Source organism: Trichoderma ghanense (assembly GCF_004382785.1).
Source record: "Trichoderma ghanense strain CCMA-1212 chromosome Unknown scaffold_18, whole genome shotgun sequence".
Classification (NCBI taxonomy): domain Eukaryota; kingdom Fungi; phylum Ascomycota; class Sordariomycetes; order Hypocreales; family Hypocreaceae; genus Trichoderma; species Trichoderma ghanense.
Genome location: NW_027395681.1, coordinates 1 through 120,533, shown reverse-complemented (window position 1 = coordinate 120,533; position 120,533 = coordinate 1). Strand labels below are relative to the sequence as shown.

The following is a 120,533-nucleotide window of genomic DNA, read 5'->3' as shown; positions in this document are numbered from 1 at the left end:
AGGTACTAGCGCGTATGTATTGGAGGTACATGCCCAGCAATGTCACCAGAGTATTACAAGTACTACACCCTGAATGTTGGGTTGGTGCTCCGGTAATAAAAGCTCCGAGAAGCCGTGGACGAGGTAACACAACAGTCAACAACTTGGACTTGTGCAAGCGCCAAATTTCCCGTGGAATCTGATGTGCTGATGCCGTGCCCATCGCGTCATGCCCCCTATGCGGGCGTGGAAGCTGCCGCCAGGATCGACGGCAAGCCAAATCGAGGTCTGGTGACTCTCTCTAATTTGGTGTCCCAGATGTTATGCAGCCACCACCAGCTTCCAGCATCGCCATGTACTAGAATAGCCCCCCCCAACAAGCCTCCACGACTCCTCCATACAGGATCCTGCCAACCTGCTGCTGCTGCCATGGCACCAACACCAGCAGAAACAGGCATCCGGCTAGCATCTCTTTAGCAGCGTTGCAGGAACGCAACAAGCCGCCCATTTGCTGCTCAGCTGCTTAGCCTCTTTGCCTAGCGCACGATTTTTTCTCTCCGAATTATCTCGCACAGCAGTGAGGATCATGTCCCATTAACGCACCCCCTGAGCAGGACCGCGTGTTCCACCTCAGCGGACCCTATTTGACGTCGAGCTGCTCCATGGATCAAAAATAGCGACCGGCTGGCGCAGGGAGTGGGCCGCCTCCGAGATGTGCGCGCTGGGGGTCCTGACAATGGGGCAAGTTCAGGTTGCTGCAGCCCTCTCACCAGGTCCAGTCCGGCGCAGTGCAGTCTGTTCCGCTTCTGATGCTGTGCCTTGCTTAGGTCTGGGCTAACCCGCGCCCATCAGCTGCAGCTTCTGATGACGGGCAAACACCCGCCATGATATACCCCGAATCGTCGTCGCTTCGAACAGAGGGAGGCCCCCATCGTGATGCCTCGAGCGTACCTTATATAAGGACCACCGGCTGAGCTTTGACCGCGCATCTGCTGTTGTTCTCCCGCAAAAAGCAACGCCGATACGACGACCAGGGCCCGGCCACAGCTCGTAACTGTGCTAGCACTGCTAGTAAGCGATGAGACACGATTCCACAGAAACTGTTCCCTGCCCCTGCTGAGGCGCCCGAAAAAAGATTCCCCTTGGCCGCCCGAGAAAAAAAAAAAAAACGTCATCGAGTCCCCACCAAGCAGCCTCAAGCCCCGTTCGCTCACCTCGAGCCAAGACACCACGACGAGGCAGTAATACGTCGTCGACAAACGCCGCCTCTTACGCCTCTTCCGGGCTTTGTTTGTTTTTTTGCGCCCCCATCGGAGCTGTCGACTGCTTGTTCCGCCGTCTTTACCGAAAAGAAGCCTCCATCCCACTTGGCGCTGCGGCTTGCTCTCCATTATTCCCACAGGGGGTGTGAAGCGTCGAGATCCTCTCCTCTGAATGGTCCTCGTCCAGTCTGTACTGCCACGGCTCCCTGCTGTTGAAGTCGCTCTGCGCTCGACGAATCCAAAATCCACTCGCGCGCTCCACTCGTCTTTGTTCGCTCGACATATACAAGAGCCTTCCCGCTGCTGTCCTGGTACGTACGTAGCAACTGCTTGCTGCGGACGGACAGGTCATATCAGCCCAATATGACTTCGAGTAAGTCCTTTCGCGCCACTCTTCTACCGTCATCTCTTTCCTTTTCCTCCTTCCGATCCTCTTCGCAGAACGGTCCCGACTCGAAATCAAAAGCCAACGCCGACGACTCTGTCAGAAAGGCCCTTCACGGCAATGGCCCGTCTTCAGCCTCGCAGCCGGCCGAGCTGTCGCCAAAGGCCTTGGAGCCCGTCGTCGAGGGAAGCTCCGACGATGCAGAGTCGCCTTTGCCCAGATTGCGGACCCAAAAACCGAAGCCTTGGGGCGCTAGAATCTCATCCTTGATTCCGTCGCTTACAGTCCAAACCACAGACAATCGTCCCGTGTCTATCCAGCGAAAGCCCATCGCAATCATGGCGCCACCGTCCCAACCACCACCGCTCCCTCCGCCTTCTTACGATCTTCCTCCTCCCCCGGCGCCTCTCGATCGTCCTCCTCCACCTCCCCAGGGACCTCCTCCTCCTCCTCCTCCGGCCCCTCAGGCGCAAGCATACTCGGTAGCCGAGTCGACCAGTTCCTCGAGCCTGACCGGTGATAGTCCGACCTTGTTTGAATCGGACCACCAACAGTCCGATACTTCTTCCTTTCCCTGCCCGCAATATAGTCCTCCGATACCACCAAAAACCGAGGTGTACAACTCATCACCAGGGACACCGGCTGTGTCCTCTCAAATATCGCTTCTTGTAAGGCCGCAGTCTGATAACATCAGCCCGCTGGACAAATCCGCCCCTCCGCAGACCGTGGAACCTGCGCCGCCCTCTCCCTCGGTTTATTCTGCAGCAAACACTCCCGTCGTTGATCAAGACGTACCGATTCCCGCTCTCCTTCAGTTTGATTTCGACTCTCAGATCGACTCCCAGCTCCGCGTCAACCCAGTCATCATGGATCCGACGCCACCGTCACCTGAGCCAGAGAGATCGTCTTTCAGAGCGATTGATGAACGGATTGGATCGAACCTCAGCTCGGCTGAGCACAACGACGAGGCTTTCAGGCAGGAAATGCCACAAAGTGGAAATGGAAATGTCGAGCACGATGCGCACAGGCCACGGAGCATCTCATTTTCGCAGCGCAAAGATTCTCTTCCTCCTATGCAAGGACTGAGAACCCGACAGACGGCACCCTTGCCGGAGCCTAGGGGTCGAAGTGTCTCCGCACAAGTCAACTCAACGATGATGGACGGCTCAAGGCTGTCTACGACCGCCAACTTACGGCCCGTGTCTGGTATCAGCCAGAGCCCGACAAGGAGAAAGTTGCGACGAAGCTGGATGCCTGGTAGATCCCGCTCTAACTCCGTGGATGCGAGCCACAAACTGGGAGCATGGGTTATTTCACAGGATAACCAAACCGAGTATAACACGGCGTTTTTGAAAAATGGAGAAAAGGTACAAATGAGATCACTGATTCTTTCTTCGCATTGAAAGTCGATTGCTAACGATTCATCCAGGTGCCCGAGCTCTGGAATGAGAATGGCGCAGTTCTTGTCTACCTGTATCCGAAATCTACTGGGCGCGGACCATCCTTCAAAGTACCGGAATTTACTGTGAGCTCCTCACTCATTTTCAACGAGCTTGTCCGCGCAGAGCTGGAGTCTCCCACGGCTTCGAAGCACAGGGCCAGAAGCTCCACAGGAAGAGATAGCCTAAGCACCGATGAGGCGTCGCGAGTCTCAACCCCGACGATTCCCATGGACAACTCTGGGGATTTCCTGCATCTCTATCTCCCCTCAGCACCATCCAACGCCTCGACAAGTTCATTGACCGTGCCCGCGGAAACGCCAAGCCAGGGGGCGGAGCTGGAGCGGTTGATTGCAATTCGAAACCTGTTTGCTTTTCTTACGGGCCAACCGCTTGTAGGAACAGCGGCACGGCCAAGGACGTTTGATGCCTTTCTCCAAATCTCCGATCTGCTGCAGGAGTTTTGCTTCGCAAGCGCGGATGGCTATACTTTTGGCAGTGCCGTCGACATGAGCTTTGGCTTCTACTCGGAGTCGCTGGGTCTTGCGGACTGTCGCCACAGCCGAGAACAGACATTGGAGGCACTCATCCTGGGTGAACGTATGCGGTCAGTGGAGCTGTATAACGAGGCCTTCACACATGCTGCAGGAAAATACCAGGCCATCATGGAGCTCAAATTGCCCCTATTCCAACTGGTCTCCCCCGTCACGCGCCAGCGGCTGGAACGAGCCCATTTCGACCTTGTCAGCCGCCAACACAACGTGAATGAGCACCTCGAGCAATTCGAGTTTCCGTCCTTGTTTGCGGGTATTGCGAATTCCTCGTCTATACCTGAACTCAAGCAGGTTCGCTTCAAGATCTGGCGCAACTCCTTTACCAAGATGAGGCAATTTGTCTTGAACTACTACAAGAATGCATTTGGTAGCTGGCCCCCTAAAGCCAGCAGCAAGAAGAATCCATTTGCGGAGAGCGGCTTGAATCGAATTGTTCTGAAAACCCTCTACTCGGATCATTGTGCTCTCTATGACCTCTTGGTGGATCGCAACAGCCTGACGTCGAGGGTCATTGACGAGGTACCGACGGTGTCCAAGGAAGCCGACGAGATGATTACATCGGCCCTTCGCAACATTGAGTCTGAATTCGACCGCTCCAGGCCTCCGGTTTTGCCTCCTATCCCCTATGACCTCCCGCTGATTCCATCAATGGCGGCTATACTCGAGACATACAACACGCTCTCTCCCCGAGAGCAGGCCAAGTTCGACAAGAAAGTCAAGGAGCCTGAGATGCTTTTGGTGCTGAACGCTGCCTACAACTACGATACGAGCAGCCTTCGACTTCCGTTCCTGGATAGCTTCAAGGAGTTCGAAGCTCGCGAGGCCAAAGGAAAGCTGTCTCAGGATCTCGCTGACCAACGCATTGGCTACTTCCTCTTCCTCTACGTTGTTCTTCAGTCACTGCCTACACTGGTCGTTGATGCCCCAGACCTGAAATTTACAGAGGGAGTAGAGTATTTCCTGTGCCAGCCGCCCATTGGCAATCCCCCCTGGGTTGATGACAAGGTCCGGAAGATGTGGTACGAGGTTGCGGGTGGAGGCTACGTCGAGCTCTCTGCAGATGCCGTCATGTTCAGCGTAGAGGCCATCTATCACCGAAGCCACTGCTGGCTGGCTGCCAAGATTTGGGAGGAAATGGGCAACTCGGCAACTCCGCCGCTCGAAGAGCCGGCGCTGGAACCTCTTGAGCCTCCTCGTCCGAATTTCCAAGCAGCCGACAGTGCATTCAACAACGGACCGGGCACCCCTGGCAACAGCTCGCCATCACCGCCTCCGGGATCTCCCCAGCTGCGCCCCCGAGCGCGCAATCTCTCTCCAGGTGGTCGCCGTACGAGCAATGCATACCGCTCGAGCATCATCATGGGCCTCGAACCTGTGCCTCTCGAGCCCCCCAATGTCTTTGGTGCTCACCAGCGAAGTAGCTCTCTTGGCCCACGCCCACCAAGCAGCCGTATCGCTAACCGGAGCTCGTCCGTTGGAAACCTCGTGGGCATGAATACTCCTCGAGCTTCCAGACCAAGTTCTCCGGCCCGTGTTCCTGCAACAGCCGGAACCACTTTTGATGATATTCTGGGACAGCCAGAGAAGAAGAAGCCGGCCCAAAAGAAGAAGAGCAGATTCTTTTAGCCTCTACACGTCTTCCATCTTGCATATTCATTCTTGTTCGATTCCTCTTTCTCTTTGGCTTGGCTCTTTCTCAGACCGTCACGCACGCTCTTAATGATCGGCCTAGTCTACTCGGCATTACTTTTCTTTTCTTTCTTTCTTTTTTTTTCCATCTTGTTCATCTTCACCATGCACACTTACACATAAAAAGGTTTATTTGTCGGGACCAGGCATTCGGCGCTGCGGGTTCTGTTTTGAGAGCTTCTTTTCTACCCATTTACAGTTTAGATTTGGAATGTTAATAAGGCATACACACTGTTGGCACGACAGCCGCGGAGAGGCAGGGCAAGCCATCAGTCGTTCTGAACGGACGACAGCTTTTTGGAAAGGGGGCAGGCAAAACATATAAGCAAGCAAGTACGCAAGCAAAGTACAGTTAAGCAAAGCAAAGCAAAGCAAAGCAAAGCAAGCATGATTTATGAGAGTAGTTTGTTTGACAGAGGTGCATTTCGATTATTAACTGCTGTTGGCTCATAATAAAACCTACATTGGCCTTGTTGTGTGCAAGACTACCCCCTTGATAATTAGTGTTTAACGGTATCTTCCTTTGAGTGTCTCGACGCGACATCTGACAGGCATCTTGAAGCTTGGAGACCTTATGAATACGAATTATATGAAACAAGTCCTGAAGCCATGAATTTGCTTCGATTTAGGAAGCGTGATTAAGCTATTAATCTTATCGTGAGGTCGTAACCGCTCTGTCCTTCTCTCTTGATCATATCCTGCACGATTCTCTCTGGGTCATGTTTTGAGAATCATCCCCCTTGACCATATATCCCATGTAACCAATTTGCTTCAACCAATCCAATCCTATCCACCTGCCATTAAGCCAAAAGAAAGAAACAAATATATCATTATACTGAAAAAAAAAAAAAAAAAAGCCCTCGTATTACTGTTTTCCTTTTCAAAAGAAATCATCCCATTACGCTTCAGTCCGTCGCCACCTCCCCCTTTCGGTATGCCACCACCTCTCCTTCTCCTTCTTATCAGCCACCTCGCCCTCCTTCTGGTTCCAGCGTCCCGTGCATCCTTCTCTCCCGCCGGCGAGGGCCTCTCCGCCGTCGCCCACGAGGTCAATCACGTCCACGAGGCCGCCGTGCTCGTCCGTGGCGCCGTCGTCGGGAAGCAGGTGGTAGGTGATTTTGCTGCCCAGCGTGCCGAGGAAGCCGGCGACGCCAAACGTCTGGGCGACCTGGCCGTCGTCGCCGGTGACGTTGAATGTGAACCGGGGAGTGTCGTGGGCGGCCTCGAGGCGGGCTTGGGCGGCGAGACGAGCCTTGTGGAGGTCTGTCCCTGACGAGGTGGGCGCGTAGATGGTTGCCGGGAGGGACATTGTCGTGGCGGACTTGTGGATGGGCGAGATTGGGGACGAGGGCGCGCTGAAGGAGCCCGAGGCAGGGATGCTGCCGACGAGGGTGTTGTGGCGGTAGAAGCGGTCGGTGGGGAGGCAGATCTGGTGGACGGGGCGGCAGAGCGCCTGGAAGCGGGCCTCGGGGTCGTTGGGGGTCCTGAGGGCGGCGAGGGAAGGGAAGCCGCCGGCCTCGATGCTGCGGGCGAGGATGTCGTCGGCGGAGTTGGTGCTGGCCGGGTGGCTGGTGATGTCCCAGTGCAGCTTGACGACGGTGGCCGAGGCGAGGTAGGGCATCATCCAGAGGGCGAACGAGTCCGTCTCGGGCATGACCGGGGGGAAGGACTGCGCGAGGGCAAAGTCGCGGAGGGCGGGCAGGTGGGAGAAGAGGCGGGCGAGGGCCGGGAGGGACGTCAGGGGCGTGTGGCGGAGCTCGAGGCGCTCGAGGCGCGAGGTGTTGGCGCGCGTGGCGAAGGAGGTGAGGCCGTTGGACGTGATGCCGACGATGCGCGAGAGGATGAGGGATTTGAGCGGCGGCAGGGAGAGGAGGTTGTTGTCGTTGAAGGCGTTGGGCGGGAGGTTGCAGAGGTGGAGGTGCTGCAGCGAGGGGAGGTAGGTCAGCGTCTTGGAGAGGAGCGTGTGAGGAGCGAGCGTGGCGCCGGGCTGGCAGAGTATCGACAGCCTGGAGAGCGACGCCCAGTTGCGATGGCTGCTCAGGAAAGCGTCTCCTTGCGCGGGCTCCAGCATCGAAGGGCCGCTCTGGCCCCGTTGCTTCGACGGCGGGTTGTCGATTCGCTGCCCCTGAGGCGCATTAGGCGCCGGGGGCTCCAGGATCCACGTCATGTCCTTGAGCGCCGTCCTCGTCGACAGCGCGTGGAATATCTTCTTGAACGAGTGGTCGTAGTTTGGCGTCGGGCCGGACAGCCTCTCCAGCTTCGGACAGGCCATGACGAGCGCGGCCACGCGGTCCTCGTACTGCTCCAGCCACAGCATGCCCTTGGAGGCGGACCAGTTCAGCGGCGGCTCTGGATGCGGAACCTTGAGCGAGCGGACTAGAGCGGCGATGTCGGGGCTGGCGCGGAGGGTGCGCCGGAGCAGGGCCATGCGGTTGCCCTGGTTCTGCTTGAATCTCTTCTTGTGGGCGGCTGAGTCTGAGCCGACGAGCTGAATGTCTTCATATCTGCGGTTGTGTTCAAACTGTTATTAGATGATACAGGATGGCGAAAAGAGATGCACATATCAAAGAATGATCACTTACAGGACAAGACGAGCGTGCTTGTACCACCTCCGACTGCACAAGGCGGCGCTGCACAGATCTCGCATCATGCACGTCGCACAGCTGTCACTGTTCTTGTCCAGGTGTGACGCCTTCAACGACCGGAGCACCAGATCGAGGACCTCTCCCGGCAGGAGACTGAAGAGCTCATCGGGCCGTCGATCAGGGCCGTGCTTGAAGGCCGACCGAATGGGCGACGACAGGTAGACGCTTTCGCGCACCCAGCTGCTCGTCTCGAGGGTGTTGAGGTGCATCCTGTTTCCCACTGAAGCTGCGCGCTTCCTCGGACCCGTGATTCCTTCTTGAGCCAGAGGAGGTGGTGGCCTAAAGACGACGGGGTTGTTGTTGTGACTGCTGCTTCCAGTGGCAGCAGCAGCGCCGCGGCCGCCATTGTTGAAGTTGTTGTTGTTGGTGGTGGTATTTGCGTTGTTGTTCGCGGAAGAGGTGCCGGCCAGCTTCTGGGGTCGCTTCAGCGTTGCGTGAAAGGCCTCTGGAGGGCCATTTTGGAACCTCGATGGTGCGCCCTGCTGGCCTGGATACACTGAATACGCAGACGATTGGCTTGCGGCCCTCGTCGTTCGGGTGACCCGTGGGACTTGCTGCTCCCTGCCTGCGCCGTCGTCGGCATGCTCATCGATGGAATAGAGGTCCGCCGCGGTGAAGGCCGGTGGGAGAGGAAAGGCCTTGATGGTGGCTGTCGAGGTCATGATGCCGGGTCTCGCTGTGGTTTAGCACATGGACGTCCGGCACGCAGTTCATCCTGCAGAGGGCCCGAAAAAAAAAAAGAAGAAGAAGAAGAAGAATTGCGTACAGGAAGGGCAGCAGCACCAGTAACGCGTGGAGAGAAGGAGGAGGAGGAAAAAGAAGCCAAAAAGCCCCCCCGTGATGTCCAGCCTGGGGATCCTTTTGCCCTCCTTCAACCGCTCTACTAAGTATCTGTCTTTTGTCTCTTTGTCACTCCCCGTCTTCTTTGCTCGCTTGCCCAGACGTCCACAAACCAAGCAACGATCAGCTGGTCGATCAGCGTGTCGTTCCCCTTCAAGGGTTTTTTTTTGCAAGAAGCAGACTAGCCGTAGCCGAAGCCTGGGGCAAAAGGGGGGGGGAGAAGCACATCAATCTTTTTTGATTGAATTCTCCCGGGGTTGGTCTCCCATGACGAAAAGCCCGGGCTAGGCCTTTCCGTCATTATTGGTCTCCCTCTGAGCGTGTGTGTCTCTCTCTCTGCTGTCGTTGTTTTGCTGCTAGTAGTAGTATCCATTACTACCTTACTATAGCAATACTGCCGTGAACAGGCAAGCTCCCTGTCGGTCTCCATCTGCCCTCTTCAATCGCTGTGACAACCAACTACTACATTGTACAGTAGCATGAAGATCCCCGGCTCCACGAATCAAGGGCGCTTGGTGTCCATTCTTGTGCATAAGGTACCTGAGTGGAGAGACCCTGTTGACGCAGGTACAAAGTACCGTGATGGGCTCGACACTGCAGACTTGCCGAGCCGAGTCCAGGCACAGGCAAAGTCGATCCAGGGGTAATCACTCGCTTTTTTTTGTGGGCATGTAATCAAATGTCCTCCCGTGGGCACAGAAGACGACCTTGACGACGCAGCTGCTCTGCTCTGGGGGGGCCCGCTAGTCTTTTTCGTATTGGATAATTTGCCCTTTTCACCCGAGACAAGGGACAAGGGGGGAGAGAGGCCTTTGAGTTCGTGTTTTGCCTGGATCGGGAAGCGTCCAAGAAGGGCTTCCCCGTACCTGACGCTAAGGTACTGTGCGAAATGGTGGTCTTCATTGGTTGTGGGCAACGGCCTGGAGGCCCTTATCCAGGGCAGCTCTTTTTGCGTCCTGGGGTAATTGGTTCAGGCGGGCCTCACTTCCAACACGAGGCAAGGCGATGGGATGCCCTATTCATGCTCAATTCGAGCGTTGGGAACGAAGAAAACCATCTCATCCGAATGCTTCGCGGCCATCGTGTCGTGTCCTGGCGATTCGCGTCCGGTGGATCCCAGCCGCTCAGAAACCTTGGACTTCTCGTAGTCGCGTTTTCGCCGTCTAGACTCGCGGCTGAGAAAGCCTAGAACTCGCCATGTCCAGACCTCGCCGAACTTGCAACAGACCCATCGTCAAAGGCCCGTGCCACTGGGCCAGCTCGGTAGAGAGTCACTCCGTTCGATGCAGTTTCAGCCGCAGAGGCGTGTGCTTCTTTGCGGCTGTCACTGGCTCTTCTAAGCCGAGAGGCGCACTCTTTCAAACAAACGTGCGCTGTCATGGCTGGCCAACGGCGCGGCTTCTTATTCGACACGAGGCGCATTCCTATTGCATGGCTTGTCTTGGCCAGGAGGGGGCGTCGGGGCTGAATTGAGGCTTCACTGTCGTGTGTCCTGGCTGCAAGGCGGAAGCGCTTTTCAGCTTTGAACAAGGCTCTCTCTCTCTGCCCTGAATGAATGATTGTCTCACCTCTCCTGTTTCGTAGCCAGAGCACTGAATCATCAGCTTCCCAAATAGGCACGTCATTTCATTGTCTTCAGAAGCAGGAATGTGATATCGTACAATGATCTCGGCGGCATGCTTGATCTCCCTTCCATCTCTCAATAAAGGTCGGGAGAACAGGAAAGAACTTACTGTACATCTTCTTCGCTGAAACCAGAGCGGCCAAATACCGCGTGACGAAACATTGGCCAATAAATAATCATCACCTTGAATGCATCTTTCAGTGACTATCGCAAGATCCGCGACCTCCAGATAAGGAGCATCACCTTCCCTCAAAATCACAAGCCAAATTCATGCCGACCTATAAACAGTCATCGGCTGGTATCACAATATGAGATCCTGCCAGTACACCGACCCGAGCCGTCGCTGTGTAACAAGCCTCTATCTCAATCAATTGCAAAACGAACTCGCCGAGCCGGTTGAGCCATGGCCTCTTTCTCGGATGCCGCTATAGTTTCGCCCGTCATCATTCCTTCAAATGGCCTTTTCTTAGGACGTCCCGGCAATTTGTTGTTGCCCGGAGCATGGTGCTCGTCCAGCAGAATATCATCGTCAGGGTGCATCGTGACGCCGAAACCTCTTCCAAAGACGGCTTGTGCAGTTTGAAGCGAAGCCATTTGTGATTTGTAGTTGTCCTTGCTTGATTCCATCGGGGTGACTTTGGCATTCTTGATCCAATTGAAGATCGACCGCACGTCCAGGATGGATTTCACCTGGCGATGCTCTGCCTGCGTCATGTCCCTCTTGCGCTCAAGTATGATTTCATCCAAACTGTTCTTGAGCACGAGCGTCTCGACCCAGACTGGCTTCTTCTGACTGATTCGCCGCACCCGGCCTATTGCTTGTGCCTCCACCTGAGGGTTCAGAACCGGACTGATAAAGTAGATTCTCGATGCCTCTCGCATGTCCAGACCAAATGCAGCTTGAGAAAGATCCATGAGGAGGACCCTGTGCGCAGTTAGAGCCCGGTCATTTCTCAAGTTGCCATGGAAGTGACTTGCCTGAATTTCTCGTTGTGGTTAAAAGTATTCACATATTGCGCTCTCCTTTCTGTCTTTAACGATTTGGCGTAGATAAGATGCTGAATTTGAAGCTACCTTATATGTTAGTACAGCTGCGGTTTCATCGTTCTTTGGCAGATACGAACCACATCAAGCATGCTGGCAAGATACCATGCCACGTTTTCATTCTCGTAAAAGACAATAATCTTTTCTTCTTCTTGGTACTTGACCAGGTTGTCGATCAAGTAAGAGAGTTTTGCGGATACGGTGGCCATGATCTTTGTCTGCTCAAGAGGTCCAGCGAAACTTCCGGCAGCTATCGTCCTCGGCTCGATCCCGTTTACCCCGTGGGAGCGAGCCTTCTTCGGGCTATCATCTCCCAGTTTGGTGTTGCCGGCAAGTGTCCCTGAAGGCTTGTCTTTCGACTTGGAGTCCTTCTCAGGAGCTGCCGCGCTCAAAAGTTTGGAACGTTCAAGTGTGCCTTCGGATATTAGTTCGCCATTCAAAAGAGAGTTTAGCCTCTCCTCGCTTCCAGCCGCATTGTAGATCAGTTTCTGTAGAGATAACAGCATGCTCGTGGAGGTGCATATGTCATCTTGGGAAGATGCACCGTCAAGCGACCACGACTCGCCGGCGTTGCCAGGGAAGCCCGTAACCGACACGGCCATTTCATGGAACTGGTTCGTCAGGTTTCTCAGCTTGTTCCTCGTCGCCAGGTGGCCAAACTCGATGGCCTGCTTGAGCATCGACTCATCCTCAGGACTGATGGGAATTTTTCGCTCTGCCAGAAATTTCTCAGCAGTTTCCACGGACTTGGCAATTTCATCGGCAGTAAAGAAGGAGCCTCCAAAAAAGCTCGCCTGCTTCAAGTTCTGGACAATCTGTAGCAGAGCTTTTCTTTGCTTCTGGTGGAAGAAGTAGTCGGCGTCTTCGCGCTGTGACTGGACGGAATTGAAAACAATCATCATGGAAAACAGGTTCAGCGAAAGCTGATCCTGGTATGAACCGTCAAGAACGACAATCTTCTCGTTCACGGATGGCAGAAGTGTGCCAATCTCTGATATGCGATGGCGGATTATGAGAGAATTGAGCGTAGATTCCAGACAATCCCATCGACCTTGACTCCTGGCGTTGTGTTTCGGGAGCATCAGATAGGTCGTCCAGTCGGCCAACGTATCGCCACTCTCAATGATCGTGTTGGCCCAGGGCCGCGCTTTCAAGTAAAGAGCAGTAATAGCCCCAATCCTCTCGAGATCCTTCTTCTCAAGTTCGGTCGAAGATTCGTTAGCTTGAGTCGCTGCACTGTTTGGAGAGGGGGGTTGATGGCCATTGGGAGCATTCAAAGGCGTTGCTGCAGCATTGGACTTTTCAACTCCGTACAAACCATGAGATGGGGTTCCAGTGACGATCCAGCGAGAGGAGAAATGCATCAAGTCTAGGCCAATCAACAAATTGCTTCTGTTGCTCATTTTCGAGTTGCCCAACTTGTGGCCCTCGTCCACGATGCACCGCTTGAAATGAATAGACGAAAAGACAGAGGTTTCCATGCCACCAAATTGTTTCTGGAGCATCTCGAATCGGGTCTGAGAGAAGAGTAGAATGTCATATGTCAAGATCTCCTCGCGTGATGGGGTTTCGGTCTGCTTTCCAAGAACCAACACCTTGAGCCCCTCGGTGTGTTTCTGAATCTCCTGTTTCCACTGAGCGACAAGGTTGTTGGGAACAATAACGACCGAGGCCTGGCTTAGATAGATCTTCTTGGGCGGCACATGACATGGAGTTTTGTATCGGCTTCCTCGACGTGGTTCTGGAGCAGGGAGGAAATAGTGCCCGGGATTCCTCGAAAGGGCGTCGTTGCAGTGGCTGAACTCGTAACCATACAGTTTCCTCCATGCTTCAAAATGGGACCTCCAGGGAACGGCGTGACGTGTCGCACATGACGCCGCCATGTCAGCCAGAGACGCGATTCTTCGTCTGGTTGGCGGTTCACCAGCTTTGAAGAAGTCGGGTGGGCTTGTAGGCAAATGCACCGTCGCGAGTATCAACGCAAGGCAAATCACCGTTTTGCCCGAGCCCATCTCTTCTGCCAGGATACCTCCGGAAACTGCATCGTAATAACGTGGCTCCAAGAGCACTGTGCCGGTGGCTGGATCCATATACCAAGACGAGCCGCGTGTGTCTTTCAGATGTAACAGTCGCGGGTCAAGATTTTGACCGGGCTGTGCCTCCTTCTGCAGCATCAAGGCTGCGGATCTCCTTTGGTAGAGGTACAACTCGGTCTTGAGCCCAGGAACTGTGCTTTCCATGAGGTTGTGCATCGCATCTTGCGTGTATGGCTCAGCAATAGCGCTCGAATCTGGGCTAGGCGAGGGGATGGTGTTGAATAGTTGCAGGAGGGAAACATCTTTGTCGTTGTTGGCAGAGCTGGAATCTTCGAGAATAGGATAACCTGTCTCGTCTGGCTCCTTGACGGCTTTCCAGGCACATGGTGAGTAGTCGAGAGAGCGGAGGACTTGGATCCTCGTCTTCTGCAAGTTTGAGTCAGAGCGATCTACCGATCGACGTAGAACGTCGTCCGGAAGCAGATACACTCTGACGACTCCAAGCTGGTCACTTAAGGTGCTCACGCAAAACTCAAGCTTGCACCAGCGGGCGTGAAACAACTTTGCCAGCGGCAGAAGCTTCGAAGAGCCGAGGAGCGATTCCTGGACGTTGGGATGGAGGTGCGGCGTATCAGATGCAGGAGCATTTTCGCCACCGTTCAGGGCATCGTCGGATCGAAAAAAGCTTCTCCAAGTCCGATGATCTATAGACAGCCAAGCTTCTTTACTGACGTTGCTCTCGTCTTGTGAAATTCCAAGGCATCCGACAGGGATATATGGAACCGGTTGCGAAGGCATGGTGCTGCCGGAGTTGGGCGTTTAGTCGAGTGATCCTGCTCAGAATGAAGCCATGAGACGATTCCAAGGGATTGATGCTGTGGATGCGTCTCCAGAGATTTATTCTATCACATTTCGGTAGGTTATGTGATGCTGAGTGAATATGGTGGGAGATGAGCGATGAAGGAAAGAAGTAGATTCGGGGTTAAGATCTGATCCTTCGTGCACCAGATATCGCAGTGCTGCCAATTACAGTGTCAATAAATGAACTATACTGTAGCATCAACTCGCTTATCCGTGAATCAGCACAGTGCGCGATACGCTATTGTTCAGTCTCGACTCATGCCCCTCCAGGCTGAATGCACCATTGCCCTACATACTCCAACAAGGTCAGTTGAGACGTATAAGATTTCCATTGAAGCTTTTCGTAACCGTTTGCCTATTCCCAACGCTCTAGTAAACCGACATGCCATTGCTGAAATAACCGCTCAGAGGCGGGCATCAAGCCGTTACTCTCCCGGAGAACCTGCCGAGCTGTCTTGATAGCAGCGGCCGGGAAGCTGATTTCCTGGACGCCAGAAGTCATGGAATCGACGAGGCTATTTCCTTGCTCTACATCAATATCTTGATAGAGAACCTTTATCGCCGTCCGCCTTCCTTCGCGCATCGTAGATGTATACACGACGTTGGCATTGAGTACCCAGAGATTCAGAGACGGGGGCTGCTCTGAGTGATTTCCTTCCCCAGTCGTATCAAAAGTATGTGATGCAACGACAGATTTAGATGAGCCTGACCGTGATATGGTCGCTATCAGAGTGGCTGCTAGGCACCCTGAGCTGCTTGGGGCCTTGCTGGGCGAGGCAGTATCGCAAGCCACTTGCCACTTGAACAGGGTTATGGATGATGCCAGAGCGTTATATACTCCTATTTCTGAAGCGCAAGCCTTGCAGGTGATACGCAGAGGCTTGGTTGAATCAGCTCCATCAATGGCCTCTTTGCTGGTATCGAATGTGGACTGCGTGTTGGGGCGAGAAAACTGGTGGTGGTAAGCTGAACCGTCCTACGAGTCGGAAGTCGAGTACAATACAACAAGTCTACGCAGATGATGGATATATCTCCTTTAATCTCCCGAGTGCCACATCTCTGGAAACAGGATGAAAAAGTAAGAGACTGCTTTAACAACTCCGCTGCTTAACCCGTTCTCGGTAGAGAAGGGTCCTAGCGTCAGAGTTGCCCACGGCGAACCATGGGAAAGCAACGCATTCTTCTTGGGGAATTGTATCGATGGCCGGGTCACTGAAGGTGTTCACACACTCGACTGGGCCACCTTCTCTTTCCCCGCCGTCTCTGGAAGGCAGAGCGCAATGTGAGGGGACTGGTGATGACTTACTGATAGACCGTCACAGTCTGACTCCGAGAACATAAAGGAAGTGAGGTCCACAAACCCAATCCCAGGCTGGGCGGTGATTGCGCTACTAGCTCCGTATCCGCGCTTGGACAGGGCGTCGCCGTCGTGATGCTCGTGCCCGTGGTCGTGAGGTTTATGGCAGTGCCAGAACTCCATCATTTCTGCCCAGTTCTCACTGGGTAAATCTTTCCATGAATCTATACGGCCTTGCTGTACAATCTCATAACCGCAATTCCGGCAGCAGATACTGGAGCCGGCCTTGAGGTCCGGAGAACTCCAAGGTATTGACTGGTTCTCAGCAGAGAATCTCGTCAGTTGCGCCTCAGTGGCCGGCACCGGTAGCCTCCAGGCCAGCTCTTGCGAGCCATTCTCCGGGATGGGAATCGTGGAGCGCACGAGGACGCTGGCTGGAAGGTCCAGCGCTTTGACTTCGCCTTTGTGATGCACCTGAATGCGGCGGCCATCATCAAGGATCTCGGCCCTGGTCGTCGAATCCAACGGCGAGGAGAGCGTGGCTCGAACCGACACTTGTCTGATGTTGGAGAGCAGCTCGGCATATATGGAGAGAATGGCAGTGTCTGATTGCGCCATGTCAGCTCAGCAATTACCTGCCGGCAGAGGCTCTCTCTGTGCTGCGCCGCGAGAGGTGGAGGAAAGATGTTCGATTTGGTCAAGTCCGAAGGCCGAGGCTACAGTAGGTTCTGAGCTCGAGGCTGAAGTTGAGGCTAAGCATTTTGCTTGTGGCTGGAGCTTCAAGTACACGGTGCAGCACAGAGACGCGACGCGTGACTTTGTTGCGTCACTGGCTCGCGGCTCGGCAGGTGCAAAGCAGAAGCTCCACCATGATGCCATCCCCACATGATGTGGCCAGGACGGACGGAACGATTCCATGATCCTTGTCAGCAAAGTACTTTGTTGTATTATTCCTTGCCCCAACAACTGCCAGGCGGGAGTTGACGATATCTCCTTCTCAACCACGTTCTTCTTCGTCTTTCAACACATCACAAAATGTCGGGCATCATCTCATATATTCCTGGTGCAAGCCTGCTTCTGGGCAGTGGCAGATCCAAGTCCATTGATTTGCCACCCGTCGAGATTCATCAAATTGAAACAATTGCTGACAGACGGGCTCGATGTCTGAAGCACCTGTTGAAGGCAAACCATGCCAACTACGCCATCCTCTTCAACAATCTCCGGTTCGACAACCACAATGTCCACATTCTGAGCTCGGCGTATCTGCTTGGGGCGAATGAGAACCAGCTGCATGACATTTACAATGACGAGATTCAGGACCTGGTGCCCTGGGAGCCGTCGCCATCCGAGCTAATTGACGAGGACTGGAGAGACTTTCTGGGCGACAAGAGGTATCAGAGGGCCTTTCTGGATTATTTCGAGGATAAGCTTGCCATGGACTTCGCCTACGATTGGAAGCAGGAACTGCAGCACTTCCTGTTCAGTGGCAAAGAGCCCCTGTTTCATGGCTTGATAGGCGGGCGTAAGAGACCCCAAGTCTTGGTTGGTTATGGCGATGTAAGTCGCAGCTAACGATTGATAGTTGGCCATCCGCTTATTCACCTTGGATATGCGTACGAGGTGGACAGCAGAGAGGTTGCCATGGAGGCACTTGCTCTCACCTGCGTCCAGTACAACTTCTTCCACAAGTATCTGGACAATCGCTCGTATACCAGGCCGTCTCCGCTCAAGTCCAAGGCACCCTTGGATCTCCTAACCAAGCTGTCCAAGGACGATAGATTTGGCAAAGCGCCGGAGGATCTTGGCGATCTGGAAGAGTTTCTCGACAAGAACGAATCGCTATTTCTCGAGTACTGGAACGGATGGGATGTTGACGATGACCCCAAGAAGCAGTTTGAACTGTCTCAAGAGGCGGCCGTCGCGTTACTTGTGGCCACTGTCCCACCTGGAACCCATGCATACGACTTCTTCATCGTCCACCTATTGACCACTAGCCATGCCGTCCGGATCCTTCTGCCATTTGTGCCACCCAAACACCACGTATCGCTGGTGAGGGAGTGGTGGCTCCTGGTCCTGGCCATTTTCATCGTCAGGGGCCGGCCCTTGCCGGATCCTGACAATGTGGAGAGCGATCTCAAGGGAAAGAACTGGAAATATGTGGTAGACAAGGCGCTGAACTCGGCATGGTCAAAAGACGCACATTTCGTCAAAGGTACTAGTTTCACCCTGACGCTACAACTGCATGCAGAGGGCATGACACTGACACTGATGTCCACAGCAATACGAGCCATGAAGGAGGCTGCTCAGACATGGGGCGATGTTCACGAGCGCTATCTTCGAGCTGCAGTGACTTTTGTGGACAATTTCCACGGATGGTTTCATTGAACTGGACGAGGGTCTTTGCTGATCGAGTGATTGAGCTGGATAGCCGCAGATTGGATCATGAGGCAATGAGTTACGCATGTGACGACAAATTGTACATCAAACCTGATAATTAGGGTAATTACTTTGGCCTTGATATCGAATGTGATGAAAATTACTCAACTTTCCATGGAAGATGATGCACTCGATGCCGTCGTGCTGCTTCACTTTTGAGCTGCCTGGCGACTGCCTAATGGTTATACAGTGTGATCTAGCTAACACTAATGTATTGCACTGTACGTGAAGTACTCGTCAAGCTAGACATTGGCATTATCGCAAACCATTTCTTTAGCATCAACTTCAGATTTTGTCTTCTTGATACCGATTCCGCCCCCTCCACCGCAGATTCTGGGTGAAACTTGGCCTAGAGTGCGCCCCGTGCTTTCGCCTTGCATGGAGTTGTCACAGCACCGATGACCCAGTCGCGTTGATGGCACCGCCTGCGAAGCGTCGCCGGCGGAATACCGTTGAGGCGTCTGAAGATGAAGATGAGCAGCCCAAGGCTAACACCCTGACGAATTTCCTTCTATCCTCGCCAAGTTCGCCGGCAAAGATTCGGGCGCCGACGACGTCTCCGAGCCCCGCGAAGAGAAAAACTGCCAATGGCCAACAGCCGTCCAGCAACGGCAGCCCTCTTCGACCGTCGCGATCACTCAAGAATGGCACAAGTCCGAGCCCCAAGAAGACCAGGGCTGCGAGTAAGGCGGATGACAAGGGAAAGACGGCAGATCTGAAGACGCTCTTTTCCAAGCAGGCGCAGAAAGCGACGAGGCCGGGCCTGGGAACCGATAGAAAGACAGAGCCGATTGACGATCTAATATCCGATCCCATATCCGACGATGACGAGATATCAGAGCGCAAGGCTAGCTCCTCCAGCTTGGTTGGGCAGCATGTGAGAAAACGGCTGAAAGGCACCAGCGGCGCCGAGCTGCCCGTCTCCAGTGGCTCGTTGACCATGAGCCAAAGGTTCCTTAAGCCCAGTCGGCCGGCAGCTATAGATGCGTCGAACGATGACCTGCGGCCGTGGTCGGAGCGATTTGGCCCGCGGAACCTAGACGAGTTGGCGGTACACAAAAAGAAGGTGACTGACGTGAGGAGATGGCTTGAAGACGTCATGGGCGGCCGGATGAGGCAGAGGTTACTGATATTGAAAGGCGCAGCCGGCACCGGAAAGACCACAACAGTCCGTCTCTTGGCAAACGACATGGGGTGCGAGATACTAGAGTGGAAAAACCCAGCAGGCAACGCAGTAAATGGCTTTGTCTCGGCGTCGTCGCAGTTTGAAGATTTCCTGGGGCGAGGAGGAAAGTTTGGTGCTCTAGACCTGGAGGACGCTGAATCGCCGTCTACGCCAGCGAGCTCGAACAAGCCCTCGCAATCACAACAGCCAAGTAGCAATGGCAAGAAGATTATTCTCATTGAAGAGTTTCCCAACACCTTCTCTCGCAGCTCGACGGCACTATCTTCCTTTCGCCGAACTATTTTACAGTATCTGGCAACGCAAACACCATCTCTACACATGTTTGGACACCAGAGACCAGCGGATCCAATCACGCCCGTTGTGCTCGTGATATCGGAGACGCTGCTGACGACAACGTCCGCTTCAGCCGATAGCCTGACCGCCCATCGACTGCTCGGACCCGAGATTCTGCGCCATCCAGGCGTCGGGCTCATCGAGTTCAATCCGATAGCGCCATCGTTGCTGGCAAAGGCCTTGGAGGTTGTCGTGCAAAAGGAGTCGCGGAAGTCGGGGCGCAGACGAACACCAGGACCGCTGGTTCTCAAGAGGCTGGGCGAGATTGGAGACATTCGCAGCGCTATCTCATCGCTTGAGTTCCTCTGCCTAAAGGGAGACCAGGACGCCGACTGGGGTTCCAAGGTGACGTTTGCGAAGCAGAAGAAGGGAGCAAAGGACGGCATCCCCCTCACGCGTGGTGAAGAAGAGAGCCTCGAGCAGATATCCCAGCGCGAAGCCAGCCTGGGCATCTTCCACGCCGTTGGCAAAGTGGTCTACAACAAGCGGGACGAGGTGCCGTCCGACGATCCCGCAGAGAAGCTGCCGAGCTATCTTTCACAGTATTCCCGCCCGAAACCGTCGCAAGTGTCCGTCGACACGCTGGTCGACGAGACGGGCACCGATACGCACACATTCATCTCGGCTCTGCACGAGAACTACGTGCTATCCTGCGAGGGCACGGATCCCATGGACCTCTCCACGCCGATAGATTATGTCAACGAATGCGTCGAGTACCTTTCACTGGCTGACTTGCTCAGCCCTACCCGGGATGTCTTTTTTGGTGGACGCGGGGGATATGGGGGGAGCTTTGGAGGAGATTCGGCAAGTCATGTCCTTCGCCAGGACGAGATCACGTTCCAAGTTGCGGTGCGCGGCATGCTGTTCTCCCTGCCCAATCCCGTCAAGAGAAAGGCCTGGACGATGCAAAAGGGCGGCGATGCGTTCAAGATGTTTTACCCCACCAGTCTCAAACTTTGGCGAACAAAGGAGGAGATTGAGGGTTCGATTGACGTCTGGTCTGGGAAAGTCCTCAGGGGCGAGGCCGAGCTTCCGACAAGGAACATTATGGACGGTGCCAGCCTGTTTCGTCGCAACCAGCCATCTGGCACCTCGGATCAGGACCAGAAGCCAGCGGGCAAGGAGCGCGAGTGCAAACTCCCCCGTCGAGAGGCAGACAGACCTCCGGTACCTACGCTCGGCAGCACGGCTCGCCGAGAACTGCTTCTCGATCGGCTCCCGTACATGGCACAGATTTCTCGGGGGCGCAAGACGGGGGCACGCCAAAAGGACCTCGAAAAGATTGTTTCCTTTTCCGGCGTGAACGTGGCACTCGACGAGGACTCGGATGTCGATGACGACGCCGCGACGGGAGAGACGTGGGCGACGGACAAGCCCTCGGAGGAGGCTAGTCCGCGGAAGAAGAGGGTGGGCATCAAGACTGGTGCCGTGGCGGGCATGTTGAAGCAGAAGCTTGTCTTGAGCGATGATGATATTGAGGATTAAGGGGGCTGGCGTTTCTCATGTTTCACGGATGATGATTTTTTTTTTTTTGGTCGTGTCGTTTTGTCTTGCCTGTATTTGCTGAACGAGATGGGGCTTGGAAGGTTTGAGAGTGGTGATGCCGAGGCATGAGATGAGAGGCACGAGGTATGGGGTAGATTGGGCGTCTTATAAAAGGGCAACCTGTGGTATGGGATCTGTTTGAACTGCATGGAGGAAGCATTTTGAAAGGTATATACAAGGGCGTCACGTTGAAAGTGATGTGGTAGCTACCTAGGTAGCTTGACGTAGCTAAAGCGCCTTGATAAGAGGCTCTCATATCATGTACTCTGTCTAAGCGCGCACCTTCAAGGGTCTCAAACAACAGGATGAAGCAACGATGAGGAGGTAAAGCCCTGCAGGTTGATTTTATCATTGTACCAATGCCACATTAAAATGCAAACTCCCCAGACGCCGTCGCATAATCTGTTCCCAAAACGCCAAAAAATGTCCCCCCCCCGTCTAGCTCGTCCTTGACTACTCCTTTTGCGTTTCCAAACTCATGATGCAAGGTTCGCCGCAACAAAGGCCTATATCAATGTTAAAAAAGTCAGCAAGAAAAGAAGGGGGGAATAGAAAAGGGGAGTCAACTCGAGGGATTGAAGCTTACCGGAAACTCCTTTTGCAGCGAATTTATCACACTCTCGACATCCTCGGCCAAGCCCTCGACATTGGCATCCCACCGCCGCATCTCCTTGTTGGCGACGACGTCGGCGCGGCGGCTGCCCTTTTCGCCCGAGGCCTCGCCGCCCTGCTGGAACCAGACGGTGCCGTCGAGCTGGTCCATGCGGCCGACGAGGCGGCCCTGCTCAATCATGCGGGCCGTCGTCTCCTCGGCCCTCGCGGCGTCGAGGCCGAGCAGGGAGCCGAGGGCGTCGAAGCGGATGTTGTTGTAGAGGCGCGAGACGCCGAGCAGGTTGTGCTCGACGACGGCCTTTGCCAGGACGGTGGAGCCGTCGGCCGTGGTGGCGAGCTGGTGCGGCTGCAGGCCCTCGGCGAACTTGTCGACCTCGGCGGGCGACAGCAGGCGGTCGAGGAACATTTTCTCGAGGATGCCGAACTCGGCGAGCTGGGCGGAGCGCTCGTCCTTGTAGAGGCGGCCGAGGATGCGGCTGCGCATGGGCCCCGCGGGGGCGAGGATGGCGCACTTGACGGCCATGCTCAGCGTGTGCAGGCGCTCGTCCTCGGCGACGGCCGGGAAGAAGCTGATTTCGTGGTAGCGCTGGGCGGCGAAGAGGAAGTCGCGCTTGGCGTCCTGGATGCGGGCCTGCGACAGGCGGAAGTGCAGGTTGAGGTCCGGGTCCGAGACGGTGTGCATGATGTTCTTGAGCTTGTTGACGTAGACGTCGGCGGCCGTGTCGTCGCCCACCTCGAGGTGGTTGCGCACGATGCGCACCCACACGCGCGCCTTGTCCTCGTCCGAGACTTTGCGCTGGGAGCTGTCGAGCGGGATCTCGGCGAGGGCCTTGGCCGCGTCGACGAAGTCGTCGTTGTTCTCGTGGGCCGTGGCCAGCAGCTCGTAGATGGTCGCCGCCGCGTCAAAGTACGACGACGGCTGGGCCGCCAGCTTGCCCAGCGTGCGGTTGCCGACGTCGATCCACAGTTGCTCGTCTTGGATGCTCTTGAGGGTGTTGACAAAGGTGACGAGGAACGATCGCGAGGCGACGAGGCCGGGGCTCTGGCGGAAGAAGGAGTCGAAGACGGCGTTGAGGTCGGCGGCGGTGGGAGTGGCCGGCGAGGCGAGCGAGTGCATGTCGGCGAGGATGGACTCGTAGCGGGCGGCGATGGCGGCCTTTTCGTCGCCGGGGGCGGATTCTGCGCTGGCGATGGCCGCGGCGACGTCTGGATTGGGTTCCATGGCGGCTGGCTTGGGGGTTCTTGGGAGGAGATGGAGATGGGAGGATGAGGGAGAGGGTTGGGTTGGAGAGGTTGAGGTTGAGGTTGGTTGGAGTTGACGTGCATTTGGCGGGGCAGCACCGAGCTATAGCGGGGTATCTGCTCTGTAGCTCCCCGATGCAGAAGCAGAGCCAAACAACACGCAAGACGCATACCAACCGATAGAGAGACTGTATAGAACAGAAGCAGATCATCAAGATGAATGAACATTGGATTGGATGGATGAATGGATTATATGCAGAGGCGTATCCAATCTATCATCACTCGTCCCTCACTCTCATGCCGTGTATTTGATATATCGACATCCCCGAAACACCAAGATAAAACACCCTTTGACACAATTAATTGCAGCAAGCAAAGCACAACAACGCCCAAGCCAAGACAACAAAAAAAGAACCACGCTCCAAGACCATCCCCTCTCACGCATCCCGTGATGATACCGCTCTATTTATTATGCCAAATCAGCGTCCTTAACGAATCCCAGTGATCGCAGTCTTTGTAAATGTACGTCATGCTGCTCCTCAGGCTCGACTGCAGGTCCTCGGGGTGGTGCTTGAACAGCAGCATGACGAGCCCCCAGGACAGCGACGCGAAGGCGGGCCAGGCGTAGTGGCTAATCTGCGAGTGCAGCGGCTCGGCGGAGACGACGGGCAGGCCGTGGCCGGGCTTGACGGCGATGCGCGCCAGGGCGAGGGCGACGCGGGCGAAGATGTAGATGACGATCTGCTGGTTGACGGACGAGATCTTGCCGTAGCGCTTGGAGCGCTGGCCGAAGACGAGGTAGCCGCCGAGGAGGCCGGCGAAGAAGGAGTCAAAGGGGCCTGGCAATCACAGCGATGATGAGTCTCCGGAAGTTGTGTATGACGGGAAGAGGAGAGGAGAGAGAGAGGCATACCCTCCTTGCCGGGCGTGGCGCCGTAGCGCTTGAGGGCCAGCATGGTGATTTTGTAGATGGATGCGAACTTGGCCAGGTTCGTGGCGTGCTTCTTTGTCGCCCGGAAGACTAATGATGCCTTTTCCCGGAATCTGTCCGTTTCATGTCCATATCAGCACTCGACTTTCCTCTCTCTCTCTATATATATTTTCGCCATCGCGTCGGTAGTATAGCCATCGTCGAAGAAAGGGGGATAACGTACGTTCCCGACCGGAAGAGAAAAATCATCCTATTCGCATCGGCATCAGCATCACCACCACCTCTCGACTGGAACGTCTGTTCGTTCTGTAGTGCACAACTCACACCAGCGCGTGCGGAAACCGCACCTTTGTCCCGTACACGGCGCCGTTGCGCGCCGTCTTGAGGAGGGAGAGGACGTCATGGTATGTCGGGTCCTGGATGATGCCCTCGAGGAACGCCTGTAGCCGGTACGGAAAGCAACGTCAGCCCGTCTGATAGCTTGCGCTTCTCCCTTGCCACCACTTGCACTAGTTGAGAGATGATCGGGGGCAGAGAGGTGAATCGCATCATCGCATCGCATCGCATCGCATCGCCATACCTTCCACTCCTCCAACATCCACGAGGCCGCCATCGTGCCTCGGCTATTGTCGCTTCGAACAAAGGTGTCGCAGCGTCTCCGCGGGCCGCGTACGGAAGAGTGCAACACTCAGCTAAGATAATAATTCACAAATAATATACGCGGCAGATAATCTGAATCGGTATCGCATCTGTTTGGAATATCGTGGGGAAATCGAGCATCAGCGTCGCATGTAGTAATGAGGAAGGGTAGAAAAGGCACGGGTTAGCTGCTGGAGACCTTTTGAGCCTCGGCCTGGATTTGAGCGCGGGACGAAGGATAAATATGGGGAACGACCGGAGAATTGATGGGCCAGACGTCACCTTGGTTTAGAACTTGGGGGCGGCGGCTGACAAGATTCCAGGAGCTGGAGCTGGCTTTGGTCGGTTGATTGAACGAGTTGGACCGCATTTGCTTTCACATGTGATTGTGCTGGCTGACCATGATCTAATCCCATCATAACTGCAACATGGACATCGTTGGCAGAAGAGCAATACCCAGCAAACAACAAAAAAGAAATACTTCACCTCATTATGCATAATGTATACGTAATGAACCCAAAATTATCCTGATATAAATCTATAGCATCTATCCAAGTAATCAGCCGCATGCAAAAACCATCAACACCACCTCTCCCACGGCTCCCGCCACTTCACCCCCAAAATCTCAAAAATCCTCCTCTCGTCACTCCTCTCCACAACCTCCCCCTCCGTAACCCTCGCCCTTGAAGCCCCCCTCAGCACATCCCTATACAGCCCCCGCTGGTTCAGCCGCATCCCCTTCTTCGACGCCAACAGCCTCATGCTGCGGTTGAAAATGTCGTTGCCCGTAAAGTAAATCAGCGCCGCGCCCAGCTCACTCTCCGGGACGAGCAGAAAGTCGATTCTCCTCCATATCGGACGTCGGTGTCCTTCAGCATCGCCGCTGCCTTTGCCATCGACCCCTTCCTTGCTCGTCTCTGGTAGAACGCAGCAGCCGTGCCACTTGCTCCCGTCGCCGCCAGCTCGGGACGACGCCAGTCGAGCCACCAGGAACCCATCCCTTTCCAACCGGTCTACCAACTTATTCAGAAACGGCTTCAGATCAGCCGCAGACTCCGTCCCCGGCCGCGTCACAATCAGATCGATATCATTCGAGCTCTCTGCTCCTCGTCGATAACTGCCCCCAACAATGACCTGCACCTTCGCATCGATCCGTCCCGCAGCCCTCCTGACAACTTCCCCCAGCGCAGTCACCTCGCTCCGCGGTATCCGCGTATTCAAATCCTCGTAGTGCTCCAAGCCAATCCGCTGGCTGGGCGTCAGCTTGGCGTGCTTCCTCACGTCGTCGAGCGTCCGCCAGCCCTGCGCGATCCACTGCTCGGCAACCTTGTTCCCAACGCCGTAGATCCCCAGAAACGCCTGTAGAGCGTGATCCGAAGGCTCCTTTTCTGCGTATTCGAGCCGCTTGAGTTTGTCTGTCGTGACAATCTCCTCAATCTTTTGCGCCAGCCGGCGGCCGATGCTGGGGAGTCGGTAGGCTTCCTCTTCGGTGGTGATTTTGACGGCCTGCTGCTTCAAGATGCTGATGGCCTTGCGATAGGCCATTGTCCGCCAGCGGTCGTTGATTCGTTCGTAGTAGCTGTTCATCTTTTGCAGGACCTCGATGGTGCGTGCGTTTGGGTTGTCTTGGTTGGCGTCTTTCCTGCCGGCTCTGTTGCAAGCGAAGCGGTCCTCGAATGCTATTGTTTTGCTCGTCGGTCGGGTTCGCCGAGACGACCTTCTCTGCTGCGGTGAATCGTTTTCTGGTTCGGACTGATGATTGAGATCCGTCTGCGCTTCTATTCCGTTGGCCGTAGACTGAGCATCCTCATCCTCATCGACATCCAGGGGTAGGTCCTTGAACTCTTGCATCATCGAAATGTACTCGGACAACTCATCCTTCTCGTCCTTCGAACCAGTAAGGTCCTGAATCTCCGCATCGTCCTTTGGTAATTCCTTCGTCGTCTCTTTGCCATTTTCTGCGTCAAGCACAACAACCTGAGAGTCCCCTGCCACCACTCGCCTAGCCCCATTCCTCGTCCTGGGACCGCTCAACGACGACTCCGAAGTCTGAGAAGGCGTCCCCTTTGGCGGAACGTAATCCCACTTGGACTTGTTACGAGGCGCCGGTTTCAGCGGCAGCGAGCTCGCCGTCGCCTTCGTCTTGGTCGTCTCCTCAACACTTACATCCGCAGGAGTAGTAGTAGGCTCACTCTCCTTCGCTCCCGCAACCGGCTGCCCATTCAGCAAATACTTGCGCTGCCCAGCATCAACAATAGCCCGAAACTGAATACAGTCCAACGGATAATCCTCATTCACCACCCTCGGCATCTCCCTCCCCTCAAACTTTTCCCTAGGCAGCAACATCTTCTCAACGTCCTTCCACTCGAGCTTCTTCTCCACCACAACATGCGTAGCCGCCATCAGGTCCCTCGTCCAGACAGCCCCAAACTCTCTCGCCCTGTTGATGCGCAATCGCCTCACCGGCGCAATGTCATTGTCCGGGACGTAGAAGAAGGACAGGCCCCTGAATATCTGCTCCTCCTCGGGCCGCACTCTCGGCCCCGACATGCGCCCCCTTTTGTTGCCCCGCGTCGTCACCTTGGTCATGCCCGCCTTGACGTTAACAGACGGCGATGAAGACGTTTCCTCCGAGGCACTTTCCAGCGGCCTCTTCAAGGACGTGGATGTTCGCGGCAGCACGGGAGTGTCTGCCACGACAACCACATCCCCCTCTCCATCTTTGTGTTTCCCCAAGCCCACAGAAGGCGTCTCATGGACGGCTTCCGCACTTTGATCGAGTAGCGCAGCGAGCCTTCCCTTTGGTCTCTGCTTTCCTGGCCCAGTCGCCTTGACGACAGCAGACTCGGGTCGTGGCGGGGGGATTATCTTCCGGGGAGTAAGGTGTCGCAGCCGATTTGCTTTCAGGGGAGCTTGTTGCTCCTGTTGCTTTGACGGCTGTTGCTGCTCTTCTGCCTGATCTTGTGCTGATTTTTGCGTTTGGCCATGCTGGAGAGGAGGCCGAGAGTTCAGCGCAGAGGGGAAGAATCGCCGATGATGCGCTCTCTGCGCCTCCTCGCGCGCATCAAAGCCATCGTCGTCTCGTTTTCCGTACACACGCCCATCGCTGATGCCAGAAAGATTTGAGAGTCGGCTAAAGTAGGCCGCCTTTGATTCTGTCGAGTCCGGGTCCATGGTATCCAATTTGGAAGCGTCGATTGTATCGCATCAAACACGACCTTGACCGTGTTCGGTTCGGTGTTATAAAAGGGCGTGAAAGGAGCGAGTGTAAGGCAAACAACGACTCGTTTTGAGCCGCATGCCCTTTGTTCCTTCCGAGCCTCAGAGCCTCATGTAGGGCAACAGCTCTGATTGCTATCAACAACTCAAGAGGTGGGTAGCAAGACTGATGGTGGCAGCAAGCGTTCTGTTGATGTAGATTCGAGTATCAATTTTGATGTCCAAGTGAGATGGATCACGCCTCCACTGTTGCAGCTGCTGACTGATATGCCCAGCGCCATCTACAGCGCCCTTCTCCAGGCAACAACGCGCTAAGCAGCCCTCAATCGTCGCTGTAGATTCTACCCAAAGTTGTACCCGCTCTAACCTCCGTCCATCAAAAAATCACCCGCTTACACGCACGCTGTCACACAAACATCAACATCAACCTCCCATCCTCATCCCCCCAAAACATCCTCCTCACCCATTCCACCTCCCCAAGCAACTCGTACGCCCTCCCCACAAGGTACAACATTAAAAACCAGCTCGCCATCTGACACCTCTTAATCACCAAGCCACACCGTCCCCGTCGATCTGCCACGTGCACTCGCCGCGTATACTCGTGAACATCCTACTTCTTGTAGACGGCGTATAAGATCTGCAAGTCACAGCTCAACACATTAGCTTTCTTTCTTTCTCTTCGTACTCGTTAATAGGGATATCAGACGGAACCCAGGTTTCCTTACCGTGTCCAACATGTCCGTAAACGGCGACAAAAGCCACAGCATGAGAAACGCCTGGTGCGGCATCATGCCCACCGGAAACCACCACTCAACCGCATCCTTCACCCACTTTCCCATCCGCCATGGAGTAAACACACTCATGTATCCAGTGATGGAAATCAAACAAAGAACTAGGGCCGCAATGTCAATGACGTACAGCACCGTCCAAGTCTCGCCCCCTCGTGACATGGACGATACAATCATCTCGTGGGCTTCAACGTCCGACCTCTATCCCCAAGGCAAACGTTAGCATCATCAACCCCCCTTTCTCACACTCGCACTCACACACACACTCTCTCTCTCTTCCCATCTCAATCAATCAGCAACAGTAGGAAGAAAAGACTCACCCCAAACCAAAACGGCATCAAAACCCCCCCAAAAACCACCGTCCCCAACCCCCTCACAACAACCTCCCTCCCACTCTCCTCACCACCAACAACCCACAACGCACAATCCCCCACAACCCACCCCATCAACCCCGTCCCAACCCAAAACCAAACCTCCCTCCCCTCCACAGCCGCCCACACAGCAAGCCCCAGCCACCTCTCCCAAAATCCCCTTGCTCTCACCCTCTGGATCCGTGCGCTCGCTGAGGGAGCAGCAGGGCTCATCGTCGTCCTTGCTTCAACGAGGTAGAGACAGAAGCATAGTGCGTAGAAGGCGATGCTGTATTCAAGAATGGTGTTTATGTCGTGGTATATGGAGAGGTGGTCTTGGAGAAGGGCCCTGATGGGGGTTGCCAAGAGGGTTGGCAGGCAGATGAGAGTGTTGAGGGCGTGGTGTTTTGCTGAAATCATGGTTAGACAGCTTCTCAACTTTCATATTTTCATATCTGAAACGAGTGATTGTAAAGAGTGAAAGTATGAATGTAGACTGTAAAAGATGGATTGGTAAACAGATCTCAATACTTATGCGCCCTTGAATATAAAACCCGCCAAGGAAGGCACTTCGTACGTGTAAACATGTTGCTGTTCGGCAGGAGAAACTGCCTATATCAGCACACACCAAGCACACTAGGAACTACTTCAACTTGGAACTGCAGTCTATAATCCTGTATAGGCTCTAAAGGGGAGGAACACGAATTAGCATAAATACAACACATTACAACTGCTATTACTACAAATCAGAGTACAACCATCCTCCCATTTCATGCATAATCTGCTCCAACACTTTCTAAACAAGCCCAAAGTGTCATCTCTAGTTGATATGCAAAATAAGATCCCCAATGCAGTCTCTCCAACGGCGTCGGTAATGCAAGAACCCTTTCAAGCGTCTAAATCCAGAGCTGTTTGCTGTTATAGTAAGACATGTGTAAAGCTGTGTTTCGAATATGGCCAAATAACCCGCACGAAATCCTGGAAAGACAAAACCCCAAAACTCCTCCTGTATCAATTGCTGACGCCAGCCATTTCGAATAATTGTTTCTGATAGTAAAGACCAAGGCCACATCCGTCACTTCAACCGGGCGGCGGTATAATGCATCATGTGCAAATGTAACACAACTCCAGAATGAAAGCACTCCAATCGCCGAATGCTGTGCGACGTGTCTGTACAACGGTAAGACGTATCCCATGATTTCCATCTCTTTCCATATTAGCATTACCACGGCTTTGTCCGGCTCAGAAAGTCTTCGTCACATCAGGCCTTTCAGCTCCGAGAGGCAAAGAACCCGCCAAAGCCGGCCTTGGACTGCTCCTTCTTCAGCAGCTCCTCGAGTCGCCTAGTCTCTCGAACAGCTGCCTCGCGGTCTTCCTGGAGGTTGAGGACCTCGACCTGGGCCATGTTCATCCTAGCCACGACCTCTTGCATTTCGTCCTCGGCCTCTCCAAGGGCCTTTTCGAGCTCGAAGACGCGCGCCCGGAGAGTCTTCATATCCGCCTCTTCTTCGAGGCTCTTGGAAGCGATGGGCCGCGTGCTCAACAGCGGCTTGGGGCCCGACCGGTGTGACGAGCCGTCGGTGGGATCGGCCTGAAGGCGACGAAGCTGCTCGTTATGCGCTTCGCGCAGTCGGGTGATCTCCTCTTCGTGGCGGACGACGCGGTCCTCCGACGCGGTCTGGGCGGCGACGACCTGATCCTCCAGGACACGGAGACGCTCCTGGAGCTCCGAGATGCGCTGCGAGTTGGTCTTGCGATCCGACTCTCCCCTAGCGACGGCGGCTTCCAGACGCGTTCGCAGCTCGGTATTAGTGTCCAGCTGCTGGCGAACCTGGGCCGTGAGCTGCTCAATGAGGTCGGCAGACTCCTTGAGCTGCTCGGCCAGAGTGCCGTCGGCCGCAGCTGACTGGGCCTCGCCAGCCGCCATCATGCTCATTTGAGCCTTCTGCTGGTCAACCTCCCTTCGAGCCGCGTCACGCTCCAACACTGCGGCAGAGAGCGAGCGCTCCAGCCGGTCCATGGCCTCTCTGGTCTCGTCGTCAGAGGCAGAGTCTTCGAGCTCACGGATGCGCGCCAGAGATTCGGTGTATGCGGCCTGCAGCTCCGCGTACGCAGTTCGGAGCGACTCGGACGTAACGGGCTCTCGGCCAGTGTCGCTAGAGCTGCTCAGGCGAGCGATGGAAGGCGGGATCAGAATGTCGTTCTCCTTGAGGAGGCCACGCAGAGACTGGATCTCCTCTTCTGCGCGGTCGAGATCAATCTTCAGGCCGCCGAGGCCCTTTTCGACCTGCCACTTCTGCTCGAGAGCATCCTCGGCGCGTCGTCGCAGGAGGTTGATCTCCGTGCGGAGCTTGCCCATGTCCTTCTCGAAGCCGGCCTTTCGGGGCGTCACGGTGGTGAGGCGCTGGCGCTCCTTCTCCAGCATGCGAATCTTCTTCTGGTACTCGCGATTCTGGAACTCGTGTCGCTCCAACAGACTCTTGAGGGCGCCGTGGAGGGCGTCGCGCTGCTCTTCCACATCCTTCAGTCGCTCAAGCAGAGTCTCTCGAGAGTCAGTCTGCGCAGCCGTCTTGAAGCTGTCAGATCTCTTGAGGCCACCCATTCCGGGAGGCACGCGGTTCCGCGATCCGGCAGCCACCGAGTTGGACCGCGAGAGGCCAATCGAATTAGACCGGGACAGGCTGGAGAGACCAGACAGGCCAGACAGTCCAATGACTGACATTCGCTTAGAAGGCAATTCATCTACGCCGCCGGCCATGGAGTTGCGCAGCGAGCTGTTCTCGCGCTTCAAGGTGTGCAGCTCCTGCTGCATCCTGGAGGATTCGTACGTCAGGTTGGCATACTCGGCAGCCTCCGACTCCAAGCCTTCGACCCTCGCCTTGAGCTCCGGGACGACCTCATCTCGGAGGTTATCTCGCTCATCAGAGGCCTCCTGAAGCTGGGACTTGAGGGCGGCTAGGATGTCTTCAAAGTTGGCCTTGGACTGCCGCTCCTCTGATAGCTTCCGCCGCAGTTCCTCGCAAGTGCTTTCCAGTTCCTTGATGCGCTCGGTAGCATCCAAGTTGTTAATCTCAACCACGTCCACTTCGGAAGCTCGCTCTTGAAGCTGCCTAATCTTCTGATCGAGATCCTTTCTCTTTTCCCTCTCTTCTTGCAGCTTGGACGTCAGCTCGAGGCGGAGGGAAGCTCTCTCCTGCTCCGACCTCCTCTGCACCTTTTCAATCTCATCCCGGGCCTGGTCAAACTCGCCGAGTTTGGCTGTGCTGTGGCCAGAGTCGGAGAAGTAGTCGCTTGTTCGCTTGCTGGCGAGCGTCTGCGGGTTGTTGGTGAGCTGCTCCTGGAGCCTGTCGGCCAGGTCTTCCAGGTCAATCTCGCGGCGGATCGATGCAGCCAGCTCGGAGCTGATGGCCTTGAGCTCTTCCTCCATCTCTTCGATCAGGGCTGTGTTTTGGGAGAGGTGGGGTGAGTGCGTCGAGAAGAAGGATTCGCGTTGTTGGGCGAGAGTCGTGGTTGCATTGGGCTTTGTATGCCTTGACGAGAGACTATTCGTTGACCGTCGATTGTCATTGGCCGAGCCCTTGGCGTTCGGCGACAAAGGCGACGATGACAGCTCCGTGGAGGACGAGTTTCCCCAGCCAAAAATGGAGGCCAATGGAGAGGTTGCGCCTGGCGACCTGGGCAGCGGTTTGTTGAGCTTGGGCGACCCGTCTATGGCGGCGGACTGGGGCGATTCGTCGATGTACGTCTGCGGCCCGTCCCCTATGTGAACAGAGGGATCGACCTTTTCGAGCCGTAGATGCGGAGGTGCGTGCTTGGTCGGGGCCAACATGGGCGGAGAGGGAGGGGGGTCCGAACGGTCGTCGTAGTTGGACTCGACGTCGGAGGCGGTGTCCGTGGCTTGGTCGCGCTCGTTGACAGAAGCAGCGTCAGGTGTGCCGTCGGGTGTCAGATCCGGCAGCAAGTCGTCGTACACTGACAGTCCAGCGGAGGACTCCGTGTCAGCCGTTTCAGCGGGAGGCCCACCGTGGGTGGGAATGCTTCCCGAAGTAGCAGCAGCTGTTTCGTCGTCGCTTGGCGCCAGATCTGCTGAGGTCTGGGTTTGTCTGGAAGAGGCCGTGAGTTAGGCTCTGTCTACTCTGCGCTTTGTACGAGGTACTCGGTGGTTTCGTTGGACAATGGCACGAAGGAATACGTTCCTCAACAGGGGGGCGTTGGTGTAGTAGAAACAAAGAGATGGGGGGGGGACGGGGAACGGGGTGCGAGAAAGCGTGTCTGTGTATGAGGGAGAGAAGAAGACAAAGAAAGAGAGGCACTCACTGGTGAGGAGGTCGCACAGAGGCTCGCACAGAGGCAGGGTACTCGTAGAAGGTGGGACTGTCGACGGATGGCGGTCGCGCGAATCTGTGATCTGGCTTGGGCCGGTCGATGGTGGTGGTGTGAAGCAGAGGAGAGCCCTGGAGGTACTGCGAGACAAGCGAAGAAGAGGCCGCGGTCTTGGACACGGGCTTGCGCTTGATGGGACCGGAGAAGCGAAAGGGAAGAGAGGAGGCAGCTACCGGAGAGATGAGGGTGGCAGCAGAGGGATCTACGTAGTCGAGCGTCTGGGAACGGCTGTGAGTGGCCGCGATGCTAGTGCGGATGCCGGCCGGGAGAGGGACAGGAACACGGGTGGTGATGGTGGTAGTAGTAGTGGTAGTGGGAGCACGAGGAGGAGGAGTGGCGGGAGTACCTGCAGTAGTCGCGGTAGAGGTAATAGCAGCGGTTCCGGGGTCGGTGTCGCTCTGGAGATGAGGGTGGTCGTCGTCGTCCTGGTGATGCTCCTGGGCGTAGGCCTGGCTGTAGTCCCGGTGGTACTGCTGGTAGTACTCGTCGTCGGCGGCGTCAAACCCGGACTCGTCCTGTTCCTCTTCCCGCTCCTGTTCCCGGTCTTGATGGTGCTCGCGCTCGTGCTCGTCGCTGCCAGATCCAGGGCCCGGTCGAGTTCGAGCCGCGCTATTCCGCAACAGCGATGCAGGTGGAGGTGCTTGGGATGAAGCAGGTTGCGTATCAGAGTCTGGCAGGATCGACGCCATGGCTCGGGGCCCGCTGGCAGGTTGCGATGCGACGTCCATGAGAGTACTCGTACAGAGAAGGTAAGGTACAGGTAACAACAGCAAATGATTTGAGCGAGTCGTGGGGGGCCACGAGGAGAGTACGAGCGCTAGAGCAAAGCAGGCGGACAAGCAGACAAGCGGACGAGATACGAAGAATGGCAAGCAAGCAAGCAGGCAAGCGAAGCGAGGCGCGCGCCGAACGCTCACGACAACAGTCTTAACGCCGGCTGGGATGGAAAATGAAATTGCAAATTGCCCATGAACCGGGCATCGACTGAAGGGGGAACGAGCAAGAGAGGCAAAAAAGCCGGAGGAGCCTTCCAAGGAAGAGAGCAGAGCTGGGAAGGGGGATGTTGGCGTTAGGCCGGGACGGTATTAGTCGGCGGACGGCCAGCCAGGAGTTGGAGTGACGATGCTGGGAAAAAGGGAGAAGCGAGGCTGGTCTGGCCTGGCCTGGTCGTGTTGACGAAGGTGAGGTGAGGAGGCCTGGAGATTTGCCAGAGGCGGTGGGGCGGGGAGGAGGGTCGAGGTTGCAGTCAATTCGACTGCTGCTGCGCTTGTCTGGTGCTTGTTCCAGGGGGGGCCCCTGATTGTACAGGCACCTACAGATTATTAAGTTGTTATCTGGTCTCAACTCTGCAGGTTCATGTTAGTAGACGCTCTCCCATTCCAGCTGCTGGCACAGCGTTTGCGACTATTTACTGTCGATTTCATGGCCGCTGTGCTGCTGATTGGCGAGCAATTCGCAGCGGTCTCTGCACGTATGATCGAGGCTGGGCCAGCTGATTGGACTCGCATGCGAGATATGCGCCATCGCCACATGCACCCATCTCCACCTCCGTCTCTTCAAGAATGAACCGACATTTTCGGCTATATACGATACCTATGTACCAACTAACAATACCAAAGGCGCGCAATCGAGCCTCGACCTTGAATAGGCCCCCCATTGGTCCAGATCCAACCGCACCCTGGATGCTGGAGACTCCGCCAGAGGGAACGAAGAGGCAAATAGGGAGGTCGAGCTGCCCACGTTGACGAGGTTAAATTCAACTCGAACTCCTTTTGGCCACCCAGCGTTCAATTGGGTTGAACGAACTGTGCTCGACTCGACGGGGACTCCAGCATTCGCCCGCCCCGGTACCTGCGCTAGCGCTCCTGGGCCAGGGGCAACCGCCGCTAATTCCTGGCCTAGCTGGGCCCTGACGCGAATCATCCAGGCACAGGCGCGCGCAGATTGTCACTGTACTGTAAGTATGTACAGTTACTTGTACGAGCTCGACTCGAGCCCTTGATGGCCTCGCCAGCCGAATCGATGGAAGCCGCCCCTTTTGCGGCGGATGATACTGGTAGAAACAAAGGAGAGGCTCTGAATGCAATTCCATCCATCTGTCTGCCTTATTATCTTAGAGAGACTGGCTACTAGGTAGGACTTCCCATTGTCCTGGCCCCACGTCTGCACTCCCTCCCAAACAGAGTGGCACAAAACGTTTCTCTTGCTGTTTTAGCGCCAGTCTTGCACGAGCCACTCGCAGCAATCAATTGATGCATCCATCCATGCGTCAATCCCGAGAGGGTGCCGGGGCTCTGAAATTGCCCGTAGTGCCTCTATTCGTCCTTTACCTCACCTCACCTCCTTTTGGCAAACAGGTGCCCATCTATTTCTTCAGCGAGACTGATGAAATTCGAGCCTTATCTCGCCTCCCCTCCCTCCCCCCGGCGTTCATGCGGCCAGCAAATCAGACAATCAATGGACGCTGCAGGGGTGTCTGTCTGCACCTACCTACTCTGTCCTCCGGTAATGGGGACTGATGGCGCACGAGTTAAGATCCAGTCCAGTCTTATATTGGCGCGCGGCAAGGCAGTCGATTGGCCGCCCGTTCACGATACGCTGCATCTGCCCAAGACCGCGAATCGAGTGGCTGAGGCAAACACTTGTGGACAGCGTCCATCAGGTTCTCACTGGTACCTGCAGCAGTGTCAAGTGCAATGTCTTCTGCACGACGAGACTCCCGTGACGGGTGCTATATAAAGTCACCCAGCCATCTCTCGCAATTCCATGACATTGACCAATCAAAGGATCCTTAAACACAAAACACAAAACAGAGCAGTAACTGAACCATTCGCCAGTTGTTATCAGTCTTTTCAACCATTGGCCTACATCCAACCTTCGGGGCAGGTTCCTAATGTACACATCTTGCGACACTCCAATAGATGATTTGTTCCTCCACCATCCGTCCATTCATCTGGTCCACTGGTAGATGTATTCCATCAACTTCAGCTCTCGTGGTCATGGTAAAAATCGGTGAGACTGTCAGTTCGTCCAAGCAGCCGCCTACCTGTCCATCAAAAACAGCATCCATCGCACATAACGGCTCCAGGAATAAAATGAAATGAACCCCCATCACCAGTTCGCCCAATCCCACACAATCCCATTGATCCTCCACGAATCACGCAACAACTACACCACCATCTCCAATGATCACCACCCCAGTTTAATTTCCACCCCCGCAAGATTCAAATTAGGCACCTTTACTCTACTGTACTACTACAGTACATACTATCCATACTACAAACTACATTGAAAGCTCCCCAGATCTTCATCCCAATCCCCAGGAAGATTCCAAAAGAGGCATCTATCCCGTCCACCGTCACATCAGCGAACAGAAACCCAAAATCATTGCGCCCGCAACTTCCTTCCTCTAACTAACATCTGCATGTAGTCTTTCATCCCATCTTGTTCATCCTGGTCATCATGTCTACTGTACGAACTACTTTAGTACTTCTTGTTGCATTCGTGGACAGCATCTACTGTAACTCTGCGAGGTTCCTCCGTACAACAAGGCCAGACAGGTGACACGAACGACTCTACCTAGGGAGTTAGTCTGTGTAAGGGTGCCTTGCTCATACGCTCGAGTAGTTGCGTTACACCGTCACACAGATCGACCACGAAAATCGGGGTCTCGTGAGATGAACTCTTGCGTCACCCGGCAGTTGCGGGACATATTCTCTCTCGTGCGCGAGTCGTACAGAGAGGCAGTCCACTCCCACTGGGCATGTCTATACAGCGCCTTCGGTTGGCAGACGTCAACAGTGAGGGATCAAGCCAACAAGCATCGACTCTCTTTATGAACGTATGAAAGATCCCAAGTAAAAGCATTCTGTTGAAGACCATTTGACAAGCATGATAATACTTCTAGAGCTTTTCCAACTCATGTAGGTAGCCAAGTGATTACGGTTATCCAACCCTTGGGTAACAATCCCCCTCTTGTAAATCTCCAATGCAGACATAGACTCCATCCAGACTCCAAGACCCAATGAAGACGACTCTGTTCATCCAATAACCCAGCACACTGTAAACCAATATCGTCAAGCTACCCAAGAGCAAATTCCACCGGGCTCAAGCCTGTCCTTCACAGAATCAGCTTCCCCCTCGGCAACAATGCCCATAGACCACCGCAGGCGCATTTACGCTGTTGCCCCAGGACAAATGTGAAGCCGGCACGACTCCCAAACACGTCTTCCATAACCGACGCGCAACGCGTGCATCTCCTCCACTGCTGAGTCCCGAGCTTCATCTCTGTCTTTTTGAACAGGTCGACGTAGAGATGCCTCGCCTCCCGGGCCCTCAAGCTTGACTTGTCGTCCTGGACGCCGAGGATGTCGTAGTTGGCAAAGTAGAGCCGTCCAGGGTCAGTGTTGTTCCGGAATGCAGGCAGGTCTTTGGTAAAGAACTTCTTGATGACGGGGAAGAATGGAGCTGGCGGATTCGCCGCCAGCAGTATGCTCAGCTCGAGCTGGCTTTGCGCCGACTTTACAGCCAGGTCGATTTGTTTTCCTTGGGTGGCGGTGTTCTGATGCTTCACAGCATTCGGTAGAACCGCCTGGTATATCTGTCGGATGTCCGCGCCGAGCGTGTTCAGCAGCTTCTCAAAGTCGGCCACTTTGACTAGGCTCGCGGCTGTGATTTGCTGCATCTTCTGATATGCTTGCTGGAGGGAATGATTCTGCACCTTTGGATGGCCTGTTTGGTCTATGGTTGCCGACTGCCCTCGGTAAAAGTCTATGGCTCGTTCGCTCATCTGCTGCAGGTGGGCTATCCTGCGGCACACACAGAGCAAGAAGCTTCTGCTGGAAGAGGAGAGCAGGAGATGGAGGGATACTTCGTTAAGTGTGTGCAAGTATGGCGTCATCTCCGTAAACCGCTTCTGGTCCAGCAGCGCCATGAACTCGCTGTCGTTCATGAGAGCGAATAGACTGTCGGTGAGCCACGCCAGCAGATCCAGAGACCACTTGGCGCAGCCGGCTACTGCTTCTACAACCTCTAGTCGCAGCAGTTAGTATGGAAGAAAACGAAACGCTTGAACCGGCGGCAGACTTACCAGGTTCATCCATGGGGCTCATCTTCTCCCTCACCGTCACTGGCGTGTTGATGGCGAGGGTGATCAGGACGACGACGTTGCGCACATTGAGGTCAATCATGGCAAACTTGCCTTGGAACGACCTTGGCTTCATCTCTCCCCTGAACCCCAGGCTGTTCATGATGCTCAGGCAGCATTGAAGCGGCAGATTCCTCATGAGGGAGTCATGGTGCATTTCCTCGGAGTAGTCGACCTGAATCTTGAGCACCTTGGTTATCTCAATGATCCAGTCTTGAATGAACCGCTTCTTGGACGTGTACGGCGCGACGATGGCCAGAAGGTCATCGTAGTTTACCTGGTGCCACAGAGCGGGTGAGGCCGTCACCGTCAGGGCGGCCATCGTGGCGCCGTAATGGACGTCTTGGTAAGAGTTGCCAATGTCGCCATGTGGATAATGCAGCTTGCGCCATTTGATCACCCCGTCGTCTGACACCTGGACCATGGAGCAGTTGGTTGGTGAAAAGGCGACCTGATAGCACGGCCCTTCCTCGCCAAATACCCAGCCGGCGTGGTGCAAGTTCATGACCCTGTTGGGGTCTTCTGACGTATAGACTTCTTCAAATGTGAAACGATCCCGGTATTCCACGGTGCCGTCAGACATGGTGAGGACCAAGGTTTTTCCAAACTGGATAGACTGGAAGCCGACCAGCACTTTGTTGATCACAATCGGGTCCAGTTGTCGCAGCCGCGTGTGGGCCGTCTGTTCAGGGACGTCACTGTTCCTCCGGATTCCCAGCTGCTCAAAAGCCGGGTGAACGTTGGGTCGTGGCTCAACCACTGCTTCCCAGCGGTCAATGATTGTCTGAGCTGCTTGAAATGAGGCAGCGGTGGGGGCGCGCGTCCTGATGGCGACGACCATGGGTGGGACGGTGCTCTTCCCCGTGTTGTCCATGATGGATGGAAGAACGTGTAAGTGAGATAGCTCTGCCATCGAAGCGTCGTTGTTGGCATCTCCGGGCCCTGTCTGCAGCCATGTCGTGGCGGCGAGATGCTTCTCGACGAGCGAAGGACTCAGACGAGCGTTCTGCGGAGGATTCTTATCCGGCTGCGAACCAGGGCCGCCCCATTGGATCTCGATCTTGAGCAGCCTCAGCTGCTTCGACGAGGTTGCAACAGCAACGAGCAGATATCCTATCAGGCTGTCAGGCATTATTTTCGTTTCTTGGAGATGATACACGGGCTTACTCTTATCAGAGGCAATGGCCGCATGCGTGACCAGCTCATCCAACGAGTTTACACTCTCAAGCTCCATCGTTGTCTCTTCCATTCGACCATTGTTTTGAGACCAAAACATCTTCAGCATACCGCTAATTGTGACGCAGAACAAGGCACTCTTGGAAGAATGGGGGTGACTCGGCCCGCCAGCGTGCACAAAGGAGCTTTCGTAATGGTAGAAGTTGCCATTTTTCAACGCTGGCCCATACAGCACATTATACGGTTTCTTCCTCACGACAGTCAGCGCCTGGGGTCATCTCGATACCGGGCAATTCCATGTGCTCACCTGCTGATTAGGCGGTGCTACCGCCAGCCAGTGTGCGCCTACGACGGCATTCGCGTCGTCGATGCTATCGGTGTCATACTTCCTAGTAATGAACGGATGGTTGAGAGAAATGGAGAAGCTAACAATGACCACTCTCCCAACCGCGTCGATGATGGCAAGCTCGGGAATATTGGCCGAGCCCCACTCCAAGTGGGCGAGAGGGATGCCCTGAGATCCCCTGATGAGCTCACATGTCGTCGGCTGGCTGAGGTCCCAGGATCCGTCAACCGGATTGCACCGCAAGAAGCGGAGCTGCAAGTACTGGCCATCCGGCGTGATGGTGGCAATCGTCCCGGACTTGGACCAGGCGACAGTCCTGCAGCTCTTCCGTCAGCCATTGGCCCAGCATCCGCAAGAGGGGGATATACGAGTACGCACTGGCAGCAGCCACGACTTCTCACGTCATCAAGCTTGAGGGCAAGCGACCTATCATGGGCTCTGTCCGGAAGCGACAAGCCGACGCCGTCGCCAAAGAGATCGTCAACGTCGTTTAGATCCACAGGCACGGTGTTATCCAGCATGAGCGGCATCTTGTCCTCCGTCATTGAAGCGATGTGTCCAAGTCCAGGCGATTCCGGGCCACGGCCATGCGACAGGGGGCCGGTCAAAGACTCAAAGCCCGGCGGACCTCACGAGAGCGCGTCGAAGGGGCGTCAGAGGGCTTCACGGGCGCGCGGCAGTGTCTTGTATATGCGCGACATGAAAGGCTGGCTTCACAGGCACAGGCCGGGTGTGAATAAATATGTCAAGATGGAAGATGCATACATGTGTGTATGAGGAGTTGATGAAAGAGTGATGAAGTTCCAATGATTCGTGGTTGTTGCTGAGGCTCGGAAGAATGTCGGTACAATCGATAACGGAGAGGCTGAAGAGGTCCGGGACTCGCGACCGATTCTGGTAGCTAGGTACTTACCCTACAATCCTTTTGGTTATGGACGCTTGGCTCTTTTTGCTGTGGCTTGGGGGTAATGGGATGGTTTCGCTCGCAAAGTCCAGTCTCTGAAAAACGCATTCCCGATTGGATATTGAATCATCCAGAAGCGTAATAATGGGTAATATGTTCATTTGTACTAAGAGATGGATAAGATGGTCATCACTTTACAAGACACGGAAACTTTCTTACATTAACGTGACGACTCGACTTTAGCTGCTCCCGGACTCAGCTTAGAACTCACTCGCAACTTGACGTAATGCTCATGCTGTCAGCATGACAATGAACTTTAATCAAGGACAAGAATAAGGAGAATCAATGTTTTGAGTTGCTGCCGCTTTACCATCCAAAAGGGGAGAATCTCATCCCCGGATACAAGCTCATGTCATTGTTCCCGGATCGACTCGGTATGTTATCAGCGTGTCTCAGACCCTACCCAGAAGACAACTAATACGTATCTAGCATCCGTCTTCTATATCCACGGAACACATTAAGGAAGGACAGTGATCCATTCTTTCACTCATAATCACACATGCGTCCTTCATCATGAAGTCTGTATTCTCAACTGTCATGCCCCTTCGGCGACTTCAACTGAAACTCAGAGGTGTTCGGACCGTCTCATCTTTTCAACAGTCTCAGGCATATCAGAGAAAGTCTGCAGCCTATTTGCTAGCCGGACTGTTACTTGGAGGTGTCTCAGTGTCAGCACTGAAACTCTCGTCAACATCTGGCCCGGGAGGAAACAGTGTCCTACCGCCGAGATGGAGCGAGCCACGCCGACAGTCTCTCTTACGAACCAAGTATGCGGACAAAAAGACAATGATGAAAGTGAGTTGAGCTTTCAGTCCCATGGAAGTCGAAAGTGGTCTAACGAATGCCCGCAGGCCGTTGACGAAATCCGTCGTGAGCTGGGCGAAGAAACAGTCAGCACCGACCCAGACGACCTAGAATACCACGGCTTTTCCGACTTCACAGCGACCAACACGACTGAAAGGCCCATTGCCGTCGTCCGACCAGAGTCGACCGAGCAGGTCTCGGCAATCGCAAAGATATGCACCAAATACAGAGTCCCAATGACACCGTTCGGCGCCAGATCCAGCGTCGAAGGCAACTTCAGCTCCCCGTACTCAGGCGTATGCATTGATTTCTGCGAGATGGACAAGATTATCCAGTTCAACCCGCAGGACATGGACGTTGTCGTGCAGGCCGGCGTCAACTGGATGGCATTGAATGAAGAGATCAAAGACAGTGGACTCTTCTTACCGCCGGATCCAGGTCCAGCTGCTTACATCGGCGGCATGGTGGCCACGAATTGCAGCGGCACGAACGCCATGAGATACGGCACGATGAAGGATTACGTCGTCAACTTGACGGTGGTCTTGGCCGATGGCACAATCATCAAGACAAGGCACAGGCCGAGAAAGACTTCCGCAGGATACAATCTCAACTCCTTGTTCACGGGGTCGGAAGGCACTCTCGGTATCATCACCGAGGCCACGCTCAAGTTGGCAGTGCTGCCGACAAATCTCAGCGTCGCCACGGCAGCTTTTGGGTCGATTCAAGCTGCTGCGGCCGCTGCGACGACAATGGTTCGCTCTGGTCTGCCCCTGAATGCCTTGGAGCTGATGGACGAGGACCAAATGAAGACTATAAACCAAACGGGAGGAACGGCGGGCAGGATGTGGGTTGAAGGCCCTACTCTCTTCGTCAAGTAAGTTTCAAACTTGTATCCAAAACTCTCGCAGTCTGTACCAGTCTCTTCATAGACGGAACAATCTGACGTTTAGAAATATGACTTACAGCGCTTGACAGATTCTCCGGCACAAAGAGCTCCGTCAAGGACAGTGCCCAGGCGGCGCAGGCGATATGCCGCCAACACGGCGCCCGCACATTCGAGCATGTGAATACGCAAAAGGAGATGGACTTGCTGTGGTCCGCCAGAAAAGAAGCTGCTCTCTGCATCGTCGCCGCGAAACCAAAGGACGCCTGGATGGCGGGCACAGATGTTGCCGTGCCCATATCCCGCATGGCTGATATAATAGGTGCGTCTCATGCCATTACAACCTCTCTCATCTCTGAAGCTATTCTTCATATAATTTTCTCTCTCTCTCTCTCTCTCTAACAATGAGCAGAAGAATCCAAGGCTAAAGCAACTGGCCTCGGCCTGACAAACTCCGTGCTGGGACACGTGGGAGACGGAAACTTCCATCAGGCGCTGATATATCGGCCTGATGATGCTGATGAGGTCGCTAGGATGAAGGACTGCCTTGACACCATGGTGAAGAGGGCAGTTGAGATGGAGGGAACCGTATCAGTGAGTTAGACTGCCATCGTTTCCTACGTGCTTTCATTGACAGACGACGACGATAGGGCGAGCACGGCATTGGAATTGGGAAGAAGGTAAATGCAACACTTTTCATCTGGCGTTTTTGGCGCTTTGATCGTAGAGTTCTAACAGACGAGTAGGAAGCTCTTCTCAAGGAACTGGGGCCGACGACGGTTGGTGTCATGAAGGCTTTGAAGGATACACTTGATCCGCAGTACGTTTTGTTCACATGTCTGCTTTTGTTTTCCATCACTGACACCATGCTGCCTAGCTGGCTGTTGAACCCCGGAAAGGTGTTTGACGAGTGACCTAAGTGAGATGGGAGTATGGGACGCTACCGCTTTGGTTCTGCTTTACTCTCATCACGACTCTACGGCAAGGGATTCAGACTCGCGACAGTCCTTTTCAATAGTGCGAGACAGCCAATTCATCTTTTTGTCTTGCATTATCTTGTTTGTGTATTTCAGGGACCTCATGGGAACTGACAACGCCCACCTGTCAATGACGCACGTGTCCGTGATAGAGACAGCACCAATCCTCGGACCCTGCAAATAGGTTCATATATGCAAGTGGACCTTAAACACCAGTAGGTAGAGAGATGAAGAGTACCGAGTACTGTTGGTTGACGGTCTCTAATGGCTTGCAGTTCGTAGAAGACCACTGCGTCAAGTAGACCACACACTCCCAGTTGAAGTCTCGCGACGACGTCTGCATCTCCCTTGCGCCGAGAAGCCATCATCTATAACCGACTTGCCGACGTAGATAGAGAATAATGGAGGGATCAGGGGGGCGAAAACCAAGGGTCCAATCTAAGACACATGTCAAGATAACGGTGGTGGCCTTTCATCTGTGGGCATGTTTATAATGCGACAAGGTGAATTGGCCTGATCACCGATGAACCTCGTGCTCACCGGAGATCGACTGCCGATATGACGGCTTTGGGCAACTGATTGTCGATGATAGGACGGGACCAAAGGAGGATTCGGCGCTGTCAACCACGAGTTTCGATCAGCGAGGCCGTCTTTACGCGACACGCCGATGCGATTCGGTCTCTGTTCCCTGTAATTGCGATCGCCTCCCACGCTGTGGTTATGCCGTCATGCGCGGCTTTGGGGGCAACGAGACGGAAATGTCAACGGCGCCAGCGTGAGCACGTTATTACCGTAGTGCAAACATAGCAGCGATGGCAAATAACTTCGAAGAGAAGAGGGCCCCAGCCCACTGTGCTCTTCGTTATGCCTCATTTCCTTACCTCGCGCTTCTCTTTTTGTCTTTCTGGAAGGACAATCCGAGCCGCGAGGATGGCTACCGGCGTCCCCAGGCAGGCCAAGGGGCGACGAGACGCGCGATGGTGGCGTAGACTTGCGGAATACATGGAACCTTGATGGTCAGGTTAGCAAGTAATTGAAACGGGAGGACATGACAATACTGGGGGCGCCCGTATTTTCAAATGTGCTCGTCAGTGCGAGACATATGCGAGCGCTTGCTTCGTCTGTACAATGTTCGATCTGGAGTCCTCGTATGGGGCGAGAGATCAGCGAAGCTGGCATCCTGTTGAACAAGGGCCTCCTGAAGGACCGAGCTTCCAGGTAACAGAGGCGGCTGGTTGATGAGAGACGGAATGGATCGTACAAAGGAGGCGTGCAGCCATGAATAACTCGTCAACTGAACTGTTGCTGTGGAGCTGGTCAAAGGACAGGGGCTGCAGGACCCAGCAACCCCGTCCAGTTGCGCGAGTAATCACAAATGTCACTCCTGACCCGAGACGCGAGATGGTCTGCAGTCTGTAGCGAAAGCAATCAGTACTTAAGAGCCATGCGTACGAGCGAGTTATTAGTTCATCCTTGCCAATTCCAGGCTCTCTCCCAACAGACACTCCGTGGATGCATACTCGTACGAGCATGGTTTCTGTTCAAGCATCGCATAACATGCTCATCTCATACAGGCGTGATTTCTTGGTTTCTGTGCCAGCCGCTTCTCCTCCACTGCCAGGGCCAGGGAATCAATCTCAGCCATTGTCTGGATGTGTCAATTTCCGAATTGATATCGTGTGCAGAACATAATAGTGTGCTTGCGGCGGTTGTACCCTGCTCTTCGCCGAGCGGCTTATCGGCGAGTCAGAATGGCAAACGTTAGCAAAGGCATTTCGAGAGGCTTGCAAGGCTTGGTGACGAGAGAGAAAAGGGCAGAGGCATGGGGGTCGAGCGACGGCGAACGGCCCTTCCACCTGCTGGTTCATGCAGCCCTGGCCTGGTCCCTGGAAATCCCAAAATAAGCACGCCTCTAGCCTCCGGTAGGCTCGAGATGCCCTGGATGGTGCGGAGAGCTATGTCTGAAGCGGATGCGGCGCCGCCCAGGCCGGGTTTGTCGTCATTCATGCTGCGGGTTGGGCTTGTCGTGGCGATGATGGCGACGCTGGTGGTGGCGGTATGTATGTACTGTAGTAGTAATGTAGAGGAGGAGGAAGCATCCTGGTGGTGATGGTTGGTGTTGTCGGTGTTTTCTTGTCTGCTGCTTCTCCCTCTTCTTCCTCTCCAGGGTCTGGGGCTCCAAACTGCGTCGGCAAGCACCTGATGCTGCATCAGCCCCAGAAGAGAGAATGTGACAAGTGACTCCTTCGCTGCATCTCCTCGCTCGCCCGCATGGTCACGGGTTTTGGCTATCACGCTGCTGGAGTCTTGTATCTAGTATGTGCTTGCATGGAAGAGAGTCGGCAGAGTTTCGTTGATTGGTGCGTGATGCAGTGATCATGGAGGGCATAGCGCAATACTGTATGTAGTGCCTTCTCAAAGGTACATACGCGCTGCTGCCCGCGTTGGTCAATCTGGGCCCTCGAAGACGCTGGTCCAATCCCGCCTCTTCCTCGCACACACAAACTGCTGCAACCCCAGCCTGCACAATCACAATCTCGCCGCCTCTCCACTGCAAATCAACGACCCCCTGCCTGTCGCCTCTGTCACTTTCTCTCCCCCAGATGTGTGACGCCTGCTGGTGACCGTTCGAGGTGCCACCAAGGGAGCCCTGGCTCTGGGTCCTGATCCTGGGCCTGCTGCTGGCTCGAGCGCTCTGGCTCTCCATCTTGGCTACAAGGGGGTGGCAACCGATGGCCAGGAACACAAGCGTGGACCCCAGGATGTCGCTTATGGGATGCTTGTTTGGCTGGGAGGGCGGATTGGCGGAGAGCAGAGGTTGATGCCCGCTGGTTGGCCCCAGACGGGCGCGCTTCCTGGTGTCATGATGCTGATGCGACTGCTAATCCCAGCTGTTATGGAGTAGCACCGAGTATGAGCAGGAGTTACACTGCTGCTTGCTTGCCTGTCTGTCTGTCTACGATGCCACTCCTTTGAGGACGAGGCCGACCGTTCTTCTTTCCTTCTTCTCTCGCGCGGTGTTTATCGAACAACTCGCGGTTTCCATCTCGACCATCAGCTCTCTCAGCCGTACGCTCTGTTGACTAAATCACACCCGATCGTTTTATTGCGCAGCGCAGAAGCCTTTCTCATCACTGCCTCCCATCACAACCTTACCTTTATCAACCGGAGCCTGGTCGCAGCTTTGGCTCCCAAAGAGGCTCGCAGTCATGGCCCCCATAGCAGCAATGGCGCCTGCTGGCAGTCAATCAGCAACTCTCTTCAACACAGACAGCCTCTTGAAACGCGGCAAGAGTCTACGGAGAGCTTCTACTCTGTATCGGCCACGACACCAGCAGCAGCTTCCGACTCAACGGCACGGCGAGGAAGGTCGGGACGCCGCAGTCTCTTGCCACTCCAGCCTTCAGGCGCATCGACCTCGAGGCCGTCAAAGCTACCAGGTTGCGCCGCGGCAGCAGATGCTCTATCTGCCAGAGTCACAACGACCCGCATCCTCCCGCAGCCATATGCGAGACTGGGATCACCAGAGAGCCCGCAGCCGGAGCCCCTCGTACTCGAAGCAGCTGCCGCTATCCGACAGCTGGTCGCAGCAGACGCAGGCCGAGAGCTACAGCAGCCTACTGCCGTCGTCCGCAAGCATGACGAGCGAGGAATTCGAAGCCCTGCCGCCTACCGTTCAGAGGAAAGTAAGTCATTCTTCTCTTTTCTCATCTCCGTGCTCTTACCGGTGCGTTTGATGCTTCTATCAAGTGGTGGAAAGCAAGTTTGTAGCTGGCGAGCGGTGACTATCACTTCCTTCCTCCCTGCTTCCTTGACGGTTGGCTTCGCCCTGCATTTCTCTCAGGCATGTGCTTGCATACAAATATGTGATATCAAGAGACACGTGTGTGTTGGCAAGCGGCAGGGCTCGCTCGCTAGCTTGTGTCGCAGGCGAGTGCACAAAAAAAAAAGAGGCTGAACAAGGGGAGATTACACCAAAGATCGGATCAACAGGGCCAACAGGGTCATGTGCACTTGGAGCACCCAGCAGATTGGACAACGCCTATACTATGAAGACTGGTTTCAGGCTTTGTTTCTAGCTGGAGGGATGGAGCTGTCTCTGGCATCGATCCTCGTTGGCTGGCTGTGTCACGCAGTCGGTGCGATTTCGCAGTCCATGAACCGCAGGACGAGTGTTCGAGATTCACCAAAGAAGATGTCCGTCTCGTGCGTCTTTCTCGCATCTCCCTCATCACCACCATCTGCTTGGCCTCTCTCCACTGCTGGGTCACTTGAGCCTGGACGACACTCGACGCCATGCAATGCAATGCGCATGCGGCCTCGTCAGGGACCGACTAATTCCGGTGATGAGCCACTGGCGCCGGAACGGCTGAATCCGTCCCTGCATCTCACGAGCCAACTGACACACTAGTCTCGTGTCGCCCCGCGCGAGCGACCTCTCTGGGATGCCATGGCGCTTGTGTGCCGTCTGCGGTGCCCAATGGAAGCGCGTCCGGGGGCTGTCTGGGCTGTCTGGGCCGCTGGGGAGGAGCTCGAGTTGAGCTTGTTCGCCGACTGTCCAGGTCACTCGAGTGAGCGCCTCTTGGTCCAACGAACCTTGGCTGCGTCCGCAATGCCACCGTCGACACGAGGACACCGCCCATGAATTTCCGTGGCTGCGGGGGAGTCAGTCCACCAGTTCGTCGTCCTCCGGCTACATCCTGGGCATCGTTCCAGTCCGTGATGAAGCCGGTCTCGATGCCCCGAAAGAGGACAGGAAGACTTGTCGAGTGAGAGAAAATCCGAGGACAAATGCTGTTTGCATTGCATGGGCTCCCGTACCTGAAATTCCTCGATAAGACCCTCCCTGCAGGGCGAACGCAGATGAACGCATGCCTCTACCCCTTTCCCTCCCCCATGCCTTTGATCGACTCAAGCCACCCACGCGGACGAGTCGTAGCTCTGCTGCTAGTGGTAGCATCACTGCCTTTGTCCGTATTCGACCTGGAGCTTCCCCACCGCGTCATGGTTCTTCGTTCCTGAGTTGAGACATGCCATCCTCGTTCGAGCTAGAACCGCTATACCTTCACCCGACTACGGATACGCCTTTGGGTAGTCGCCTTGTTAGCTTTCCGTTATCACCCAAGAACATTTGTCTTATATACATGGCCGGCCGAGTCGCCCCCTTTATCGTCACCCTCTTTGTCCCATTTGATCGCTTCAGCTTTTGGCGATAACATTCTGACATTTCTTCTTTCTTCATCACAGTATTTCTCGACTCTGGAGCGGCTGCGCTTTGCCCAGTCTACCTCTTGTGCCGGGCACCCCGATCAGTCCCTGGGCGGCTTGAGCCACTCGGCATCAACCCTCGCAAGCGAGGAAGACGTCCACCTACCAGGATCGCACTTTGGACCTGGATCCGATTTGTCTACTTCTGGAACCCATCACCAGCACTCACGCGGTCGACCGAAATCCGCACTTCTACTTCCTAGCCAGACAGACAACACCTACCGACGACCGTTCGACAGCGGAGAGAGACAATCAAGTACATCCCATTCACAGCACAAGAGCATCATACTGGACGCGACCGACGAAGCCCTTGTCAAGATAAACAAACGACAGTCACAGCTCCCCAAGATAGGCAACTATCTGGACCAACGTGACTCTTCACAGCTCTATACAGCCATGAGCAAGGCGCCTGACCACGAATCTACAAAGTTTCTAGCCGTCGAGTCTGGGCCGGACTCAGTCATGGAGAGCTTGCGGTGGCTTGAAGAGAGCGATGACTTGGACCTTCGTCTTCGTCTAGACAACCAACAACCGAGTCCCAAACAGGGAAAGAAGAAGCGGCCGGCTTTTCCTCGCCATCTCTCGATATCGAAGCTTTCTTTCGGACGACCTTCTTCTCAAATCAGCCGCCCGGCAACCAAGACGATGGCGTCTCCCGCACTGAGCGAGCAGTTTGTGATGCCATCTCTGCCCTCTCCCTCTGGCCACTTGCGTCGGAGGTCAAGGGCTCTGTCTCTGATGGCGCCAAACAAGAGCCAAATGCCTGATGATTCCAGCGCCACTGACGCGGCTCCCTCTCACTACCAAGACCCCGAAGCCCGCATGAAGCTCCGCGTGTACCTTGCGTCCCCGCACAAGTTTGATGAGGCTATCGAATTTGGATTCCCGTCTCTCTATGACGTGCAAGGGAGGGAATCCGTTCCGGCTCGATCGTGGTCACGCCAAGAGACACATGACAGGACAACACAATCTGCTGGTGACGATGCTGGGTCGCTCATCAGCGATCCCACCTCTCCCGTCGAGGCGATCTCGCCACGAACACCAAAAAGCCCATATCACCAGTCTGGAGAGCGCTCACCGCGGCTGCATCACGAGGGAGGCTTCCCGAGCAAGGTGGACTATGCCCAAGCGCCGGCTTCGTCACGCGAGATGACGCTGCGGATGACGCTGACACGGCCCGATCTCCGAGCCGATGAGGAGCAAATGTATGGCTGGCAGAAGCCATCCTCAGCCAAGGCACACGCACAAGATGGGCTTGCCCAGCCAAGAACCTATGTGAGAGCTGCCAACTCCAAAGACAGCATCAGCATCGAGAGACAATTCGCCGCTTTTGACGAAGAAAATGCTGGTGGGGACGGCAGCGTGGTCAAGCGCATCTGGAACCGAGTTCGCCGTTCATGAGAGGTTCACCTTTGGCAGATCCAACATTATGCCTGCCATTTCAGCATATAGCATGCATCTTTACACCCCACTGGATTTTTACTCTGTTTTTTACCTACAATTCCTGTCTCATACTTTTTGCTTTGTCAGTCTCTTTGGCGTTTCGTATGGGAGCATATATCGCGAGAGCGAGCCGACATTGTCTGGCTGTAATCTGGGGGAAAAGTCACGACCACACTCATTTTTACTTTTATTTACAACAGCATTTGAAGGAAGCGATTTGTTCTTGGCCGGCGTTCAGGATTGAGATTTTATTGGATTGGACGGGGCTCAGATTCGCTGAGGGAGGGAGGATGTGGGCTGTTTGATGAGCTGTGGTTATGTGCCTGAAAAGTCGGGATGCTGAAGAGGCCAGATATACTAGCATTGTTATTATTGATTGTTGAACTCCTGATTTCCCTGGGTGACTGGTATCTTGTACTACGTGAATTCCTCGCGTCTGCTTTTCGGCAATTACTTTGATGATCTTTGTCTTGTGCGTCGTTGGGACACTTGGGGTTTTGGTAGACTAAGCTACTGCATTGCATGCATCATGCAAGGAGCTGAAAGATGAGAACTAAGAATAGAACGCATGCAGCCCATGTGTCGCGGAAAGCCCTGAAGGGAAGGATTGGAACACGCATGGACGTGTTCGGTCGGAAGTAAGGGAGGCGCGGTGTAAGGGGTGTGAAGGGATGGGGAATGGAGGCTTCGGAGTTGCTTTGCCGGGTTTGGGGGTTTTACGGGCTGGGTATCAGGTCAGGCGATGCAATTTGTTTAATGAAATTGGGAGATCTTTGGTACGTGTCATATAATAAGAGGTGCTGTGTTTTGGGTGACTCAAAGCCTTACACAGATGGACAATGGATATATACCCAAGGTGATGATGATGCTCAAAGCCTCGCTTGCTCTAGCAGATGAGTATTCCAAGGAACAAACTCACAAAAACAACAACACGACAAGTGCAATGTAAAACATTGCTAATTGAAAATGACGTGACATCATGCAGCTATGGTAGCTAGCTAATCCAACACAAAACACCACACACCGTCCTCCAAGAGGCATAATATATGATAACCCCTCTTCCTTTACTTTCCCCCCTCTCCTTTCATGAGCAATCATACACACAACCCCCTTCTCGTATATTCACACTCCCCCATTTCAACATCCTCCTTTTCTATTCATTCAGCTTTAGCTTCGCTCGACGAGTGATTCACACCTCCTCGTCGCTCTCCTCGCCGAGCAGCTCCCCTTCATCATCATCCACAATAGAATACTCCCCCCGTCCACGAGCAAAGCTATCCCGCGTGGTGAACCTCCTCGTCCCTCTCGAGAACCAGCTCCGATCGCTCCTCTGGCTAAATCTTCCAAGGGAGTTGCTCGCCAAGCGGCCCAGGCTCGACAGCATGACGGGCAACGATACAACCACCGCCGCGACGGCAGACACCGCGATGATGGGGTACTTGATCCAGGGCTGGTCGCTGTCAAACGTCGACGAGTTCTCGCCCAGCCGGATCTGCCCAATCTTGCCGTTCCAGTTACGGTACACGTACCAGCCCAAGATGCCGGCCAGGACAAATGGGATCACGACGGCGAAGAAGATGGCGACGCCTGACGTCCTGTGCTTCCTCTTGAACTCGTCCTCGTGGCCCTTGCACGGGTGCTCCGTCGACGTCTTGTCGAGCTCGTTGCCGCCACGGCACGTCGACAGAGGCACTCTTCGGTAGCCCGTCGGCTCAAAGTACGACGTGGCGTTGGGGTGCTTTTCGCACCATTCGTCGCCGGAGAGGGGGGTGAAGCCGTTGACGAGCTTGCACTGTCCGTGATTGTCCAGCTCAAAGTTGAAGTCACTAAAATGCGGCTGTGTCAGCAATGATACCTTGACGTGGAACAGTATACCGAGGACCTCTGTTTCTTACCATTCATAGTCTCGTCGGCTGCAAGGGCAGTCCTCGTGCTCGTAAAGCCGCTGGAGATTGTTCTTGTTGTAGCACTTGCGATCCGTCTTTTTCCGCAGATACTTGGAGACGTGCCCAAAGAGACAGTCGTCATCCTGCAGGGGGTGCTTGGGAGACCACAGATAGTAATCAGAGTCGCCGCCCTTGGTGTGCTCGCAAGGCCTGTCGGCCAGACCGGAAAAGTCCAGGTTCACGGAGAAGAGCCTGCCTCGGCCGGACCGGCACCAGAGCAAAAAGTTGCGAGACGTGCCTGATCGCAGAGTCGTAATGTCAAGGACGGCCACGTCCGAGTCGGCAAACTCAAAGTCCTGCCACGTGTTGCCCTCGTCTGTCGAGTACGAGACGTAGCGAGTCTTGACCTGGTTGTTGCGCGTGTACCTCTGCACGAGGACGATGATCGAGCCCTGGTCTCCGTACTGCCACGACCAGCTTCCCTTCTTGACGTTCTTCCAGGAAACGCCGCCATCGGTGGACATGAAGGTGTCCGAGTCCTTGATGTCGCCAAGCTTGGATCCGACGTTGCCGACGCCAAAGATGAGACCGACAGCCGTGGCGGCGGCAAATGTCTTCCTCTTGTCGTCTCGCTCGGTGTAGTGGTGCAGATGCAGGGCGCACGACTCGTCTCCCTTGGAGCTGCTGCAGGGGTAGGCCTTTCCATCCACGTCCTTGGCGGGCGGCGGCAGGAAACCCCATTCGGACCCGTCATTGTGAGAAATCCTCGTCTGGAGATCCTTTGTCTTCTGCTCCTTGTTGGTGTTTGTCACAACGTTGATCAAGGTGACTCCTTCAAGCCCGGGAACCTTCTCAAAGTCGACATACGTTTCCTCGTTACAGTTGACGTTGGACGCGCTGAGGACGTATGACGTGCCGTTGGAGTTGCTCTTGATGATGGAGCCATACTCTCGGTCTGCGCCGCCCTCGGTACGGACAAACAGGTTGATGGCATGGGTTGAGCTGTCAAGCAGCGTGTACTCGTTCTCGTGGCCTTCGTGGAAGTTGTACGGGAAGTGAGCCCTCTCAAAGTGCTTGCCGTCCAGACTGGCGAGCGCGTGCATGTCGTCGGTTTCGGGATCCCTGCCGGCCACGACGATGAACTCGTTCATGGTGGCAAAGTTGGTAACGGGCTCTTTGAAGACGGACTTGTCCTCCTGGAAGAAGTCGTCGCTGGTCATTATGGTCAGCGGCGCATCGCTGTTCTCTTCTTCCCTAGCGAGGCAGACGATTTGCCTCTGCGAGCGGAAGTTGTATGCCGAGTGGCCGGTGAACTCGCATCTCTCGGCAAAGCGAAGCATCGTCTTCCAGTTGTCGCCACGATCAAGAGAGATGGACGCCTCCCTAAAGCAGGTCTCCTTGCCCCCGACTTTGTCGCAGGTCTGGCCGACCCAGATGAGCCAGTCTCTCTTGTCCGGGTGGAAGCTCAGGGGGAATCGATCCTCGGGGTCGGTTGGCGCCTTGAAGCTGTGGAAGCTCTTGCCGCGATCAAGCGAATAGATGACCTTGTCGCTGCCGGTAGTGAAGTAGACCAGGTCCTTGAGATATGCGTGGGGATAGATTCCCTGGATCTTCTCACCCTCCAGGATGCGCTTGAAGCTCTTGCCGTGATCACTGGACAGCCAAATCTTTTGCTCAATCTTATAACGACCGCCCCCTTCGTCTTCAGCAGGCCTGACGATGACTGTTTCGTCGTCGGACTGACTCGAGTCACTCCTGTCGAGGTAAATCTTTTGGAAATCCTGAAGCTTGGTATCGAAGATGAACTGTTTGCTCGTTATATCCCCAGATGCCGGCGTGCTCGGGACGGAGGCGTCGGAACACTTGCGCTCGACCGGATCATCCTTCTGTGCGCCCTTGGTCCGCTTGCAGGTGTTGCCAGGAATAAGCCTCCAGCCAGACGAGCCCTTGAAGGTATCGGACTTGCTCTTGCAGGCACCCTCTGGGGCCGGCAGCGGTCCGACCTGCTTGCATACTTTGTTGTCATCTGGGTCCCTCCGGAAGTTGTAATCGCACTCAAAGTCGGCATCGGTGCACTCGCAGTCCTCGCTGTTGGCAACGGGATCCTTGAAATTGCTGTTGATGAAGCAGTCGGCCGTCTTCTTCCTGCGGCGGAACGTCTGCTTGTGTCCCATGATGCAGGTCGGCTTCCCATCGTCATCCACGCGGGCGTACCAATCCTCAAGGTCATGTTCCCCGCAACTTCGCTTCTTGAGAGCGGTAAAATCAATGGCGATGGTATAGTAGGCGTTTTCATTTTGACCAATGAGCAGAAACTTGAGACTGGTAGAATCTTGCGTCGTAGTAAGGACGGCTGGTTTGATAGCGAGCTTCTTGGGCAAAGTGACCGTCTCCCATTTCTCGCCACGATCCAGGGAGTATGCAAACTCAGAAACGTCGTCCTTCCTAGAATCCGCGACGGCAACGAGGATCGATCCCTGGTCACCAAATTCGTACTTGTGAGGCCCCTTCAGGGCCTCTTTCCACGTCATACCGGCATCGTCGGACACGTACAGATTGGCGTCCGCAAACTTGCCGAGAGCCTTGCCCGTGTTTCCGTTGCCCATGACAAGCCCCGGGGCCGGACTCGAGAATACCCTTCCCATGTTATCAAGTTCGGTAACCGAGTGGAGGTGGATGCGATCGCCGCCAGCTTTGATCTCCTCAAAAGTTCTGCCGTCATCAAAGGAGATTTGGGTGACGATTTGTTTCTCGGCGCCCTTGTTGTCGACATCGGGGCCGTTCTCCACCACGTTGACGATGAAGATTCCCTGAATACCCTGGACCTTTTCAAAGTCGACGTGCCCCTTGCTGTTGCGGTTGGTGTACGGAACGTTTTCGGTAAAATATGTGCCGTTGGAGTTGCTTGTGAAGAGGACACCCATGGGGTTGGAGGGCGAGGAGGTCATGACATCGATCTGAATGCTGTAGCTTGTGCTTTCGAGAACGGTGTAGGCCTCTTGGTTGATCTGGTGCGAGTGGTCGTGGTTGTCGCTTGTCGGGAACATGGCGCGGTGCCACTTGAGAGTATCGTCTGTCACGTACAGGGCCATCTCGTCGCTCTGGAAAGACGAGGTGGCAACAAGGAGATAGCTCTTGACGACGGCGATGTTGGCAACGCCGCCCACGCCCTTGTTGGTGTCCATGTTGGGCTCAAACTCCTGGACCTCCTTGTTCACCACGGCGAAGAAGTCGTCGGAGATGACGAGTCGCTGGTCTTCGACGAAGAGGGAGAAGGGATCCTTGACGATACAAAGCACCCTCTTCTGGTCCAAGTCCCTGTCGCCGGTGGTGAATTCTGGGGACAGCTTGGCCCACCAGCAGCCGGCCGTATAGGCACGCAGCAGATCGACCGTCTTGAAGTTATTCGTGGTATAAGAAGCTTGCTCGTCGCAGAAGATACCGCCGCACTCCATGCCGTTGAAGATGACTCGCTTCGGATCGTCTGCGTGGAAGACCATGATCTCGGGCTGGAACCGGCTGGGGACCACCGGGGTCTCGAACTTGAGCCAGGTCTGGCCTCGATCTTCCGACTTGTAGTGCGTCTTGCCCGCGGTCAGGACGTAGGCCATTTCGGAGTCGAACGGATGTGTGACGAGCAAGAAGGCATCGCCCTTGGGGATCGCCTCGACCTTGGCCCAATTGGCTCCGGCGTCCTTGGACCGATAGATGATGCCCTCCTCGACATCGTGGAAGACAACGACGTCGCTGTCCTCGAAGTAGGCAAGGCCCAGCGGAGGGTTGTCGAACTTTGTGACGGACAGCTTCGGCTCGTCCTTTGCGAGCGCCAGCACCCACAGCAGCGACAGCAGCAGCAGGTGCCATGACGGCGCCGCAGCCTTGGCTGTGAGCCTCATCATATTGTGGGAGCGGTGCTTGGAGCGGTCATGAAGCTGGACGGCGCTGTCGAGGGGTCGGTCGTTGTGCTGGTGGCGTGTAAACAGCTATAGGCGTAGGTGGTGGGAGTAGCTGCCAAGTGGCGCTTGGACCGCGGGTGAATGACGACGTCTGATAAGGTTGTAAGCCGTAGATGGAGATTGGAGATGGAGAGAATAAAAACGCAGCAATCGCGATTCCGGCAGCCGTGAGCTTTCTGTACAGCTGCTGCAGCCCGAGAGAAACCCGCTGAAGAGTCAGAAGTTCGCCTGAGGCTGTTTGCGAAACGTCGTTTGGGCGAGATATTCGTCAGCCTGTGGATGAACGGCCCGGTAGGCTCCAGCTGTGGCGCTGCGCATGTCTGGCCGGGGCTGAGTCGCCACAGTCTGCTGCGAGGGGGATCCCCCACAGTGCCAGAGGGCCGCAACCGCATTCGCCGGTGACGGGAGCTCACGCAAGCTTCAGCCACAGCGGTCATCCCGCTGGACAGTTGGGAAAGCTTTGTTGACTGCGTAGGCTGATGGACGTAAGAGTATCGGCATTGGCATGTGAAACAACACAAAATTCTTGATCAACGCATACTATAGATACTTGACTCGGCGGGCACGGTGTCGTGGGAGGCCATCACTGCATTGGGCCAGGCCACGCTCATTCATGGAGCTGACGAGATCTAAAAAGGACTGCATCTGTCTCGACTAACTGCAGTGGCTTATCGATACGGGGCGATACTTGGGTATGTACCGGTACGCTAGGCATCTGTATCGTCGACAGAGGCACAGAGCACACCTCCCAAGATCTAAGCGCCGCCGAGGCCCGTGGAATCACGCGTTGCGAGTGGCATCGTGGTGCACATGTGTAGATATTCTTGGACGATACTACAAGTAAGCACTGAGAGTAGAGGTACAGGTACTGGCACTGGAGTACTACTGGTACCCAGTCGTGGTCCAATAGATTCCTCTCCCGGACGAGATGGCCGTTTGCAGCATGGAACAGGTGTTTGATGCGGACGACTTACACGGAAGGCAAGGAGATGCACACTCCGAAGTGGTGGACGCCTCACCACGTCGGCACCCATTTCAGGAGGCCGTATTCATTCGCTACAAAGCACGTAGAGAGATGTTACTGCGGTCAGCCGCTTGTACAAATATGGCGGGTGAATCCACATGCCGCATACCTGTATCGACGATGCAGCTGTGGATGTAACCCAAACTGTGTCCTGCTATAGCCATTTTCATGCGTATCGTGTACCAAGATAGTACGCGGTGCCGTTGATTACAAGCAATGCAGAAGCTCACCCGAGTTTTGCGGGCAAAACGCGTTTCTTGGGCCTGTAGACAAGGTGAAACACGGGTGGAGCGGAGATCCATCTCCAGGGGTCCGTATGCCCAGGTGAGAACAAGCACCCAGACCGGGCCTCTTCGTGACTATCGTGAACTTATCATGGTGAATGTGAACATATTGTCGCACCGCTGCAATGGTCAACGAAATATGAACTTCGAACATCGATCTGATAAACGCTGGGTGGACAGATGGATCAACCTCGACGGCCATTACTCAAAGGCAGGTGCAAGTACTCCCATCTCAAGCTCGTGATAAGCGTGGCCTAGCGGCTTGGTCACCATGGCAAACATGGCAAACAAACTCGGTCGCGAAAACAGATTTCGCTGAACGGGAGTAGGCGAAGAGCTTGTTTGCCCGTCTTGAAGCCCATGCCGCCCGGGAGGCTCCGTGCCAACCTCGTCTATTGCTCCAGGTCCAACGATGGGGCTCGCATCTCGGTCGCAAACGCGTGGAAGAAGCAGCGCCAATCCATTCTTTTCCGCTTTACCTTTAAAATGATGGGGTTACAGATATCGTAGCGAAAGAGCTTGTCGACCCTGTCATGTCGCCAACTAGATGAACACTCCCAATCAATTCAACCAACCGTTTGATATACACGTCCAAGCGGTTCACCGATGCTGTCTGGGGGGAGAATTGGCGAGGTCAACGCCCGTTACACGCGCTGGCCTCTGCGCAAGCTCCCCAAGTTGGAAGTATCGCCATGTACCTGCATGGACCTGCCCCTCCATTCAACCCGCGCAGTTGCCCCTCGCTTTGGCTGCGCGTCAACCGCGCCGTGACCACGGTGGGCTGTGGCAGATTCACCAATGGGACGGCGAGTCGGGTCAAGTACAGGTGCGTACCTGCGTGAACCATTCCGATACGTGTCTGGATGCGGCCAGTAGGACAACTCCCCAGGATTTGAGTTCAGAGTCGTATTTGCATGCGCGTTGTTGCGTCAAACACGGGAGCTGGCTTTGATGGACCAAAGACGAGGATACGTACGAGTACACGCGCGTACAAGCACATGGGGTTCGAGATAAACGCACCCAGGCCCGGAAGCACTAGCCTCGTCCGGGCAAGGTCCATCTCACCTCGACTGCACCTCGTCTGCACCTCTGCGTCTCTGCAGGTACTGTACAGATACTCCTGCATGGCCTCTTGTAGAGAACGACGAAATCAGCGGTCTGTACATGTATGGTAGAGTTACAACCATAATGCGCCCGTAGATGCAGATACCTAGATACGCGCAGTCACACCCTCAACCAAAACAGCCAGTCACGGCGGCGCGCCCGTCCCGGCAACTGCCCCCTTGCCTTCGCTGCCGCAGGATCGCGGTCGCCTTGCGTCCTTTCATTTCAATCTACCTGCTACCGCCGGCTCCCCAGGGGCCGTCGCCCTAGAGCTCGACAAGCAACAGCGCTGCACTCTCACTGGAAAAGTCCCCTACAGACACTGAATCCCGCGCTATCCTCGTCGAGGCAGGCTAAGGAACCCCCCGCCAAAGCTACTGGTGGTATTAGCTTGGTAGGTTGTTTTGATCCCCGTCTGGTCCATCTGCAGATGCCAACTCGGCCAGTACTTGTACCCTGCCTGTCCCCTACCTTTTGCTTGCGAGAGCCTCGTTTCCTCTTCGCTTTCTCTCTTTGACAGCCAGCCCAGCTCGTCTCGAGTATCCCTTGCCTTGTCCTTCCTTCACTCGTTTGCATTCTTTGCATCTCCGGCATCCTTTGCGCCACTTGCAGCGTCTTTGTCGCGAGCGATCTAGACCTGACCTCAGCGCCTCTGCCTTCCATCTGCGCGCCATCACCGCCATATACAGCCTCGATAGACCGCTCGCAGCTCCTCTCGACATCTCCCAAGTCCTCTTTCGCGTCGTTCGCCCCCCTTCGCACCATGGCTGCCACATACAAGCAGTTCCTGGCTTCGCCCAGCTCGTCGCTGTTGGCGGACAAGGCCTCGCTGCACTATGTCACCACCTTGACGTCGTTTGTCGGCGCCACCGAGATCATCAAGCACCTCAACGCCCTGCAGAAGCAGGTCATGAAGAAGAAGGAAGAGGTGATCGACCTGGTTGACGGCCAGAGCACCATCGCCGTCGAGGTCGACACCTGCATCGAGTTCGTCACCAGCGGCGGCGCCTATCTGCCGGGGCTCGACGACAACTTCATCACCGACCGGGAGGCCTTTCTGCCCATTGTGAGTTGCCAATCCAGTATCTTCCGGTGTCGCGCTTTGCATAACTACCCTTTGCGGGTATCAAGATGCGATTCGCAATCGCGTGGCTGACTCAATGGCTGTTTGCGCAACCCATAGATGCATATTGTGTCCTTTGATGACGACGGCAAAATCGTCCAGATTCGCCAGCAGTGGGACCAAGGCTCGCTTCTCAAGCAGATGGAGATCATTGGCAAGAGTGGCCGCAACTGGCCCATCAAGGACGGCAAGGAGCAGCTCAGCCTGATCCAGTCCTGTGTCAAGTCTGGCTTTGTGCCCGCCCAGGCTCAGCCTCAGCCTCAAAGTAGCAATGGCCACAATACCAAGTCGCGAAACAGCTCGACCAACATCATGCGAGATCCGCATGCTTCCTTGCACCTCTTTGGTTCCCGCGAGGAAAATGAGAGCTCCGAGCCCGTAGTCTCGCCCTATGCCGGCTCCAAGCCCAAGCAGCGCGCCTTTACCGACATCTTGGCCGACGAACCCCAGCACTGGGATGATAACCAGAGGCGCTCCATGTCCCCCCACAAGATGAACGCGGGCAAGAACGTTCAGCCCATTCGCATCTTTGAGGGACAGCAGCACCCCGAGGATGATTCCGACGATGGGGAGAAGCCTCAGAAGTACATTCGCGCCCACCCAGCGAAGTATCAGCACTTTGCCCTGGGCGACGGGTCTGAAGAGAGCGAAGACTCCCAGCCCGCCCCGGCACAGCAGCAGCCCCGTGCGCCGAGACCCAAGTCAAAGCACGACAGCACGTGGTCCTTTGACGACTTCACGACCCCTGTCAAGGCGAAGCCCGGCCGTGGACAAGGAACCAACCCTGATGCGCGAAACTGGGACGCAGGGGAGATGCAGGCGGAGACGGGCAAGGCCCCGGCCGGCAAGCCGCGACGCGATGCTGAGACCCATTTCGAGTTGCAGGACGACGGCGAGCTGCCCCCAGAGGAGCGACGCATTGCCATCCGGACGAGGAGCGCCGTCCACAACGAGAGCCAGAGCATCTACAAGAACAACCTCTTTGAGCGAGACCAGGAGGAGGCGCCTTCCGGCCGAGCCCTGGGCAACATCACCAATGTAAGCAAGGACCGCGGCAAGGACTTTGACCCCCACTTCACCATGACGGACGACTCGCCCGCTCCCGGTCCGGCGCGCCAGGCCGTCCCCGAGAACCGGCAAAAGGCCGTGACGACCATGATTGCGAACTGGACTCTTGCTGACGAATCGCCCGCCACGCAGAAGGAGAACCGAGCGCAGCCCGCCAAGGCGCCGCAGCCCGACAGCAAGATCCACATTGCCGGCGACGGCATGGGAGGCAAGAAGGGCACCCAGAGGGACTTTTTGTACGGAGGCGACGACGCCGTCGAGCCGCACAAGCAGCTCATTTCCAGGAAAGCGACCCACGGCACGCAGAAGAGCAGCTTCTGGGACACCATGTAGATGCGCCAAGGCCAATGACTCTATACCTTACGAACAGGATGTCATTTTTTGAAGAGGGCAGTGTGTGCTCTATCACGAGTGGTGTGTGTGTGTGTGTGTCATACGACCGCAACAAGAGAGAGGAAAAAGAAAAGAAAAGAAAAGGAAAAGAGTTTGCGATACCCTTGGGCTTGTAGTATGTATGGTTTTCATGCCCCTGCAGGACGCAGCTTTATGAATCATGAGTCCCCCCCTTTTTTGTTATATATACATACTTTTTTCATGTCTTTACACTTTTGTTTTCACTCTTTGTTCTGGCTGCGAGGGTCGGATTTAGTGTATACAGAGGACATTCATTGCTTTCAATGACAGCTGGTTAGAAATTTCGTGGTTTGTTCCATCTGACGTGACTGTCGTGGTCACGGAGTCGAAACATGGCTTTCAATTCACTACATATATATCCTTCGAGCATCAAAAGGAAGATTGAGTATATTGATAGCTTTGTCTTTGCAAACTCCAAAAACGCCCGCTAGATAAATGTAATTGAACATATAGGTCCATACAGCAATCCTAAATGCCAATATTTCCAGAAAGAATTTCCAAGAAGAAGAACCCAGGATTCAACTCCCTTTAAACCCAAAACACGCCATACAAACCAAACAAAGAAAAAATTGTCATCTTAGCACAGAAACTTGTAGAAGCGCTTCCACTTGGGCCACGTCTCCCACTCCTCCTTCTCCTGCTGCACCAAAATCGGGACATTGAAATCCCTCCTTCCCGTATCGATGTCCATGTCCTTGATCTTGACGTACCTCGTCCGATAGTAAATCTTGTGGCCCAAGAAGAAGATCAAGACGATGGGCGCGCCCATCCACTTGAGGAAGAAGTTTTCCGCTTGGGACGCGGCCGTCATGGGCTTGTCGTTGGTGGGAAGCGGGAAGGCGCCGACCCAGAACTGGGCGGCGAGGACGCTCAGGTTGAGCCCGAAACCAATGTATGAGCCGAGGACGCCGACCTGGGACTGGAAGGGGAGGTCGCTGGGGTGGTGGCCGCGGGCGGCCCAGGTGCGGCGGAAGCGGATGTGGCACAGGCAGATGGAGGCCCAGGTGAGGATGGAGGAGAGGCCCGAGATGGCGAGCAGCCAGTCGAGGACGGCGTTCTGCTGCTTGAGGTCGGCGAGGTAGGCCAGCAGGCCGAAGGCGGCGGCGACCATGATGGCGACGAGGGGCCGGCCGCGCTGGTCGACGTAGCCGAGCAGCTCGGGGGCCTGGCCGAGGTTGGCGAGGGCGGCGAGCGTGCGCGACGAGCCGAAGACGGCCGAGTTGCCGACGGACAGCACGGCGACGAGGATGACGGCGTTCATGACCGACGGGAGGACCTCGATGCCGGCGGACGTGATGGCGATGACAAAGGGCGACGCGTGGGCGTCGGCCTTGTTGCTGGAGCCGCTCAGCCGCGGGTCCGTGTACGGCACCAGCAGGCCGACCAGCGTCAGCGCGACAATGTAGAAGAGGCTGATGCGCCAAAAGACCTGCTTGATGGCCGTCGGCAGCGACTTGCGCGGGTTCGCCGTCTCTGCCGCTGCCAGCCCGATGAGCTCCGTCCCGGTGAATGCAAACGCCGCCGTGACGAGCACGCTGCAGAGGCCCTTGAAGCCGTTGTGGAAGGCCCCCGGGTCGTGCCAGTATTTGCCGCCGATGTAGCCGCTGGTGGGAGTGCCGCCGAGGTTCAAGACGATGCCGAGGAGGCTGCAGATGACATTTGTTAATTGACAAAACAGAGAGCATGGAAAGGGGATTTTTTTTTCGGTTTGCCGCAACGCTTACATGAAGCCGATGACGGCGACAATCTTGACCAGGGAAAACGTAAACTCGGCTTCACCGTAGCCCTTGACGCCAAACAGGTTGATGGCGACAATGGTGAAGAGGAAGACGGTGACGAAGATGGCCCTGGTGAGGTGGCTGTCCCAATATCCAATCGTGAGGGACGCCGCAATGATTTCCAGGGGGAGGATAGTCAGCCACTGCATGGCATAGCTGAGAGAAACGAACTGTTAGCACCTCGCGGAACAGCATGTTATGTTGAGCATATCAATGACTACTTACTTCCACCCCAGGGCGAAACCCCAGGAGGGATCCAAGAACCGAGTGGCCCACGATGAGAACGAACCCGCAAGAGGATAGATGACGGCGAGTTCTCCCAGCGCCTGGCATGTGCAGAATAGCATGGCGCCGACAATGGAAAACGCCAACAGCAGAGACGCAGGGCCGCCGGCAGCCAGCGCCTTGCCGGATGCTACAAACAGTCCGGTGCCTAGACGCAGGAAACACAGACAAGGGGAGGTCAATCTAGGATTCTTCAAGACAACAGTAACGGCACAACCAGCATCGCAAGCACCCGTCGCAAGCAGCACTTTGCGGTGGCATGGTACACATGGGAAGGGGGAATGGAGAAAAACGCATGCGCTCACCTATAGAGCCTCCAATGGCAATCATCTGCAGATGGCGGCCCTTGAGCTTCCGCGACAAGCCGTTGGAGTGCGCCGTCGCCAGCGCGGCGCGGCGCAGGTCGTAAAAGGGCGAGCCATTGTTGTGCCTGCGGACGCTCTCGAGCGGGCCAATGTCGTCGAGGTCCCTGCTGGGGAAGAAGCGGGAGTTTGGGTCGCGGCGGAAGCTGTTGATGAAGCGGTCCATCCGCGGCTCCTTGGTCTCGTCGTAGTTTGGCTCGCGCATGCTGTAGGAGCTGCCGTGGGTGAGGGACTCTTCCTTGATCTTGTATGTGCCGAACGGGTTGAGCTCAATGTCTCGCGATGGCGCCATGCTGCTGCTGCTGCTGCTGCTGCTGGCAGAGGCGAAGACGGCGACGCCCGTTTTGCGCGCTGGCTGCGGGTTTGCCGGCAGTCGACGGGTGCGTGGAGAGGCGACGATGCGATGACGGCTCTCTTTTTCTTGCTTCTTTTGATCTGGAAAGGCTCCCTGCGCAATGGGGAGCGTTGGCGACGGGAGAGTATTGTGAGGTATGTGGCGGGAGTCGTTGTAGTCGTCGGGAGTCCGTGATCGCAGTCACAGCTCGTTGGGTTAGTTGTCGTCGTATCAACCGTAGGGCTCTACGTGGGACTTGACGCAGCAATCGTCGTCGTGCGTATGGAATTGAGGCGAGGCGACAAGCAAAGGAAGAGAATCGGGTCTGGGAAATGATTCCGAGTGTCGTCGCTTTCTTGGGTACGATATCCCAACTCGCAGAAGCAGGGTGTCGCAATGACCTGCCATGCAGACGCACAAGCAAGAGGCTCAAGAAGCGACTATGAGAGTCTGCATGGACTGTCGTCACCGGCGAGGTGACGGCGGGAGTTGATTTGTCGTTTCGCAGGTGTAGCGTGGCAGCGGAATGATAAAAGAGAAGAGGAAGAAGAAGAAGAGAGATCAAAGGGAATGGCGAGGCTTGTTGGTTGTCTGGGGGCGCAGAGCCGGGTTCAGTTTAGATAGAGCGAACTAAAGGCAATAGTAAAGACGTCGAACGTCGACAAAAGAGAGAGGTGGATAACAGATAGAGTAAGGATCGATGGAATTGGGCTAGCAGATTGCCCGCGGAATGCAATCAATGGTGGTGCCTGTTTTTATCAGTGTCGGACAAGGGTGGCGCAAGAATGGGATGGGGGGGCAAGATGTGTGTGAAGAGGAGCTGACTGCTATCATGCAAGTAATTACTCGACCCGACCGATATCCAAGCCTGTCAGCACGGAGCGGCTGTGGCAGCGGCGCTTTGACCCAGCGACCCATCAACGAACAATTGGTCTCTTTATTGACCAGTGAACGTTGAAGACTATCGTACTGTCTGTAAATGGAAGAGTTGAAGAAGGAGAGTACAACAGTTGATGCAGTCGGCCTCTGCTCAAGGCATCACAGGTCCAGGCCCAGAACCCCGGGATCTTGCTGCTAATCGCGGATACGACGCTGTGTGCCTCGGTCACCCTCCAAGCCCAAGTAGCCGGTACAAGTTTTGCTTTTCCCGAGAGGATCGAGTTTGATGCCGCCAGTTGCTTCTCACTCATAGAGGCAGGGGAAGCAATTCGCCTCCTCTGCTTCCTGATATACTTGACCATGTAGGTACATGTAGTCAACTGCTGAGTCAACACGTCTCTCAATACATCACTCGACATCACTTGGTAAGTAACAGCATCATCAACAGACGGCCTTTAGCTGATGCTCGTGCGCATTGCACTGCAACTGCAAGTCCAGGCACTTCTACATCACTCTCGTTCATGTAGTATCTTGTACATCAGCCGGCGTCGCATCCGCCAGGGTCGAAACCGGGGCCGCCAGCGCTGGAACCAGGTGGTGTGGAGACACGCTGATAAGGGGACTTGCCTGCCAATTGATGGCCTTGAGATGACGCTGGACTGCAGATTGATACAGTTGACGTGATGAAGCAACAGCTGTTATTCTTCCTCGCCTCCTGTACAATCCATTCGTTCGTCATGGAAGTTCCATAATCCTCCATCAGTACATGTCCTCCAAAATCACAACGCCATCGCTACTGTCGCACTGAATGCATCACCCACCGTAAAGCCACCAACGGTCGGGGGTCCTGTCCAGCCGCGGCGACGCCTCAAGCTTCCATCCTCCCAGCCGCGTGGGATCGGATTGCACGTGGCGCAAAGGTTCAACGCCCACGATCCCTTGCTCTAGGCACCGATATTTCTTCGATCGAGTATCTCACTGACAGCATGAACCAACCTAGACATCAATCAACAAGTTTGACAGAATGTGGTAGTGTGTACGGTAATCAACGCCATATACACGCCGCATTATATACCTAGAACATAGATACCAGGCAAACCATCCCTTCAGACAGACAGACATCCCGTCTTCATGCTGCAAAAGAAAAATGTTGCAACGCCAAACACGCAAGTGGCATTCAAGCTCCAAACATCATATCATTCAGCTATTCTTTTTTCATCCAGCTTATTCATTCGACGTCGTCGTCGCCGCCTTCTTCTTCACACTTCCATCCCGAGGCTTTCGCTTCCACCCGGTAGAAAACAGCGGCCCCATGTCAAACCGCGGGAAAGGATGCGCCTCCGTGTTCAGCACAATCTTGTGCAGTGGCAATACGTCGTTGGGCGAAAAGAGGAGGTACATGTACTTCAATGTCTCGGCCTGGAAGAGCATCTATGCGTTAGCAATCACCAACTCAACGACGATGATCAAAGAACAGAGGATTACTTACCAGCCAGAAACTCTCCATGTTGTCCTTGGGCGTCGGCGGAATCGTATTGGCATCGAGCAGGCTCGTGAACCCTCCCTGATCCTCCACCGCGGTATAGTTGACAAACGACTTGAACATGTCCCACCCCCATTCGCGGTACTTGACGTCCCCCGTGATGCGCCACATGTAAAACAGGCTTTCCACCGTCTCCGGCCGCTGCAAGTTGTGCACGTCGTTGGAGTGCACCACAAAGTCCTTGCGCCACTCGGCGTGCGGATCCGCGTCGAACTCGGCGGGCGCCTGGTGCGGCGCTGATGACTCCGGCGGAGGGTTGGGGATGTTAAAGTACATGATCTCGGGCGCCAGACCCGTCTTCATGTACTTGTACATGCCCCAGCAGGTCTGCATGAGCTCCCTCGCCAGCTGCATGTCGTCGTCCTTCTTCTTGCTCCAGGTCGACAGCTTCCGAGCTTCCGCCTCGGTGAGGCCACCGGTGGCAGCCAAGGCAATGGTGCCCGGCATGAAGCAGACGAGGTGGTCCATCTTGGGCGACATGGGGTGCTCCAAGCCATCTGGGCGCTCGGCGATGATGGTGAATTCTGAAGGCTCAGTGTACGTGATCAGGTGCTTCCGCACGCCCGCAAGCGCCTCGTCCCACATCTCTTCGTAGATGGGCTCCTGCTTGTTGGTCTGAAGATACTGCTTGATGAGGTACTCATAATAAGAGTCACCCCTGCTTCCCAAGCGGATGTTCTGGCCGCGGAACTCGCCCGTCGTGGCGTAGATGTAGATGGGAACAAGGCCGTCTTCCGGCTGATTGTCATCGACTACTTCCATCACCTTTTCGACCTTGTCCCAAAAGTTCTTCTCGCCTGTGAGCTTAGCCAGGTACTTGAACTCGAGCTGAAGGGTGGTTGCCTCGGCCGTAGAAGACGCTCCATTGTCGGAATGCGACGGGAGGCCCTTGTATTCTCCTATGTTAACGCTGGCATACGGGATGCCAGATTCTGAGTCAAAGGCAGAGAGTAGCCTGTCGGCCAAGTCCTTGGCTTTCTCAAGATATAGATCCTCGCCAGGTGCCCCTTCGTCGTCCTCGGTCAGGGGTGCAAGGTCCGGATATTCAGTGGACAGGTAATGGGCAGAGAGAAGTCCACCCAACATGCGAATTGTAGTCTCGAACGTGTTGACGTCCTGGTCTTGATCCCAGGTCAGTGACGTGGAAATCCATTCTCGTGCGTGTTGCAGGCGTGTTGTCTGGTTCATCAACATCATGGTATCCAAAGAGTCGATGATGATCCATCCAAGGCCCTTTGGAGCCATGTTTTTGCCATTCTTCGAAATCGGGTGAAACTCGTCCTTGCCTGACACCACACAAGTAGATTAGCCCAGAATGTCCCCCCTATAGCGCATCTCAAGTGTTGATGTCTTTGCGACAGCATCTCACATCACGTACCCCAGGCATAGCGTTCGTAGGCGTCCCAGCTCACCTCGAAGGCCTCGACGACGCTCTTCCGCCGCTCGTCCCAGTCGACACCACCTCTCTCCTGCGACAAGCCCAGCCAAGAGAATGCCGACCCGGAAGACTTCTTCTTAGCCTCGGGCTGGCCAGAAGAGAAGAAGCCCGTGACATACAGCACGAACATCATCGCCGCCGCAATCGTCCCCAGCACCTTCTTGCGCCGCCACCACGGGCGCAGCCGCATCGACGGCGCATAGGCGTACGGCTTGTCCTTGTACATGGGCAGGCTGTCCGACGACTCGAAAAGGCCCGCCTTGGGACCGCCGCCGCCTCTCCGCGACAGAGCGGCCCAGGCGCGGTCCTCGAGCGCCCGGCTGGGGTCCCCGAAATCGGGCACGTGTTTCGGCAGGGAAAAGGACATTTCTAGAGCATTTGCGCCCGCCTGCGTCGCCGCCTCCTTGATGTCGCGCGCCGCTCGGAGCGCTGTGGCCTTGAATGCGTTTTTGCTGTGGATGCCGAACGGGTCGCGGATCATTGAGTCGGGGACGGGGGCATCATCGGGAGGGTTGGAGGAGCGGGCGAGTAGGTGGCTGTTATGCGCGATCAAAGCACAGCCAACGCCCTTGCAAGGAGCAGCAAAGAACACGAGAGGAGAGAAGCTGAAAAACTCTCGGAAAATGCTGCTTCGACACACCAGGAGAGTGGACAAGACAAACAATGGCCCGTTCAGCGCACACGAGCCCGTCCAGGGGTCCTGGTTTATAAGGACGTGGGCGTGGACGGACTGGGGAAGCTCCAAAAAGGACATGTCACCTCCAATCGATAAGGTTGCACCGCTAACTGGAGTGGACAGCATCCATCAAGTGCCGCCAAAATGTGGGCTTGCGTTTTGATAGGGGGGGTTGCCGCGCTACCAGACTCGAGGCTTGACAGGCTTTCCAACAGCACATCCTCATTCATACTCAAGACGCTCGAGCATATGACTCTATCAGCAAATATTATTGTTGTTTACCCTTCAACACTGAAACCTGGCGTATTTTGACTCCAGAATCAAGAGCAAACTGTCCGTGTAACGCAATATCGACGAGGTCCCTCATTTAGTTTCCAAAGTTTTTGTGAAAGAAACCTGAACTTTCTATACGGAACAGCAACTTCCACAAGAGACAGCTCGAAAGGACACACGATACACAAGTTTCTTGATTTAACCAGCCTTCAGTATAATGGACATCAAAGACTTCCCCTTCCTCAGCCCTGAAGAATTCTCAGAAATATGTCATCACTTCGACAGCCAATACTGCAGAGCAACTCTCGGCCCCATGAGGAAGAAGTGGAAGCTCAGAGTCTGCTCCTCGCTGGATCTCGCATACTCAACTTCAAGCGGATACACGACATACATTCAGATTATCCGTCCGCTGGAGGAGACAGTGGATCCTGACGACATATCACTCGACTTGGGCGGCTTTTCAATCTCAGACAATGCAGACAACCGGTTTCTCCAGGGTGACGATGACATGGTTGATGCCGAAGAGGCTGATGCGGTATGCTAGCCCGTCCACTATCCTACAGCTGCCCCTTGAGCGCGCTGCTCACATGCTTCCCAGAATCTCACACAGCAAAAAGAGACGCCGGGATTCGGCTATGTAGCGTACGAGGTCCATCTACACCCCACCTACAGAGTGCCGTGCCTCTGGTTCAGCCTCCACGATCTCCCCTCCGAGGAGCCTGCTTTCAACATCGACACCGTCTTCCGTCGCCTAGTTCCTGACAACTATAAAGATGGGCTCCGTCGTGGAGTGGGAGGCATCGGGGGTATCTCAGCAGACGTGAGTTTCCATTGCTATTTGCACAAGTCAATTATGGTATCCAAAAGTCGCAGTGTCGGTCCGGCCGCACTAACAGCTTGCCTGTAGCATCACCCCATCACCGGGGTCCCCTCATTCTTTCTTCACCCGTGTCTGCTAGGAGACACCATCTCCAGCTTCAACTGCTCGCGGGAGAATTATCTCATGATCTGGTTCGGCCTCGTAGGAGGCTGCGTCGGCCTCTGGGTACCCAAGGAAATGGCCACCCAATGACGGCGCGGTATTGACGGATAAAGCCCCGTCCTTCATCGGGATAGCCTTGTCTTGGGAGAGCGTAATCATTCATCATCGCTGTCCTCCTCCATGGCCACATCCTCGTCGCTCTCCTCCTCCTCCTCCTCGCGGGTTCGTTTCTGACCGCGATTTTCATCTGCTTCAGGGTTCTTTGCAGCTTGGTTGGCAGCCGGCGCCGCAGGCTTTTCGGGGGCCGATCCGGGCGGCGGAGCATTGAAGATGCTCTGCTGCAGCTCGGTCTGCTCCACGGTGGCGGCGCCGGCTGTCGTCGTCGGAATCTTGAATGTGCCATCGAGCTTGGCCACGAAATGCGATTTGGACTTGGCGTATTGGATTTTCTAGGGTGGGTTAATCCCAATGCCAATGACAGGGCCGTCTGGGGCTGGGGAAACGTACCATGGGACGACCCAAGAAGGTCTGACCGTCCATTGATCGCATGGCCTGCGTCGCTGCCTGGATATCGCGAAACACAATGTGTGCCTGGCCGCGCATTTCCATCGTCTTGAGGGCGACGATGTCGAGAACCGGCCCGAAAGTCGAGAAGAGCATGTAGAGCGCCGTCCGCAGGTCCTGCTTCTGTATCTTGGCTGAGGGAAGGTTTGTGATGTATATACTAGACAAGTGTTAGATGAACAGCAACACGTATTCTAGACAATAGACGGCGACTCACGTCTGATTAGGAGGGATCGGCTGCACTTTGGCGGGCAGAGAGGCGTTTGGCGCGAGACCGCGAGGAGCAGCAGCCGACGCCATTGTGGTATTTGGACGGATGTGAGCGATACGGAAATCAAGATGTTTGAATTCTCTTCTTTCAAGGGCGGACACGGAGCAAGAATCGTGTGGTTTTGGTCGTCGGTTCGAAGGCAGAGCGTGGACTTAATCGGCTGTTGTATGGTGATGAATTGATTGATCGTGGATTTTTTTGGTTCCAGGCCGGCTTTGGTCTTGCGAGCAGCGAGGTGGCCCAAGCTTGCAGGTGCTCGTTGTACCCGGTACCTCGACTTTGGCTGCCACCTGCTTACGGCCAGGGGCTCCAGGTACGTACCCGAAGCAGCAACGTCACCCCGCCATCTCGCGGCCAAGGTGCGACGACTCCAACCTCGTTCAACTCTGGCCTACAATCATCTTCTCTTCCCCAATCAAGTCCAGCTTCTACTTCTTCAACCGACGATAGTAGAGAGCTACTCCTATCGTCCCTCGTCCACCATGGCTGCTCCCGAAGTCCACCACCTGTTCCACAACCCCATCGCCGACCACTCCTTCTCGGCCGACCACTCAACTCTCGCTGTTGCTCGCGACTCGACCGTCGAGCTCTATGGCAAGGCTGGGAACGCCTTCAAGCTCAAGGATGTTCTGAAGGGCCACGACAAGACGGTCACCAGCGTCGACATTGCGCCGAACAGCGGCCGCATTGTGTCTTGCTCTCAGGGTGCGTCTCGGCCGTGTCCCCTATGCAACCTCCTTTAGAACTCCTGAATGCTGACGCTTCAAACCAGACCGAAATGCGCTGGTCTGGGAGCCCTCTCCTACCGGATACAAGCCCACGCTGGTGCTCCTCCGAATCAGCCGCGCTGCCACGTTCGTCCGATGGTCGCCTTCCGAGACCAAGTTCGCAGTCGGCTCCGGCGACCGCGTCATTGCCGTCTGCTACTTCGAGGAGGAAAACGACTGGTGGGTCTCGAAGCACCTGAAGAAGCCGATTCGCAGCACCATCACCAGCGTTGCGTGGCACCCCAACTCTGTGCTCCTCGCAGCGGGCTCCACCGACGCCCACGCCCGCGTGTTCTCGGCCTTTGTCAAGGGTGTTGACGAGCGCCCTGAGCCTGGTGTCTGGGGCGAGCGATTGCCCTTCAACACCGTTTGCGGAGAATACATGAACAACTCTGCTGGCTGGGTTCACTCTGTGTCGTTTTCCCCTAGCGGGAATGCCCTTGCATTCGCTGCTCACGACAGCAGCATTACGGTGGTCTACCCTAGCGGTCCGGAGCAGCCCCCCAGGGCCGTGCTGAGCGTCCCGACCCAGCTTCTGCCCTTCAAGAGCTTGATCTGGAAGGCCGAGGATGAAATCATCGCCGCTGGATACGATTGCGAGGCTTTCCGCTTCCAGGGGAGCGAAGGAGGCTGGCAGCTTGTGGGCACTGTCGAGTCCAAGGGCAGTGCCGGCCACGGCGAGCAGCGCGAAGAGTCTGCCTTGAACATGTTTAGGCAGATGGACCTCAAGGGAAAGGTCAAGGACGACACCCAGCTGAAGACAGTTCACCAGAACACGATTGCCACCATCAGGCCCTACGAGGCCTCTGGAGACAGAGTCACCAAGTTCAGCTGTAAGTACACGGTTCCCAGCTCCTCTTTGTGCGACAATGGCTAACAATTGCTTCAGCAAGCGGTGTTGATGGACGAGTGGTGATTTGGAACGCTTAGAGCAAATCATCACCAAATACTGGTTGGGGCTTACATAGCGCGTCGTCCTCGTATGGGTAGCCGGCTATGGCGTTACTGCCAGCATGTTACTCGTCAAGATCTAGGGACCGACGCAAGTGTATTTAACTCATTGGATTGTACTAGCGTGTAAAGATAGTTATATATGTATAAACTTTTACAACAACATTGATACAGCAGCCGTCTAGGGCAGGGCAATAGCCTCAATCTCGACATCGACGTTCTTAGGGAGCGTCTTGACGGCAACACAGCTTCGGGCGGGCTTGTGGGAGAAGAACTTTTCGTACTCTCCGTTCATTTCCTATACGCGATGAGTCATGAGATTCTAGCTCTTCTCGATTTTTACCTCAATGGGATTTAAGAGTCGACTTACAGCAAAGTGGGCCATGTCGGAGATGAAAATGGTCGTCTTGACGACCTTGGAGAGGGAAGAGCCGGCCTGCTTGAGGACAGCGTCGAGGTTCTCGCAGCAGAGGCGCGTCTTCTCGGCAATGGTGCCCTCAATCAGGGTGCCGTCGGCGGTGAGAGGAATTTGGCCCGAGCAGTAGATGGCCGTGGGGGTCTTGATGGCTTGAGACTGGATGTAGACGTCAGATGAGATTGCATTGTTCAACCTGCATCTGTAGGGTGATGCGATGGTGAGGGACTTACATAAGGGCCCAGGGCTGCATTTCGTCCATTGTCAGTCTGGTTTTGCCTCCTGGATAGGTTGTTGGTGTGAGGGATAAGGGGCAATTGGACTCACGGAAGGGGGCATCCTTGGTGTAGACGATGGTCTGGTCGGCCATTGTTGATTTCGATCTGGCAAAAGCTGTGACGGGTGTAAACTTGGGTCTTGCAGCAGCAGCAGCGAGGCTTCTGGCGAGAGGCCGGGCCAGGCTGCGAGCGATTGGCAACGACATGGATATATGAACGTACTTTACAGGTCGTGTAAGTGAATTGGATGATTTTCGGGGACTGGGGAGAGAGAAGAGTGTTGAGGTTGGTGTGTGTCGTGTCTGGATGCGGTTTATTGTCTTAGTGGTAAAGCTTGTCCTGGTGAGCTTGCAGTTTGGGAGCCCCTCCGAGGGCCGGAGCGGAAGCTTCCATGTCCCCCCGCCTTGGATTGGGGAGAGGCGGGTTTTGGCGGCCTAGAGGCGCTTATCTAAGAGGGAACTCGATTTGACGTATGGGTTGCTATGATGATTGTTGCTGCAAATCTGTTGGCCTCTGGCATTTCTGTCGTCTGCATTGAGAGCAGGGAGAGCTGTGGCGATTCCACTGGTCGCACTGAGGATGGATACAACTCATGTCCCCTTCTGCGTCTGCTTGCAGCCCTCCATTCGTCGAATAATGAAAAGCCGTGGGAAATTCGACCAAAAACACCCAAGGAAGATGACAAGATGACTCTTGTTTCACTTATACGTCCCCTTGTAATTGCAATCTCAACCTCTCGTCGCCACGAATGTGCCTGTTTCGGATAATTGAGCTGGCTAATCTCACCAATTCTCGAACTCAGAGAGCCAACAATTGGTTGTCTCTTCACGCGTCATATACATGCACTTGGTGCCAAAAACGGAGTAGAGCCTAGTATTCTAGAAGTAGTATTTAGGGGTTCGACACAAGCTGGCATGTGAGGGCCATTGTGGAGAGCTTGCTGACAGCTGGAGATTCAAGGTACACTCATCTTCCAGCCAAAAATCAAGACAATCATGCCTCTGAATTCAATTGAATATCAAAAACCGCTCGAACCAATAAATCGTTGCATGACTCGGAATATCGAAGCAACTGTCGGGTCCAGAGGCGGCGAGGCCAGAGTTACGTATTGTCTGTGGCGTGGCAGAACCCCTGCCGCCTTTTTAGTGGCTCCAGAAACATCCTAAAGACACGTTCGCCTCAGCGCTGGCCTCCAACCTGGAACTTCACGGAGAGGCTCAACCATTGCTAATTCGCCATCGCGAGGCTCTTCTTTTTTTCCTTTTCTGCTCTTCTGTTCTATTCTCTTCTCTCCTTTATCTCTTTTACCTCTCCTTCGATTCTCGCCCCAAACCTTCGCATAGGCTGCCCTTTCCCTTTCCTGTAAGTTCTTGTGCTGCCGAACCTCGACCTTGCAGACAAGTTGCATGGGTCTCAGCCTTCGACGTCTCCAAGATCCAGCATCGCTTCCGACCGCGAACCACAGAATCTCACACATTACTAACTGCTCCTCTTTCTTCGGTGAAGCCTTCTAGAGCCATGGCTCGAAGTCCAACGCCGCAGGGCAGCCTACGACAGCGGAATGTTGCGTCCAAGCAGACGCCTGCCGAGTCGGCATTCGTTCCCGAGGTCGAGCTCGACAAACTCTCCAAGGCCGCTTCGTCGTCGCGCCAGAACATCCAGAGAGGCGAACTCGAGCACAAGCTCGCCCTGACGCTGGTGACGATCCTCGGCTTCGTCACTCGATTCTGGGGCATCAGCCACCCCGACGAGGTCGTCTTTGACGAGGTGCACTTTGGAAAGGTATGGCATTGCACATGCAGTCCTGCTGCAATCGTTCAGTGGCATGAAGCTGACTCTCCAATCTCCAATAGTTTGCCTCCTACTACCTCCAGCGAACCTACTTCTTCGATGTCCACCCCCCTTTCGCCAAGCTGCTATTCGCCTTCGTTGGCTGGCTGGTTGGATACGACGGCCACTTCCACTTCGACAACATTGGCGACTCCTATGTGGCCAACAAGGTGCCCTATGTCGCGTTCCGAGCGTTGCCCGCCTTCCTCGGCGCATTGACTGTGTCGGTCACATACCTGATCATGTGGGAGTCTGGCTATAGTGTGCCTGCTTGCCTTGTCGCGACCGGCCTGATCCTCTTGGACAATGCGCACATTGGCCAGACACGCCTCATTCTGCTCGACGCCACCCTGGTGCTCGCCATGGCCTGCAGTCTCTTGTTCTACATCAAGTTCTACAAGCTGCGGCACGAGCCCTTCAGCCGCAAGTGGTGGAAATGGCTCATCCTGACCGGCTTTGCGCTGTCTTGCGACATCTCGACCAAGTATGTCGGTCTCTTTGCCTTTGTTACCATTGGCTCCGCCGTCATCATTGATCTGTGGGATCTTTTGGATATCAAGCGACGCTATGGAGCCATCAGCATGCCAGAGTTTGGAAAGCACTTTGCAGCCCGCGCCGTTGGCCTCATCATCTTGCCCTTCCTCTTCTACCTCTTCTGGTTCCAGGTGCACTTCTCCGTCTTGACCCGATCCGGTCCCGGCGACGACTTCATGACTCCCGAGTTCCAAGAGACTTTGAGCGACAACGTCATGCTGGCAAGCGCCGTCGATATCCAGTACTACGATACCATCACCATCAGGCACAAGGAGACCAAGGCGTACCTTCACAGCCACACCGACACCTATCCCCTGCGCTATGACGACGGCCGCATCTCCAGTCAAGGCCAACAGGTCACCGGCTACCCCCACAACGATACAAACAACTACTGGCAGATTCTCCCCGCCAGCAATGACCAGAAGCTCGGCCGTAACGTGAAGAACCAAGAGTTGGTGCGACTTCGACACATTGTCACGGACAAGATCCTGCTCTCCCACGATGTCGCCTCGCCCTACTACCCTACCAACCAGGAGTTCACCTGTGTGACGCCCGAAGAAGCATTTGGCGATCGCCAAAACGACACTCTGTTCGAGATCCGGATCGAGGGAGGCAAGCCCAACCAGGACTTCAAGACCGTTGCCAGCCACTTCAAGCTCATTCACTTCCCCAGCAAGGTGGCCATGTGGACTCATACCACCCCTCTTCCCGAGTGGGCATACAGGCAGCAGGAGATCAACGGCAACAAGCAAATCACACCCAGCTCCAACGTGTGGATTGCCGAAGACATTCCTTCGCTTCCTGAAGACGACGCTCGCCGGCATAAGGAGCAGCGCAAGGTCAAGTCGCTGCCGTTCCTCCGCAAGTGGTTTGAGCTGCAGAGGTCCATGTTCTACCACAACAACAAGCTGACCAGCAGCCACCCTTACTCCAGCCAGCCCTACCACTGGCCATTCCTTCTCCGCGGAGTGAGCTTCTGGACGCAGAACGACACGCGCCAGCAAATCTACTTTGTGGGCAACCCCATTGGCTGGTGGCTCACCAGCAGTCTGTTGGCCGTGTTTGCCGGTATTATTGGAGCTGATCAGGTCTCGCTGCGCCGAGGCATCGATGCCCTGGATCACCGTAAGTGTTCCTTCTCATGCTTGCCCTACCTTCACCAGTCTTAGTGTATTCTAACCTTGATTCAAGGCACTCGCTCTCGACTGTACAACTCTACTGGCTTCTTCTTCCTTGCCTGGGCCACCCACTACTTCCCATTCTTCCTCATGGGTCGTCAGCTCTTCCTGCACCACTACTTGCCTGCCCACTTGGCGTCCTGCCTGGTCACGGGCTCCCTCGTCGAGTTCATCTTTAACACAGACCCGGCAGACGAGGAGCCGTCCCGATCCAAAAACCCCAAAGCTACCGGTCCTCGGAGACACATCACGGCTCGTGAGCGATTCGCTGGCAAGAGTATGGCTAGTGCCTGGATCGCTTGTTTCGTGATTCTCGCTGCCGCTGCGGCTAGCTGGTACTTCTTCTTGCCTTTGACATATGGCTACCCCGGACTGTCTGTCGATGAAGTTCTCAGGAGAAAGTGGCTTGGATATGATCTTCACTTTGCCAAGTAGACGATGACCACCCACAAACGATGGCCATGATGCTGAAGAAGAGGCCGATTCAAGGGTGGGAGGTGGCAGATTCATGCCAAGTGATGAATGGCGCATGAAATGTGTTGCCAACTGTCGTAGACGACATATCAGGGGGGGTTCAAGTTGTTGATGAGATTTGCTTGAATGTGTACAGTAAAGGGGAGGTCGGGAGGAGCATTTGGAGTTGGTAAAATATGAAAACCTAGGCGCGTATTTGGCGCTTCAATACAGAGTAATTAAGCTGTTTGATTTCTTTCAAAAGTAGAATATCCTTTTGTACCTTGCTTACTTATTGAAGACTTGAATTCGAAGATGTCGACTTCTGACGACGTGGATGTTTCGTTTGCTTATACGAGAGTCTTCTCCCTTTGTTACGTAAGCTTCAACTGAAGCTACCTATGGGTGTTGACCAGAGCTCAGCAAGCATCAACTTGCGCTCTCCATTGTCAAGGGGAGCTTGTCGAGCTACACACGAGCTCAGACACAGCAATTGCCGCGTCGCGCCTGTACAGCTGGCGCGATGGGCTGGCACACGAATCGTTACTTCATGACATTAGCTAGCATCTGATCGTTGCGTTAACTCGTCACTCGCTCGTTTGATAATCAACCAACGATGCTGCTATCGGCAGCGAACCGGCTGTACCTCCGTCGACTCATTCGCTGGCGAACGACGAGAGTCGTACTCTTCCTCTTCTTCTTGATCAACCTCCTCGATGTCCTCCGAATCCACCATCAGATCGTCGAGGGAGATCGGCAGCATCTCCTGCGCCGAGGCAGCCGGGCGGCGCGACCACGGGAGAGGATATACATTGCGAGCATGCACTGGAACAACGCGCAGGTGCTGAAGGACTACTGGAACGATGCGGTGATTGAGCTGACGGAGACGTTTGGCGCGGACAATGTCTTTGTGAGCATCTTCGAGAGCGGGAGCTGGGATGACAGCAAGGAGGCGCTGCGGGAGCTGGACGCCGAGCTAGCGAAGAGGAACGTGCCGAGGCGGGTCGAGGTATCGGATACGACGCACAAGGACGAGATCAACAAGGCGGACGAGGACCGAGGCGAGGGGTGGATCGATACGGCGAGGGGGAAGAGGGAACTGAGAAGGATTCCCTACCTCGCGAGGCTGAGGAACAGGACGATACGGGATCTAGTCGAGCTGAGCGAGAAGGGAGTTACGTTTGACAAGGTGTTGTTTCTGAACGACGTGGTATTTACGGTACGGGCACAAGCGAATCAATGCTTTTTCCTGCTTTCTACGAGGAGAGAGGTATGACCTGGGGAAGTTGGGCTAACGTGGCTTGAAATAATTGTGGACAGATCGACGACGTGTTGACGTTGCTCGACACCAACGGCGGGAACTATGCCGCGGCGTGCTCCCTAGACTTTTCGAAGCCGCCACTGTACTACGACACCTTTGCGCTGCGCGACATTGAGGGGTATGCGCACGCGATGCAGACGTGGCCGTACTTTGGGGCGAGTGACTCGCGGAATGCGCTGGTGAACCACATGGACGCGGTGCCCGTCACCAGCTGCTGGAATGGCATAGGTTGGTCATTGGAGTTCTTCTTGGCGGTCTTTATTGGATATGCGTGTTCAGGGGTGAAGCTAATGCTTGGATTTTCTTTCTGCTTAGTTGTGATGCCGGCCGACCCCTTTGTGTCGTCGACAAAGCTGCGTTTCCGCGCTGTGTCGGATTCTCTTGCCGCGCACCATCTCGAAGGCTCCGAGTGCTGCCTCATCCACGCGGACAACCCGCTGTCCAAGTCCAAGGGCGTGTATCTCAACCCGAGGGTGAGGGTAGGCTACAATTATCCGGCCTACGCTGCGACGCATCCGCCGGGGAGGTCCTGGGTGTCTACGTGGGACATCTTTACGGGGCTGTGGGAGAATCGGATCAGGAGATGGACGACGTGGACGTTTGATCGGTGGGTGGTGAGATCGAGAGTGCGGCGGTGGGAGAAGGAGAAGAGCGGGAATCGCGAGCCGGGGGAGTTTTGCCTGATCAATGAGATGCAGGTGCTGGTTGAGAATGGGTGGGCTCATGTGTGATGGACGTTATTCTGCTCGAAGGCGTTGATATGCATGCTTCTCGATTTGACAAATACAACGGAATATAAGAGAGCCCAGCCCTCATTCTAGTCGTTTTATTACTGAAAGATGTACCCCTATATACCCATCCTGTCTAAAGATTCCCTTCCTTGACACCCCCCCCCTATTTCGTCTCCTCCACAACATCCTGAAGCAAAACGACGATCCTAAGCAAACTGCTTGGACGCTCCCTTCTCATCTCTCTAACAGCCTGCCTATGCCACTGCTCATCCTGAAAAGGCCTCTGCCCCCTCTCCTCCACCCTCACCATCCTCTCCCGCACACTCGGCAGAATACTCTTCCGCCTAACCTTGCACAACGCAGAAAGCCTCCTCGCATCCTCCGTCCTCGCCAATCCCACAACCCAATCCGCGCTCTCGTCCCCCCAAGCAACCTCCTTCAACGCTCTCAACAGCCGCGCATTACACTCCAACGCACCCTGACTCGGAACATATACATGGTGACCAGGATGCTGCTGCTTGAAGACCACGTCGGAGAAGGGTTGGATGTTGAAGAAGATGTGGCTTACGACGGAGGGGTTCCTGCCGATGAAGCGTTCGACTTGGGAGAGGGGTGCGGAAGGGGGCATGTTGAGGGCTGCGCGGATGTGGCGCAGGCGGATTGTGCCGCGGGTGGATGTGGGCGGGAAGGGGGACGATGTGAGGTATACGTCCGGGGGGAGGGTGGCGCCGAAGAGGGAGGTTGATATGGAGTGGAATTCGTGGAAGGGGTCTGGGAGGAGGCCTTGGTAGAAGGCGCGGAGGTGGAGGAAGAATTGGGTGCGTCTGCTGGCGATTTCGTGGGGACTTTGGTTGTTTTGTTGGTTTGAGGTTGTGGTTATGGACAGAGATTGGAATTGGGAGGTGAGGGTTTGTTGGTTGAGGGCATTGGTGAAGTACTCGTCTACTGGGTTTGTCTCGAAGGGCTCATCATCGGTGATCCATGCGGATGAAGAGGAGGAGGAGGAGGAGTCACTGAGGGTGGGGGAGATGGAGGCGGTTTCTAGGGAGAGGGCTGATTCTGGGTTTGACTCTACTTCGACCCAGGAGGAGGCTGAAGACGAGGTCGACGTAGAGGAGGCATGGGTATTATTTGGGAGTGTGGGCTGTGGACGTGTGGGCTTGATGCTGGGCATGGTGATGGAGAGGCTCCGGACAAAGGTTCGGAGACGGCGTGCCAGGGGTTGGAAGGTGAGTGACCGTCGAGGGCGGTTGGATGGGGACATTTGGGGGGAGTTTGGGATTGGGAGCTCAAGGGGGTTTCTTTAGATTTTGGGTTGGGGATGGATGATGGGATGACTTCAAAGTCTACGAGATGGCGGAACGGAAGGTGGTGTCATATCTACGGTGTTGAGGATGGGAAGACGAGATATTGGAACTGAACGGCTTTGTAACACTACCTGAATGTAGTGAAGATGTCTGGAACGTCAAGGTGAATGGAAGATTTTGAGGTTGGTGTGAACAGTTGATTGTAGTCGCTACGTGGACGCATATATCTGGAGTGAACGTCTCTCGGGTCTGTTGTTTTGAGCAGTACTAGTTCAGGGGAAGCTTGTCTGCTAAGCACCTGGTGAACATGTACTGAACTGCTTGGGCATTCGACAAGTGATTACATCTAACCCAGGGCGAATGACTTGAATATCATAGTGATTCCTTTCGAACCAATTCCAAGGCAGAGCAAATGGAGGTTCTGTGCTGCAATGACTGCATCACGACAGTCAAGGGTAGGTACGTGTAAGGTGGGTTCACCAAATGATGCTTCAGCTTCACTTCCAGCCACAAAACATCTAATCAGAAGAAGAAAATCCAATCGACGGAAGTTCTTGTTTTACTTGTCAAAAGTTCCTTGAAGTTAGATCTCAAACGCATCAAGGTTCCATTCGAAGCTGCCTAGAAGTAAATAATTTCGGTGCCTTGCGCATCCAAGGGGTGCCGGGGCGTGTGAATACTCACGAATGCCCGTTTTGTCCGTCATTTAGGTAGTGCTTCAAAGTTACTATTCCCAGAAATTCGGCTGCCTGAGGAGAATGGAGTCGCGCAAAAGGGAAGCAAACCATCAAGATACGACGAGTGATTACGATGCAAAGATACGAAACGCGCAAGCAGTTGCGACGCCAGAATTCCTCAGATCCTGGGGCGCTCCTTTTCGGCTAGGTGAGCAGATGGCACAGACTATCTCCAGAGCAAAAAAATAAAGAAGAAACATTAAGGATCAGGAACAAGGGGGGTGGGAGGATTACATCACCAGCCGACGCAAGCCCAAGAATGTCCAGGATGGATCAGACGTGGGCATCGTAGTACTTTTTTTGCAGCAGAGCCTCAGATCTTTTTACTGACAATAAGCCGCGGCTCTTCTGGCGAGACGCTTTGGTTCAAGGCAGCCGCATTTCGACCCAAGTCTCTCCCCCCCCCGGCTTTCTGGCAGGGGAGAAAAAGGACCCTTTTCCACTGCACTGCGATGCCGTTGTTTACTGTCCCTGTGGTAAAAGATATCCATTTACTGGGGCTTTGACATATGCCAAGGGCTTTTTCGATGTTACGGGCTTTGGGTGGATGGACGGGGTATGGCATCCCGGTTACGAAGAGATGGGGTTACGGGGGGGCGAGAATTTGGATGCCTTGGCAGGCTGCTCGATAGGAGGCCCTGTGATTGGCTGTGCAGGGGAGGATCGATATGGATCATGTGTGCCTGGGACGGTGGGAGTACCTTTGCAGGAATAGGTACAAAAGTAATCGTGGAGGGAGGTGTCCAGAGAGTGTGTAGAGTCGGGGAACGGGGGAACTTGGATCTGATGGCCTGTTTCTCGCGTCTGTGGTTGGGCTTGTATGCATCTGGGGTGATGTGCCGACAGGGCAAAGTTCCATACAACAGACTGGAGCTTCGGCATCGAGCATGGAGGGTTGTCGTGACGGGGCGACGGCCAGTGCCTAAAGCAGAGAGTCCTGGGCGTCCTGATGCGGTGATGCTACACAGGACAGACAATTAGGTACTAGACTAGGTAATAGGTATCTTGACTACGGATATGCACCGCTGGTCACATTGACTGAGACCAATCGATCTGCGTTTGGCCGGCGGGCAGGGAATGAGTCAAGAGGCAAAGCCAGTCGGCAGAGCTGCGTCTCCCAACCTCGTCGTTGTGGTCGTCCCAGCCCTATGTGTGGATCGGGAGGGGGAGTGGGAGCAAAGCGGCATTGGCCGGATTTGACATGCATCGAGACAAGCACAGCACATTGTCATTCACAGTCAGGGAGGATGACAAGGGGACGAGGGATGAGATACGAGATAGTCTCACAGGCAGAGTCCTTGCATCGCCATGTCCTACCAGTGGGAGCACGGCGACTCGTACAGACAGAGCCGCATCTACGCGAGCGTGAATGAATGAATGGTCGAGTGATCTGTGGATGAATGAAGGCGACCTACATGCATGTAGGTCAGTACGCATGCATTCCTGCCCAGCAGCACAGCAGCAGGAAGAGGAGGTGCTCGTACTCCAGGCTCTGTATGTGCACAACTGCTTATCTGCCAAGAGTCCTGCATACAAAGCAGCAGATGGAGCAAGTCCTCGACGCCATCGAACCCGGATGGCCTTGATGGCGAGGACAACCAGCGAATCAGGTCGCCGAAACCCCAGACAGAAACTGCAGACAAGACACCCGGCCGCATCAACAGCCGGCACTACGAACCTGTAGCCACCCCCAAAGAGTTCGAAAGCGGCCACCGAGCCGCTTGCAACACAGACGGGTAGCAAGTACGTATTCCGTACAAAGAAACGAGCAAGAGATGCTGCCCATTGCTTCGTGTCAAGGAGGTCGCGGAAACTTGCCCGGCAGAGCACACGCAGCTTGGATGGACTGGTGGATCGAGGAGTTGACGGACGATGGGCTGGACAGAAGGGCGAAGCTTGCAGGAGTTGTCCATTGCCTTTAGGTCACTTTCGGTGATTGCCCAAAGCGGTGTAGTGCAGTGGACGAGGACGAGACCGACTTTGGGGGCATGTGCATCAAATGCTCGCAGGTCGATACTGTAATTTCGTTACATTGCTGCTGCTGCTGCTGTTGCTGCTGTCCTTTGTATGTACTGATTACTCGTACGTATTTACTCGTACGGAGTTGGGAGTGCAGTTACCAGCATGGGGCGTAATTACATGTTAATTGAAATTCAAAGCATCGACCCCGTGCTGCATGCGTGTGCGAATACCTGCGTCCTGCTAATGCGGCGCATTGCTGTGCTGTCGCTCCTCTTGTGCCGCCAGCCAGAGAAAGGGGGGGATGACAAAAAGAGGGCAAAAAGCTCTCTCGCTCGAGTGGCGCCCTCTGGGCTGCTCTCTTCCAACACTCTCTCAAGTTGAATCGATGCAAACCGTCATCCCCACTCGCATCGATCCAGCGGTGGCTCAGTCGCAGCTTTGTAGCAAGGGGGGGGGAAGACTCGTGAACTACCTAGTGGTACCAGTTCCGCTCTCCCCCCAGTGGCGCAGATGCAAGGGAGATGGAGAAGAAAGCGAAAAAGTGCAAAAAGCCAAAAGCAAAAGCAAACAAAGCCCAAAGAACAAGACCAGGGGAAGCAGCAAAAGCAGGGCATTGTTGGCCTCTTTTTGCGGGTCGGAGCAGCCAACGAGATGGAGAGGACATCCATGCGCCTGCGCGAGGCTCCACGATGGGCTCCTGGGCTTTCTGGGGCTTTTGGCACTGCTCGGCACGTCACCAACCGTCACACGAGTGGGCATTTTTTGGGGATTTGCTGCTCCTTGTTGCCGTCATCTTGACCTGGAGAGAGAGAGAGAAAAAAGAGTGAGTGTGGATGCTCGCGTTGCCGTCTATTCTGTTCGTATTCCGTTTTCTTTTGAAAGTCGTTGACATGATTTTGATTGAAAGGATGCAGTTACTTAGTTAACACCAAGAACAGCGAGCAAGTTCTTTCCATCTGTGCTCCTTTTTGTCAGCGCAAATTATCTTGGCCTGAATGTCCACGTCCGAGTAACAACAAGTACCGCCTGCGGACAACATGCAAGGCGGTGACTTCATCGTACCAACGGCGGAGTTGAACATGTCCAAAGTCCTGTCGCGAGAAAAGCCGGGGCTGCCAGGCCGGACGGGTCAATGGTCGCACCTGCTGATTTCCGACCCGGAATACACGGAAACAGTGTAGACACGTTGTCGCTGGCGATAGCGGCGAGACGTGCGCTGCTATCGCGCGGATCTGGGTCGCTCTGCCGGCTCCCTGGCTTGGGGGCGTCGCCAGCGCGTGTGCCGGCCCCCAACCGGCCGCCCGCAGCGACTCATGGCCGCCATGCAGCGGCGCTCACAGACGCTGTCCGCCACCTGGAACAAGCCCTCCAAGTGCTCCAGCGGTGCGCGCTGGCTCGGGCGCTGGTGCTGCGACGGCGCGGTGCTAAGCTGCTGTAGACTGGTGCGCTGCTGGACGGGCTGTTAGTGCCGCAGGTACTCTTGCGGCTCTCCCTATCGTCTGCGACCTCGCGCGGCAGGGATCCTCCTCCTCCGCAGCGCTTACGCCTCAGCCCACCCCCGCGCTATGCCCAAACGGGCCGCCGGGTTAGGCAGCAGCCTGCGGTGGGCTGAGCGGCCTGGTTTCTAATCAATCATTTCCTCGTCGTCGTTCGTCTTCCTCCTCCTCGACCTCGATCCGTTGCCTCTTCCTCGTCCAGCGGCCTCTCAGGTGGTACGAAAGTACAGATACGCAGCATCGTCGCGCTTGTCGTTTGTCCTCCTCGTTTCCCTGCTCCTTCACCGCACAGACAGGTACGAGTACTCCGTACATAGTTTCCCTGCTCTGCACACACGCCCCCCGGCTCTCCGCTTCTCATTCCACTCCCTCGAGTGTCTCAGTTCCTCGTCTGGCTCTCGTCTGCCACCCCCGTCGGTGCCGAGTCCTTTGCGTTCATATATCCAATTCACGCCCCGTCTTTGTCAAGGCAGTTTTTTTCTCGCATCTCTCCGCCTCCTCGCGATCTCTTCGTCCTCGTCAAAGATTCCATCTCGAGACGTTCCTCCTCCGGCACCAGCATCGTTCGTGTAGCGTCTGCTTGCTCTGCCACCGCCGTCGTTGTCCATCGCGGTACACAATTGGCGGTCGCTTCCGTCTGAGATTGATCGCCTGGGCCCTGTCCGCTTTGCATTGAGAGCCGCCACTGGTTCGACCGCCCGTCTCCGTTGAGTCAGCTACTTGGTAAGGGTTACTCTTCTCTATATTCATATATCTGTCCTGTCCTCTCTTCCCTGCTGGCCTCAGCGCCTCGGTTTCTGCCGTTTCCTCTTCGGTGTTTGCATAGCCCTCGTCCATCTCGGGCTTGTGACTCACACCTGTCGACCACCCCCCCAAAGAGCCTCACTGCAACATCTCTTCTATCGGCGAGGAAGCTAACCGCTTGCCGCTACACTGTTAGGACTCGTGTGGCCATATCTCATACATCTTCCCCACCCACGGAAGGAAAAGAACACAGATCTCAGCCGCCATGTCCTTCTCAAACCCCCGCAGAAGGACACCGGTGACTCGTCCCGGAACCGACTGCGAACATGGCTTGTCTCTTAAGACTACCATGACCCTCCGCAAGGGTGCCACCTTTCACTCTCCTACATCTCCCAGCGCTTCATCCGCTGCCGACGACTTTGTCCCTCCCACTCTCACGAGGTCCCAATCGGCTTTTGATGATGTCGTCGACGCGAGCCGTCGTCGTATTGCCATGACTCTGAACGATATCGACGAGGCCCTCTCCAAAGCCTCGCTCTCCGACAAGAGCCCCCGGCCGAAGCCGCTTCGTGATACCAGCCTGCCCGTCCCTCGCGGCTTCCTCGAACCTCCCGTCGTCGATCCCGCCATGAACAAACAAGAGCCTGAGCGAAGGGTCTTGCGCCCACGCTCCGTTCGACGCACCAGAAACCATGCCTCTGACAGCGGCATCGGCAGCTCTGTCGTCTCGACAACCGACAAGGCTGGCGCCGCCGACTCTGCAAAGAAGACTCAGGCCTCCGCCCTCACGAGGTCCGCTGCCTCGAGCACCACCGCGATGCTTCCCAGCCTCAGCCACCGCGCTGTCAACCGCATCCGCGAACACACTCTCCGCCCTCTGCTGGAGAAGCCCACGTTGAAGGAGTTCCAGCCCATTGTCCTGGATGTGCCCCGGCGCATCCGATCCAAGGAAATCATTTGCTTGCGAGATCTCGAGAAGACCCTGATCTTCATGGCACCGGTAAGTCGACTTCTGACTGATGATGGTGTTTGGGGTGATGCTTATCGGATGATACGTCAAAAGGAAAAGGCCAAGTCCGCCGCCTTATACCTTGACTTCTGCCTCACGTCCGTCCGATGCATTCAAGCGACAGTCGAATACCTTACCGACCGCGAACAAGTTCGCCCCGGCGACCGGCCTTACACTAACGGATACTTTATCGACCTGAAGGAGCAAATCTACCAGTATGGCAAGCAACTGGCCGCCATCAAGGAAAAGGGAAGCCTTGCCGACGACATGGACATTGACCCGTACGTACCACGCTTGATACCTCTCGTAGACCTCGAGACCTCTACTAACGCCCCGTCAAGCTCTGACGAGGTCCGCCTCTATGGCGGCGTCGCTGAGAACGGCCGCCCCGCCGAGCTCGTCCGCGTCAAGAAGGATGGCACTGCCTACTCAATGGCCACTGGGAAGATTGTCGACATGACCGAGTCCCCTACGCCGCTCAAGCGCTCCCTGAGCGAGCAGCGTGAGGACGAAGAGGAGATTATGCGGTCCATGGCCCGCCGGAAGAAGAACGCCACCCCCGAGGAGCTGGCGCCCAAGAAGTGCCGCGAGCCCGGCTGCACCAAGGAGTTCAAGCGCCCTTGCGACCTCACCAAGCACGAGAAGACTCACTCTCGTCCCTGGAAGTGCCCCATTCCCACTTGCAAGTACCACGACTACGGCTGGCCTACCGAGAAGGAAATGGACCGCCACATCAACGACAAGCATTCCGACGCTCCTGCCATGTACGAATGCCTCTTCAAGCCCTGCCCGTACAAGTCGAAGCGCGAGTCGAACTGCAAGCAGCACATGGAGAAGGCCCACGGCTGGACCTATGTCCGCACCAAGACCAACGGCAAGAAGGCACCAAGCCAGAACGGCTCCGTTGCCCACCAGACTCCTCCTCTCGCCAACGTGTCTACGCCCTCCTCCACGCCCAGCTACAGCGTTCCCACGCCTCCCCAAGACCAGGTCATGTCCACCGACTTCCCCGTGTACCCGGCTGATGACGATTGGCTCGCTACCTACGGCGCGCAGCCCAACACCATCGACGCCATGGACCTGGGCCTCGAGAACCTCTCCCCCGCCTCTGCGGCTTCCTCGTATGAGCAGTACCCTCCCTACCAGAACGGTTCCACCTTCATCATTAACGATGAGGATATCTATGCCGCCCACGTTCAAATTCCTGCCCAGCTGCCCACTCCTGAGCAGGTGTATACCAAAATGATGCCTCAGCAGATGCCGGTCTACCACGTCCAGCATGAGCCATGCAACACCGTTCCCATCCTGGGCGAGCCCCAGTTCTCCCCCAATGCTCAGCAGAATGCAGTTCTGTACACCCCGACCTCGCTGCGCGAGGTTGATGAAGGCTTTGACGAGTCGTACGCCGCAGACGGCGCCGACTTTCAGCTGTTCCCGGCGACAGTCGACAAGACGGATGTGTTCCAGTCTCTGTTCACCGACATGCCAAGCGCCAACCTCGGCTTCTCCCAAACCACGCAGCCCGACATCTTCAACCAAATAGATTGGAGCAACCTCGACTACCAGGGGTTTCAAGAGTAATAAGATTGCAAAACATACAACAACAGTTGCACAAGAAGCTGCACACGCTTACGCACTCGCCGCTTACACCATTTGTTCTTTTTTAACGATTTCATGAAGAGTTTTCCGTTGGTTCATTGAAAAAGGATTGCCTCTGTGTATTAAAGAGTTTCTTTTCATTTTCTTCAGCTTCTTTCCTTCTCTTCTCATCTGCCCGAGAACGGATGCTTCATTTGCATCAGAACAAGCGGAATAGTTGGCCATGCGGGCCCTGGAGGAGGAACAGCAGCAGACTTGGATCTGGTCCATGGACCAGCAGCGATCCTTCGAGACGTTTGACAGTTTGCTTGTGGGGGTAAAGTTTCACTTTTATTACACTCTTGAAGAATGATAGAAGATTTATCCCACTCTTGTATGTGCCTCTGTGACATGTGAAAGTACCTAGTAGTACGTAGGTCCCACGCGAGGTAAAAAGAAAATTCTCTTGTTCATTCCGCGTACAAGGGAAGAGAAGAACATTGGCAAACTTCAAAAAGATCAATCTCCGATACTGGGAATCGAACCCAGGGCTGCTCGGATCTTCAACTTGAAGTTGAGAGCGAGCGATGTTAGCCACTACACCATATCGGATGTTGAGATTAAGCAGATGTGGATGTGCTTGACTCGTTGGAGAGTGGCGACATGAAGTGGTTGATAACCTGTTGAGGTCCCATACATCACTTAGCGCACGTTGAGAGCGTTTCCAAGCGACAGATGGCAGTAATGGTATCTACGCAGACTAAACGAACAAAAATTAAAGGCATTTAGGCGATTGGCAGCAGCAGATGTAAGAAAAGGAGGAACTGTTTGTTGATAGTGGATTGAGAGGAAAAAAAGGAGATTTGACAAGTGGGTGGAAAAAGGAAAAAGGCAAAAAATGAAAGTTCAACTCCGATACTGGGAATCGAACCCAGGGCTGCTCGGTGAGAGCGAGCGATGTTAGCCACTACACCATATCGGATTGTTCTTGTTGTTGACTAGGGTGATGACTTTTACATATAAGTAGTACTATCGTAACTGTCACCTACAGGTCACCTACTAGATGAAGTGTTGCTCAGTCCTTTGTCTAAATATGGGTGTCATTGGGGAAGAGCTTGGTAAGAGAATGACCGAGAGGATAGATGAGAAGGGTAACTTGGTTGGTGTGTAGGGCCGGGTAGCAATGAACTGACTACTACATGTATACGGCTTTGTCTGAGGTACGCAAGGCGATCTACGTTATGAATATACGACGGGAGGAATGGTGGAAGCACATGACATGTACTTTAATGGCTTCATTATCGTATCTGCGAAGGCGCCGAGGCATCGAGCTTCTTCTCCATTATATATCTTTTCCTAAATCTCAGTGATGCCCTGGTCGTAGCTCGTGACTGGTCGTAGCTCGTGATCGAGATGCCGTACTTAGTTCAGCGCAGTCAGGTATGTCCACTGCTCGAAAGGAGTGCTGAGCGTCAGGAGGCCACCGCCAGGGCAGGCCTCAGGTCCGACCAACGCATTGGCATCCACCTATCTCATAATATCAGTATATACTCCTTTGGTCTTTTTACGAAAGAGGGGATGAGACTTACGTTGCACTGGTCCTCGGTGCGGATCTCGTGAAGAGACTTGCATGTCTCAAAGTCAGCATTGCCTCGGGCATACATAAACGGAGCTGTTTCGCAGATGTAGTTTGTTACTCACCACCTGCAGACCGTAAATCTTGCCGTCGGACCCCTCGACGCCGTCCTCGAGGGGCGTCACAGAGGTCTGCAGGCCGTCGACGGGGTAGGTGAACTGCTTGCAGAGGTCGGCGGCCCAGTCGAGCTTCACCTGGGGGTCGAGGTCGAGGACGTCCTGGGGCACGGTAGCGGGCTGGCCGGGGACGGTGAAGCAGATGCGCTGGTCGGCGGTTGCGGTGAGGGACAGGGCGAGGGTGGTGAGGATGGTGGTTGTGAAGTGCATTGTGGGCGGCTGTGTTATGGTTCGGTTGAGGTTGGTTGGTGAGGCAGAGGAGTTGGTGTTGGAGGGAGTGGTGAGTGACGATGGCGGACAGTTGGATGTGGTATATATATTGATGTAGTATATACGCCTGGATGTATGGCATAGTGCATATCATGCAGATGAAGTCACATCGTGAGATGCCCCGGATGGTGAGTTACACCGACTGCTGGGCGGACGAGTCTCACTTGTTGCTTCCGGAGTATAATCGTCTTGAAGAGGAAGGTTACAGTAAGCTTGTGTTGTTTAAAAGTCCAGGAACAAAAGTCTCTGCCTCTTGGCGAGCAGAGCAACGCCTTGGTTGCAGCGATATGTTGAGTGTTATCTGGAGGGAGTCTTGTAAGTCGAAGCCATAGTACAGACTGAGTATTAGCTGTTCATTACTGCCAAACATTGGTCAGACACTCAAAGTCGTTGAGATACGATATGAGGTTGTGGGTTTCAACTTGGTCTCAGAAACATTATTTTGTCTTCTACCCGCAAGTCAGATGCAGAAATACATTGCGCCCCAAAAGGACAGGGCGCTGATTAGTGATGCGTCGAGTTTAGACGAGGCATTAACTCTTTGAAAGGACGTTGATCGTGTCGACTTTGTCCAACCGGCGATTGAAACGCGCATTACCGAGCAATGGTATTTTTAGAACTACCTTGCCCTTTCGATCAGCTGCGAGTTATTTCTCCGGCTTTTCTTCATCAACCTTATACTACCTGCTTGAAGACATCGTGATGGGCTGAGGACGGATGCAACAGCGCCGTCACATATGTGAAAGGCTGCGTGTAAGCTGCATGTAGAGACGGCCAATGTTGTGTATGCGGAGCGTATAATGACAGCACATGATGCAGGGAACTACACTTATTGAACGTTCAATGTAACACTTTGCGCAGCCTTATTATGGTAATTGCCTAAATACACATCCATTGGGTGTCCTAGTGCGGAATATTCTTCAGCCTTTGAAAACCAATATTCGCAGTCCAGTCTTCTTTACGCCCGTTCCGATGCTCCTCAGCTTCACTCCAGAATGATGATGCCCACTACCCACTCGCAATTCTTCTATGAACGGCATCTTCGGCCGGTCCAATTTTGCAAAGCGATAGATGGAAAAGTTCACATAGATTCAGACAAGGCCTATAGAGTATCATGATCTACAGGCTACATGTGGTTCGCAATATGGATAAATAGGAATGATACAACTCGCCGGTTGTTGGTATAATGGTTACGGGTCTCCTGCCCTTTTGACTAAAAATCGCTGGGTATTTGAATCGCCGCTTTTTTACTCGCTTGATCGGAATTGGCATGTGTGGATTGGGTTGATGACATGAAATTAGGTACTGAAGAAGGCGAAGGGCGTCTGGGGATTCTATTTGCAGGCTTGCTGGGCGAAAGATTGGTCAGAGTCGTCGTATGGGGATTTGATGCGTTGATGGGGACTGCTAAGGATCTGATAATCCTCTAATGGTAACTCAAAGCTCATCGCCCTTTGCCTCAACATCGAGCTTCAACAGATTGCAACGAGCCCTGAAGAGACTAATGGCATCCCTGGTAACCATGATCCCGCGGTAAACAGGGTAGAGTTTTGGCTCAAAAGACCCGTTGCCTCCTAGACGTAGCAATGAGAGTTGTGCCAACTTACAGTTCTCAATCTAGGAGGCCTCATGGGACATCGGTTTTGCATGTTTCAACCTACCCCAACCCTAACAGATCCAGACATTATAACGACCTTCAGAAGGAGAACAATATACGGGCCAACCTCTGACCATATGAAACTGAAGCTTTGATGATAGTTCTTCACCATGGCATCTCTACAGTTGACCTGTCAGGAACCCACGTTGGCAACGCTTTGCAAGTATGTCTCCTGACATCGTATCAATCACTGATGGACCCAACCACAAGCCCAGCCACGCGACTTTATACGTCGTACCTCCATTCAAAGAATTGAATGCTTTGATATGCGCGCGTACCACTTCATATTTCCTCGATAAGGGTTGCACTGACAATGCCTACACGATGCGACCTCATCTACAAGGACGCTGCAGAGGACATCGGGCCTATTTATACTATCTCGCAAATCCTGGGCTATTCGCGCTATTAACCAAAGGGAAGCTCGCTCTACATCTTGGTCCAAGGCGCTGATGGTATAAGGCCTCTCAAGGTGCTCGATCTGTGGTATCAATATGATGGGGAAATTGCCCAACAGAAGGGTCACATGAGCCTCTGATGAGAATCGGACGATTCGACTCTATTGCTTGTTTCAAACATTTCAATCGCGAAAATGGAACTGCTCACAGATCCCTGTCAGGCCATGGTAGATGAGAGGGGACACAACCTCTGCCTGGGATCGAGATGGTTCATCACCGCTCATCCTTCGAAATGCTTTCCTTTGCCTTCATTTGATGGGACGCGGATAGCAGAAGACCGAGACATTCGTCTATTAATACACTTTGACTTGGCTATCAAATTCCGAACCTGCAAACACCAATCATACTGAATTGAGCATTCTTCATTTGAGCGTCTTAGAATCTCCATGGATACTCGGACGAAGCTGTATCTATTCACCGCAACTCAGCCATCTCCTTGTAGGAGACTCATCGCAAGGAATATGATATACCATAGCCACGACTAGTCGTTCGCCTTCCGTTGTCTAGGCACCAGCACCCCATTGAGAATCCGTCTTGGAAAGCTGCATACAATGTGGATTGGCAACGTCGAAAGCCCAATGAGACCGATACAGCTCAGCAGACTGCAGGACTGTTCTATCTCAACGATGCAACCCATTCCTTCGCTCTGCGTATGAATCGTCAACGCTGATTGGGCTATGGCTCGAAGTGATCCTTGTTACCCCAGCCACCTCCGCTTACATCCTACCAGTGTTGCCGTGCTATCCATGTTGTAAACTCTCTTAACAGGACGCAGCTAGGCAGCAGTGCATCCTACGCTTGTTGCAGCTTGGCATTGAATCCAGGGCCAACCTACAGCTGGTATGTGTGACTGCGAATCCTCCTTTGCGAGATATAGAACACATGTGTGGTTTCCCGCGTCTGGGCGGTCAATAGGGAGCCATACTATAAGTACACCCATGCTACTTCCATGCACGTTTCGAGCTCTCTTGTCTTCCGCTTCCACATCTTGATACTGAGTCCCAGTTCGTTGTTCTAAGGGCTTTTACACTCACAACACACTATTACTATGGATAAAGATGCAAAGGAAGTCATTGACCGGCACCCACACACTAAACGAAACGATGTCGAGACCTCTGATAGTGCTGAAGGGAGTCACCAGGCCCTCCAGCCTCAGACTTTGGATCAAAAACCCGAAGACATAGGCAGCGAGCATTCCTGGATGACCCCAAGTACCAGTTCATCTGAAGATGCTGATCAAAGCGATGACGGTGCAGTCGTTATCATGAGCTCGAGGGTGGGCAAGAAAACGGCGACTGATATCGTCTCAGTAGCGGATGAGCAGCCTTCTTCACATCCAAATGGAGAGATCGTCCGCAGTGACCAAGACGGTCGCGGTCTCAACGGAGCGGCTCAAACGGAGCCAGAACTGCAGCCTATATATGACATGAACAGTGCTGATACTGAAGCCAAAGATGGCGATAAAGGTGCATCTGAGACTGAGGATGGCAACAATGAAGACCAGACTACGGCCGACATCAAGGGCAACGACGATCCTGCCCCTGATAAAGAAGCAGGACAGAGCATGTTGCAAGACGAAGCAGAGAATGAAGAAAGAGATGAAGACGAAGAAGGAGACGAAGCCGAGGGTAAGGACGAGAATAAAGAAACCGAATCCAGCCTATCAAAGGAGCCAGAAACCAATCCCGCCGAAATCGAGCTACCCAACTCACCCTATTTCAACCCTTTTGATGCTCCTGGGGCGGATGTTGGCACAGGTTCTCGTCGTGGTTCTATTGACGGCATTCCGCCTCTAGAGGATGAGGCACACGTCGAGCCCTTTGTCGGTTCGCCTGCAAACAGAGAGTGGACGCGCCGGAAAGAACAGCTAGGCGAGAAGAATGAGGCGCTAGACAAGGTGATGGAGATGGTCGGACTGGAGGCTGCCAAGGCGGCGTTTCTGGAGGTCAAAGATATGATTGATGCTTCACGAAGTCGTAAGGGGCATTTGAAGCGACAGGCTCTCAACATGGTCATCATGGGGAATCCAGGAACAGGTACGGACAGCCAATTCATCTTTACTTTACTCTTCATCTTTACAACATTGGTTGTCCCCGAGATTCGACAAGGCCATATGAATGGCCTGAGAGCAACACTCGTGCTCCTCTAGCTCTCCATGCTGGGCCGTCTAGGATCGGCAATATGCTGACTCGCATTTGCTTGCAGGAAAGCGAACTCTGGCGAGGTTGTATCATGAGTTTCTTCATAGTTGCGGTGTCTGGGGCAAAGGCTTTGTCCGTGCCACTTTTGAAGAGAGATCAGGGCACACGCTCAAAGAGAGAGCAGACATTCTTGCTCTTCAAGACTGTACTACGAGGGGAGTAAGTTGACTGGCGACGCACCGTCCACACACTCAATTACATTACTAAATCATGGCAAAGGTGGTTTACATCAGCGAAGCGGAGTTTGTTGATAATGATGCACGGGCATATTTCATGGAAATACTGAAGGAGATGCCTGGAGACGTCATTGTCGTCCTCTCGGGCTCCTTCGAACGAATGCCGGTCGTTCTGGGAAGTTCTCCCGTAGCACGATGGCTGTTCCCACGGTTGCTCCGCATCGAAGACTACAACGACGATGAGTTGCGCAGACTGTTTGTGCAAATGGTCAAGCGAGACTCGTTCAAGATGGAGCAAGGTCCTCAGGGTCCGTTCGCTCGGATAGTGGCCCAGCGGGCAGGGCGCGGCCGGGGCGAGGCAGGGTTTGGAAACGTACGTGAGCTTCAATTGTCGTATCAAAAGATGCGTGAGCGGCATGGTACTCGCATGCGGCAGAGGCTCTTGGAGATTGAAGACTCGTGGACCGAGCCGGTGCTGGACGAGAACTTGTTGACCGGAGAGGACCTGATCGGGCCCGAGCCTGAGGATGTCCGGACCAAGAGCAAGGCCTGGAAGGAGCTTCAGAAGATGGCAGGGCTCGACGAAATCAAGGACGCAGTCGACCAGCTCCTGAACCGCGCCAAGGTCAACTACCACAGGGAGATTACTGGCATGAAGCTTCTCAAGACGTCCCTGAACCGCGTCTTCATAGGGCCGCCCGGCACGGGAAAGACCACCGTGGCCAAGCTGTACGGCCAGATCCTTGCCGACATTGGGCTCGTACCGAGCCGAGAGGTCATCTACAAGGCCCCGGGCGACTTCCTCAGCCAGTTCATTGGCGAGTCGGAGAGCAAGACGAGCGCCATCCTTGATTCAGCAAAGGGCAAGGTCTTGATCATTGACGATGCGCACATGTTTTACCACGGTGGGAAACTTGGATCGAATGAGACGGATGAGTTCAGGCTGGCTTGCATAGACGTCCTTGTCTCCAAGATTCACAACAGGCCAGGCGATGACCGTTGTGTGATTCTGGTGGGATACCCGGATAGGATGGAGGACATGTTCCAGAAGTGCAATCCAGGGCTGCGCCGTCGGTTTCCGCTTGAAGAGGCCTTTAGGCTTGACGACTACGATGATGATCGGCTCAACGAGATTCTCGACTTGAAGATGGAAGAAGACGGTATCAAGGCTACTCCGGCTGCCATCAAGGTTGCCGCAGAGGTCCTGCGGAGGGCAAGGGACAGGCCAAACTTTGGCAACGGAGGCGATGTGGTCAACTTCTTGAACCAGGCCAAGGCCAGGCACAGGGCGAGGGTGTCGGGGACGATGAATGCCGACATGATGGAAGTCGTGCTCGAGCCGGAGGACTTTGATCCCGCTCATGACCGCGGCGCCACGGCCGCAGAACGATGCCGGGCTCACTTTGACGGGCTGATTGGGTTTGAAGACACCATCAAGCGCTTTGAGAGCTACCAGCGCATCGCGGAGAACCTGAGGCTCAAGAATAAGGATCCCAGGGGCATCATCCCGTTCAACTACGTCTTCAAGGGGCCGCCCGGAACGGGGAAGACGCACACTGCTCGCATCATCGGCCGCATCTTTTACGACATGGGCTTCCTCTCGACCAGCGAGGTGATTGAGTGCTCCGCCACGGACCTCACCGGAAAATTTGTAGGCCATACTGGGCCCAAGGTGGTTGAGCTGTTTGAGCGGTCGCTCGGCAAGGTCTTGTTCATCGACGAGGCGTATCGCCTGGGTTTTGGCGGCAGAGAGTCTTTTGCGAATGAGGCGATTGGGGAGATTGTCGACTGCATGACCAAGCCGCGGTACTATCGCAAAATGGTTATTGTCCTGGCTGGATATACGCAGGATATGGATCTTCTCTTGAAGGTTAACGCTGGATTGAGAGGTCGGTTTGCCACGGAGATTAACTTTTCGCCCATGAGTCCGGAGTCTGCACTGAGGCATCTTTGCGAGTTACTGGCGAAGCAGGATATTGAGCTTTTGGAGGACGAAGATGGCTTGGATGGAGGTGGCAGGGAGGCCATGATGGGGTTGTTTGTGGAGTTGGCTGAGACAAAGGGATGGTCGAATGGACGAGATATGCAGACTTTTGCTGGAGTGGTGACGGAGTATGTGTATGGGAATCTGGATGCGTCTGGTAGAGGGCTGGTTATAACGGCTGAGGAGTTGGTCAGGTTGATGGACGATATGCTTCAGCAGCGGATAAGGGGGGAGCTGGCGTCAGACTTGGATCCTCATGCTACCTAGTTACTGACGAGATGGAAAAAGACATGCTTTGACTTCTCTGGTTGCTGCAAGCAAGTAAGTGATTAAAGCCTCAGAAGCCTCGACTGTTTTTTTTTTTTTTACGAGCTTCGAGATGTTTGCATCTTCGTTCCAGTGGTAAGACACACATGACGTTCTACAGCTTGAATAAACCTACGAGCTGATGCCGTATAGCACTTACCGTAATTTGTTTGTATACTGAACCGTGTGATGTTCATGTGATTTGTATGTATTGTTCTCCCCCTTGTCTTTGTTTGTACGCGCCTGTGGCCATACGATGGCTTGATTGGCGTCGGTTCTGAATGCCGAAGCATCAATATCTGCAGCGGCTTAGGATGCACAGCCCTGGAAACGTAACCAGTTTCAGATGATGTTCTGAGTTAAGGTGCAAGGCTGTTGATAAGCGTTAGCCACAAACGCCTCAAGGCCACTGTGCTGTATGGACGCGCCTCAAGAATTGTCTTGTCGGTTACCATAAGCGATTCACGGTCGGTTAGTTTTAGAAGTACAAGAAGCAAGCCCTCCCTCTTCAACTTCTTTCTTCTCTCTCTTCAACTTCTTTCTTCTCTCTCTCTCTCTCTCTCTCTCTCTCTCTCTCTCTCTCTCTCTCTCTCCCCCCCCCACAAGCCCATCGCAGTCACGTTCTCAAAGGTGAGCCCACATCCTATTCACACATGGTGTACCTCTTAAATGTTGGAACTTGAGAAGCTGATTACAAGTGTTCAGCAATACGATCATTCACTTCACAATGCCAGCCAACCAACGCCGCCTCGGCACCAGCTCGGAGTCGTACCCAATCTCACCAACGCTGGAGAATGACATATCGGCCAATCTACGTCTCTGCTCTCTCTTGTCAACCGTCGAGCAGCAAGACAATACCCAAGAGCCTGGCGATCTCGGTGAACTGGAGCAGCAGCTGAGTAGCATGTTATCTTTACGCAGTTGGGTCTCGACAACTCCTTCCAATGCCCAGCAGCACACTGCCGCTCAGTCCCGGAGAACCTCAGCTTTCAAAAAGATTGGCGCTGGCGCCTGCGGCGCTATATATGCTCAGGATGGGAAATCGCTCGTGGTAAAGGTGTCCAAGGCAAATGACGATTCACTGTGGAATGATTATAAGATGCATACTCGCATCTCATCCATGTTCAGCAAAGGGGGCTTTAGAGAGATCAAAATCCCAGAGGTATACTTCTTTGTTCCACGCGATGACCCTCGATACTTCGAACACAATCCAGAGCTGGCGCAAGCGGCTTCACAAGTCTGCAATCTACCTGCCAGCGTCCTTGTCTCCGAACGCATCCTGCCGTTGGCCAAACGTACCCGCAAACTTCTGATCGAGAAGTACTGTGCACCAAGAATCAAGCAGGCTGCTTTCAGCGACACGGCAAACAGAGACTGCTTGGTGAGACCTTATCTCGGCTCGATGCAAGGCAAAATCGGAGGTCTCTTTTTCTCTCTAAGAAACTTCAAGATGCATCTTAACCAGATGGTGTATCTCCGGCTCGACGTCGAATCCATGGCCAGCAGCATGGGCACGGCCATGGCAATTATGCACTGGGAGGCGAGGACAGATGCCCGAGACGTTGAGTTTGTTCTCGGCAGCTCTTCAAAAAAGACCTCGGCTCAGCTAAGCCTGGAGGAACTCGAGAAGATTCAGCATCCTACTTATACTGGCCCACCCTCCTACATTACCGAAGACTTTTTCCATCGATCCACGGATCTCTGGCTCCTGGATTTCAACCAAGTCAGGATGATTACCATGGATGAAGCTGGAGTTGCGCAGGCCGTTGAGGCAGCTCGAATCAATGACCCATATCTTCCAAAACCCCTAGGGGATTCTGATATTGAGAAGATTATCTGGAATGCATTTTCAGAACACTACATCCGGGCGGCGGATTTTATTCTTGCAGACAGCCAAGGGTTGTTGCGGCTTCCACGCTTGTTCATCCGCGGGCTTATCGAGGCACAAGAAGAGAAGAAGAAAAGGGACTTCTAGACTGGCAAAGGATCGGGTCAGTCAAACTTCCTCGACACTCGCAACGACGAGGAATCACAATACTAACCGTCTCTTCTACAGTGATCCGCGTTTTGGAAAGGGTCCAACAGGAGAATGTACTCATGTTTTGCTCGGCGGCCAAGATGGAAATATTTGACGCCTACCCCAAGGGCATCCTCTGCATTGAAAACAACTTGCGATCCAGAGACTTCAAGAACTCGGGCAAATATTTCCTTTTGCCAGGTATTGCCTCCCCTATAAGCTTTGAGCGAGTCAGCATGTCCGAGGAATGTCTTGTGGATGGCTTCACGAGGCGCTTTACGGACTTCAAACGCGTGTCAGCCGACAGCGTGTCCACAGCTCTGACGACTGGTATCGCTGCCGTGATCATCTGCCTGGTCAAACTGAGCGTCGTGTTAAACCACTTCCGCCCTGATGAAGAGGGCATGATGGTGAAGTTTGATTTCGCAGAGGATGCTGCGGAGGAAACCACGCGGCCAGAAGTTCATGGCTCGTGTCTTTCGAGCTCTCTGCCCTGATTCCTGGACTCCTGATCTCAGCGGAGTGTGGCACTCTCTAGATGAAAAGAAGTGAGAACTGGGCTTTGGTGTTACACGGTCGAGCCGGCAAGTCTTTTTGACCATCACGTCCATGGTTTTACTTGGCTGTTGGTGAGTGTCTATGTTAGTTGAGCCAAGAAGCAGGAGGACTTATAGATTTGACCTGCGTTGTTCGAAGTTGTTGCAGGAGGCCAAGGAACCACTGTGATATATCTTGCGTCATGGATGAAAGCTTTGTGGCGTTTTTATCCTGATTCAGGGATACAATCTCATTGCGACTACATAGTTCATCAATGCTAGAGCCAGCTGAGGCAAGTTCGTGCCACTGCTAATTCATCCGTCCTCGTGCAATGTTCCTCTGCCAAACCGACTTGAGTCGATCAGCAATCGACCTTGCAGCGTCCGCATAAGAATGTGGCTGATACCCATCTTCTCCTATCTTCACCGCATTGTCTCGAGTTCCCGAAGCATATGGCTGATGAGAAAACCCTTCACTCAGACTCTTCGATGTTCTTCCTCGGCTCATATGGCGTGAAGTCCGGCTACTTGCGGCTTGCTTGCGAGAGCCGCCCGTTCGCACGCGATAGGGCCGTTCACGGTAGGTCTCCTCGATGGAAGAGTCAATGACATACTTGATGTGCTCCAGGTTGGCGCCAAAGTGCTTCAACTCGTATAGTTTCTTGACGAGGGCGTCGACTCCTCGCTCATCGAGCAGCATGTCCTCGGGACATGTAGGGTGAGCCATGTTCTGCTTGAAGGTTTCGACGAGCTCAAGATGAATCTGCCTATCGTCCTTCAGAGCCTGGAGACGCCTCTTGTTGGAGGCAACTGGAAATCCTCGCTGTCTCCCGGCCTCAATGACGCCTTGTTCGTCCTGGATGAGCATATCAAGGTAGTCCAAAGTGGCATCGTTGATGATGGTGATGGCGTTTTCCCTCAAAAACAAACAGAATCGGGCAGACGCACGACGAATCTCATCTAACTCATTGTTGAACTCGCCAATGTCCCGGTCAAGTCTAGTAATTGCTAGCTGGCGCAGGGTTACGTCGTCTGCATTGGCCCTGAGTTGCCTCTCTATCTCCTTGTCTACGACCTGAACTTTGGTCTCACAGAGTTCGTAGAGGACGTGTAGATGCTCTTGCCATTTGTGTTGGCAGACTTGACACGTATCGCTACCACAGAAAGCTGCGCAACGGATGAGGCCAGGATCAGCGACAACGTCTTGTGTAACATTGTTAAGATAACACTGAGCGTGGCAGTGCGTCTTGTATATCGTGACAACGACTCCATCATCGAGGCCGCTGTCTTTGAAGTCACAGCAATCGGGGTTTTTGCAAACCGTACGAGGCCTGTCCAGCTTGATGGCTTTGAACTGGATTCTCTCCAGATGCAGCCTCTTGCGGAGCTTGTCCGCCGTGAGCCGTGTGTCGGTCAGCTCGAGCTTCTTGTCTTCGCAAAGCCTAATGTTCTTCTTGATGGAGTCTGAAATGCTGGCCATGGGCTTTGTCAGCTCGAGGATCAGCTTCCGTGCCCCGTTCAAGCTCAGCGTGCTGGTGACGGGGTGTGGCTGAGTTGAGGCAAAGTAGTTGAGGAGTCGATGGGCCTCCTTGCTCGAATGATCCCAGCTTCGACGGAATTCGTCTTCGTTGTCCATGGATATGCCCTGCTTGTAAGCAGCGAGATAGCGGAAGCTCTCCGAGTCAAAACAATACGTTGTGGCCGTCGAGAGAGTGATGGGAATGTCCGACTGCCCATCAAGCAGAGCCTTCAACGGCTTGAACGTATCGCCCGGGGCATAGTTGGAGATGCGAGTGTTTGTAAATCCAAAAGCCATGTTCTTGGTGGCACTCCGGTGTAGATGCGTGAGGAGCTCCTTGACACAGAATCGGAACGTGACGGTTAGGCGTGCGTTGTTCGACTTGACAAGGACCAGAATGCCATGCAGGTTGTCATAGGAGCTGATGGTTTTGAGAATATCGGCCATGTTCTCCTTATCGTAAGACAAGCCTCTGGTGTCTCCGATGCCTGGGGTATCGATCAAACGATACGTCTTTGCTCCGATCGTGACGGGATACACGGCCGACCTTTGAGTTGCCGAGTTTCCGGTAGAGCCATCAACTTCGTCATCACGTCCTCCGACCTTGACATTGAACTCCTGAATGCCCAGTTCGGGGTTGTCCCTGTTCATGGTCTGGAGAGAGAACGAGCAAGGAATGACAGAAGCGAGCGACTCAACATCCTTGGCCTCGTCCAGCGTAGAATAAGACAGGTAGTTGACAAAGGCGTTGATGAAAGTCGACTTGCCCACGCCAGTCTCTCCAAGAATGAGGATATTGATATAATTTGCCTGGTCCAACTTGCCCAAGAGTTTTCGCAGCTGGTCCACGTCAAAAGCCACAAAGTCAGAGCTGTGCTTTGCGTTATTGCACTTGAACTCGTAGCTGCTGAAGAGCCCACGGCCACACTCGCAGTAAAAGTAATCGTCGCTGAACCCATACTCAATCGTTGCGAAGCATCGTGGACAAGTCCATTCATGGGATTGGTCGGAATCGCATCCTGGGCTCGGGCAGGGGATCTTGACAAAGCGTCTCTTGACGGGTCGCTGACACTTGGTCGTATCGAGGGCCCCATCGGAACACCGAGCAAAGCATTTCATTGAGAGAAACTGGCGGTAGTCCAACATATCGGCTCTGCATTCTTCGTTGCCCTTGTATTGCGAAATCCGTGATATGCCGGGATGGGCGTTCGAGCCTATCGCGTCGTGGTCCATGATGAAGACGGGCATGCCCTCATCTCGCTGCCCAACTAGCTCAAGCAACAAGGCCAGGTTGTCATTCCAATCGTGATCGCTTCTCATGGAGGCGGAATCAAAATGAAATACGTAAAAGTGAACGTCTTTGTGGGCCTTTTGGACCATTTCGAGAGAAAGACCATTGTAGCCCATGTACTTTGCCCCCTGAGAGACGACACTCGCAACGAACTCCAGCTTCTCGGTCTCCTGTCCGACAAGGGCCGAGAGCTGCTTTGGTGTGGGATCCGTGAGGGCCACATGACGATATATGTCATGGAGAACCGAGTGATCCTGCTTGCCCTGCCGCACGTCCAACAAGCAGTGGAAGAGTTGGTCGGTGAGCCAGTGCTTGCCTTCCTCCAGATGCTTGATTGTAGCCAGAACTTCGTCGACGTGGTCTCCGGCAACGTGCATTATGTGGCCAGCCAAGTAGGTATGATATTTTCGGAGCTTGGCTGCGGAAGCTTCAATATCGTCAAAGGCCTGGATGAAATTGGCGAGGTAGTCGGGTCTAACGGGCGTCAAATTGTACTGAAACTCTTGTGGCAGAGGCACGATGAATCCAAGTGTTGTGACAGGCATCAAGGCATATTCGACTGGCATTCCCTTGCCGCTGTTGGCTTGTCGAATATGGTCCGGTACAATCCGGATGAAGTCGCGTATTTCCGATACGCTTTGCACCCGTAGGCCTTCCTGTTCAAAAGCATCGCTGTAGATGGCAAACTCATCGCAGAGCTCCATTTGAGGGCTCAGCCTAGGAGAGCTTGTCTGCGACGTAAGGGAGGCCGACTCAATGGAAGATGTCAAAACCTCGAGATCCCTATATAAGGTCGCCTCTTCAGCTGCAGGAGAGCCTGCTTTGCTTGGCGTGGAACAACCGGCGGCCACAATCGTCTGCAGGCCCCATCTGATGCCGATGACGACGTGCGTGCAGTCTTGGGTTCGCAGAGCGGCCAAGTCGCCACTCGACCTGAAGGTGTTGCCCAAGTCGACGAGTCTCTGCCGCACGGTAGAGAGTCGATGAATGACAGCAGCACGCACCGTCCCACCAGCTTCAAGATCTCTGAGGAAGACGGCAGCTCCTTGGAGATCAAGAGTCCCGGAGAGAATGTTGACCGCAGTCGTGTCGTCTATATGGAGGTCTTTGAAGACATCTCCATATGAAGCGCATCTGGAGACGGTGATTCCCGTATGAGAGGTTGGCTCTGTCGACACATGACTATCCGGTAAGCCTTGAGGAAAAGCCGAAGCCCTGAGGAAGCGATCTGTCTTTGCATCATAGAAGGTTCCGATTTCAGCAGCTCTTCGCAGAGCTGGAATAACTTGAGCATCCATGGCCGGAAACCCGCTTTCGGCAGCCTGGCGACGTCTTGGCCTCTGGATTAGGAGCGGGATAGCAGTGGGATTTATGTCGGATGGAAGCCATTGAACAACACGAGCTCAACGACCGCCGGGATCACATGGATGAGAGTGCAGCCGGTAGGCCTCCCGCAGTTGCATTCCCCGCCTGCCCAAGCTGCACGCGAACTGCAATACGTGGCCCGAGGGAAACTGTGTGTTGCATGCAAATCAAGTGCCATGCCTACATGTACTGCTGAAGCACAACGAATCCCGAGGACGCCTTGTGCTTCTCTAGGACGGGTGATGACGAGTGTCCAAAGACTAATGATGCATTGCTCCGATTTTGACGGCCGTCCTGTAGGCCACCCGATGCAGGCAGGCGGCAGAAGCTTCTCTATCACACCCAAGCCGCGTACGCACATTTTGCTGCCTTGTTCTTCAAGCTCGGAGGCTCAATGTTGCTTCCATCGGTGCTTTGGCGTGCCTAGACTGAAGCGCTGTCGTGTCAAAAATGTGACATGACATGGACAAAAGAGAATAGAAAAGTGTTTCTGTTCAGGCGCCTCAAGCGAAGATGAATCACTTGGCCTCTATCGTGATACCGTCATACAACCACTACTCCCATCATGCCTTGGCCAAGGGGAGAATCTTGCCAACAATATCAGTCCCGTCCACGTCAATGACAGCATCCCTCGGATCCTGCTTCTCCTCAATCTCCTCGTCATCGTCAAGATACGCATCAAGAACAATCCTCTTCACCGTTTCTGCGCCCGTCTTGAGACTCCGCGCTCCCAGCCTGCTGTGGTAGTGCTTCTTCGCCAGGATCGAGCATACGGAACCATCTTTGCGAAGTTGCAGCCGGATGTCCCCAATGAGCCTCTCGTGGCCCTTTGTAAGATTGACAGGCTGGCGTAGATTGTGAGCCAACTCCAGCAAGCACTTGTGCGTGATGACGGCTTGTTCCCCATTGGAGAATGGCAGGAAGGGGATGAAGTCCGAGATTCGTCCTGTCACAGGGGCCTGTATATCATTGTCAAAAGTTAGCCATCTGTGATCCAGATTACCGGTTGATCGGGCATGAGCAAGGAAAGACATGCGCCAAATTGTTGAAGAAATGCTTCTCGTAGCTGCTGACTGAGCTTCCTGACAAGTCGAACCCTCTCGTCCACGTCTTCACCGACTACAGCGCCGTTGTGCTCGCAAAAGTCCAGAATAGTCTCATCAAGCGCATTCGTAGCCATGATCCATATAGTATCAGAGCAGTTGATCCTGTCGCCAGTGCGTCTGTCTCGATATTCGCCTATTTCACCAGGTTAGCCGCTTTGCTTCACCAACCAAGGCACAGTGAGTTGGCATTACCGTTGTCAAATGGGAGCAACAGCGTCTGGTGGATTTCCTTGGTCGTCTTCTCAAACTCATCCAGAAAGACTATACACTTTCTTCCAGCGTGCTGCACAAGGAAGTTGTTGACCGCTGAGCCCTTCTCGTACCCATGGTAAGGACGTCGTGGGCCGAACAGCTCTATCTCGTGAGTAAAGGTGGTGCAATCAACCACTTCCAGGTCCAGCGTCAGCAAATGGCCAAGCTGTCGCGCCAGTTCTGTCTTGCCGTGACCGCTGGGGCCGGCAAAGCATAACACCAGTGGCTGCTTGGTATCCGTCATGAGATGTGTGAGCAGTCTCTGGGCAAGAAGCTCTGTGGCGACACCTTGGCCGACCAGGAAATACGGAATGTCCAACAGGCCTTCGCAATTCTCGATCCGGGCCACCTGGCGCCTTCTGTTTGATGGCCGCTTCAGCTTTGTAGACTTATCGAGAAAGTATCTCTGGGTGAGATTGATGTTCTTTACGAGTCTCTCCCTGGTAGCCTCTGAGCACCAGGCAGCTTCCGCGGCCTCTGCAGGCTCCTCAACTGGCCTTTTCCCCTTCTGGTCTCTTCTCTCCTTCATGTCCATCAGATATGGGACGAATAAATCCAGAGGAATAGCATAAGGCGAAGCCCCTTTGCTGAGAAGGACGCTGACCATGTTTGTCGTGTCAAGCTGAAGTGTCTCCCCACACATGATTGCGAAAGCCAGCAGTGGTACTTGCGAGGCCTCATATACAGCACTCGCATTCGCTCCAAACTCGATCAAGAGCCTCACCATGCTCTCGTCATTTGACTCAACGGCGTAGAAGATGAGGGGGAATCCCATGACGTTGGCGCTTATGTCGTGCTTGAGGAGCGCCGAGTCATAGGTGCTCAGATATTCTCGCAGACGATGGACCGTAGCACCATGCTGGATGGCTGAGGCAAGGCTGTCGGGACTGAAGTCGTCTTCCGTGAGTTTTCCCAACAAAGGAAGACGAGGTAGAGTAGAATCCCATTCGATGGGGTGGCTGCTCTCTTTGAATCCCGGAGTAGATCCCTGAGCGTCACTCTCAAACCCCATATCGAACGATGCTCTACGGGACAGGGGAAGAGTGGATGGTGACCCTGGAGTCTTGAGTGAGGGATCGTCATGGCCAAGCTCGACTAGAACAGGCGTAGACGGTGAAGTGGAATCATCTGATGATGCAGCCCCGTCCTGCGAGCCTCGAGTGTAGAACTCGACGAGGCAGTGATGCTCTTTAGCCTTCTCCACGTCGTTATCGTGTTGCTACAGTAAGGTCAGCTGAATCCGGGAACAACTCCTGAAAATTCGAATAGTCTTACCTTGAGTAAATCAATTGCTCTCTTACGAGTGCAGCCGCACTCCCTCACAAGTGTTTGGATAAGGACTTTATCCGGCATGATTGTCCTGTTGACCATCAAAAAAAAAAGAAAGGGGGGAAGGNCTGGGGGGCTGCGTTCGGGCCAGCGGGATTGATGTTATTGTCGTCTCCGGCAAGATGAGAATAAAGAAAGCAATCCTGGTGAGGGAGGTGTATGTCTCGTGACGTGCTTCAGGGTGCATGTAGTAGTAAAGCACGCCTACATGGACAAGTGCTTCCCTTATATGCACCTAAGCGCTCGAGTATCCGCCCTTGTTGGCCTCCCACAGGGGCCCAGTCTTTGCAGCCAGTCAAGCCTCGAGGATTGCTCTCCCACTTGCATGAGAACGGCCATTGAAGTCTGGCGCTGGAATTATGCAACCTCGAGACGTGCTGCGGGAGGCCCTCAATGCGGCCGCATATCAACAGCCAACCACTGCAGTATCTTGCAAGTTGCATTGCCTCAGCCAACAACGTTTCAGTAAAGCAAGTGCTCCAACAATCACAAGTGATCAGATTGGCTGCCCTTGAACACCCGCACACACGAAGTCGATACGCTACTTTCTCAAAAAGTTGACAGACTTAACCCCATCGACCCAGTGTTGCTCCTCTATACCCAGGTATTCCAGCATACATTATCTTGTCTCGACATCGCCACGTCATCTCCTCATGCACTTCCGCCCAGCCCAGACAACAGCGACATCTGCTCCTCGAGAGCCGTCTCGGTGGCCTGCAGTTGGGTCTGGAGGCTTCTGTTGGTGGCCTGCAGATCCCTGAACTCTCTCGACACCTGCTCCCCATTCGCCTTATAGAACGCCAGTAGCCGCCGTAATTCCTCCACTTCTTTGCAGTCCTGGCAATCCCTCTGCTGGAGTTGGGCCACTTCTTCCTTGAGTCGGGCAATCTCGGCATCTTTGTCCTCTGCCTTTCGCTTTTCGTCTTCGAGGCTCTTTTGGGAGGCCAACAAGTCCTGGACCAGCCTGTCCATTGCTCGTAGACCAGTAATCCTGAGCTTCTCAGTTACACCAGACTCGTTGGGTGAATCAGCCTCGCCTTGCTCTAGATCAATCTCCAGATCATCGTCGGTTTCTGTGAAGGATTTGGGTGGCATGACATAGGCCGTACGGAGTTGAGAGGACCAGGTACCACGATTCCCATATTGTGGTGCTAATGCCATTGTCAAAGGAGGCATAGTGTTGGGGTTGGAATCCATGGCAGGCTGCATGACAGAGTCGGTATAATGGCAGCAACCCAGGTTGAGGTGGTCAAAATGTCGGTGATTGGTATTGCAGTAGGAGGAGAGACTTCTCATGATTCCGTTTGAAGAGGAGAAGGATAGAGGGAAGAAAGAGGGGGATATGAAAAGAAGCCTGGCCGAGGGTGTCCCATTTATCAGTCTGGAAACCGTTACGTGTGCTCCAACTGTTGTGTGAATGCACATGTAAGTGGCTTCGTCTCCACCACTCAATACTCGTGCCGGCAGGGTGGATGGTCAGTTGCATGATTTTGGTTCACTCTAACGCATATTTGCGACTCTGGGACGAATCATTGGCTTTTCGTATGCTGTTATGTTGACAACGCCTGAGCCACCTACGACCAAGGTTGGCTGTGAGAGGCTGCACAAGCAGAAAGGGATAATGCATGCAAAAGCGACGGCAGAGGCGATGAGCAGAAAAGCTGAAAGCTAAATAGAATGAAAATCATCTGACTACTCAAGCATGCAAACCGAGCCAAATGTTGTTTAGGCTTGATGGCCTTTTGGCAAGTGTTATTATCCTGTTACCTGGGAAAAGGTGACGCTTTACAGGGTAGGCTCTACGAGTTGTGCTGGTGAGCAACTGGTGGATGTCGAACCTCACAGAGATGAGCAATCCTAAACCCGTTCTCTGGGAGGCTTCTGGACTTGATGCTGGAGTCTGCACACTGGGGATCTGTTCACAAGAGAATACGGGCAACGAACAAGCGGCGCCAGGAATATGATAAAAAAAAGGTACCTGAAACAGAAACGAAGAAAGGCAAAGGAGTCGAATGATCAGTTTATAGCCCATTGAACTCTGAACGTCGCATTGTATAATTCGAAAATAAGGAGAACCGAGTTTATGAGAGCGTCTAGTTCATCTATATAACCCCCTGCGCCCATGCTACAATAGCCGCTTATCGCTTATGATCCCAAAAGAAACAAAAGAAAAGGGTATAATCATCGTGACGTGAATCGTATCTCTCGCGTTCTAGTAATCGCAGCCGAGCGAGCGATCCTGAATCAGAATCTCAAGCGGAAGTCCAGTATCGCCAATAACCTCAACCTTGCCACTGCAGACACAACCTCATCAGTATCATCATCAACACAAGCAAATACCAAGATTGAGAGTGTAAAACATACCCCTTGGTAGTCCCATCCCCATTATCGCACTCGTCCATAACATTCTGAATCGCATTCGCCAAATCCGTCTGCCCAATCCTCGTGCTCTCAAACGAATACCCATTCTCCAGGCACGCAATCGCGCTGCCCACGCTGAACGAGGCCGTGTGCGCGGGCTCAATCGTGAAGGGGAACTCGAGCGGCGGATTGAACTGGTTTCCGTGGATGTCGTTCTGCAGGTTCCGCCCGTCGGCGATGGAGAAGCTCGGGATGGGCTCGACCTTGGGGTGGCATTCGGCGGCGAGGCCGAGGGTGAGGAGGGAGAAGAGGGTGGCGGCGAGGAGGGAGGACTGCATCTTGGAGAGGGGGATTTGGCGAAGCTACGGAGATGGGTATACGGTTTGAGTGGTGAGGTGAGAGTAAGGAAGGGTGATATGGTGAAGTTATCACGTTGTTATCAGTGCTAAAGGTGTACGGCTCAAAGGGACCAAGATCTTCAGCCGAGCAGGAGCCGCGTTCTTCTTTATACCCAAGCATCCTCGCCATGTCTTCAGAGCCCAGCCATTTCTAGTTTATTTGCAGTCTCGCACAACAACAAGCCCCGTTAGGTCAACATCGTGGGCTGACTATTGTTAGGCCTGGTTTATCCAAGCCCAAAAATAGGACGGAACGCACCAGCGCCGCAGCCTTGTTGGAGCCAGACCATGCCGTTTGCGACTTGACAGCACTGCCATGATGCGTCCCCAACGGGTTTAACAGGGACTTAGTCACCGGTGGTCAGAAATAACCATCGCAGCTAGAAGCTTCAACCAACACACGACCCCATTAGCATTGCTCGAACTCGGGCTAGATGTTGCTCTAGGCTCGACTTGAAGTCGCTGCAGCGGCTGACGTGAGATCTTCGACGCTGTTGGTTGGTGCTTTTGTCGCCGCTAACGAAGCCTTTCCATGTTGAACTGGCATAAGCTTGTAAGCTTAATAGCCTCGGGCCCGGGAACTTGCTCCAGACAGGAGTTTCTCCAACTGCTCGTCTTCGATTGGAACCTTGTCGGGGTTGTCAACTCAGATGCTACCCGTGGACAGCTTATCAAAGACAACCCGAGTTTGCTCATCCTCGTCTTACCAAGTACTGTTTAGGTATCCCCTGTCATCTTCATGGCTTACTGCCTCGGCCTGAAGCCCCGCCCGTCACATCGCCGGTACAAGAAGCCATCGACAAGCCTTGTGTGGGCGTTGCTGTAGTCGTGGCTGACGGAGTGCAAGAGGCCAGATTCTCTTATATAGAGACAGCCGGTCGAACCAGCGTTGGCTCCGCTGTAAACTCAAAGTTGAAACCACATAATAAGCTTCAATACTTCCAACATGTGCTGTCCAAAGTCCGAGAGGCGTTTCTCATCTGCAACGGACGGAGATTGTATGAACACGACGTAGCAGCGAGGAGAACCGAGGAACCCGCCATGCTGGAAATCGTCTATCCGAGCACTCAAACCCGAGTATAAGTAACACAGAGAACGAGGCGCGATGCGGCAAGGACATTGAAATCGCAGTTCTTCATACCTGATTTGTCTCATGAAAACGATCTGCAAGGAATACCGGCCTTCCCGATACGGACACTGCTGCCACTCCCGGTTTTCGATCGTATCCGAGGCTCGAGAAGCCGCTTCGTCCCCCAACAAGTCCTCACACTGAAGGTTCATCACCATGAAAATCATCATCATTGGCGCTGGTCTGGGCGGCCTCACCGCTGCTTTCGCCTTTGCAAGAGCCGGCCATGACGTACAGGTCCTCGAACGAAGCCCGAGTCTGAATCCCACGGGAGGCGGCATCAGCATCAGGCCGAGCGCGAGCAAAGTCATCCAGAGCTGGGGTCTCCAGAAAGGCCTCGAGCAAATCTGCGACCGATCTCCGTCCGTCACCTACCGCGAGCTCAAGACCGGAGAGATCCGGACCACGATTGTCGACTCCCCTGAACATGCCGACTGGGGGACCACGCGGAGGGCCATGATCAAGCTACTCCATCACCAGGCATCCCAGGCCGGAGCTCGGATTCGATTCACCACAAACGTGGCGCGCGTTTCCGACGACGCAGCAAATGCGACGATAACACTCGAGAGCGGAGAACAGATTGTAGCCGACGTGGTCCTGGCGGCAGATGGCATCAAGTCGCAGACTCGGCGGTCCGTGCTGTCAGACGCGGGCTCCCCCGAGCAATGGGACCCCAATATCGACAACACAACGTTCTACAGCTTCGACATGGCGGCGTCCAAGCTGACCGACGACCCGAGCTCGATGAAGCTGACGGAGAACTCAAACATCACGATCTGGAAGGGCGACGGCGGCTTCGTCGTGACGCGATACAGCTCTCGCTTCAAGCGCGTCGGGCTGCTGTTTGCCATTGAGGGCGAGACAGACCAGAAGAGCCTGTGGGACGAAAACGGCGACATCGAATACGTGCGGCGCTTCTTCTCGGGCTCTTGCAGCGACATGGTCAAGGCTCTCAGCATAGCAAAGACGTGCGACCGCTGGCGAATCGCCGAGGTGCCCAACCTTCCACGCTGGTCCAGCCAGGCCGGCAGGATCGTGCTGCTGGGCGACGCCGCTCACGCGATGCACCCAAACGCGGCGCAGGGCTACTCGACCATCATCGAGGACATTGGCGTGCTGCAGTTTCTCTTCTCCAGCCTTCCGGGATCGACTGTTGCGCAGGTTGTGAGCATCTGGCGGGCCGTTTGCAAGCCCAGGGCGGAGCGAATCAAGGAGTTTTCGCGGTGGAACACGAAGCATCTGTCGGGCAAGACGGAGCTTGCCATTGGCAGATCGCACGCAGACAGCCTGCTGGACAGTGTTGTGCCGGACAGGAATGCAGAATTTGGCAGTCTCGAGTTTTGGAAGTGGAATGTCGAGTACGATGCCGTTGGCGAGGTATGTCTGAATGTCCCATCGTCTGTGTCATCGTGAAGCTGACTCTGTGAACCAGGCGAGGAAATACCTGGAAAGAAAAGCAACTCCTTCTAAGCTGTAAATGTGAGAGACCATGTACACAACTTTATTCGAGCACTGTCGCATACCTCTGTCCTAGCATGTAAGAGCAGCGCCTGTCAATGGACAATGAAGTCGTTGAGGAGAAAGAGTTGAAGCTTCTAAAGGATCAAGTCAAGTCAATGATCAGGTACCTGTAGTATCAAAGGTGTGGCTGTGTCGTGGCGCATGCACCCAACCCGTCCTTTAGCGCCTCTGTTGGGATTCATCGCAAAACTTGCTCGCCTTTGATCCTTGCCAACGCCAACCAACCGCCTCACGCGCCCGACAATGTGCGGCATCCATGGCGCCGTCACAGCAAATGGCCATCCTCACAGGCTATCTTCAGGCCTGGAGCGAAGGCTTCGGAACCGCGGCCCGGACCATCTTGGGACGGTAGAGGCGCAGCTCTCCCCAGACGATGGCTCTCTCCGCGTGGCCCTGACCTCGACGGTTCTGTCTCTGCGCGGCGACCATCTGGCGCAGCAGCCGCTGGTGGACGCGGAATCCGGATCTGTGCTATGCTGGAACGGCGAGGCGTGGAAGCTCGGCGGCAAGCCCGTCGAGGGGAACGACGGCGAGGCCGTCTTGTCGCTGCTGGCTGCGGCAGCGAGTCGCGATCCAGGCAGCGAGGATAGTGTCCTTGATGCTCTGCGATCCATCGACGGACCTTTTGCATTCATCTTCCTTGACAGGAGAGCAAAGCGGCTGTACTATGGACGGGATCGCCTCGGGCGACGGTCACTGCTTGTGAAACGGGGAGACGAGTTCCTGCTCTCCAGCATCGCAGAGGCCCCGGCCGAGGGATGGGCCGAGGTCGAAGCTGACGGTTGCTATACCATTCAGCTGGATGCAACAGACTCGCCGACGGAGCTGGTGCCGGTCCGCCATGACTGGGACCAGGACGAAGACCTGGTAAGTTGCTTTGGGGCGCTCTCACAGGCTAGTAGCAAGTAAAGACATGCCAACCGACATCCGTGCTACTCATCTTGTCACCATTAGGTATCGAGTATTGGCATCTTTAACGCCTCTATACCTGCCTCTACTGCCACGACAGCTCCATTGACCAGCCAGTCACCCTCAGTAGAGCAGCTGCGGCAACATCTGACGGAGTCTCTTCAGCTCAGGGTCCTCAATGTTCCGAGACCTCCAAAAGCGGGAACATCAGACGCGCGCGTGGCCGTCCTGTTCTCGGGAGGGCTGGATTGCACTGTTCTAGCCCGGATGGCCAGTGACATGATCCCCCCCGAGCAAGCCATTGATCTGATCAATGTGGCGTTTGAGAATCCCCGGATTGCTGCACAGAACGCAAAGCTGTCCACTGATGAGCTGTTCGAGCTGTGTCCTGACAGGATGACTGGGAGAAAGTCGTTTGCGGAGCTGTCAACCGTCTGTCCAAACAGACGGTGGCGATTTGTTACTGTAAGCACTCCGCCACACGAAGCGGTAGAGAAGCTCGTATTAATGCGACTTGCCCAGGTAAACGTCCCCTATGAGGAGACGTGCGCTCATCGAGCAGAGGTGATAGACCTCATTTACCCTCACAACACTGAAATGGACCTCTCCATTGCTTGTGCTTTGTACTTTGCAGCAAGAGGTCAGGGGCTGGGACAGCTGGCCCCAGGATTGGGGGCGGCTGAGCCGTATAGCACAACAGCTCGCGTATTGCTGTCGGGGCTCGGCGCGGACGAGTTGTTTGGCGGCTATGTCCGGCACGCCACCGCTTTTACGCGCAGCGGATATCCGGGACTCATAGATGAGCTCAAACTGGACGTTGGCCGGCTGGGCAAGAGAAACCTGGGACGAGACGACAGAGTCATGGCTCACTGGAGCAGAGAGGTGAGGTTTCCCTATCTGGACGAGAGTCTGGTCAAGTGGGCAATTGAGCTGCCGGCGTGGGAGAAGTGCGATTTCGACAACCAGGGAAACGGGTGTGACTTGGAGCCTGAGAAGAGGGTGCTGCGTCTGTTGGCGGAGAGCCTGGGCATGCGCTCTGTGGCGACGGAGAAGAAGCGAGCGGTAAGTGACGGGCTCAACGAGCATCCCAGGCCCTTGGCTAATCTTTTCCCCCAGATTCAATTCGGAGCGCGGACTGCCAAGATGGAAAGCGGCAAGGTCAAGGGCACCACCCTTCTTCTTCCCTGAGGCATGTTAGAGTGCGCGGCTGTACACCAACGCGAAGGAGGGTGCTCATGATGCTGGAGAAGGCGGTCTCGGTGGTGATGACGAAAACAGATACTTCCGAGCTATCACGGCCACAGGCGGCATCGAGTGGAACGACTGCGCGTTTGCTGCTCGCAGCTAACCCTTTTGTTCCCGGGTGTCTTGCTTGTCCCATTCTATAAGAGCCGGTAGCAGTGACGTCGTTAAAGGCAAGTCTGAGCCGAGATGCGTTGACCCTTTCTGCGCGGGCATGGGATGAATGAGCTGGATCTACCCTATAATTCCTGACATATAGAGTGATATTCAGAGAATAAAATGAACTGAGGCATGTAGCTACTAGTGCAACTGTGTGCGTAAATGCATGACTGCTCTTTTGGGTACTTTTTGTTAAATTTGAGCTCAGCGATAAAGGCATTGCAGCAATGGTCCGCTTCACATTGTTTGCTGCTGTTACCATTCCATCTACAGTCCATACAAACTTCACCTAGCTACGTGTGGACCGATATCGCGTCTCTTCCCTAACATTTCCTTCCAGTCTACTTCCCACCAAGTAAAGGTCATTTCTCCCTCTCTTTAACCCCCGCCCCCTATAAATCGGGATATGCGGGAATCTCGAGAGCGACTTCGGTTCGGTGAACGCGGCATCTGACCGGGGCCCTCAAGAAAGCAGGGGAAAAAAAAAGGGGACAAGGATAATAGCATGGACGCCGTTGGAAGCGAAGGGGGGAAACCGTCGATCAAAATCTTGGTTAGCGATGGGCACATAATTGCTTCATTACCATTCAATTACTGTATGTACGACCTAATAGCACTTTGTGTATGGAAGTGATGGACAATTTTCTGTGGTTGATCTGGTGATGAAGTTTGGGATGATCGTGATGGACGTTCGAGTAGTGGAGTCGAGCTGCATGCACGCGTGGGAGATGGACATGCTGTGCTGACGCCGTGCACGTCATTTTTTTCTTTTCCCTCTTTGAAAAATGGCTCTGGAGATGGTATAGAAGAAGAGTTTGGATCTGCGATTCAGATCGTCGGTTGAGATTGGTCTCATCTATATGGTGTAACACCATGGAGGATCTTGGGGTCTTTGTGTGGAGAGAGCTCTTTTGGCTGCTTGGTCAAGAGGCCTCATTTCTTTCCAAAAAAGACCGTCATTCCCGTTGCGGAGGCAATGAAAGATTGAGTCCGGTACACGAAGAGTACAAAGAACGCGCGTCCTTGTGCATTAATATGCCAACAACACGGGTTATACATACAATTTAACGGCATCTCGATGACATTGTGGAAGCCGTTGAAGAAACATGTTTAGCTCCGGGGACTCCATCTTGACATGGGTGTCTAGCTATTTTCCGAGCCCCTGCGCATGGCCCTAGACAGGGGGGTGTTCCCACGGCAGATGGGATCCTTGTCATTGGAAACAAGCACCGTCGTCTTGTGCTTCTTTGCTTTTTCTTCCGTCTTGCTGTTTTCAGCCTGTTGACGATTCTTTCTGATATAGGACTTGGCTGAATGCTCAGCTGTTTCACAAGTCAAATCCACATATAATACGACTCTGTGGGGGGATAGTATTGGCTCAAGGCTCGAGTCTATCTACGTCTCTGCCGTCTGAAAGTTTGGACCACGTCACACGCCTACGAATCTTCAACAAAGCATATTGTTCATCAAAACAAAGAGAGACATGGATTTACCGAGTACCCGGTGCAACTTGTAGCGTTCTAGAACAAAAGTGTCACAGATGCCAAGCAAACGCATGCCCAGTCTATCACATTTCAGTATTTGAAAGAGATTGCTTCTTCTTCTCAACGGCACAAGAACCGTTGTGGATACGTCCAGAGAGGGGGGAAGCGAGGGGGGCTTCACCGGGAGTCGAGCAATCCCACCTTGATGACTCGGCACTTGGTCAACTTGCCACGGTCTGTTGATTATCGTGATAGAAACAATGACAAGCTCCTTTGCTATCATCTCCTTCCTCATCTTAGTATAGTATCTCCAAAGGAGAGCAAACTGTGAACTGCCATCTATACTCATACGCAGATTGGTAAACCGTACATCCTGTGTTTATTGTACACGGCATCCTAAACCAAGAGTCATGTCCAACCAACGGCATAGACGAAATGACGACCATCCCATGCATCCATACACCGTGGCCCTGCCCCAAACCACAACTCAGCCNAGAAGCATTTGATAATTTAATGTCCCCCATCTCGGCACCAGGAAGCACATGGCCACCACCGACTACATACATGTTCATCTTGTACAGTATAGCGGTCTACGTATTCCCTCTCCCCTGTAGCCGGTATTCCGAAGTCCAAAGCTCTCGTAACCCTCGCCCAGTAGCAAGTCTCCCCATACTAAACCACCGACGAAGCGAACGTCTCCCAAGCGAAAGAAGCAAATCCCACACTTCCCTGCTAGCCCACCCACCACCCATTCGCCTCCGCCCAGCAAATAAGGGGTTTCACCAAGCACGTCCACATACACGGAGAACCATGTCACAACCACGAAAGCAAAAGAAAAGTGGGAAAGGGAGCAGAGATTGTGAACTTCACCTGTATATAAACAACCGTTGATCTTCTCCCAATTCCCGTCCTATCCTTCTCTTCCACCACCCACATTCCTTTTCTCTCCCTCTCCTCCCAACTCTCTCTAAGATCCGACCCCATCCCCCAAGAAAGATTTATCTTTCTGCTCCTCCAGTCAGTCCTTTCAGACAACACACTCATTCAACCAACTCAAGTCACTCTTTTATTCAACTTGACAACAACCGCCGTCCGAGATGCGTTTCCTCACCGCCGTCGCCACTCTGGCCACGGTCGCCATGGCCGCGGCCCCGGGCTCCGATAGCTGCAACGCTCACCCCTCCGGCACCGGCTCCGGCAGCTCCGGCAGCGTCCCCAACGGCGCTCCCGCCTACGCCGTCCCCAGCGCCGTTTCCAGCTCCGGCGCTGCCATCCCCAGCTCCGCTGCCGTCCCCAGCGGCGTCCCCAGCGGCGTCCCCAGCGGCGTCCCCAGCGGCGCTCCCAGCTACGCCCTCCCCAGCGGCGCTCCCGGCTCCGGCTCCGGCGCGGCCATCCCCAGCTCTGCTGCTGTCCCCAGCTCTGTTGCTGTCCCCAGCGGCGTCCCTAGCTCCGGTGCTGCCCCCAGCTCTGTTGCTGTCCCCAGCGGTGTCCCTAGCTCCGGTGCTGCCCCTAGCGGTGTCCCCAACGGCGCCCCTAGCTACGCCCTCCCCAGCGGCGCTCCCGGCTCTGGCTCCGGCGCTGCCATCCCCAGCTCCGCCGCCGTCCCCAGCGGCGTCCCCAGTGGTGCCCCTGGCTCTGGTGCTGTGCCTAGCGGTGTCCCCAGCGGCGTCCCCAGCGGTGCCCCTGGCTCTGGTGCTGTGCCTAGCGGTGTCCCCAGCGGCGTCCCCAGCGGTGCCCCTGGCTCTGGTGCTGTGCCTAGCGGCTCCGGCGCTGCCATCCCCAGCTCCGCCGCCGTCCCCAGCGGCGTCCCCACTGGCTCCGGCGCTGCCATCCCCAGCTCCGCCGCCGTCCCCAGCGGCGTCCCCAGTGGTGCCCCTGGCTCCGGTGCCGTGAACAGCGCCATCCCCAGCGGCGCTCCCAGCGGTGTCCCCGGCTCCGGTGCCGTCCCTAGCGGTGCCCCCAACGGCGCCCCCAGCTACGCCCTCCCCAGCGGCGCCCCTGGCTCTGGCAGCAGCTCCGGCAGCTCCGGTGCCGTCCACAGCGCCATCCCCAGCTCCGGTGCCGTCCCCAGCGCCATCCCCAGCGGCGTCCCCAGCGGCGTCCCCAGCTCCGGTACTGTCCCCAGCGGCGTCCCTAGCGGTGCCCCCAGCTACGCCGTCCCCAGCAGCGCCACCGGCTCCGACCCCAGCTCCGGCTCCGGCCACCCCTCCACCCACTCAGGACCCGGTAACGGCTCCGGCTCTGGCTCTGGCTCCGGCTCCGGCTCCGGCTCCGGCTCTGGCCTCGACGTCGACGTCAACGTCCAGCTCGGCGAAAAGATCATTGCCGAGGCCTCCGTCGACGTGAACGCCGCCCTCGACCTCGCCCACGGCTTCAAGTGCCCCGCCCCCATGTCCTACAGCCCCTGGACCAAGGCCTGCGCCTGCCCTCCCGGCCAGAGCTTCGACACCACCAAGAAGACGTGCTCCGGCAACGCCCTCTCCGGCGCCTGGCCCCTGCCCAAGTGCGACGCCTCCGGCGCCAAGGTCGAGCTCGCCGCCTTCTGCGCCGTCTCCCCGACCAAGTTCACAAAGTACGACGCCACCCACGCCTGGTGCCAGGTCTCCCTCGAGACCTTCACCTTCTGCGCCGAGGTTGAGATCGAGGCTGAGATCAACGCCCTCGGCCTTGGAATCGACCTCGACGTTGAGCTCGACCTCGCTCTCACCTCCTCCATCAGCGCCGACCTCCGCAGCACCTCCGCCGGCCTCGCCTCCCTCTTCGTCGAGACCCTCGCTGAAGCCTTCGTCATCTTCAACACCAAGGTCTTTGGTTTTGAGGTTCTCGACGTCGACGTCGAGGCTTCTCTGTCCACCGGCGTCTTCTCTCACATCAAGGCCGCCGCCTGCCTGCTCGGCCTCGGCAAGTGCCAGTTCGACTGCGTCTCCTTCAGCACCAAGGGCTGCCACAACTTCATCGATGTTGACGTCGACGTCGACGTCGACGTCGCTGGTTCTCTCGGTGGCCGTCTTGCCGGCTTCGTCGGTGTCACCATCCTGCCTGATGTCATCCTTAGCGTCAGCGCCTCCAACGTTGTTACCAACCTTGTTGTCAAGGACCTGCTGTGCGCCAGCCTCAGCCTCAACACTCCTCTCATTTCTCAGTACAAGTACACTTGCTAAATGGCTTGCATTGAGGGCTGTGGCTAGGAGTTGAGTTGGAGATCGTGAAGTCGCGGGAATCAGTTGGAGGAGTTGTGAGTTGTGAATGGACGGGTGTTGTGGAACGTTGAAGCTTGGAGTAGTGGGAAGCTGGAGAGGCTGTGAGTTGGAGGGGTTGGATCGCGGGTTCCATTCATAAACATCGCGTTTTAGTGAGAGTTGAGAAGTTAGGAGAAGGGATTGGAGAATCATGGGTTTCTGTTTGCATGAAAGAGCGCGGTGTTGGTTGACGCAGCGAAAAAAGGACGAATGGGATCAATGTCAAGATGGAGCTGATGAGTGAAGCCATCCTATTCTAGATTTTAGAAGCATTTGATAATTTAATGTGTAGTTAGTTTGGATCTTAGAATCAAAGGGGTAGATCAACCTTGCCTCTTCTGTCTGACACTTGACAACTGATGCCCGATGAACACACCGGCAGAGTGGTGACGACGCTTGGAAGTATATTATCCCATTTTGCTAAGATTATCCCACGAAAGCACCCGGTATCCCATGAAAACTCCTCTTGGTCAAACACTTACAGGAATAGAAATCTGCTTGCCAAACTTGTCCACCCCGAAATGACTAAACGCCTCTTCATCATTCTCATCCAACAAAAACGCCCGGTCTTCATCCTCTGGACAAAGCTTAGCGTAAAGGCCCTCGCCAGCCTTGGGCCACAAGGGTGGAAGAGCATCTTGGTAATCCATTGACGGTGATTCTTCCTCCTGGGGAATAGGTGCCGCCTTGATCGTCTTTTTCGAGACCTTGTGTTTGTGCTTGATTCTGGATTCTAGCACGGTGTGCCCATGTCGCAGCCGCGTGGTTGACCGAGATTGATGCGAATGCTTTGTCCTGACCGAAATGGCGCTCACGGCTTTGGAGTTCCAGCTTGGAGAGTCGAAAATGGGCAGTTCGGGATGCTTCTTTGCGACAGAGACCATGATGTCGACCAGCAACTGCGGCTTGAGCTGATCGCAGAATGACAAAACGTTCAGGAGATCAGTTTTCTTCTTCCCATAGAAGTATTCCGTCAACTGCAGTATCGGGTTAGTACACACTTCTGTCCTCTGATCAGGGAGTTCGCATCTCAACTCACTGCTGCGTCTGATGCTTGTCCGGCCCAGAATCCAACTAGCTCTGGTTTGGCCGGGACGACACCCTCTGGCAAAGCCGCCAAGTTCTTTGCTCGTCTTCTCTCTGTTTCGCTTTGGTGGCGGCCCGTGCGATGTATCGCATCTTTGTCAGTCATCCTCAAGCATGAAGGACATGTGAGTCTTGAGCCTTGTTGTGAATCCTCCTCTTTGTTTGTCAATGGCACACACCCTTGATGCCATGGCTTGGAACAGCTGCCGCAAGTAATGAGTGGATTCTGTGATCCCAATGATCCCTCACCACATCTGAAGCACATTGCATCGCTGTCTGATAGCGCACCGCTCGGTGTTTCTGTGGTCGATGGTATCACCGCAGGCGTTGGAGCAGGTAGGGGAAGGGATATTGTGTTTTGAGTGAAATCATCTCCTTCATCTCCGTCATCGCCCTTCTCTCGCTTTCTCTTCATTCCAATGAGCCGAGAACCTGCCGCGAGCATATCTGCCACGCTGGAGAATGGTTGATGAGCCGATGATAGAGGCATTGCTAGCGTATCGTGTACGCTAGAGCCATGCTGTTCATTCGAACCGTTGTTTCTTCCATCTTCTGCCTGCGTAGCCGTCTCTGGCACAGTCTGAAGACTTGACCTTGCCGGCTGCTGCTCATTTTTTATACGACTGAGGACCCATGAAGCTGATGAGAACTGAGGCGTATATGAAGGCCGTGGTGTCGAACCCGGAGCCGGTTCAGTCTCCGCAATAGGAGCTGGAATTGGATGAGATTCAACGACAGTAGCCGCTGGAGAGTCTCGCATAGTGACATCTTCGTCTCTCGACCCGTTCAAAAGAATTGGCGACGGCGTTTCCATTTTGCAGTCCTGTCTGCGTGTGACCCGTGATGTGATTGATAGGCTTATGGCGTGTGAACCGAACCGTCCGTTTCAACACATGGCACTTACACAGAGGAAACGAGAGCTGCGCAC

At 54.6% G+C, this 120,533-nt stretch overlaps 39 protein-coding genes across 39 annotated transcripts; 18 read left to right on the top strand and 21 right to left on the bottom strand.

The window, feature by feature from the left end:
- Nucleotides 1-1,604: 1,604 nt before the first annotated feature.
- Nucleotides 1,605-5,245, top strand: CCMA1212_009661 (uncharacterized protein; the record flags this gene model as incomplete). Its single annotated transcript, XM_073706734.1, has 2 exons — nucleotides 1,605-2,993; nucleotides 3,056-5,245. The coding sequence occupies 2 exons, from the start codon at nucleotides 1,605-1,607 to the stop codon at nucleotides 5,243-5,245; spliced, it is 3,579 nt and encodes a 1,192-aa protein (XP_073554671.1).
- Nucleotides 5,246-6,206: 961 nt separating this feature from the next.
- Nucleotides 6,207-8,615, bottom strand: CCMA1212_009660 (uncharacterized protein; the record flags this gene model as incomplete). The annotated part of the gene is made up of 2 exons (XM_073706733.1): nucleotides 6,207-7,812; nucleotides 7,891-8,615. 2 exons carry the CDS (start codon nucleotides 8,613-8,615, stop codon nucleotides 6,207-6,209), a joined length of 2,331 nt encoding a protein of 776 aa, XP_073554672.1.
- Nucleotides 8,616-10,780: 2,165 nt separating this feature from the next.
- On the bottom strand, nucleotides 10,781-14,295 carry CCMA1212_009659 (F-box protein; the record flags this gene model as incomplete). The annotated part of the gene is made up of 3 exons (XM_073706732.1): nucleotides 10,781-11,342; nucleotides 11,456-11,487; nucleotides 11,542-14,295. The coding sequence occupies 3 exons, from the start codon at nucleotides 14,293-14,295 to the stop codon at nucleotides 10,781-10,783; spliced, it is 3,348 nt and encodes a 1,115-aa protein (XP_073554749.1).
- Nucleotides 14,296-14,713: 418 nt separating this feature from the next.
- Nucleotides 14,714-16,273, bottom strand: CCMA1212_009658 (uncharacterized protein; the record flags this gene model as incomplete). The annotated part of the gene is made up of 2 exons (XM_073706731.1): nucleotides 14,714-15,334; nucleotides 15,665-16,273. 2 exons carry the CDS (start codon nucleotides 16,271-16,273, stop codon nucleotides 14,714-14,716), a joined length of 1,230 nt encoding a protein of 409 aa, XP_073554748.1.
- Nucleotides 16,274-16,690: 417 nt separating this feature from the next.
- CCMA1212_009657 (Cell cycle checkpoint protein RAD17) lies at nucleotides 16,691-21,095 on the top strand (the record flags this gene model as incomplete). The annotated part of the gene is made up of 4 exons (XM_073706730.1): nucleotides 16,691-17,177; nucleotides 17,238-18,030; nucleotides 18,369-18,428; nucleotides 18,485-21,095. 4 exons carry the CDS (start codon nucleotides 16,691-16,693, stop codon nucleotides 21,093-21,095), a joined length of 3,951 nt encoding a protein of 1,316 aa, XP_073554755.1.
- A 536-nt stretch (nucleotides 21,096-21,631) lies between these two features.
- On the bottom strand, nucleotides 21,632-23,008 carry CCMA1212_009656 (uncharacterized protein; the record flags this gene model as incomplete). The annotated part of the gene is made up of 2 exons (XM_073706729.1): nucleotides 21,742-23,008; nucleotides 21,632-21,661 (listed from the first exon to the last, which is right to left on the bottom strand). The coding sequence occupies exons 1-2, from the start codon at nucleotides 22,987-22,989 to the stop codon at nucleotides 21,632-21,634; spliced, it is 1,278 nt and encodes a 425-aa protein (XP_073554754.1). The 5' UTR covers nucleotides 22,990-23,008.
- CCMA1212_009655 (uncharacterized protein) lies at nucleotides 21,637-23,037 on the top strand (the record flags this gene model as incomplete). The annotated part of the gene is made up of 2 exons (XM_073706728.1): nucleotides 21,637-21,643; nucleotides 21,737-23,037. 2 exons carry the CDS (start codon nucleotides 21,637-21,639, stop codon nucleotides 23,035-23,037), a joined length of 1,308 nt encoding a protein of 435 aa, XP_073554757.1.
- A 434-nt stretch (nucleotides 23,038-23,471) lies between these two features.
- On the bottom strand, nucleotides 23,472-24,553 carry CCMA1212_009654 (Peroxisomal membrane protein 4; the record flags this gene model as incomplete). The annotated part of the gene is made up of 5 exons (XM_073706727.1): nucleotides 23,472-23,848; nucleotides 23,923-24,053; nucleotides 24,164-24,190; nucleotides 24,265-24,380; nucleotides 24,521-24,553. The coding sequence occupies 5 exons, from the start codon at nucleotides 24,551-24,553 to the stop codon at nucleotides 23,472-23,474; spliced, it is 684 nt and encodes a 227-aa protein (XP_073554756.1).
- A 605-nt stretch (nucleotides 24,554-25,158) lies between these two features.
- CCMA1212_009653 (DNA polymerase lambda) lies at nucleotides 25,159-27,753 on the bottom strand (the record flags this gene model as incomplete). The annotated part of the gene is made up of 1 exon (XM_073706726.1): nucleotides 25,159-27,753. One exon carries the CDS (start codon nucleotides 27,751-27,753, stop codon nucleotides 25,159-25,161), a length of 2,595 nt encoding a protein of 864 aa, XP_073554751.1.
- A 655-nt stretch (nucleotides 27,754-28,408) lies between these two features.
- CCMA1212_009652 (uncharacterized protein) lies at nucleotides 28,409-29,356 on the bottom strand (the record flags this gene model as incomplete). The annotated part of the gene is made up of 3 exons (XM_073706725.1): nucleotides 28,409-28,435; nucleotides 28,524-28,787; nucleotides 28,907-29,356. 3 exons carry the CDS (start codon nucleotides 29,354-29,356, stop codon nucleotides 28,409-28,411), a joined length of 741 nt encoding a protein of 246 aa, XP_073554750.1.
- Nucleotides 29,357-30,206: 850 nt separating this feature from the next.
- On the bottom strand, nucleotides 30,207-34,047 carry CCMA1212_009651 (uncharacterized protein; the record flags this gene model as incomplete). The annotated part of the gene is made up of 2 exons (XM_073706724.1): nucleotides 30,207-33,039; nucleotides 33,254-34,047. The coding sequence occupies 2 exons, from the start codon at nucleotides 34,045-34,047 to the stop codon at nucleotides 30,207-30,209; spliced, it is 3,627 nt and encodes a 1,208-aa protein (XP_073554753.1).
- Nucleotides 34,048-37,439: 3,392 nt separating this feature from the next.
- Nucleotides 37,440-40,517, bottom strand: CCMA1212_009650 (Mediator of RNA polymerase II transcription subunit 16; the record flags this gene model as incomplete). The annotated part of the gene is made up of 5 exons (XM_073706723.1): nucleotides 37,440-38,350; nucleotides 38,409-39,578; nucleotides 39,633-39,888; nucleotides 39,949-40,303; nucleotides 40,366-40,517. The coding sequence occupies 5 exons, from the start codon at nucleotides 40,515-40,517 to the stop codon at nucleotides 37,440-37,442; spliced, it is 2,844 nt and encodes a 947-aa protein (XP_073554752.1).
- Nucleotides 40,518-41,464: 947 nt separating this feature from the next.
- CCMA1212_009649 (D-lactate dehydrogenase [cytochrome]) lies at nucleotides 41,465-43,552 on the top strand (the record flags this gene model as incomplete). Its single annotated transcript, XM_073706722.1, has 7 exons — nucleotides 41,465-41,746; nucleotides 41,803-42,629; nucleotides 42,731-42,960; nucleotides 43,051-43,232; nucleotides 43,289-43,318; nucleotides 43,385-43,458; nucleotides 43,516-43,552. 7 exons carry the CDS (start codon nucleotides 41,465-41,467, stop codon nucleotides 43,550-43,552), a joined length of 1,662 nt encoding a protein of 553 aa, XP_073554660.1.
- A 3,290-nt stretch (nucleotides 43,553-46,842) lies between these two features.
- Nucleotides 46,843-50,284, top strand: CCMA1212_009648 (uncharacterized protein; the record flags this gene model as incomplete). Its single annotated transcript, XM_073706721.1, has 2 exons — nucleotides 46,843-47,301; nucleotides 48,863-50,284. 2 exons carry the CDS (start codon nucleotides 46,843-46,845, stop codon nucleotides 50,282-50,284), a joined length of 1,881 nt encoding a protein of 626 aa, XP_073554661.1.
- A 1,231-nt stretch (nucleotides 50,285-51,515) lies between these two features.
- Nucleotides 51,516-56,111, bottom strand: CCMA1212_009647 (Vacuolar protein sorting/targeting protein 10; the record flags this gene model as incomplete). Its single annotated transcript, XM_073706720.1, has 2 exons — nucleotides 51,516-52,152; nucleotides 52,222-56,111. The coding sequence occupies 2 exons, from the start codon at nucleotides 56,109-56,111 to the stop codon at nucleotides 51,516-51,518; spliced, it is 4,527 nt and encodes a 1,508-aa protein (XP_073554664.1).
- Nucleotides 56,112-58,664: 2,553 nt separating this feature from the next.
- On the top strand, nucleotides 58,665-61,104 carry CCMA1212_009646 (uncharacterized protein; the record flags this gene model as incomplete). The annotated part of the gene is made up of 3 exons (XM_073706719.1): nucleotides 58,665-58,672; nucleotides 59,193-59,646; nucleotides 59,764-61,104. The coding sequence occupies 3 exons, from the start codon at nucleotides 58,665-58,667 to the stop codon at nucleotides 61,102-61,104; spliced, it is 1,803 nt and encodes a 600-aa protein (XP_073554665.1).
- A 658-nt stretch (nucleotides 61,105-61,762) lies between these two features.
- CCMA1212_009645 (General amino-acid permease GAP1) lies at nucleotides 61,763-63,902 on the bottom strand (the record flags this gene model as incomplete). Its single annotated transcript, XM_073706718.1, has 4 exons — nucleotides 61,763-62,831; nucleotides 62,910-63,119; nucleotides 63,189-63,396; nucleotides 63,554-63,902. The coding sequence occupies 4 exons, from the start codon at nucleotides 63,900-63,902 to the stop codon at nucleotides 61,763-61,765; spliced, it is 1,836 nt and encodes a 611-aa protein (XP_073554662.1).
- Nucleotides 63,903-66,047: 2,145 nt separating this feature from the next.
- On the bottom strand, nucleotides 66,048-68,558 carry CCMA1212_009644 (Mannosyl-oligosaccharide 1,2-alpha-mannosidase; the record flags this gene model as incomplete). The annotated part of the gene is made up of 3 exons (XM_073706717.1): nucleotides 66,048-66,254; nucleotides 66,313-67,652; nucleotides 67,745-68,558. 3 exons carry the CDS (start codon nucleotides 68,556-68,558, stop codon nucleotides 66,048-66,050), a joined length of 2,361 nt encoding a protein of 786 aa, XP_073554663.1.
- Nucleotides 68,559-68,970: 412 nt separating this feature from the next.
- Nucleotides 68,971-69,825, top strand: CCMA1212_009643 (uncharacterized protein; the record flags this gene model as incomplete). The annotated part of the gene is made up of 3 exons (XM_073706716.1): nucleotides 68,971-69,288; nucleotides 69,352-69,573; nucleotides 69,661-69,825. 3 exons carry the CDS (start codon nucleotides 68,971-68,973, stop codon nucleotides 69,823-69,825), a joined length of 705 nt encoding a protein of 234 aa, XP_073554668.1.
- Nucleotides 69,826-69,890: 65 nt separating this feature from the next.
- CCMA1212_009642 (U2 small nuclear ribonucleoprotein B) lies at nucleotides 69,891-70,599 on the bottom strand (the record flags this gene model as incomplete). The annotated part of the gene is made up of 3 exons (XM_073706715.1): nucleotides 69,891-70,184; nucleotides 70,243-70,459; nucleotides 70,517-70,599. 3 exons carry the CDS (start codon nucleotides 70,597-70,599, stop codon nucleotides 69,891-69,893), a joined length of 594 nt encoding a protein of 197 aa, XP_073554669.1.
- Nucleotides 70,600-71,052: 453 nt separating this feature from the next.
- On the top strand, nucleotides 71,053-72,267 carry CCMA1212_009641 (Actin-related protein 2/3 complex subunit 1; the record flags this gene model as incomplete). The annotated part of the gene is made up of 3 exons (XM_073706714.1): nucleotides 71,053-71,275; nucleotides 71,343-72,170; nucleotides 72,227-72,267. 3 exons carry the CDS (start codon nucleotides 71,053-71,055, stop codon nucleotides 72,265-72,267), a joined length of 1,092 nt encoding a protein of 363 aa, XP_073554666.1.
- A 202-nt stretch (nucleotides 72,268-72,469) lies between these two features.
- CCMA1212_009640 (2-iminobutanoate/2-iminopropanoate deaminase) lies at nucleotides 72,470-73,073 on the bottom strand (the record flags this gene model as incomplete). Its single annotated transcript, XM_073706713.1, has 4 exons — nucleotides 72,470-72,586; nucleotides 72,659-72,862; nucleotides 72,937-72,950; nucleotides 73,031-73,073. 4 exons carry the CDS (start codon nucleotides 73,071-73,073, stop codon nucleotides 72,470-72,472), a joined length of 378 nt encoding a protein of 125 aa, XP_073554667.1.
- Nucleotides 73,074-74,499: 1,426 nt separating this feature from the next.
- On the top strand, nucleotides 74,500-76,958 carry CCMA1212_009639 (Dolichyl-phosphate-mannose-protein mannosyltransferase 4; the record flags this gene model as incomplete). Its single annotated transcript, XM_073706712.1, has 3 exons — nucleotides 74,500-74,763; nucleotides 74,835-76,470; nucleotides 76,537-76,958. The coding sequence occupies 3 exons, from the start codon at nucleotides 74,500-74,502 to the stop codon at nucleotides 76,956-76,958; spliced, it is 2,322 nt and encodes a 773-aa protein (XP_073554731.1).
- A 634-nt stretch (nucleotides 76,959-77,592) lies between these two features.
- CCMA1212_009638 (uncharacterized protein) lies at nucleotides 77,593-79,028 on the top strand (the record flags this gene model as incomplete). Its single annotated transcript, XM_073706711.1, has 3 exons — nucleotides 77,593-78,195; nucleotides 78,297-78,525; nucleotides 78,613-79,028. The coding sequence occupies 3 exons, from the start codon at nucleotides 77,593-77,595 to the stop codon at nucleotides 79,026-79,028; spliced, it is 1,248 nt and encodes a 415-aa protein (XP_073554730.1).
- Nucleotides 79,029-79,191: 163 nt separating this feature from the next.
- On the bottom strand, nucleotides 79,192-80,202 carry CCMA1212_009637 (uncharacterized protein; the record flags this gene model as incomplete). Its single annotated transcript, XM_073706710.1, has 1 exon — nucleotides 79,192-80,202. One exon carries the CDS (start codon nucleotides 80,200-80,202, stop codon nucleotides 79,192-79,194), a length of 1,011 nt encoding a protein of 336 aa, XP_073554735.1.
- Nucleotides 80,203-82,507: 2,305 nt separating this feature from the next.
- Nucleotides 82,508-82,812, top strand: CCMA1212_009636 (uncharacterized protein; the record flags this gene model as incomplete). The annotated part of the gene is made up of 2 exons (XM_073706709.1): nucleotides 82,508-82,566; nucleotides 82,617-82,812. 2 exons carry the CDS (start codon nucleotides 82,508-82,510, stop codon nucleotides 82,810-82,812), a joined length of 255 nt encoding a protein of 84 aa, XP_073554734.1.
- Nucleotides 82,813-83,419: 607 nt separating this feature from the next.
- On the top strand, nucleotides 83,420-83,923 carry CCMA1212_009635 (uncharacterized protein; the record flags this gene model as incomplete). Its single annotated transcript, XM_073706708.1, has 1 exon — nucleotides 83,420-83,923. One exon carries the CDS (start codon nucleotides 83,420-83,422, stop codon nucleotides 83,921-83,923), a length of 504 nt encoding a protein of 167 aa, XP_073554733.1.
- Nucleotides 83,924-85,539: 1,616 nt separating this feature from the next.
- On the top strand, nucleotides 85,540-87,864 carry CCMA1212_009634 (Zinc finger transcription factor ace1; the record flags this gene model as incomplete). The annotated part of the gene is made up of 1 exon (XM_073706707.1): nucleotides 85,540-87,864. One exon carries the CDS (start codon nucleotides 85,540-85,542, stop codon nucleotides 87,862-87,864), a length of 2,325 nt encoding a protein of 774 aa, XP_073554732.1.
- Nucleotides 87,865-89,283: 1,419 nt separating this feature from the next.
- Nucleotides 89,284-89,823, bottom strand: CCMA1212_009631 (uncharacterized protein; the record flags this gene model as incomplete). The annotated part of the gene is made up of 3 exons (XM_073706706.1): nucleotides 89,284-89,388; nucleotides 89,451-89,486; nucleotides 89,563-89,823. The coding sequence occupies 3 exons, from the start codon at nucleotides 89,821-89,823 to the stop codon at nucleotides 89,284-89,286; spliced, it is 402 nt and encodes a 133-aa protein (XP_073554737.1).
- A 3,121-nt stretch (nucleotides 89,824-92,944) lies between these two features.
- On the top strand, nucleotides 92,945-96,623 carry CCMA1212_009630 (Stage V sporulation protein K; the record flags this gene model as incomplete). The annotated part of the gene is made up of 4 exons (XM_073706705.1): nucleotides 92,945-92,999; nucleotides 93,054-94,031; nucleotides 94,201-94,355; nucleotides 94,416-96,623. 4 exons carry the CDS (start codon nucleotides 92,945-92,947, stop codon nucleotides 96,621-96,623), a joined length of 3,396 nt encoding a protein of 1,131 aa, XP_073554736.1.
- Nucleotides 96,624-97,389: 766 nt separating this feature from the next.
- CCMA1212_009629 (uncharacterized protein) lies at nucleotides 97,390-98,637 on the top strand (the record flags this gene model as incomplete). Its single annotated transcript, XM_073706704.1, has 1 exon — nucleotides 97,390-98,637. The coding sequence occupies one exon, from the start codon at nucleotides 97,390-97,392 to the stop codon at nucleotides 98,635-98,637; it is 1,248 nt and encodes a 415-aa protein (XP_073554653.1).
- Nucleotides 98,638-98,780: 143 nt separating this feature from the next.
- Nucleotides 98,781-99,176, top strand: CCMA1212_009628 (uncharacterized protein; the record flags this gene model as incomplete). The annotated part of the gene is made up of 1 exon (XM_073706703.1): nucleotides 98,781-99,176. The coding sequence occupies one exon, from the start codon at nucleotides 98,781-98,783 to the stop codon at nucleotides 99,174-99,176; it is 396 nt and encodes a 131-aa protein (XP_073554654.1).
- A 349-nt stretch (nucleotides 99,177-99,525) lies between these two features.
- Nucleotides 99,526-103,323, bottom strand: CCMA1212_009627 (uncharacterized protein; the record flags this gene model as incomplete). Its single annotated transcript, XM_073706702.1, has 1 exon — nucleotides 99,526-103,323. The coding sequence occupies one exon, from the start codon at nucleotides 103,321-103,323 to the stop codon at nucleotides 99,526-99,528; it is 3,798 nt and encodes a 1,265-aa protein (XP_073554655.1).
- Nucleotides 103,324-103,953: 630 nt separating this feature from the next.
- On the bottom strand, nucleotides 103,954-106,404 carry CCMA1212_009626 (Chaperone protein ClpB; the record flags this gene model as incomplete). Its single annotated transcript, XM_073706701.1, has 4 exons — nucleotides 103,954-104,349; nucleotides 104,394-104,629; nucleotides 104,689-105,967; nucleotides 106,399-106,404. 4 exons carry the CDS (start codon nucleotides 106,402-106,404, stop codon nucleotides 103,954-103,956), a joined length of 1,917 nt encoding a protein of 638 aa, XP_073554656.1.
- Nucleotides 106,405-106,728: 324 nt separating this feature from the next.
- CCMA1212_009625 (uncharacterized protein) lies at nucleotides 106,729-107,274 on the bottom strand (the record flags this gene model as incomplete). The annotated part of the gene is made up of 1 exon (XM_073706700.1): nucleotides 106,729-107,274. One exon carries the CDS (start codon nucleotides 107,272-107,274, stop codon nucleotides 106,729-106,731), a length of 546 nt encoding a protein of 181 aa, XP_073554781.1.
- A 1,015-nt stretch (nucleotides 107,275-108,289) lies between these two features.
- Nucleotides 108,290-108,776, bottom strand: CCMA1212_009624 (uncharacterized protein; the record flags this gene model as incomplete). The annotated part of the gene is made up of 2 exons (XM_073706699.1): nucleotides 108,290-108,371; nucleotides 108,442-108,776. The coding sequence occupies 2 exons, from the start codon at nucleotides 108,774-108,776 to the stop codon at nucleotides 108,290-108,292; spliced, it is 417 nt and encodes a 138-aa protein (XP_073554782.1).
- A 1,345-nt stretch (nucleotides 108,777-110,121) lies between these two features.
- Nucleotides 110,122-113,743, top strand: CCMA1212_009623 (uncharacterized protein; the record flags this gene model as incomplete). The annotated part of the gene is made up of 5 exons (XM_073706698.1): nucleotides 110,122-111,342; nucleotides 111,513-111,589; nucleotides 111,777-112,353; nucleotides 112,441-113,457; nucleotides 113,594-113,743. 5 exons carry the CDS (start codon nucleotides 110,122-110,124, stop codon nucleotides 113,741-113,743), a joined length of 3,042 nt encoding a protein of 1,013 aa, XP_073554783.1.
- A 2,634-nt stretch (nucleotides 113,744-116,377) lies between these two features.
- CCMA1212_009622 (uncharacterized protein) lies at nucleotides 116,378-118,441 on the top strand (the record flags this gene model as incomplete). The annotated part of the gene is made up of 1 exon (XM_073706697.1): nucleotides 116,378-118,441. One exon carries the CDS (start codon nucleotides 116,378-116,380, stop codon nucleotides 118,439-118,441), a length of 2,064 nt encoding a protein of 687 aa, XP_073554784.1.
- Nucleotides 118,442-118,989: 548 nt separating this feature from the next.
- Nucleotides 118,990-120,419, bottom strand: CCMA1212_009621 (uncharacterized protein; the record flags this gene model as incomplete). Its single annotated transcript, XM_073706696.1, has 2 exons — nucleotides 118,990-119,496; nucleotides 119,559-120,419. The coding sequence occupies 2 exons, from the start codon at nucleotides 120,417-120,419 to the stop codon at nucleotides 118,990-118,992; spliced, it is 1,368 nt and encodes a 455-aa protein (XP_073554785.1).
- Nucleotides 120,420-120,533: the final 114 nt, after the last annotated feature.